This window comes from Neofelis nebulosa, chromosome 18 (genome assembly GCF_028018385.1).
Source record: "Neofelis nebulosa isolate mNeoNeb1 chromosome 18, mNeoNeb1.pri, whole genome shotgun sequence".
Taxonomy (NCBI): domain Eukaryota; kingdom Metazoa; phylum Chordata; class Mammalia; order Carnivora; family Felidae; genus Neofelis; species Neofelis nebulosa.
The window spans coordinates 11,177,032-11,319,290 of NC_080799.1; the positions used below are offsets into that span (position 1 = coordinate 11,177,032).

At 52.4% G+C, this 142,259-nt stretch overlaps 1 protein-coding gene across 1 annotated transcript; it reads left to right on the top strand.

Moving 5' to 3' along the window:
- Positions 1–6,105: 6,105 nt before the first annotated feature.
- Positions 6,106–114,152, top strand: LOC131501584 (serine/arginine repetitive matrix protein 3-like). The gene is made up of 3 exons (XM_058711895.1): positions 6,106–6,138; positions 6,868–7,716; positions 113,929–114,152. The coding sequence occupies exons 1-3, from the start codon at positions 6,106–6,108 to the stop codon at positions 113,944–113,946; spliced, it is 900 nt and encodes a 299-aa protein (XP_058567878.1). The 3' UTR covers positions 113,947–114,152.
- Positions 114,153–142,259: the final 28,107 nt, after the last annotated feature.

Sequence of the window (142,259 nt, forward strand, 5' to 3'; positions counted from 1 at the left end):
TCTGTGCCCTCACTTTCCTCATCTGTAAGATGGGAATAAATAATACCCCCACCTACAGCGGACCTTTGCTGGGAAGTTGTTTGTGTCTGTATGCATCTGTCTGTCCATCTGTCTCAGGAGTCTGAGTGCTCGTCTGTGGGGGCAAACGGACCCTTCTTGCTCCTGTGGTTCTCCCCAGGTTGGCCACAGAGCTGATGGGGCTGTGAGAAGGCAGGGCCTTGTCCTTTCTGTCCAGAGAGGTCCACCCAGAGTCACTGGGTCTTATCCCCTAAAGTCCCAATCCACCGGGCAGAACACTCACGGTCAGAAACCTCACGGACCCAGGGGGTAGTGGCCACACTTTATGCCGAGGAGAAAGGAGACTTGACAGAGGCTTTTATGCTGGTCCAGGCCCCCGGCCCCAGTCTGCCCACTTGGCAAACAGGGCACAGAAGCTCCCAGGCTGGAGTCTGAGCGGAGGAAGCCAGGGGATGTGAGCGAGAGCCTATAATGACAGCCACCATGTGTCCCTTCAGGTAACACCAGGGTGGCCCCGAGCTGGGGTTGTGAACCAGGCTGTATTTGTACGTGGTCTCTGGGAAAACAAATTAAAAACTCATTAAAAAAAATTTTTTTTAAACGTTTTATTTATTTTTGAGACAGGGAGATACAGAGCATGAACAGGGGAGGGTCAGAGAGCGGGAGACACAGAATTTGAAACAGGCTCCAGGCTCCAAGTGGTCAGCACAGAGCCCGACGCGGGGCTCGAACTCACGGACCGCGAGATCATGACCTGAGCCGAAGTCGGCCGCTTAACCGACTGAGCCACCCAGGCGCCCCTAAAAACTCATTTTAAAGTTAACTTATTTATTTTGGGAGACAGAGAGAGAAAGCACGAGTGGGGGAGGCAGAGAGGGGGGAGAGAGAGAATCCCAAGCAGGCTCCACGCCCGACACGGGGCTCGAACTTACGAACTGCAAGATCAGGACCTGAGCCGAAATCAGGAGTCAGCCTTTGACCAACTGGGCCACCCAGGCGCCCCCCCACCCAAATCATTTTAAATTAAAATTTTAAATAATCATATTTTTTTTTCAACGTTTTTTATTTATTTTTGGGACAGAGAGAGACAGAGCATGAACGGGGGAGGGGCAGAGAGAGAGGGAGACACAGAATCGGAAACAGGCTCCAGGCTCCGAGCCATCAGCCCAGAGCCCGACGCGGGGCTCGAACTCACAGACCGCGAGATCGTGACCTGGCTGAAGTCGGACGCTTAACCGACTGCGCCACCCAGGCGCCCCATAAATAATCATATTTTTTGTTTATCTTCCATGTGGCCCGCTTCCAGTTAAGTACAAAACTGAAGCCTGATGGAAATAATGGTTTGCATGTCATTGTCAGCTTGCGTGAGTGGCCACGGGGGACTGTGGTCTACATCATAAATTACTTTCCACGGTGAGTTCAGAGCAACTTTAAAAAGTACCCCCCAGTACTGGGGCGCCTGGGTGGCTCAGTGGGTTGGGTGTCTGACTTTGGCTCAGGTCATGGTCTCGTGGTTCGTGAGTTCGAGCCCCGTATCGGGCTCTGTGCTGACAGCTCGGAGCCTGGAGTCTGCTTCGGATTCTGTGTCTCCCTCTCTCTCTGCCCCTCCCCTGCTCGCACTCTGTCTCTCTGTCAAAAAGAAAAACAAACAAACAAACAAACAAAAGTACCCCCAGTGCATTCACCACGGTGCCTACCCAGACCAGAGTCCTCTCAGGTGGTTTCAATTTCTGACATTTTTGGGGGTGGCTGGAACTGAGCAGTCCATGGGATTTATACTCGTCTAGAGGCTGAAGCTGGTGGGCAAATCCAGAATTTTCCAGGAGGGCCAAATTTTGAATAGCTTTATTCTTTCCACAAAGAGTAGTAGATGGTAACACACAGCTTCATGGATTTTGTGATTATAACTTTTTAAGATTCTTTCCCTGGGAGAAACAGATGGGCTCACCTGAAAATGAAACTGTCCTGGGGCCGTCTGGGTGGCCCAGTCGGTTGAGCATCCGACTCTTGATTTCGGCTCAGGTCATGATGTTGCAGTTTTGTGGGTTCGAGCCCCACGTCAGGCTCTGCACTGGGCGCATGGAGCCTGCTTGGGATTCTCTCTCTCTCTCTGCCCCTTCCCCATTTGCACTGTCTCTGTCTCTCTCAAAATAAATAAATACACTTGAAAAAGGAAAAGCAAAGCAAAGCAAACTGTCCTGATCTGAGAAACAGTGCAGTCTGTTTCCCCTCTGTCCTCCACGGGGAGGTCAGGGGCCGAGGCTGAGCCCTGACCCCTCCTCATGGCTGGGGTCCCTCCATTCACAGTGGGTGCTTTCTGCACCCACTAACAGTTCACTTCATTCCTGACTTTTCTGCCTTTTCCAGGAAAGCCTGGTAGCCGGGAGGATGTGCTGATTTTGGAGTCGGACAGTCTGGAACCTTGACACCTGGCTCCATCACTGGATGGCTTTGGGCAAAGCAGAGTCTGTCTTCAGCCTGAGGCGGTGATCAATTTTCAGACTGTGCCCCCCGCAGGCTGGCTGCCCCCATATACGTGTATTTGGAATTTTAAGTGATATGTGCGGACCCGAAACATACCCCCCCCCCCCCCCCAGGCAGTGAACAAGGAGCGCGATATAAAATACCTGTAAACAGTTTTTGGGATATTCTTCCCTTGTATGAAGCATGCCGAGGTGGGGTGGAGCCTGAGCACTGCTGAACATTTCTAAAAGGAAGAGGGACAGGTTCAGACGCGTGCGTTTAGGTGGATGGTGCCACAGTATGAATGCAGCTCGGAGGCAAGACCAGGGAGCGGACGGGTGATGCCGAAGTCGCCGCAGGAGATGTGCCCGAGGACCTTGCAGCAGGGATGCAGGAGAGCTCTGGGTTGCGGACCAATTTGAGAGACGGATCGGATGTGGGGCGAGCGGATCGGAGAGGTGCTTGGGCTGACCTGGTTTCTAGCTCGGGGCCCTAAAACCTAAAGCGCGCGGACCCTCGAGTCCACTGGCCTCGGCCCCGGCAGGAAGCGCGAGTCGGTGGCTGGGCGCAACACGTGAAGACCCGGTCAAGTTCAGATGCCTTGGAAACTCCTCCGTGTGGCCAGAGAAAACCCGTGGAGTTGAGCCTGTGGATTTGTTGGGACCTGGAAGCCAAGGAGGTTTGGGGTGACCGCCCGTATTGAGATGACCGGGGAGGCAGTAAGGATGCTTAAAATCAACTTTCTCTTTGGAGCTGGTGCACCTGGAGGGGGTGGCCAAGGCACCTGTCTCCCCTCTTCCCCGCTGGCATTGCCAGCCCATGGTCAGGATTTATTAGCTCTTACTTCCCATCTCCCACCTTACAGGGTGCAAAGCAGCTAAAACACAAGTACAGACTCTGATGTGATGGAGGGAGGGATGTGTGCCTTCCTTCCTCCCACCCCTCCCTGCACCCCTGCACAGGTGACTCTGAGGGCCATGGGACCCTCCTAGGGCTTCTCTGCCCAGGCCCCACCCCTGCCCCCATCCCTGGATGGCACCTTGTCTTAGCTGTTGTCCCATCTTACTAGTAGAGAAAGCAGGACTCGAAGGGGGTGGAATTACTTACCCAAGGTCACCTGGGAACTGGGAGGCACCTAATCATGGGCTGGGACTGTCCCTGTGAGGCACAGCACCTAGGACCAGCCTGTGAATCAGGGAAGGACAGGAGGAGGTCACAGCAAGGAGCAGAGAAAGAGGTGAGGCGAGCCAGAGGCCGGAGCCTCTCCTGCAGCCCGGGTTTGCCAGCCTGGCCTGTTCCACACCGCGTCTGAGCTACAAGCCCCTCGGGGGGTGCCTGACCCTGGGAGTGGGAACTGGGGACCCCCGGGCTGGATCTTACTATCTTCAAAAAAAAAAATTGAAATAATTTCCAACTTCCTGTTGCAACAATAGTATAAAGACCAACGATTAACATTTTGCCACATTTTGCTTCTAGCACGTACATGACTTTTTTTTCCCTTCACCAGTTGAGGGTTAGTTTTAGACCTCATGCCTCTGACCCTTAAATATGTCAGTGGGTGTATCATAAGAGTAAACACGTTCTCCGTCAAAATGCTGTCGTCCAATTCGACTTTGGTACAATACCATTGTCTACTCTACAGACATATTTACATTTTGGCATTTTCTCCCCAGACGGTCCTTCCTGGCGATCTTTTTCTCCCTCACCTGATCTAGCATTTAATCCAAGACAGTACACTGCGTTTACTTGTGCTGTGTCTGTTTTCCTTTCACCTGCACAAGTTCAACTCTCTGTCTTTGTCTTCTTTTCATCTTGGTACGTTTGAGAAGCTATTTTGTGGAATGGCCCCCAGGTTCGGTTGGTCTGATGCTTTCCAAGCAAGTTACGCCTTGCATGAAAAAAATGAAGCTGGTGGCCAATAAAACTCTGAAAGATTTTACATTTTGTCTCACTCTCTGGGTCTTCTTGTGAACTAATAGCTCTGTTCCGCCCCCCCCCCCCTTTCCCTGAGCCTGGGGTCCTGCTGGAGCCGGTCAGGTGGTCTGTAGACGGGGCAGGGGCACTAGGGTACCAGCTCCTCACCTGGCTCCTCACCTGGCTCCTCACCCTCCTGTGGGTGAGCCCACCTGGTCAGGTGGGCACTAAGTGTGCGATTCCTGATGGGCCCGCCATTTTCAGTTAAGACAACCATAGAAGCTTCTAGAAGCAGTAGGAGCCCCATAGGCTCACAGCAGGTGCAGGAGCCCTCCGGGCCTGGAGCCGCCCCCATTTTGTGAGTATAATCACAGAGAAGTGGGTTTGGATCTTACTCACCAAGTTTTGTTTACACAGCTACCCAAAAATCAGGCATTGGCTATTTTGAGCCACTGCATCCTGTTGGTGTGTAGTTCCGGGAGGAGGGAAGTTGTGAACGTTTTCGGGGGTGTGGGCTGCTTGGGCCTCCTCTCCCGCCTTCCGCTCCCCCCCTTCCCCTCCACCTGTCTCCTCCTTTTCTTGCTGTTCATTCGTGTGAACACTAGGTGGCAGTGGTCCCCCATTAATAACCCAGGGAGCCCCAGCCGCCGCAGCGCGTGCGCAGCGCAGATGGCTGGCCCTCCCCCTCCTCCCCCCCACAGCCGCCAGTCTGGTGGCTTTCAGCTCTTTCCAGCCTTGGAATCCTGTCTTCTGGTGACATCTTTTTCCCACCCACTCTCAAAACGTTGAGATACAATTCACATACCATAAGTGCGCCCCTTGAGAGCGTACAGCTCAGTGGTTTTTACTGCATTCACCGGGTTGTGTGACCCTTTTCTGCTAATTACAGAACGTGTCACTCTGGTAAGATCTCACACGGAAGGCGGATATGGTGGAACAGGCTAGCCAGGATTTTTTTTTTTTTTTTTTTTTCTGTTGCTCTGGCTGGGGAAAGCCCCTCACACTGCACGGAGAGCTGTAGATTTTTGGGGCCACCCACCCCCTTGCAGACAGACGGTACAAGCACACCGGTTCAGCGTGCTTCCCTCTGGTGCGGATTGCGGATGCTGTGTTTTTTACAGCTTGATGGCTTGTGGCAGCCCTGTGTCAGGCAAGTCGTTCGGTGCCACGTTTCCAACAGCATTTGCTCGTTTCGTGCGTCGGGGTCACATTTGGGTCATTCTCGCAACATTGCTCATTTTTTTCGTTAGTGTATTTGTTACGGCGATCTGTGACCGGTGATTATGACTCCCTCTCATCTCAGATGATGGTTAGCATTTTTTACCAATAAAGTATTGAAAAACTTATTAAAGTTATTTATTTTGAGAGAGAGCACAAGTGGGGTAGGGGTAGAGAGAGAGAGAGAGTGAAGGGGGAGAGAGAATCCCAAGCGGACGCTGAGCTGTCAGCGCGGAGCCCAGTGTGGGGCTCAAACTCATGAGTGGTGAGGTCATGACCTGAGCCAAAACCAAGGGTTGGATGCTTAGGGGGCTGAGCCACGCAGGCGCCCCACAAAGTATTTTTTAAATTAAGATCTGTCCATTGTTTTTCTAGACATAATGCTATTGCAGACTTAATAGGCTACAGTTTAGTGTAAACATAACTTTTACACGCACTGGGAAGGCAAAAAAGCCACTTGACCTGTTTTATTGCCATATTTGCTTTATCATAATGGTCTGCACCCAAACCGGCAGTATCTCCAAGGTATGCAGTCTTTGCTTCCCGCCCCTCCTTGGGTCTATGGCATGTGACGGTGGAGGGGAAGGGGAGGGGCATAACCTGCGGTAAAGGGCTTTCTCCAGGGCCTCCCTGCGGCATTTCCCTCCCCTGTCCCCGGAGCAGCAGCGAGTGAGAGAGCAGGAAAGGCTCACTGGAGGAGGTTGGGGGCGGCGGTGGGGCGGGGGGCGCCCTCCTGCCCTTGCTAAGCTGTGAGTCAGCTCGTGGGCTCTGGCCCTGCCATCAGACTGGCCTGCAATGGGCTGGTGGGTTTATTGGGAAAAATTGACGTGGCTGCGGACCTTCCGGTGTAGGGAATTCTGCAGGGGTGAGACCCCCCCCCCCCCCCCCCCCCCCCCAGTTCTCTGCGGCTCTGGGAGGAGACCCCAGGGATTCCGTGGCTAGCTGCACGGGCAGAAGGTGGAGGAGGACTCGAGCCTGGGTGTGCGAGGGGCTGGGAGCATCGCCCACTGGCTGTCCCTCTCTCTGTGGCTGCCCCCAGCATGGAGCAGGCTGCGTGCAGCTTTACTTATACCGCCGCGCACCCTGGGTAAACACAGGGGTCGCTCCGCAGTCTACGAGCCGCTTCTAGCGTTCCCTCAAGTTCAGTTGGGGCCATTGACTAATTCCGGCCGGGTGACTGAGTCACTTCTGGGCCGAGGCCATGCCCGGTGGCTGTGCCTGCTCCGTCTCTTGGTCTCTTGGCTTCTGCCGGAGCCGCACCCGGAAGGTCGGAGGACGGCGCGTGCTCACGGCGCATGCGCACCAGCCCGGGGCGTGGTGGGGGGAGGGGGGTGGGGGACGCCGCTGAGGGGCCTGGTGGCGGCGGCGGCCGTTCCTCGTCCTGACCGACGCCTGCGCCGCCTTGGCAGGGACCGCCACGAAGGAGGAAGACCACATCCGAGCGGGACCCGCCGGCGGGGGGCTGCTCGTTACCAAGGCAACCGCTCCTTCTTGGCACCCCAAACACGGCAGAGGGGCCAGGGCCGTGGAAGCACCCAGAAGAGCGCCCTCCGGCCCCGCCTCGAGGCCCTTGGCGGGAAGAGGAGAAGACGAGCGGTGCCGGGACCGGACTGCAATAACCAGAAGCACCTGGAACGTGATGGGGCCCTCCGAGAAGCCCCTGCAGGGGTGGGGTGGGGAGGGGAGTCCACGGAGCGTGGCCCGGGCAGCACACGCGGCGGCTTCGCCCTTGCTGCCCCTGCTCGGTGGGGCGCCCCTTCTGGCTCTGGAACCGGTTCCCGGGACACGCAGGGATGCTGTGGAGGACGCAAGGCCCGGGCGGGTGGGGGCTTGGAGGCCACCCTCTCTGGGGCCCGCCCCGCCCCTCCGCGGACACGCTCGGGCCGCGTGGAGCACGGGTGGAGCGCCACCGAAGAAGCCCGGGCCGCTCGCTGCTCGGGCAGCTCTCGCAGGCGGCAGCGTCGTGGCTCCGGCGCGGGATGGCGCCCGTGGCCGCCCCGTCCCAGCGCCGAGGACGGACGGAGCCCGCCCTCCTCTTCGCCCGTCAGCCGTGCCGTGGCCTCCAAAGCCACCCAAGAAGGGGCCACCGCGGTGGTGAGGAAGGTCAGTGCCCCTTCTCCGTCCCTAGAGCGTACCCGGAATCCCGCACGAGTGGGTCGGTGACATCCAGGTCGCCTCGTTTGCGTCGCCTGTGCTTAACGTCTGGCCGACTAGCATCCGTTCTCTGTTGGGTCCGCTGCTTGGGTCCGCTGCTTGGGTCCGCTGCTGGGACTCGCTCCCTGCCCTGGAGCAGTTTGCAGCCTGGAGTGTGTGTGTGGGGGGGACGCGTGCACATGCATGCACACACGTGCACACACCACACACACGTATACAGGCGCACACGCATCCATGCTCACGTGCACGCGCTCCCACACGCACACACGTGCACACACGTTCACGTGCACACACGTTCGCATGCACACACGCACAGAGTGCTGGGGAGAGTGCTAGCTAGGCCAAGGTCTTGCTCCTGCTCCCAGGCCAGAGAGAAGCTAGAGGACATCGCCTGCCCCTACGAGGTCTGTGCAAAGGCCCTGTGGGGTGCAGTGGTGAGGGCCTTCCTCGAGGCCCAGTAGCGGGAGGAGTCTGACCGTGGACGAGTGGAGACACAAGAGGTCGGCCCTGAAGGAGCCCAGCTGAGCTCTGGGTCGGGAGGGTAAGAAGGGGCCCGAAGAGGAAGCAGCTTCTTATTTGAGCAGCATCAGAACCGCCCAGAGAGCCTGTTAAACCTGGAGTGCAGCTCCACCCCCCGCGTTTCTGATTCAGCGGGTAGGGGGGCATCACGAATTCGTTGGGTTTCCATACATTCCAGTGGAAGCTGGTGCCGCTTTGGGATGATTGGCTTGGAATCTGGAGGCTGGAGGCTCAGGAGAGGGCTGGGCTGTGGGGCGGGAGGAAGCTGGCGAGTGGTCGGGGTGGGGATGGCTCGTCGCCCTGCTGTTGGGGGGGAGGCTAGTGGATGGAAGGAGGGGGCACACCTACAACGGGGGACCGCCTTTGCTGCCGCATCACCCTCCCCACCGCCGTCTGCTGAGGTCTCACCACGGGGCAGGCACGGCGCTGAGTGCCTGCTTCCTGTGCTCTGTCCACGTGAGAAGCGGGGTGACCACTGCACGGCTCACTTTCTAAGGTCACAGGAGGATTAAATGCGACCTCGCCACACCGTGGTGGCTATCACATTCCCTGGGATGGATAGGGGGTCATTCACGTGGGCTCAAAGTAGCCACAGGGGTCCTTTGTAAGGAAGGAAGGAAACAGGATTATTGGAGACAGAGTAAGAGATGTGATGATGGGGTGGGGGTGGGGGGTAGAGAGAGAGAGAGAGAGAAGCTACACTGAACTGGTTTTCAAGACACAGGAGGTGCCATGAGCCAAGGAGTGGAGGTAGCCTCTAGAAGCTGGCCATGCCGAGGAAATGTGTTCTCCTCTAGAGCCTCCAGAAGGAGCCAGCCCCGCTAACCTCTCGATTTTAGGACCTCTGACCTCCAGAACCGGAGGAGGGACAGGTCCCCACGGTTTTCAGCCATTGCCCTGGTAGGAACTTGCTACAGCAGTAACGAGAGGCCAATACCTCTTGGTTCTGCCTCCGTCTTCCGACCCTCTTCCTCTTTCCAGAGGGTTCGGTCCACAAGAGACTTCCTCGGGGAAGTCTCCTTCATTTCCCCAACTAAATAAATACCCCTGCCCTCCTAGCTCCCCAAATGTTTTCGAACAGCGACATCACGATCGTGGACGTGCGTGAACGTTTTGCGTCATGACTGGTGAGCGGTTTCCTCACTGGTTCCAGACTCGGCTCCGAGAGGACAACCGGGCCTCCAGTTGTGTGCACCGTTCTCCCGGGCAGGCAGTGCCGGGTGCTGGGGACAGAACGTGACCGGGCGGAGGGACTGGAAAAATCCCATCCCCATCGAATGTGCGCAACTTAATTCACGGTTTCAGTAGTCAAATTCTTGGAGACAGAAAGCAGAGTGGTGGGGGTGGGGGGACCAGGAGGGAGGGTGGGGGGTGAACGGTGAATACGGACAGGGTTTCTGTTTGCGAAGACGAAAAAGTCCTGGGGACGGAGGGTGTTTACGGGGGCACAACAGCGCGAATGGATTAATGCCACTGAACTAGGCACTGGAAGATGGTTAAGGTGCTACATTTTATGTTATGTGTATTTTGCCACGATTGAAAAAACCAGCCTGGGGCGCCTGGATGGCTTAGTGGGTGAAGCGTCCGACTCTTTATTTCGGCTCAGGTCATGATCTCATGGTTCCTGAGATCGAGCCTCGAGCTGGCCTCTGCACTGACAGTGTGGGGCCCGCTTGTGCTCGCTCTCTCTCTCTCTCTCTCTCAAAATAAGTAAACATAACAACCCCACCCTGAATTTAAAACAATAAAAAGTGTCTGCGGGACCCAGCATTTGTGTCCATGCACTAAAAGTCTTCATTCTCTTAAAAAAAAAAATGAATTCATGGTGTCAGGCCATGCTGGGAGAAATGTCAAGAATGTTCCAGTCCAGTCAGACATGAAGAACCAAGGACCTGCCCTATCCCAACCTGGAGTTTCATGATAGGGAGCTGCATTTCTGGGGGAGGGAGCTGGAGAGGTGACCCTCCTGGGCTCACGGGGGTGGGCAGGGCCTCCTGGACTCAGGGCCAGGCTTCTGAGGGGTTCCTGGCAGGGGAAATTCTACTAGTAGGATATTTATTTAGGGGCACCTGGGTGGCTCAGCTGGTTAAGCGCATCTGATTCTTGATTTTGGTTCAGGTCGTGATGTCACAGTTGGTGAGTTTGAGCCCCGCCTCTGGCTCTGCACTGACAGTTCGGAGCCTGCTTGGGGTTCTTCCTCTCGCTCGCTCAAAAGAAAGAAATAAGCTTAAAAAAAAGAAAGACATTTATTGACCTCATTCTTCTAGTAAGAGTGCCCTCTGTGGCAGGACCACCGTTTTCACTTGAGGACACCAGGGCTCCACGGGGTTTGGGGTCCCAGAGCTGAGATCCCGCCAGCGTGGCAGGCCTTCTGAAGTCGTTCGGGAAGACAGCTGGCCCCTGGGAAGGGGTTGGGGGTGGCAGGCTGGGGACTGGAGGCAGCTGGGCCAGGGCCGAGGACCAAAAGGCCAGGCTGAGTCACCAGCAGGCTGAGCAGATTACTGGGGGCGCTCCTGACAGCCACCAGGTGTCTCTCTTGATTCGTGGAAAAGGTCTGCAGGCTCCCTGTGCTCGGCTCCCGGGAAGACCCCGGCCTGCGCGCCTGCCGTGTCCCACGGTGGGGCGGGAGCGAGGGTCTGCTGTCCCTGAGCCGGGCAGCAGCTATCAGCCACATCCCCGTCCCTGCAGCCCTTGCTTCTGTCCCCACCACCAGGATGTGGGGCAGCGTTAAACGTGGCTGCACGTGCAGACCGTGGGGCAGGGCGCAGGCACAGCCCAAGGTGTAGTTCGCCGTGGTCTGTGGAGCGATGATAGTTCGGGACCCCCGAAGCTTTGGCGGGCCGGAGTGACCCGTCGGGGCTCGGCTGGGAACAGGAGCCTTGGAAGGCGAAGATCTTTCTGGCACATCCGCGGTCGAAAGAATAAGTGATGGACTGGATAGGGGCGTCCCTGTGCAGCTGGGCAGTGGGAGAGGCAGTGGTTTTTTTGGCTTAACCCTCCTCCTTGGGGCTGAGATGGCCCCTCCAGAGCCCTTCTGCCCACTGCCTGACCTGGTCATGAAGGGCTCCGCTCCCAGGCACCTGATTGCAGGGCTCTCAGAGCGAGTGTGTGTGTGTGTGTGTGTGTATGTGTGTTGGAGACCCAGGCCTCCCATTTCCCCTCACGCCTCCCTCCCCTTCGCCACCACCTCTCCAGCAGCTCAGCCCAGAGGGGCAGGATGGGGAGGTGGCGCCTGTTTCTCTCTGTTCCAGAAGGGCTCACTGTCTGCCCTGCTAATCCAGACAGAGCAGCCCAGCGGCACCCTGTCCGTCTGCATACACAGCCACATTTACGGAGGGCCTGCTGTGTAGATGGACACTGGGTCAGCTCCCGAAGGGTTGGTAGCCAAGTGGGGAGGCAGCACGAGACAAGTAGACGGGTAAATGAACCGGCGTGTTTCAGATGGTGGGGTTGTTCCAAGGGGGAATAAAATGAACAAAATGAGGATGGGGCCCTGGAGAGGGAAGAGGAGAAGCAGGTGGGCGGGAAGATAGTCTCTGCCGGCTGTGACCTGATGGATGACAAGCTGGCCGGCCATCTGGGGGAAGCACACGGAACAGCAAGTGCAAAGGTCCTGGGGTGGAGGGGAGCCTGGCGTGTGAGAAGGCCAGCATGGCTGGAGCACAGTTGATGGGGGAGTGTCCCCTCATGAAGTCAGAGAGACGGCAGGGCCCAGCTTATGCAGGGCCTGTGAGAGAGTGGAGACTTGATTTTCATGGGGATGCACAATCTGATTCGCTGCTGTATGTGTGCGTTTGCACATGTGTGTGCTCGGGGAACAAACAGGCAAATGATGACGATAAGTATTTATTGAGCACTTGCTGCGTACTAGGTCCTGGGCTAAATACGTCATGCGTGATCTCATTTTTAACTTGGGGCAGGAAGTTATGATTATTAGCTACCGTCTACCCATTTCGTAGATGGAAAAGCTGAGGCAGAGTCTCTGTTCCTGCTCCCCCAGCTGTTCCTTATCCCAAAGACATTTCTACAAAATGATGTCATTGTCCTTGGGAAGAGGAGTCTGGATGGGTGATCAGGTGATGCCATGGGCCTTTCTGGGCCCTAAATCGCAGCCCCCGGGGGGAGCCACGTGGGGCGGGCAGGGAGGCAGGGAGGCCGACCCTGGGTCTGCAGAAGCCTCTCCGCTCCAGCTGCGTATGTTCAATAGGCTTTGTTATTACCCAGATGGAAAATCTAGCAGGAAAGGATGAACTGGGTGTAACCAGCCTCCTCGTCACCATTTCTCTGTGTGTCTGCTCTCCCCTGGGTCCGCCAGCCCCTAGAGAGGAGGGGGGCTGGATGCTGTGGCTCCTGGCCCTCACGGTGCCCGGCACAGCGCCTGGTGTGCAACAGGGGCGCAGTCAATGTCCCGTGAGTGCAGAGCTGCTCGGGAGAGCAGGGGTCTCCTTTTTAGCGGAAAGTGGGGTCCCAGGGAGCAAGAGAGGGACAAGGCAGAGAGGGAGCCGGGAGGGCAGGGCCTGCTTGTGGAGGCGGCTGCGGTGGCCGCTGCTGGGGGTGCAGCATGGCTGACGCCTGTTCTTTTTTAAGTTTACTTATTTATTTTGAGGCAGACGGAGACAGCGTGAGTGGGGGAGGGGCAGAGAGAGAGAGAGGGAGACAGAGAATCCCGAGCAGGCTCCGCAATGTCAGCACGGAGCCCGATGCGGGGCTCGAACCCACGAACCCGGAAGATCGTGACCTGAGCTGAAAGCAAGAGTTGGGCGCTAACCGACTGCGCCACCCAGGTGCCCCTGTGGAGGCCTGTTCTTGATGTGGGGTGGGAGGGCTGGGCGGCGGAGGGGACAGGCGTCCCAGCGGCTGTCGGCTGTTGCTTCAGACAGTCCTTGGGAGAGGAAGGGGAAGCACGTGCCCACTTTTGCCCCACTGGGCGTTAACTACCTCCCTTCCAGGCGCACGTGCACGGGCGAATGTGGCAGCATATTTGGCGATGACTTTCAGTGGCCTGGCGCTCCTGCTCTTGGCTGTGATAGGAAGGTGACGGCACATTCCTGCTGAACCGTTCGCGCTAATAGGGGTCTCGTGGTCACATGCCTCACACTGTGTTGGAACAGATGTTCCAGGCAGGACCCCGCAGGGCCAGCAGGGCCCCTGTTCCAGCCCGAGGATGCCAGGGCTCTGGGCTGGCAGGGTTCCGGGGCTGAGATCCCTGCCTGCAGAGGAGCAGGCTTGCTCACACCTGCCCGACCCCCAAGCAGCGTCTGGGGAAGACATCCGGCTCCCTGGAAATCCTTTAGCTTTGCCGGGGAGTTCTCCATGCCCCGGTGTGGTCTTCCTTTTTGTCCGGAAAGCGGCTCCATGGGTGGGAGCCATCCCTTTTGAGCTGTGGCTTGGCCACACTGGGAGAACATTGCCCGGGGTCTGTTTCGTTTCCACCAAAGGGAGGGCTCTGATGGCTGGTCTGGCTTTGGGTGACAGGCATGTCCACGAGTGGGGGACCTGCCTTCTCAGCTGCCTTTTTTTTCTTTAAAGTTTATTTACTGTTGGGAGAGAGAGAGAGAGAGAGAGAGAGAGAGAGAGAGAGAGAGAACATGAATCAGGGAGGGGCAGAGAGAGAGGAGACAGAGAATCCCAAGCAGGTTCCAAGTAGTTGTCAGCACAGAGCCCGATGCGGGGCTTGAACTCACAAACTGCGAGATCGTGACCTGAGCTGAAGTCGAGTGGGACGCTTAATTGACTGAGCCACCCAGGCATCCCCTCAGCTGCTTTTGGGGTGGGGATGGCTCTGTTTCTGGTTTTTGTCCCCGTGTGGGTGATAACCTGATTTGCTTCTCTCCTCTTATAGAACATTTGACATGGATGACCCTTTCTTTCTGAGGTCACAACCTTTCCTTTATCCCTGGGGGCGGGTTTGGAAATGCCTTCCCTTAGCCTAGAGATGGACTGGAGAAAAATGAGCTAAATGTGTTCGGCTAGAAAAGGAAGCACCTGGTCCCTCTTCTTTTTCTTCGAGATGTGAAAATAACGATTCTAATAAAAATAGTCAACAGTGTTGATGGGCACCTCGTGGCCAGGCTGTGTTCTGGATACTGGGGAGCGGGTTCCTCTCGCTCGGGGTCTCAGAGTGGAGTGGGAAACACTGAGAAAAAAGCAGTGAGGTAGAGAGGCAAGTTGGAGGGGCTGCTGTGGGGACTGAGGCTGGGTGTCTCACTGACCTCAGGAGGGGAGCCCATGGTCCTGCAGGGACCCAGAGGAACCAGTGGCTGACAAACAACCTGCTGAAAGATGCTTTCTCTCAGAGCCCAGTGCAAAGTGCTCCCGGAGCTCATGGGGGAAGAGCAGTGAACTCACACTGGGGGTTGGGGGCTTTCTAGAGGAGGGGAGAGGGCACTCCCTGCAGACGGCACAGCCTGTGCAAAGGCCCGGTGGTGAGGGCAACAGCTCAGGGTGGTGGGGCAGCGGGGAGAGGGGATGGGGTGAGAAGCTCAGGACGGGTAACAAGGGTGTGGGTCTGGAGCGTCTTGTGCCCCATGGTGACAGGGTAGCCCCCGTCGGGAGTGGAGAGGGGTGTGGTGCCGTGAGCTGAGGCCCTGGATGGTGCCCCCGGAGGGTGGACTAAGTTCACGAGGCATGGGTCCCACCGGGGCAGGCATGGCGCCGAGGGCTGGCCGAGACTTGGCCGAGTCCGTGCACGGGGGTGTCTCCCACACAGGGCTCGTTTTCTTCATTTAGTGAACATTCGGGAACAGGTGCGTGTGCCAGACCCATGGTCCCAGGGGGCTGGGATGAGGACAGGCTGAGTGTGTGCCCATCTCAGCCCTGTGAGGATCTGCCCCAGAGGCAGCGGAGGTGACTCGGGGAGGGTGCTGAGCTGGGAGTCAGATGACGGGGTTTGGGGGTTGGACTTAACCGTTTCCTGTCACTCTGTTGGGCTCAGCATGCCGGGCCTCTTTGGGCTCTGGTTTCTTACTTATTTATGTACTTACTTACTTACTTAGAGAGAGTGCAAGCAGGGGAGGGGCAGAGAGAGAGAGAGAGAGAGAGAGAGAGAGAGAGAAAGAGAGGATCCCAAGCAGGCTCTGTGCGGTCAGTGCACAGAGCCTGAGGGGGGGCTCAAACTCACGAAACCGTGAAATGACCTGAGCCGAAATCAGACGCTTAACTGACTGAGCCACCCAGGCGCTCCGGGGCTCTGGTTTCTTAGAGTTTGTGAGCTATTTTTCCTAACGCTCTTTTCCCCAAGACCAAGAGGCTGGGATAGTGCTAGAACTTCGGGCTTTTCTGTGGGACGGGAGGAAGCTAGAGAAACAATTTCTCAGAAGGGGGGACATAAAGGCAACAGAGGGCAGACTTCGTGAGTGTCACAGCCGTGATGGCTCCGTGGGGTGGAGTAGGGTCAGGGGGCAGCAGAGCTGGAAGGGAACCTGTCCAACCCTCCCATTTTACAGATGGGAAACCAAGGGCCCGATATGGGAGCAGATCACCCAGCCCAGGGCTCTTCTCCGGAGAGGGTGCCTCTTCTCTGCTCTTATGTGGGTGTCAGGCTCGATTAGCCTGGGAAGGAAAAGAGTGAGGAGGGCACCTGGGGTCTCTCAGCCTGAAAGAAAATTCCAGAAGTCCTCAGAGGTATGGGGATCCTGGGTTCTGGGGAGGCTCCAGACTGACCTGCCTGCCTCAAGCTGGCAGACGGTGGACAGTGGGCCTCTGTGAGTCAGTATCCTCATCTGTCTGGCCCCTCAGACAAGGGGCCAGTTGTCTGGAGAATAGCAGAGACACCCCCTCCCCCCGCCCCCCAGATCTGATTCAGTCTCTGCTCCGGCCCCAGTCCACACCCGAGTAAAAGAAGCCCACCTTCCTGCTGACTTGTCTGCTACTCACATCTGCACACCAGCCGGCAGGGATTTGAGCGTATCTGGAATGTTCCGCCCAGCATCGTGTATTTTCTGACGGATTTCCAGCTAAGGATTCCATGTACCAGTGAAAACGGTCTCTGGTACCGCGTAGACATGACCTGTGTGTGTTTTCTCCCCACGTGTGTTCCAGGACTCAATCTGATTTCCATACGGCCTGAGCTCCCCGTGCGAGTTTCGGCAGACCAGTTAGAAGCTTGTACGCGCCCGAGTCTTTGTGGCCCGATGGTTCAGCTCCAGGGAAGGAGTCAAAGGGGGGACGTGTATGTGGGTGGTGTGTGTGCACGTGTGTGCGTTCACGTGTGCTGTCTGCGTGTGTCCGCGTGCGTGAGCGTGGATGCATGCAAGATGGGGGGGGGTGGGCCTCCTGGGAGGGTGTGGGGAGCCCGGGGCACCCACAAACACAGTCCCCACGCAGATTCGATTACTTGCCGTACGGACGGACCTTCAGTCCGCGTGGAAGGGAAGCTGGCGCTGTGGAAAAGTGGAGGTTGGCCCTGGAAATCAGTCACGTGAAGGCACTTGACGCTTTCGTAGGGGCTTAGGGGCTTTTCTGGGTCTGGGACGAGTGGACCGTGATCACCTTGCTTCCAGTGGGAAGTACGGGAGGCCTGGGCCCCGGCTCCTGCTCAGTGGTCCCCATCCATGTCCGGCACCTGCTCTGGCGGCTCCGAGGCCCTGGCGGGTGCAGCGTATGGAGATAGGAGGCCACGCACGCACAGCGTGCTGTACCTCAGAGGGCCCGGCGTCGGTGAGACGGGGCAGGGCCCTAGCGTGCGACTCAGATCATGCAAACGGGACGGTGTGGAGGACGGGGCACAGCCAGATTCGTTTTCTCCAGACCTGATCTGCAGTGTGCTAACGGTCTCACCCGGGGGGCCGTGGGCGGCTGATCAAGGTTAAACTCTGTGGTCTTGCTTCTCGATCTACAAAAAAAGGATTTGATCGTAGGTCTTCTGGTAGGTTTGCTGTAACGGGCTTTGGGAAGATGAGGTAAAGGATCGCAGGAGAACGGGCTTAGTGTTGTGTCAATCTCGCAGCAAGCGGCTGGTGAATGCTGGCTGTTGCTATGAGCTCTCCTTGTTTACTGGTTTGCTTGTTCCCCGTCTCATTCCGCAAGTAGCTCAGGCAGCTTACAAGATAGAAACCACCCACCAAAATAAAGAATAAGAGAGGGGTGAATCAGGCAAAAGGCAAAATAAAAATAGAAGAGAAGAATGAGGGCAGCATGCAGGGATCCAGGCTATCAAGTCCCATAGCTTTACCAGGGGGAGGGGGCAGGGAGAAGGGGTTGCACGTCGGATCTGGATGTCACGGAGGCTGGGGGCGCCTGCGCGGCTCAGTCGGTTAAGCGTCTGGCTCCTGGTTTTCGGCTCAGGTCGTGATCTCACGGTTTGTGCGTTTGAGCTCCAGGCTGCTTGAGATTCTCTCTCTCCCTCTCTCTGCCCCTCCCCTGCTCATGCTCTCTCGTTCTCTCTCTCTCTCTCTCTCAAAATAAATAAATTAAAAAACCCATTTATGAATGTCGCAGAGGCCAAAGCAAGAAGGAAACATCACAGGGGCGTGTGGCTGGTGATTGGCTGGACTTGAGAGCCCGTGTGAGGACGCTTGGCAGAGGCAGGGTGAGAGCCGGGCCCCTGGACTCTCCGTTTCGAGATTGAGTCCTTTCCACTAGTCTCTGTGACCTCCCCGCGGGTCAGCTGCACAGGCCGAGCTGGGGCCGTCACAGGGTGGGGTATTGAGCCGGCAGTGTCGGAGGCCTAGCCCCAGAGGACCAAGGAGGCCGGCCGGGGGAGTCCTCAAATGGTTCCAGCCTGGCACTCTGTCACCCTGAGATGTAGCAAACCCAGTGTGTGTTCCCCACTGATTCTACTTCTCAGGACTCAGTTTGTTCCCAAATGTCGCTCTCTGGTCTTGGGCCTTTGGAACACCAAGCCTTTGGGATGATTCCCTCTGAGGCCCCAGTCAGGCCAGCTCTAGGGAGGGAGTAGAAGATTTCCTCCTTACCCACTTGCGGGGAAGGTGCCGTCATCTGGGGACATCCCCCACCCCAGGCCCTTGAGTTTTCACTGAATTTTCATCACTACTGTTGTCACCACTGTCTCTGTCTTTACTGAGCACCTGCCGATGGGCGTTTGCAGACGTGACTCAACCATCGCACAGGGATTGGTAGGGTGCCCGCTGTGTGCCCGGCACTGTTTGAAGGGCTAGAGATACAGCAAGGGACGGGGCAGTCAAAGGCCTCGTGGTGAAAAGTTCACCTTCTCAGCGGGTGACAGACAGCAGAGGGATGAACAGATGTATAGTGTCCTCTCAGGTGGAGAGTTAGTCTTAGCAAGGAAAAGGAAGCAGGGGGGCTTGGAGCGTGACAGATGCTTGAGGTGCTACTCCAGGCAAGGTGTTCCTGGCAGTGAAGGAGGAAGGGGCAGGCGGGAACATGCTGGGTCTGTCTGGGGAACGGTGATGGAGTCGGTCTCAGGGTCTGGGGGTAGCTCTTGTTCTCCCTTACAGGTGAGGGAGCGGAGAGATGAAGTCACTGGCCCCCAGGAAGCAGCAGGCTGGATCCAACCCCCGAGTGTAAAAGGGGGGGTGATGGTTAAAGAGTGGCATAAGGAGAAAGGTGGTAAAACACACACACACATACACACACACACACACACACGCACACACGGATTGAGGGAGAGAGACAGAGATGGCGGGAGGCAGAGAGACGAGCAGGGACCGCTCAGCCTCCATGAGTGCGTGAGCCAGTCCCCCACGACGAACCCTTTTCTACGTATCTATAGATCCTCTTGATTCTGCTTCTCTGAAGAACCCACACTGTGACAGCAGGGCCCCAGTTGGCATCCACTGGCAGCTCACAGGGATTGGAGGTCCACGTCTCACCTGGCCACACGGAGGCCAACCTTGAGTGGGCACCTGGAGTGGAGATGCCTGGTCTGCCTCGTAAGCGGTGGTGGAGTGAAGGGCCTTCTAAGATTCTGCACCTAATTCCAGTGAGTGGTTCTCCCCCCTGCCTCCCCTCCCTCCCCCAGCAAGCAATTCTCAGAGACTAGCTGGATGTCCTACGATTCGACTCAATTCCAACACCATCTCCCTGCAGATCCCACAGGTTAAGGGCTCAGTCCTGTAAGACTGCCACATTCTCCCCTCGGAGATGCCGGTCACACGTCCCAGATCTGTCACCCGGGCTTCTGAGCTGTGGCTGTAGGTTGCGGACCCTAACGAGCCCCTCCTTGGGTTCCATTAACTGTCCAGAGCGGTTCCCAGAGCTCAGAGAAGCATTGTACGTACTGTATTGCCGGTTCATCATAAAAAGATGTAACTTGGAAACAGCCAGACGGACGCCGGAAGAGCTCAAAGCTTCCGCGCCCTCTCCGGGCACACCACCCTCTCTGAATCTGTGCTTGCTCACCAGCCTTGAAGCGCTGAATGTTGTCCTTTGGGGTATTTATGGCGGCTTCACTGCAGAGGATTGATTGATTTTTTTTAAGTCACTGGCCATTAACTATTAAAAATAGAACTACCCTACGACCCAGCAATAGTACTGCCAGGAGTTTACCCAAGGGATACAGGAGTGCTGATGCATGGGGGCACTGGTACTCCAATGTTTATAGCAGCACTTTCAACAATAGCCAGTTGCTGGAAAGAGCCTAAATGTCCACCCACTGACGAATGGATAAAGAAGATGTGGTTTATATATACGACGGAATACTACTTGGCAATGAGAACGAATGAAATCTGGCCATTTGCAGCAACGTGGATGGAACTGGAGGGTGTTCTGCTAAGTGAAATGTCAGGCAGAGAAAGATAACGTATGTTTTCACTCATAGGCGGAACTTGAGAAACTTAACAGAAGGCCATGGGGGAGGGGAAGGGGAAAAATAGGTACAAAGGGAGAGGGAGGGAGCAAACCGTAAGAGACTGTTAAATACAGAGAACAAACTGAGGGTTGATGGGGATGGGGGAGAGGGGAAAAATGGGTGACGGGCATGGAGGAGGGCGCCCGTTGGAATGAGCACTGGCTGTTGAATGTATACGATGAACCATGGGAATCTACCCTCAAAACCAAGAGCACAGTGCACTCACCGTATGTTAGCCAATTGGGCAATAAATTATATTAAAAAAAATCATTGGCCATTAACGATTGATTCAACTTCCAGCCCCTCTCCACCGCGGGGTGGGTGGGGTGGGGACTGAAATCTCCAACTCTAGTCGCAAGGTTGGCTCCACTGGTCGGCAGCCAGCCCACACCCTTAGGTGTGGTCCCAGAGCCACCTAATTAACATGGCAAAAGATACCTGTATTGCTCCCATCACAGAAAATTGCAAGGGTTTTAGAAGCTCTGTGCCAGAATTGGGGACGAAACCAAGTACACAAAGATTTCTTACTATAAATCACAAATTCATGGCTTCCGCTCACTGTGGAATAACAGACATCCCGAGGGACAGCCAGCCTTTCCTGAGCACCCACTGTGCACCCAGCAGCCTTGGGCTCCCTGCCTGTGTTGCTATCGTGACTCATTCCTGCCCAAATTTCCCGGGGAAGCTCAGTGTTCACCCCACGGGCTAGGAAGGCCTTCCCCTCACCGGCCCAGGGTGTGTGCGTACCTGTCTCAGGAGCTGGAGCCCCACATACTTTCCCAAGTCCCCTCTCCCAGTTGGAGAGGGAGTTGGAAGGGTTGGAAGGCAGGCTGTTCCCTGACTGCAGTGCCTTTCCATCCCCCTCTCTGACTCAGGCCACAGGACAGAGGGATCCTGTCCTACTCTTCCTTGGGATCAGGGTTCAGATCTATAACACTTCCCAGGAGACCAGCAGTCCGAAGGTCATTGGCATGAGACTTCTGGCTCATCGAGTCGTGGCACCTTTAGACACTGATGGATGGGGAGGGGGCCCCTGCTCAGAGACCCAGGCTTCCTGTCTCTTCCACCTTGCAGCCTCCTTCCTGCCCTAATGACAAGTGTCACTCGATCACACATCTGCCTTACATTCTGAGTGATTGTGGAAAGTCCTATCCTTACCGGCTCCTGGAGGGCAGAACTCTGCACAAGATAAGTACGTTACAAACACTCGCCAGTTACACATCTCCACCCCCCCCCCCCCCCCCGCCCCTTCCCAATGATAAAAGGTTGGGAGTCTCCACTCTGTTTCGGGCAGAGCGCCGATGAAGCGCCTTGCAAATACTCTGTGCTTGTAAGACGCCGTGGTACTGTTGGGGGTGTGCTCAGGGCAGTCTTGCTGGATGTGGATGGACAGATGTCAGTGTCACGGCACCGTGCCCTACACACCAGCTTGTCAGGTCCTGTTAGAGGTCTTGGATGGCCAGAGGCGGTGGCAGGGGCGGGGACCTTGATTGACAGCGTCTTCTCCCTGGTCCTCGCCTCGTGTCACAGGCACATCGTGTTGGCTGACTTCCAAGGGCACGGACAGAGAAGTGGGTGTTCCCATATCAGGCATACATTTAACGCTCTGATCTGATCAAAGAGTTTCCGGTGGCTCTTCTGATGCCGGCAGGCCAGGTCTGGGCACCCAGAGGGGCTCCCCCAGGGCCAGCCAAAAGGGTCCTTGGCTTCGCGCAGGCTGGAAATCAAACGGGAGCCCTCAGGAGGTGAAAGCAGGGATTATGGAAGGTGTAGAGGGAGCACATGTGGACTGAGCGTCCAGCAGACTTGGAAAGGGAAAGAAGCATGAGTCTCGTCCTTGCCTGGGGTCAGGTTTTTTTTTTTTTTTTTTTTTTTAACGTTTATTTATTTTTGATACAGAGAGAGACAGAGCATGAATGGGGGAGGGGCAGAGAGAGAGGGAGACACAGAATCGGAAGCAGGCTCCAGGCTCTGAGCCGGCAGCCCAGAGCCTGACACGGGGCTCGAACTCATGGACCGTGAGATTGTGACCTGAGCTGAAGTCGGACGCTTAACCGACTGAGCCACCCAGGCGCCCCTGGGGTCAGGTTTTTACTGGCGATTGTCGTCTGATGCACGCGCTCCCTCAGGCATCCAGGAACCAGTCAGAACCAGGATGGGGCCCAGGTGCCCTTCACAAGCCACTCATTCCCTGAAGCCTGGGGTCCTGGCTGGGGCGGTCTGGCATAGGCACACGTTGGCTCTGGTTCTCCGCTACCCCGCTGTGTGCCTGTGGGCAAGTCACTTCCGGCTGGCTGTGGGTCTCATACCTGTGGCAAGTGCCGGTTAGATCGGGTGACCCGCGAGATCGTGACCTGAGCCGAAGTCGGACGCTTAACCCACTGTGCCACCCCGGTGGCCCCCAGACATTTCGTTTAAATAGGAGCCTACAGTACGTGGCACGTAGCTTTTGCCTCCAAGGTTCATCCGTGTCACGTGGGGGTCCCTCACAAGGGATGGGTACTACCAGTGCTCACCCTTATGTCATCTGAGGGTCCTGACCCCAGGCTCAAACTGGGGGGCAGCTACTGGGGGAAGGGGTCCTGCTGCCTCCCTGGGCTTCCCACGACCAGACCCCAGCGGAAGACTTCAGGACTGTCCCGTCTGTGCAGCAGCTGGGTTCTGGAACGACGGTTTGTGGTGAGGCCACCGGCTCAGACTGTGGAGGCATTTCTGGGCGTCTGGTCCATTTAAAAGATGCCACAGTCCCTGAGCCAGCCTCGGGCACGGATGACCTTGGCCAAGCTGCCTTCTGTGAGCATGGAGATTGTGCCCGCGGGACCCACCTTTTCATGTATTTGCTCTGGGCCTCTTTTCCTATCCCTCTTGGGCCCCCTCAGACTCATGAGAGCCATCTTTCTAGAACACAAATCACACCACTTATTCCTTCCTCACTCTGACCCCCTTTAAGAAGAGCGCCAACCCTGAAATTCACCCCGGAGTGCCTGGAGCTAGGGCTGCCGGAGCCAGACTCCCCAAACTCGACATCCCCAGATGCACCTGCTCCTCCCGGCCTCCGTGCCTCCGCTTTGCTGTCTCCTCTGACTGGGGTGGTTCTGTTGTCGCTGCCGGGGAGACCAGCTCTGAACTGGTGGTTTTCTTTCTGTTTTTAAATTAAAAAAATCTTTTTTTTAATGTTTTATTTATTTTTGCCAGAGAGAGAGCACGAGCAGGGGAGGGGCAAAGAGAGAGGGAGACACAGAATCTGAAGCAGGCTCCAGGCTCCGAGCTGTCAGCACAGAGCCCGACGCGGGGCTCGAACCCACGGACCGCGAGATCGTGACCTGAGCCGAAGTCGGACGCTTTACCGACTGAGCCACCCAGTTTTATTTTGCTAAGAACACTTGACATGAGATCTAGCCTCAGCAGGTTTTAAGTGTCCAGTACTGTCTCGTACGTACAGGCCTGATGTGGTCTGGCAGATCCCTAGAGCTCCCTGTGCCCCAGTCCCCCCAAGACCGTGGCAACCACCAGGCCCCTCTGATTATCTTAGATGCCTCACATGAGTGCAGTCACGCGGTATTTGTCCTTCTGTGAGTGCTGAATGTCCTCCAGGTCCGTCCATGTGGTCACGCACTGCAGGTCTCTGTTCTGTCTCCAGGCTGCACGATACTCCGTTGTTCGTATATACCGCTCTTTAAAATTCATTCATCTGCCGGACTCTTAGGTCATTCCCACGTCTTGACCATCGTGAACTATGCTGAAATGAACATGGGCGCGCAGACAGCTCTTTGAGATTCTGATTTCAGCTCTTTTGGATCAATTCCCCATAAATGGGATTTCTGGATCATTGGATTGTCCTATTTTTAATTTTTTTGAGGACCCTCCGTACTGTTTTCCATACTGATTGCTTTTCCCATTCCCTTTCCTCTCCTCCTCTCCTTCCTCCTCCTCCTCCCCCTCCTCCTCCCCCCTCCTTCTCCTCCTCTTCTCCTTCTTCTCTTTCTCCTCCTCCTTAACTGTTGTGTTCAAACTGTACTACTTTTAGGAGGGACAACGTTTGGCCATTCTGGGATCTCCTCTCCAGCATCCCTCTCCTGGTCCTGGCTGTAGTGAACATTCAGTGTGCCCCAATTTCTGTTTGGGGATGCATGTGATTTTGAGGAAACTGGCTTCACTCCCAGGTGCCGGCGGGGGGAACCCATGACCTGAGCCAAGCCAGTCCAAGCCAGTCTGACCAATCCCATCTTTCTGACCACTGCAATTGACTCTGGGTGTCTTGGCATAGGACTTAAGCTGGACAAATCAGAAGGAATCTTGGGATTCTCTCTGGGAATGTCGAGACAAAGACGCCCTTTTACTTTGGTGTGGTGTACAGATGTGAGGTCTGGGACTGTTGCAGCTACTTTGCACCCAAGAGGGAAGCCAACCTGAAGACAAAGCTGATACTCAGAGGAAAACAACACCAAGAGAAGCATAGAGAAATATCTGCTAATAGTTAATAGTTAAGCCATGATTAACTATTTCTAAAGCCCATCCTAACTTTGGAAATTTAAGCTATTGCAATCACTTCTCCTTCTTGTTTAAGGACACTGGGGGCAGGTTTTTTTTTTTTTTCCCCTTGGAAGCAATAGCATTCAAACCGATCCACTCTCCAAGCAATGGTTATTTCTTCTGTTCTAAGAACAAAAATGCAGACAGTCCAGCTTTGTTTTACTTTTCAAAGAGTGTAAATATTTGCAAAGTCTATGGAGTGAGGAGTGGCATTTAATGTCTTGACAGTATATGGTGCTATCTCATCAGTGATGCTGTCCATCCATCCGTCCGTCTGTCAGTCCATTCATCCATCCATCCCTCTGCCTCCTCTATTTATTACATATTTACTCTGTTAGATTTTGAGAACATGTTATAAATGCAACATAACGCCTGTTCCAGAGGAACCTACAGTTTTGTGGAAAAGACCAGCTCACAAAGAGATAATCGTAATACAACACTGTGAATACAATGGTAGAGAAACGATGATAGGAACAGAGGGGAGAGGCAAGAGCTCACCCTGCGTGGTGGGGACGAGATCAGGGAGGGGCCCCTAAGTAAGGCAGGGCTCAGCCTGGTAAAGGGGGCAGGAGGGGCGTGTCAGGCAGAGCGGGACTGGGAGCCACAGAGGTGAACTGGCCTCCTGAGTGTGGGGACTGTAGGCGCCCGGTACTTGGTGTGGCAGCCCCCAGCAGGGGCGGGGCGGGGCGGGGGTAGGCAGGGGCCGCTTACGGAGGCTCTTGCGGCTGTCCTCAGGACAGTCCCTGAAGCAGGAATGTGACTCACGCTCCTTCTCAGCACCCCGCACGGTGCCTGGGGCGTGCATAGTAGACGCATTAATGTGCTCGGGCCGCCAGGATAGAGCACCGCAGACTGGGCAGCTTAAACAACAGAAACCTATTTTTCCACAGTTCTGAGGCTGGAGTGGCAGTTGGTTTCTCTTGAGGTCTCTCCCTTGGCTTTCAGATGGCCACCTCCTTCCTGTGTCCTTGTGTGTGGTCTTTCTTCTGTGTCCGTGCCTCCCTGGTGTCCCTTTGTGTGTCCGGATTTCCTCTTCTTATAAAGACACCAGTCAGATTGACCTAGGGCATCCCCCTGAGGGCCTCATTTTAACTGAATCACCTCTGCGAAGACTCTATCCCCAAATACGGTCACGCTCTGAGGTGCTGGGAGTTAGAGATCCAATCTGTAAATCCGAGGGCGGGAACATAATTCAGCCCATCACAGTAGGACTTCATAAAGAGTGAACGAACGAACGAATGAATGAATGAATGAAGTGTGTCAGAGGAGGTGTAGATGTTCATTTTTGTGTGCTGAGGGAGTAAGTGAAGGGGTGTTGCGGGTGTCTCTGTCGTAAACGGGAGGGCACAGGCGGAGGGACGGGCTCAGATGATTCTCCATGTGACAGTCCTCTCTGGTTGGGGCTCTCCCCTGTCGTCTCCTTCTGTTCTCTGTGACACCCCGCCTGGGAGCATGCGACACAGCAGCCGATGCTCTCGGTGGGGCAGCCGTCTTTCTGCCGAGCCCACGGCGGTACCTGCCAGCACCGATGACATCTCCCACCCCTGGCAGTGACACGGTCCTCTTCCTGTGAGAGCAGGGACAGGGGCCTGGGGGCTTGGAGGTGGCTCCCCTTTCACGATAGGGCTGCAGCGTTTCTTACCAGACTAAGTCTAGTTTAATCTTTAAGAGCCAGAAAGGGCAAGCCAACTTCTGTAAGACGCTTTGGGGAGGAGCCACAGAACCATCGGCAGGTCAGATGCTAGAAGTTCTTTTCTTTTCTTTTTCTGTTCCCCTTCTTTCAAAAACATGGGCAAGGCTTTCTTTTCCTCCGTGAAAATGACGTTTCCACTGAGATGGGATATTGAAAGAGCAGGCTGATCCCGGGTCGGGGGAATCAGCCAGAGTGGGGACTTCATCCCTGTGCAATAAACTCCAGCCAGAATTGCCCTCCCCTGTTGCATGCTGGGAAATGGGTCTCAGTTGCTGTGATAATCAGTACGTCATAGGACATAAGAGGTAATTTCCGAGCCCTAGGGAATGAGGTGTTTTCCCACAAACCCGGGTGACTGTGTGGAGGGAGGGCCGCCGGGAGGAGGGAAACGATCTCATCCATTCCCGGGTATTCCCCAAGGAGGAAAAGCCCTGAACACAGAGCAGGCCTGGATACAAAAGCAAATGTACTTGAACTTCTGTGGGTTAGGCTGAAACGTAAACATACTGGATGATTCTTTCACACGTTACAAGCTAAGTTTGGATGGCAGTGATGGAGTTGATGGGGCTTGGGGTTGTGTGCCTCCTAGGGGGCCAGTTTTAACCAATGGATTTAGCAGGAGGAAATTCCAGAAATTGAGGAAGGCCCAGCTGAGGGTCAGCAGAGACCCAAGAAAGGCCACACAGGAAATTACTTGTTCGGTGGACAGGCCCTGGGGAGGCAGGTCAGACTCCGGAGATGCTGCTTGGGAGAGGGCATGGGCCGGCCCGCCGGCTACGGTTATGTGGTTTGTGCACTGAAACAAAGGCAGCTGGCGGAAGGGTGGGCGAGGGCTGAATTCCAGTGTGCATTTTGCCCACTGAGTCACGCACCATGATGCGGGCCTGCTTCGACTCAGAGGACGGGGTAACGTTTTCTTTGCACCAAGTTGCCTTCACTTCCCAGGCTATGTGTCGATGGGACTGGGTCTCCTGAGAAGGAGCACTCTTCTGCAGTTTGGAGAAGGCCGTGGTATAGGTTGGCAGGGTCTTGGCATATGGGCCCCAAACCTTGAATTCTGCAAGATGAGGGTAGGTGGCCCACACCCCGAGGCCCGGATGATGCACCTGCTCCCTTGAGACACCGACAACACTCTTCTTCCGAGGCAGCTTCGGGACCATCTTAGAAAATGGCCATCAAACTAGTTTTCAGGGCTCTGGCCTTCTGCTACACCAACGCTGTCGTTCAGGGCCGGAACACGGGTAATTAATGAAAATTTTGTTCCTTGACAGGCAAACCATAACATGCAACTCGCCGCCTTACTAACGTTTACGTGTCCAGTTGGGTCGTGTGATACGCACTCACATTGTTGTATGGTCTGCTGCAGGAGACCTCCAGACGGGCAGAGAACCGGCCTTCTCCGCGTGCCTTGGAGAAGACGCACAGGCGCCCTCGTTGTTTACCCGTGACAGGGGCACACCCAGACCTTCCACATGTCCATTTTTTGTCCCTCACAAGTGATTAGCTGAAATGCTGTCCCCACGAACCGATGAGAACAAAATGCTTTGGCGAACCTTCTCCCCTCCCAGGCTCCTGAACCTTGGTAGCAGACGGCCCTTCCTGAGAGTAGGCTGGCTTTGGAGTCCAGCATTCTCCGGTCGCCTCGCCCCCTTCCCCCCGCGGGGTTCTTTCGAACTTTCCTCTGAAAGGAAAACTCTGCTCGCTCAACTCTTGGGAAGCTTACAGACCTTACGGTCAGAGCATTCCCCCTTTTGCAAACGTCCCCTCTCCTCCTATTGGGACTGTCCTTCCCCTCTCCCCGCAATAACCCTTTTGCACGAAAGTTTTCTATGCTGAGTCGGGATTTGTTTTGATTTGACGATGCTGCGGGAGCCCGTGGGCTCCTGTTAGGGGGACGGACCAGGATGGGCTCCTCTGTCCTTCTGCTGATTCCCACGTGACACGTAGACCTGTAATAGCGGTCGGGGAGGCCTAGAGCGCTGCCGCTGAGCTCAGGTCTGGGCGCACAGCATCCTCGCCTGGCCTGCCCTCAGGCATCTAGCGGGTGGGACTTGTTTCACCATTGGGTGGCACGGTCTTTGGCACCGATGACCTCCTAATGGGAAGTAGAGGCAGGGGCTCGCATGACTAGGGCTTTTGTGCAGCATCTGGTCCCTTAGGCGGCAATGGAAAGAACTTCCAGTTTAGGTGTCACAGATAACACCAGCGAGGTCCCAATCTACAATCCTCAGCCACGCTTTATTTATTTATTTTCATTATTTCTTTATTCATTGGTGCAAAAAGGCGATTGGATTAAAGCCGGGGGACAGGACCCGTGGGCGGAAAGAGCGGCCTCAGCCACACCGTAGAACCACCTTCCCGGCCCTTATTTTCATTTTCCGGTGGCGCTTCGAGAACCATCACCTGCCGGCTCCCGGCTCTCCCTCCCCCGGGGCTGGTGTTTGCGTCCCCACGCCGCCCCTTTTCCCTCTCACGGCTTTTCATTACGTGGATCAATTTAGCTTCTTTTCGCTTGGCATCACACGTATCCCAGAACCAGCTGGCAAAGATTTTTTTTTCTTTTTTTAAAGCAGGATGGGGGAGAGGTGGTGAGATGGGAGGAGGCTGAGGACATCCCACCTGTCCGTAAGTCCTGCCCCGCCACATCACAATCCGGGGCCCGGCAGGAGAGGGGCCTGAGGACAGGTCCCCGCACAGCGCTCTGGTGGTGTGGGGGCGAGCGGGTCACCGGGCCTTCTCAGGTGCGCCCCCCCCCCACCCCCCGCCCGCTAATCCATCTGTCCCGGACGCAGCCCGAGTGCAGACTTAGAGCCCCACACACCGCGCTCGGGGTCAGCCTCCAGATGCTCAGTCAGATGACTCTGATCTGTGAACATATCTGTTACGAGCCAGTTCAGCCTCCAGCGACTGGTGGGTGAATTAGAGCCTGGAGAGCCATGAACCTAACGGAGAGGTGGAGGGGCACGGAGCCTTCTCGCCCCCACCCTGCAGAAGCGCCCCTCTGGGGCCCTTTAGTCGCAGCGGTGTGCGGGGTTGATGGGGCTTGGCCAGCTGCCGCGGGCTGGCTGCGTGGGGTGAGCTTATTAAAAACTCCTCATGTTGGCTCATCCGGCTGCAGAGCCAGCTTGTGGTCCTTTCCCAGGACCCCGGCCACGGCGGCAGCTGGCAGTCAGCTTGCTTCATTACCAGAAGGCTGTGGAGGTAGTCACACACACACACACACACGCACGCACGCACGCACACGCACGCACGCACACACACACGAAGGCATTTGTTGCTTCAGAAAGCCATTTACCGGGCACTTGTTCCGCACAGGGTGCCAGATACAGGGATGAATAACGCCCGGACCCCGGACTTAAAATCTGCATCCTCTCCAGGGATGTCCGTGTTTGTGCAATGAGCTGTCGGTGCTATTTGCCCACGCTGCCGTGGGTAGTTGCATTCTGGTGGAGGAACGTATCGTGCTTTGGGCACCTGTTCTCCAGCAGATAGGTGCGGGAAACCCATTTCACCGGTCACGGTGACGGCAGTTGATGTATAACTTTTTTTGTGGATTCGTGCAGTCATGTCCGTTGGGTTCGTACCTAGGAGCGGAGGTGCTGGGACGTAGGGTAGGAGTGTTTTTAGCTGTAGCAGGTGCCGTCCGGTAGGTTTGCAAAGGGGTTCAACCATTTTTTTCTTCCCATAGGGTGTGTGTGAGATGGAGTGCACAGTGAATCGATGCTGAGTGTATGCTGGGGACCGGGCTGTGGTCACTGAAGGCTTCATTCCTCTCATTTTGCACATCAGGGGACAGAGGCCGAGGTGGTGAAGGGAGGTGGCTGATGTCCCCCAGCAAGCCGACGGTGGAGAGGAAACCTAGGGCCGGTGCTCTGTGGACTCTCCTATGCCATTGGCCCGCCAGCACGGGTGGCCTGTCCGATCGCCAGCTGGTAAGCCTGTGCGGGGGATCATAGGAGCCCGGGACCCACCAGTTGCAGTGTTGGAGGCCCAGGGAACTGACAGACGCCGATCACCCCACCAGCATACAGCCAGCACCCCACAGAGCAAGCCTCCAACACTATGGCATTCTTCACGGCGCTCGTTCCTAACGGACATGGGTCCTCAAGTGCCCTTGGGATTACGACTTGAGGCATGACTTCTCTGCGATGGCTGCTCGCTTTCTTTTCTTTTCTTAGTAAAAAAATTTTTTTTAGTGTTTATTCATTTTTGAGAGAGAGAGAGAGAGAGAGAGAGCGCGCACGAGCAGGGGAGGGGCAGAGAGACAGGGAGACACAGAATCTGAAGCAGGCTCCAGGCTCTGAGCTGTCAGCACAGGGCCCGTCGCGGGGCTCGAACTCACGGACCGCGAGATCATGACCTGAGCCGAAGTCGGCCGCTTAACCGACTGAGCCACCCAGGCGCCCCTAATTTTTTTTTTTAACGTTTATTTATTTTTGAGACAGAGAGAGACAGAGCATGAACGGGGGAGGGTCACAGAGAGAGGGAGACACAGAATCTGAAGCAGGCTCCAGGCTCTGAGCTGTCAGCACAGAGCCCGACGCGGGGCTTGAACTCGGGAATCATGAAATCATGACCTGAGCCGAAGTTGGACGCTTAACCGATGGAACCGCCCAGGCACCCCTGGCTGCTCACTTTTAAACATGATGCTCACCTTGACTTTCTTAGTTTTCATTTAAAAAAATTTTCAAAACGGAGATATAATTAACATATGAGATTGTATTCGTTTTAGGGGCACCACCCAATGATTTGGCCTATGAATATTGACCCTGACTTTCTAAATTATGACCTCCGTTAGCACCTCTTGCTGAGTGTTGCAGCAGACGTTGGTGGCCCCTGGTATAGGCTGAATGGTGTCCCCTTAAAAGTCATATATTGCAGGGGTGCCTGGGTGGCGCAGTCGGTTAAGCGTCTGACTTCAGCCAGGTCACGATCTCGCGGTCCGTGAGTTCGAGCCCCGCGTCGGGCTCTGGGCCGATGGCTGGGAGCCTGGAGCCTGCTTCCGATTCTGCGTCTCCCTCTCTCTCTGCCCCTCCCCCGTTCATGCTCTGTCTCTCTCTGTCCCAAAAATAAATAAAAAACGTTGAAAAAAAAAATTAAAAAAAAAAAAAAAGTCATATATTGCAGCCTTAACCCCCAGAATCTCAGACCGTGACTGTATTTGGAGACAGGTTCTTTAAAGAGGGGATTAAGTTAAAATGAGGTCCTTACTGTGGGCTCCAGTCTAATCTGACTGGTGACCTTAAGAGGGCGAGATTAGGACACAGACAAGGACAGAGGGACGACCATGAGAGGACACTGGGAGAAGAGGACCATTCACCAGCCACAGACAGAGGTCTCAGGAGGTCCCGACTCTGCCGAAACCTGGATATGACTTCTGCCTCCAGAACTGTGAGGAAATGGGTGCTGTAGGGGTAATGGGTATGACAACTCTAGCTGATGAATACAGCACCCCCCCCCCCCCCCCCCGCCCCGCCACGGTGCCTCCTGGGCACTTGCCTTATTCTTGGCCCTACCAGACTCCTGGAAGCCAGTGCGGTTCCTTCTCCTGCAGGCTTTCTCTGGGCAGGCCCAGTAGGCCCTCAGTGCTGGAGAATTACCCCCAGCCCTCCAGCAGCCCTTACCAATGGCGGTGGGAGTCGGAGGGAAAACCGTCCAGACGGCTCCTCCCTCAGATGGGAAAACTCTAAGATGCGTATTCTACGTGGTGTCCCAGAAGTCCCTACAGGGTCCGGTTCCACTGCCCACACTACTACCCTGCTTGGTAACTCACCCTTTATCGTCTGCCTTGCATTCCCTGTCTCTGGCCAGAGCTCCCTAGGGTCACCTCCCTAATAGGCCTCTTACATCTCAATCCTTGTCTCAGGCTCTGCTTCGGGGGACCCAAACTAAGAGAACGGCAGTTTGGAGTTTCTTTCCGATTCCAAGCCCCCGCCCCGATCCACACTCCTTGCAGCTGGGCTCAGGCCTTGGGGTCCCCTCCCTCTGTGCGACCCCTGAGCCACCACTCCTGCAAGCTGTGTACAGCCAGTGCTATGCACGCTGTCCAGGCATTCTAGACCGCACCCAGGAGGCTGGTCCCCAAACCGTCCTTGAGGCAGCAAATGTCTCCTTGTACAAGACGGACAGGGCTGAAACGAATTAGACAACCCAGGCCAGAACTGAGGGAATCGTCCAGTCTGCCTGGGGACACACGTCCTTTTTGGGAAATCCCTGAACTAGACCAAACATAATAACCCTTACCTAACACGCCGCTCGGCTTCCTGCGGGCCTTTTCTTACACTTTCTTTTCCTTCCTTCAACTTCCTTTCGTGCTGTCTCGATGCTTCAGTGTAGCGTCTCCAGCTTATTTTCCTGCGGGGCCACCTCTTCTTGTACACAGGGGGGTTCAAGAGCAGATGGAGGCATTTTCCTCTGAATCACAACTGCATCCCGCAGGCAGGTAGTGGTTCTCTTCCGGGGGTTTTTATTCCTGGTTCATCAAGTCCTTTATCAAGGTGAAGGGGAGGCTGTCGGAAGTCTGCTTATCTGCAGGAGCTGGAAGCCTAGGAGCCGTCCTTATTTATAGGATCCCGAGAATGTCCATGATGTTGGGGAAGAAATAAAGTTGCACGGAACTGGGTGACACCTGAGTGCCGGGTTGGCCCGAAGGCGGCGGGAAGTCAGCCAGACTGGGTCCAAATGACAGATGTGCTCCTCTCAGCTGGTACGATCTGGGGCAAGTGACCTTTCTGAGGCTCTCTAGACGAGAAAGCCAGCACCCCTGTCGGAGGGCCACTGGGAAGGCACACAGCTAGTGGTTTGTGGGGAGAGTTCTGCCTGCTTCTCCATGTGACCTGATTCAGGGGCCCCGAGTCCTTCATTAAATTAAAAAAAAAATCAGCTGTATTGAGGTAATAATGGATGTCCTAATAAAATGCATCTATTTTAGGGATGCAGCGTGGCAAGCTTTGGTAAGTCCACTCACGTAACTGCTACGCTGACCAGGGTGCAGAACACTTCTACCGCCTCCAAAGGTCCCCCCATGCCTCTTTTTTTTTTTTTTAATTTTTTTTTTTAACGTTTATTTATTTTTGAGACAGAGACAGAGCATGAACGGGGGAGGGTCAGAGAGAGAGGGAGACACAGAATCCGAAACAGGCTCCAGGCTCTGAGCTGTCAGCACAGAGCCCGACGCGGGGCTCGGACTCACGGACCTCGAGACCGTGACCTGAGCCGAAGTCGGCCGCTTAACCGACTGAGCCACCCAGGCGCCCCTCCCCCATGCCTCTTTATGGTCTGTATAAGTCTGCAAGAGCTGCGGTGACGAGTCCCACAAACTGAGTGGCTTCAACAACGGACGTTTACCGTCTGTTGGCTCTGGAGGCTGGAAGTCAGGATCAAGGCTCGGCAAGCTTGGTTCCTTCGGAGGGTCTGTCCTGGGCCCCTCTCCTTGGCTTGGGAACGGTGTCTTCACATTGTCTTCCTGCTATGTGTGTCTCGTGTCCATAGTTCCCCTTTCTATGAAGCTCCCATTCATACCGGACGAGCGATCTCATGCCCTCATTTGCACTTGATTACCTCCGTGACGGCTGTCTCCAAACGAGGTCACGTTTTGAGGTATTGGCTGTTAGGACGTCAACGTACAAATCTGGGGGGGACGTGGCTCAACTCGTGCTGTAGCCAACACCCCACCTCCACTCCAAGAAATCACCGATTGGCTTTCTGTCACCGTAAGTTAGTTTTTCCTGTTTTACAGCTTCGTATAAATGGGATCATATAGAATATGCTCTTTTGAGTTCTTTTGCTCAATGTGCTGTTTTCGAGAAGGATTCATGTTACTAAGAATATCAGTACCTTTTCTGCTGCCCGGTAGCCTTCCACTGAATGATTAGGCCACATTTTGTGCGTCTGCTCACCTGTCCACGGACATGTGGGTTGTTTCCTGGAACCATTTGGACCATGCTCCAAAGTGTAAGAAATAGAATTTGCATTTACATATACATGCTCACATATATGTATGTATAAACACATACGAAATGGAAAAAAAATCATAAATATTTATCCTGGCCCATTCATTCCACCCCCCTCCACCTCATAAAATGGTGGATGTAACCGCTAAGTTGATAATTTGACCCGTAAGTGGGTCATGACCGGAAGTTTAAAATTTTCTCTGGTGGGACGAGCAGAGAGGTAGCTTCTCCGCAGGAAGAGCACAGAAACGATGACCAGATTCCACAATTTTGGTTTGTCCCTACCTTGTTATGTATCTGCTTAACAGCCAGACCGAATCTCAGATACCACAGTAGATGTCCAAATGTCCAGAAGGACTGTCGGTTAACGTGCACACTCAGGTTCACAAGAAGACACAGTGAAGTCTCTTTGGCCAGGATTTCTCTTCACGTTCAGCCTCGGTCTCTGATCCTAAAGATGAGATCCAGAGCTGGCTTCACGTCTCCATTGGAAGGTGGGTGGCTTGACCCCTGGCTGCCCAACTCACGAAAGAGACCCAGTGAAGCATGGAAGGACCATGTCAGTCAAGGTTCGAGCGGGTTAAGTTCCATGGTAACAAACAACCCCAACAGCTCAGTGGCCGCACCCTCCCATCACGTTCCCTGAAGGGTTTGTAGCTCTTCAAGTCAACCCTCCTCCATGCGGTGACTCAGTGAGCCAGGCTCCTTTGATCTGGTGGCCCCATGTCAATAGGAGCCCTCTTTTATGGTCCAGTGATGGGAGGGGAGATAAATGGAGGGTCGCAGCAAGTGTTCCAGCTTTCTATGGTTCGGCCTGAAAGCAGCAGCTGTCACCTTTCCCCCAACTCACTGGCTATTCCCAGTCTCCAGAACATGGCCCTACTCTGCTTTCAGGGGACTGACGAGTCCAGTGATCTATACACCTGGAAGGGAGGAGCAGTGGTGAACTGGCGGATGCCAGCAATGTCTCCACAGACTTCCAACCTTGAAGATAACTTGCCTCCAGCTCACAGACATCCCTCCCGCCCTCGCCACCTGCCGTCACCTGCGCACACACGTGCGTCTTCCTGCTCTGTGCTCTGCTTGGTCTGTGAAGCCCACTCCTGCTCCATGAGTCGAGTCTGGAGGACTGGACTCTTGCTCCCCTGAGACCTTGACTTTGAGCGTATGAAGAATTCACTGGCACCTTGCTTGCCTCTTCGGAAGTAGGTGGGAAGATGGTCTCGGACCAGGGCAGGTGGGGAGTTGAGAAAGAATTTGGCTGGGTCTGGACCTCAGTGGCCTGGCTTATACAAGGACACCGCTGCGGGGCCTGGCTCATCCAGGAGACGAGGCAGGCTCTGTTGGGTCATCAGCCAACCCGCCTTCTGTCTCAAAGTGGACAAGGCCGCTGGCACTCTTTTTTGATTTCCAGGCTTCTGTGCCGGTCTGAGAACTTCCCAAAGGGAGAGGGGCTCTGGCTGCACAGCGGGGCCCGTTTCCCCACCTCCCTGCCATGTCCCTCTTTATAGGAAGCTCTATGCACAGGTTTTATGAAAATGTGCCTACAGTGTGAGTGAGGACATCCTGTGTGCAAGCCTTCTGCTGACTCCAGCAATAAAGAATTCGGGCTTTATTTATAGGACTGCCACCAGGATGTGACAGGAGGAATTGAGCACGCTGCCAGGGTGCGAAATGAGATTTCCCAGAAAGACTTTCAGTGGGCTAAAGCGGCCTCTGGGGAGTGAAGGAGGAGACGGGCAAGGTGAATCAGACAGAATGATCTGGGCGGCGGCCTGTGGTGGCTGACCCCCCTCCTCTTGACGGGGAGGTACAGATTCTTCTTGGGGGCCCTGGGTCTTAGCACCTTCCAACCGAGCCAGAACAAAAGTAAAAATGTTCAGATTTCTCCCTGAGAGCAAAGTAACCGAGCATATTCTCAATTATCCAGGAGTTTTTTTGGGGGACATCTTTGCCTGGGACAAATGGACAACCCCTCCTCTCCTCTGTGTTTCCGTCCCCTCTCTCCAGCAATGCTTGAGACACCCTGGCTGCCCCAGCAGCCTGGACCCCAGAATGAGTATGACACGGAGCCAGTCCCCCAGCTGACTTACACCGGACACATGGCAAGAAAGAGAACAAACATTGGTTGTTCTGTGTCACTGAGACTTTGAGGTCATTTGTTACGCAGCATCACCTGCCCTGTGCTGACCAATACGCTCTCCATGCCAGGACCTTGGGAAGGATGTGTTCTTCTGCAGAAGAGAGTTGAGTGTCCACACTCTTCCTTCAGTGCAGTGCACCCTGGTCCGCTCAGTAATCACGAAGTGTGGTTCTGGGGGTGCCACAGGAAATGGGCCAACAGGACATGGGTTCTGGAGAAACAGGGATGGGGGAGGGTTCTTTGAGTTGCCAACTGTTATGAGAAAGCTATAGGTGGGCCTGACTGAGCTGGGAACCCAGCTGCCCCGAGTTCCCACCATCAGGATGTTCCAGGGAGAAGCTGGCCTCCCAAAGTGGGAGAGTTTTTCTCATTCTTCGGCAATAAATGATTCTTACCCTTCCAAGTGGCCAGCTCCTATCTGGGGATTTATACAGTGCTCACGGCTGTTGTGGGCTCTCCTCTCTCTTCTGCTCTGTCTTCCTTGCTGATTGAGGCTTGGAGGAAGCAATTCTTTTTCTGGTGCGGATGAATATGCGTCTAGCCCAAAGTTTAATTTTTTCCTTTTTAGTTTTGCTGCCTTGGCTGTCTGGAGCTTTAGGATTTGAAGCTTGATTCACCTCCTCCTCGAAACTTACATTTTTTTCCCCCCAGGAGATGGCATTCTGGGGCCTCTGGCTAGAAGGGGGACTGATGAACCTCTGTTGTCCCTCATTCCCCAGTGCCGGTCCCAGCCAGAGGGTGGGGGCGCGGGAGCCTGAGTGCCACGCGCCCTAACAGGGAGCACGCCTGCTTCCAGAGGCACTTTTTCCTCATTTGCACACAGGCAACTTACAGGCTAGCCGCGGCCCTGCCTTTGTCACGGTCATCCTTGCTGCTGCCCTGTGAGTCCACGCCTGGCATTGTCCGGTCAGGCCCGAGGACCCCGACTGGCACGGAGGGGCCGTGGGGCCTCAGAGCAGGCCGGAGAGGAGCGTGAGCCCAGGCGGGCGACTCGTGAGTCGCTGAAATCAAGAGTCGGATGCCTACCTGACCAAGCCACCCAACCGCCCCCGTCCTGGATTGCGTAGATTAGGCCCGATGCAATCACCAGGGTCCTTACAAGGGGGTGAAAGGAGGGTGAGAGTCAGAGATGTGACAAGGTGTAGCAGAGGGACAGAAGGAGATGTGACAACGGAGGCAGCCGTGGGAACCACGTGATCGCTGCCCTGGAAGACGGCGGAGGGCCACGAGCCAAGGAATGCGGGCCTCCAGAAGGTCCGAGAACACGTTTGTCGTTCTAAGGCACGAAGTCGGTGGAAGGTGATTACAGCACCCGCAGGGGGTGGGCCGGGTCTCCTCGACCGGGAGAGGTGGGGCTGGAGAGGCCAGGCCTGGACAGCACGGTGGCATCCAGCAGGGCTGGAGACGGGAGCCTGGCTGGGGGACAGCGAGGGCAGGGGCCCGACTGGATGTTGTTTAAGTGGAGCAGAAGATGGGATGAGGCGGGAGGGCTGGGCCGGGGCCGGAAGGTGGAAGAGAGACGGACACCCCCGCCGGGGGGCTGGGCTCAAGCTGAGGGCTCACCAGGGTTGCTTCGTGGAGGAGGGATGCGATGTCTCTGGAAAGGAAAGCAAGCGAGCATGGGGAAAGGGATACAGGGCAAGGAGGTCACTGCAAGACCAGTGGAAAGAAGATGGCTTGTCCCCAGGCGGAACGCTCAGGACCCCAGCTTCAGACCGGTGGGTTCAAATCCTGCTCCCCACGGCTTACTGCTGCGTGACCTCAGGCGAGGCTCTCGGTGCCTCTGAGCTTTAATTTCCTCCGCGGTGAAAGTGAAGGTGACGGCCGTTGCTCAGCAAGTTCGTCTCGAGGACAAAATGAAATACAAAAGCGAGACCTCGGCCGCCCCATGCTGTTCCACGCGACTGCAGTCACATCCCGCCTCCTGAGACGGCGGGTTTCCTCTGGGAAGCCGACATCGTGTGCCGACCCCCGGCGTGCCGACATCGGTCAGTACATCTGTCCGCACGTCCCGCGGATCAAAACACCGTCCCTCAAACTTTCTCGAGTGCATTTGATGGATCGCCAGCCCAATTGCTTTCCGCCGATGTGGCGACTAATAGTTCTGTTCCGGGAGAATGATTTTCAAAGGGAGCCACAGTATCTGCTGCTGAATATTAAAATGTGAGATGTCCCCAGTCATAAAAACGGTTACGAGTTGTTTAGGACCTACCGCTTGGCAGGGACCGTGTCAAGCACTTTTCTCACCTCCTCTGGAATCCTTATTACAATTTGCAAAGGAAGGTATCGTGGCTCTATTTTATGGATGAAGAGAGAGCCTTGGGGACGTGGGGCCCAAGGACACAGAGCAGTGAGCCGATGCCACCACAAATCCCCAGCGCTTAATAGGGTACAACACTTTGTTCCTTAACTGGAACACCTTAAAGAAGATCACTTAAATGTTAAATATTGTTCAGCATTTTTGTTTAAAGGGGAGAAGACATTTTCTGCCTCGTTGTTATAGGAAACAGAAGTCCTAAGATTTTTTTAAAAAAATTATTTATTTCTGAGAGCTAAAGAGAGAGAACGAGCAGGGGAGGGACAGAGAGAGAGAGAGAGAGAGAGAGAGAGAGAGACACACAGAATCCAAAGGAGGTTCCAGGCTCCGAGCTGTCAGCACAGAGCCTGACGTGGGGCTTGAACTCACAGACCGCGAGATCATGACAGGAGCTGAAGTCGGACGCTTAACCGACTGAGCCACCCAGGTGCCCCCCTAGGATTTTTTAACGAGTGCCAAATACTGCAGATTCTTGTGATAGGCTTAGAATTCTGTTCATGTCTTTGATTTGGGAAAAGTGGAATCCACTTAAGGACTGGGGTTCTCGAATCTCCGTTTTGAAACGATTTGCTCTGTATTTCTTAGCTCATCATTGTTACTGTGAATGAAGGTCGTAAGGGCATCTTGCAGTTCTAGAGCCTTCTTAACTAATTACAATTTATTTTTAAAAAGTTTGTTTATTTTGAAACAGACAGAGAGCTGAGCAGAAGAGGGGCAGAGAGAGAGGGAAAGAGAGAATCCCAAGTAGGCTCTGTACTGTCAGCTCAGAGCCTGACATGGGGCTCGAACTCACAAACCGTGAGATCATGACCTGAGCCGAAATCAGGAGTCTGATGCTTAATCAACTGAGTGAGCTACCCAGGCACCCCAACATTCTTAATTTAAAAAGATGCTATGATAGGGGCGCCTGGGTGGCTCAGTCGGTTGAGCGTCCGACTTCAGCTCAGGTCATGATCTCGCGGTCCGTGAGTTCGAGCCCCGCGTCGGGCTCTGTGCTGACAGCTCAGAGCCTGGAGCCTGCTTCGGATTCTGTATCTCCGTCTCTCTCTGCCCCTCTCTCTCTCTCTCTCTCTCTCTCTCTCTCAAAAATAAATAGACATTAAAAAAAAGATGCTTCTATATTTAATGTTTTTCTTAGGCTCCTGGCATTCCCCTCTGAGATCCCAGAGCTCAGCCAACCCGTGTTTGTCTCATTGCATCATGCCGTGTATCGTCAATTATTTTTTCCCAATGTTTTTCTTGTGGCACAAGTACACAAATGCAAAATTGATCATCATAACCGTCCTTTTTTTTTTTTTTTTTTTTTTGGCTTCACGCCCCGTGCAGATCCCAGGGCAGGGCTTCCACTCATGACCCTGAGATCAAGACCTGAGCTGAGATCACGAGTTGGACATTTAACTGACGGAGTCGCCCCGGCGCCCCCATCGTGACCATTCTAAAGCGTGCAGTTTGGTGACACGGGAAGGTCCGCCACGGGCTACCTACCATCCATCCCCAGACCTCTCATGCTCACTCTTGGCCACACGGCCTCCGTTGTGGGTTGCACGGGGTCTTCTCCTACCTGTCCCTCCGGGTCTTTGGGGGGACTCTTGGCTGACCACCGCCGCCCACAGGAACCTCTTCTGTGGATTCCTGTAGCCTCGCGGTTGGGACCCGTTTACCCCTATTCTTGGTGCCGCCGCTTCTGGCACCCTGTGCGCTCCCCGGCGGGCTCCTGTGTTCTTGGCTCCTGGCTGCATCATCCAACAGCGAATGCCTCCCTGATCTGTATCTCCAGGACAGGACAGTTGCTGCTCAGAGCCCCGGGCCCCTTTAAGCCCTTTAGACCTTTTATTTTGATATTAAAAAAAATTTATTTTATTTGAGAGAGAGAGAGAGCACGGATGGGGGAGAGGTAGAGGGGAGAGAGAGAGAGAGAGAGAGGGAGAATCCCAAGCAGGGTCCATGTTCAGGGAGGAGCCCGACATGGGGCTCGATCCCACGACCCTGGGATCGTGACCTGAGCCGAAATCAAGAGTCCGACGCTCAACTGACTGAGCCACCCAGGCGCCCCTGGACTTTCGCTCCTCCCTCTTCTCACCCCCAACTCCGGGTCCCACTGCAACCAATATAGTCAGAAGCAAAATTGCTTCCTTTCTCCCCCCACCCAGCCCTTCTTCTCGCCAGCCCGGTATGTCCTTCTCCTTCTCACATCCGATGGCGGATGGCCAGGGGTGCCTGACGTCCAGACTGCCTCTCTGTTCCCCTGGTGTGGCCTGTGCGTCTTGGGCATTTGTCAGTGTCGTGCGAGTTTGGGCAAGTTGGTGGAGCCCCTCCGGGGCATGTCAGGCTCGCCACACTCCCCGCTCGCTCCCCTGTACCGGGGCCTGGGCCAGGCAGGGCCAGGTGTGTCCCTGAGATCCCTTTTGGCGTTCTTAACCTGTCTCGTGCTGCAGACGGCAGGTGCTGGGGTGGAATGGGGGGTGCGGCCTTGGGCAGAGAAGTCGAGTGGGAGGTGCAGACCCAGTGAAGGCTGGGACACCCTGGGGGGTGCGGAGAAAGCGCTGGGCTTCGGAGTTGTCCCATGTTGGGCCCCGATGGCTGGGCCTTTGCATCTCTGCCTCGCTTGGTCACCAGGGATGGGGGCCCTCGGTCCCCTGCAGGCCTGGGAGGACCGGGTGGCTGACGGCCGTGTGTTCCTCCGGGCTGGGCAGCAAGGGGTCCCCGGACGTGGGATCTGGAGGCTGCTACCTCCTTTCTCCATCCCCTCCACGCACCTGCTGCTCCCTCCGGCCACCTTCGTAATAGAATGTGAGTTTGTTTAAATATCGGCACGTTAACGGCTCTGAAGTGGTTTGCTCAGTAGGATATGAAAAAACCTTGCTCAATTGGTATTAATGTGCTTAACCTCTGCGGAGGGCTTCCTCTTGGACTGCGGATCACGAGAGCGGAGTTTCATTGCCCTGGTAGCGGGGAAACGATTTCTGTCCATTTACAGGCTGCAGTAATGCTTTACGAGGGTGCCCTTCACTTGCTAAGATATTAAAACGATGATAAATCAGAGTTCAACACTGTGGATGAGCCATAGCTTCATCAGCATTTAGAGGGCCTCTTGTAGATTTCCCGCACAATGACCCTCGATCCTTCTACCGAGTGTGTGTCCTTAGGCACCCCGGGAGAGTTCAGAACGCGACAGAGGGAGGCTAGGAGCCGCAGCCGGCGAGAAAGAAGCTTGGAGGAGGGAGCTTGGAGATTTGATGACCTGGCCCAGGTGGAGGCCACAGCAGGTGGACGGGCTGGCTGGCTGTGGGGTGGGGAGGGTGTGCAGACTTTAGAAGGACCCACCTGTTCCCGGCCCCTGGTCCCCTGTCCCCGAGCGTCTTTCCCCAGACCCGGTATTCAGAGAGGCCGAGGGCATTGTAGCCCTCCAAGAGTGAAAATACCAACAGGGAAGTCAGTGCCCCTGTGCCGGGCAGGGAATAGAGGCCCCTCTCTTTGCAGACGGTAGTTTCCATTTATGGCCTGGAGTGGAAAAGCCATGTAGAAGGCACTGCCGGCGGGCTAGTCCGCCAGGGCTTGCCACGCATGAAGCCACACAAATTTGCTTCCTCACACTTCTGGAGGCCGGAAATCCGAGATCAAGGTGTTCGCGGGGTTGGTTTTCCGGAGGCTGCTCTTGGCCTTCAGGTGATGCTCCCTGCCTGTGTCCTCATGTGGCCGTTTCTTTGTGCCTGTTTAGGCCCAGACTTCTCCTCCTCCTCCTCCTCCTCCTCCTCACCCCCTTCCCCTTCTCCTTCTCCTTCTACTTAAAGTTTATTTGTTCATTTGAGAGAGACAGAGACAGCACAAGTCAGAGAGGGGGAGAGAGAGAAAGAGAGAGAGAGAGAGAGAGAGAGAGAGAGAGAATCCTAAGCAGGCTCCATGCTGCCAGCACAGAGCCCAACACAGGGCTTGAACTCACAAACTATGAGGTGATGACCTGAGCTGAAATGAAGAGTCAGACGCTTAACCAGCCGAGCCACCCAGGTGCCCCCAAATTTCCTCTTAAGAGGATACTGGTCCTATTGGATAAGGGCCCACCCTAAGGACCTCATTTTAATGCAATTCCCTCTTTAAAGACCCTCTTTCCAAATATAGTACCATTCTGAGCTACTGGGGTTAGGACCTCACTAGATGCATATTTTGGGGTGGGGGGGAAGGCACACACAGTTCAGCTGTTAACAGCCAGGCTGGGAGAGAGAGCATGAGACATCACAGAGACCCTGTAAATTTAACAAAAGCCCCTACTTCTTGCTTGTCCCTGCAGAGTGTGGACTGGGGTCTGACATCCCACTTGGTGGCTGTGGGACATCAGGCCTCCCTGCGCAGCCCGAGGGGAAGTGAAGGCCTCTGTGGGGACTCGTAGCTCCTTCCTAATTGTCCCCTGCGTGTGGCCCGATGGTCAGGGCTGGATCTGCACAGGCTCATGGGGGAGCTTGGTGCCAGGCCTGCCCTCTTGTCCCCTGTCCCTGGCAGGGGGAGGGGACACCCCATCAAAGCAAGAGCCCAAATGAAGGCTCCCCTGTGTGATCTGAGCCTTCAGAGGGAGGACAGGGCATCGGGCAGAAGTTCTTGGGAGGGGCCTGACTTGGCCTTGGCCGTGAGAGGGACGTGGGCACGTAGGGGAGGAGAGGGATGTGCCAGGGGGCCACGTGAGGCGAGCCTTGGACACCGTGCAAGTTACACACGGGCAGGTTTTCCATTGGCTTCTTGGAACGTGAGTGTGCACAGGCCTCGTGTTCCTCCCGACCTCTCCGGCTCCAGCTGGTCCAGGATCTGCTGCTGTAGGACCTCAGGGTCCCTGCAGAGCCCCTCCCGCGTGTTTCCGGAGCCCTCTGGGGTGTCTCACATGGCTCACGGCTGTGCCCGGCCCTAGCCGGCCTGGCCACGGCCCCACAGTCCCTCGCTGGGTGCGGCTGGGACTCCCGGGGCTCCGTGGCTTTGTCATCAACTCCTAGCCCTGCCGTCCCCGCCCCCCCCCCCCCCCCCGGGCCCCACCTGGCTCTCCTGCCTTCAAGTCCCAGAGCGGTGGATGACCTTGGGGACACGTGGGATGGCAGTGGGGTGGAGAAGGCCCCCTCATTTCTGCATGACCCTCAGCTAGAGGGGCCCCTCCTAGGTGTGACTTGTGCTCCAAGGTCACAGTGGAATTTTATAAAACACGAAGTGGGGATTTGTTGAGAACTCCTTTGCCTTCGGGGGACTTGGCTGTGAGTTAGTGGGACCAGCTGGGGGTGGGCGTGCGTGACCTTGCTGCCATGCCACACGGCCATCTGAGGATGGGCCCATTGTCCTGGGCTCACCCCTCTCTCGGTCTCTGGGCAAACAGGCTCCTGGTGCAGCTGCCCGTGTTTATGACACCCCCAGACTCACTGGATGGATTTTATTTCGGGTAACTTGATTTGCATGGCATTAGGGACATAACCAGGTTCAGAGGATGAGAAGAGCGGGGGGACTCCATCCTGGTTTCGTCCCTTGGTTGCTGGGTGCCGTTTGGCAGGACACTTGTCCTCTCTGGTCTCGAGTTTCCTCACCTGTGGAAGGCAGCATGCTGGGCTGAGCATATCAGGTCGGTTCAAGCTGTGACGCACAGCATGTGCCAGTCTGGGCACTAATGGACTAAAGGATCACGGGGTCGGAGAGAACATTCGTCAGGGCACAGAGTTCTCTCGAGGGTGGCTCCCTCTGCATCCTCTGCTGGGCCCTCTGATTCCCACCAGCTGTCACCCTCTCTCCCCTTTCCTTCTCATCAAACCTTCTGGAAGTCTTGGGGCGCCTGGGTGGCTCAGTCGGTCGAGCGTCCAACTGTTTATATTGGCTCAGCCCGTGTCAGGCTCTGCACTGAGCAGGGGACCTGCTTGGGGTTCTCTGTCCGCCCCTCTCCCACTTGCGATGTCTCTCTCTCTTTCTCTCTCTCTCCCTGGAAGTCTTTGTCTACACTACCCCCTCTGTTTCTCAGCTCCCATCCACAACGCAACCCACTACAATCCGGTTTCTCTGACATCACTCCCCTAAAACCGGCTCCACTGAGCTCTTCGGTGGCCTTGCCGCTAAATCCCAGGTATACACTTCTCTGCCCTTGGGGGGGGGTCTCTGGGGCCACTTGATGACACTGGCCACTCTGTTACTGAAATGCTGTCCCATGCTCAGGATGAGTTAAGGCAAGATACAAATGGACTGTGCTGCAAAGACAGTGAGGGTTGAGGGGAGGGGGTTTCCTCGTCATGAGGACCCCAAGGAGCAGGAGGGGCTCCTGGCAGAGGACAGTGGTCGAGGATGACAAAGACATGAAGAATGGTGGGGTCCGCTGGGGCCGCAGACTTTGGAAAGTATCCCTGATGCCGTTTTGTTCCCGCAGCCCAGTGGGGGGCACGGGGCGGTCTTTTGAGTGGCCAGTGACATCGGTCTGGCTCTGCAGATAAACCTGGTGACAAGTGGCTAGAGGGCGAGGACAGCTAGGTGTGGCCGTTCTCAGCCGGTGGTGGAACGAGCCGGTGGGTGCAAGGAGCCAGGACGGCCCAGGGTGTGTGACGTGCCGTTAGCATCTCGGCTTTGGAAATGAGACGTGCTCGCGGTGGGGGGGGGAGGGGGGAGGGGTCTCCGGAGCCAGTGTTGCTGGATTCCATAACGCACCCCCCCCCCCCCCCAGCCCTGCTTTGCAGACCACCCTCCCAGGGACCGTGTTCAGCAATGGTACCACTCGGTGATTGCTCAGAGAGCGCCCACCCTCCCATCGGATGGCAGCCGTGTGCTTGCGTATTTCTCTCCCCCACTAGCGTGTGGACGCCTCTAGAAGGGGACCCGGATTCCTGGCCAGACGGATGCGACACAGGGCCTGGCACGGGGCGGGGGAGGGGCTGGGGAAAGGTTCGTGGAGGAGCAGAAGGGAAGCAAGAAAGGCTGGAGCGAGCTGCGCGGTGCTAGCCAGAAACCGGAGCTGCCGGGCACTGATCAGAGGATGAAGGGCGGAGTCAGGCTGCCGGGGCGTCCCCACCCCCGCCATCTCCCGACGCTTTGCACCGCGTCCTTTGAAGCCCAGCCGGTAAACCCCCGACTGCGTGCAGCCGTCCTGTCCGGAGGGTTTACGGCTTGCAGGGCCGTGTGCAGATCTGAGCGGCCGCGCAGACGTGTCCCCCAGCGGACGCCGGCAGATGTTTCTGTTTTCCGTGCCGGTGGGAGCTTTTGTGTGCTTTTCCTCGGTGCACGTCTGTGGCAATGAGCTCGATAACGAGAGCCGAGAAGAAACGACCGTCAGAATCCTCAGCTTCAGTCAGGGCTCTCAGGAGCGAGAGGGAGCAGGTCACTGGGGATTTAGTTCAAGAAAGCCAGCTCGAATGCTTTTAAAAGCAGCCTGTGGCCAAGAGGGCTTGGGGCGGCCCTTTGGTGAGCCCACAAAGTGATTCATTGTCGAGTCGGGGAATTTCAGAGCTGTCAGGGGCCTGGAGGTCATCTCAATAGCCCACTGTCGTGTTGCGGGTGGGGGAAGCAGACGAAGCGAGAAAGAGAAGCTGATTTAAATAGGATGGGTTTAGTCAGTCTATGAGGATAGAGAAAGACACCCCCCCCCCCCCAGACAGACACAGCCTCGTGCCAGGGGGCAAGGATTGGTGAGCAGAGTGCAAACTAGATCTCAGCCCCTACTTGCCCAGTGGGATGGGCAACTTTGTGCAGTAAACAACCTGTGCAGCTGCACATGGCGACCCTGCACATCAGGGAGCGACGGAGGTAAGGTCAGAGGCCGCTGCTTTGCTGCCTCGCCCCCTGTAGGTGGTCGAGATGGCAAAGTAACTTTGACACACACGCTTTACGTGTGTCTGGGGTCTGGGTTCAGCCATACCAGGAGCAGCCTGGGGTCTGTGGCTTTGAAAGCTGACTGGCTTCTGGAGCCAGATTACCTGGGTTCCAATCCTGGTCTCGCCACTTCTGACCGGTGTGAACTTGGCGAGGTGCTTAGCTTCCCTGCTTCCACCTTCTTGTCTGTGAAATGGAATTCAGGATAGTCGCGGCTTGCTCGGGCAAACTCAGTGAGTTCACACGTGTGGCGTGCATCGGAGAAGCGCCTGGCACATAGTGAGCGCTGCCCGAATGCCGTGGTTTTCATTCCGCTCCTGGGGACGATAATGACGTGTTTGTACAGTCCCCTCAACGCCAGCATCTCTGAAGTCCCTGGGTCCCCATCGCTTGGTGGGAGATATAGCGACCTCCGTCTTTCCTTGGGTGGAACTGAGACTCACCAAGGCTCATGGGTTCACTGCAGACCGCCCCCCCCCCCCAGCAGGGGAGCAGAGCTGGGATTCTGGGCTCCAGACCCTGCCCTGCGATTTCCCCATCAATCCAGATATTTATAGGAGTATTCGTGCCTCTTGACAGACCGCAAGCGTCTTTCGCAGGTGCATTTTTTACATGTGGCAGGTGCTCCCACGAGACACCCTCAACAAACATCAAAGCTTTGCAACACTTGTAGCAAAGATGACAGGTGGGGCAGAAGCCAGTTTCTTGACCATAAAACGTGTTAGGGGACAGGGCTCGTGCCTCGCAAAGCTACGGCAATAGCTTTGTCTTCAGGGCTCTCTTGTTACCTCCCGGGTGCCTCCCTCTGCTCCGTTCCTGGTCCTGCCTCTGTCCTCTGACCCACCAAAGCCTCCCCGCTCTCCATGGGTCCCAGTCCACAGCTTGTGTTTTCACCCTCTTGACAGGATCTCTCATGGAGCAAATAGGTTTAATTTTGGTGAAGTTCAATTTATCAATTTTTTCGTATTATGGATCATGCTTTTGTGTCTTATCCAAGAGCGCCTCACCAAGCCCCAGGTCCCAAAGGTTTTCTCCTACGTTGTCTTCTTCAGAATTTTAGAATTTTTTTTTTTTTTTTTACATTTAGCCCTGTGATTTTTTTTTTCTTTGAGTTATTTTTTGTATCAGATGCGAAGCTTGGTGGAGTTTTATTTTTTTTGCCTATGGAGATCGAGTTGTTTCAGTACCATTTGTTGGAAAGTTTATCCTTCCTCCATTGTTTTTTTACACCTTTTGTCAAAAATCCTCTGGCTGTGGTTGCGTGGGCCTGTTTCTGGAATGTCTATTCTGTTCCGGTGAGCTATGCATCTGTCCCTCCACCAATGCCACACAATCTTGGTCACGATCGCTGTAGAGTAAGTCTGGAGATCAGTTGGATGGATTCTTTTCATTTTCTGTTTCGTTTTGAAAATTGTTTGATCTATTCTAATTCCTTCGCCCTTCTGCACATACTTTAGAGTGAGTTTGTTTAACATTTATTTTTCTTTTTGAAAGAGAGAGACAGAGTGAAAGCAGGGAAGGGGCAGAGAGAGAGAGGGAGACAGAATCTGAAGCAGGCTCCAGGCTCCAAGTTGTCAGCACAGAGTCCGATGCAGGGCTCAAACCGACGAACTGTAAGATCATGACCCGAGCTGAAGTCGGACGCCCAGCCGACTGAGCCACCCAGGCGCCCTGGTGTTAAGATTAAAAAAAAAAATTTTTTTTGACGTTTATTTATTATTGAGAGACAGAGAGAGACAGAGCATGAGCATGGGAGGGGCAGAGAGAGGAGGAGACACAGAATCTGAAGCAGGCTCCAGGCTCTGAGCGGTCAGCACAGAGCCCGATGTGGGGCTCGAACCCATGAACCATGAGATCATGACCCGAGCCAAAGATGGACGCTTAGCCAACTGGGCCACCCAGGTGCCCCAGAATGATTTTGTTTATATCTGCAAAAATCTTGCCAGATGCTGATAAGAATTATATTGAACCCCTAGATCAATTTGCAGGGGAATTGACATCTTGCTGAGTCTTCAATCCATGAACACAACATACCTTTCGCTTTATTTATATCTTCTTTGATTTCTTCCGTCAATATTTATGTCCTATATATCTTGTTTTAGACTTATACTTAGGCATATCATTTCGGGGGAGCACTTGTAAATGGTATCGTATGTTTAATTTCAGTTTCCATGTGTTGTTAGTGTATGTAACTGCGTGTTGATTTTGTAGCTTGTGTCCTATGTAACGTCAGTTATTAATTCTGTGAGCTTAAAGACATTTTTTTTTTTACAGACAATCATGTCATCTGTACATAGGAACAGTTGTATTTCTTCCTTCTTGAACTGCATGCCTTTTATTTGTTTTTCTTGCTTTATTGCACTGGCTAGGACTTCCAGTATTATATTGAATAAGGGTGGTGAGAAAAGCCATCCTTACTTTGTTCTTGATTTTAGAGAGAGAACATTCAGTCTTTTACTGTTAAGTGTACTGTATGTTGTAGGTTTTTTTTGTAGATACTCTTCATCAAGTTGAGGAAGTTCTCTTATATTGCTAGTTTACTGAGGGTCTTTATCATGAATGAGTGTCAGATTTTGGCAAATGGTTTTCTAAATCTATTGATATCATCATATAGTTTTTCTTCTTTAGCCTACTAACACAGTGGACTTACTGATTTTTAAATATCTAACCGGCCTTGTATCTCTGGAATAAACGCAACTTGGTCGTGGTGTATAATGATTTTTATATATTGCTGAATTAATTTTCAATTGAGACATAACTGATACATTCACATTGTCTTAGTTTAGGTGTACCACATGATGATTCAATATATGCGTGTATTGCAAAATGCATATTGCTGAATTCTGCTTGCTGATGTTTTGTTATGGATTTTGCATCTGTAATCCTGAGGAATATTGATCTGTAGTTTTCTTTTTTTGTGCATTTTGTAGCTGTATTTAATAGGAATGTACTCCTTATTTGAAGGGAGAAGTACTCAGAGAGCTTTAAAAAATCCTGATATCCAGGGTATCTTTCAGAATAACTAAATCTGAATCTCTGAGGGTGGGACCTAGACACTCGTATTGTTTTACAAACCCTCAGATGTTTCTAACGTGCAGCCAAACTTTGAGAATGCAAGAACCAATTCACACGGAGATGTACATCATCGATCAGGGTCTCCGCAGATGATTCACAATACTGTCATTTAGTGCAGGGACCACTTCAGAGCAGTGGGCAGAGTCAAGGGAGGCCACAAGGGATGGGAGGCACTCGGGGCACTTTCTGGAAGCTCTTTTTAAAATTTTTATTTAAGAAAAAATTTTCAATGTTTATTTATTTTTGATAGAGACAGAATGCGAGTGGGTTAGGGGCAGAGAGAGAGGGAGACACAGAATCCGAAGCAGGCTCCAGGCTCCGAGCTGTCAGCACAGAGCCCGATGCGGGGCTTGAACTCACGAACTGTGAGATCAGGACCTGAGCTGAAGTCGGTCGCTCAACCGACTGAGCCACCCAGGCACCCTTACTTTCTGGAAGCTCTTACTACCTCTAGGTCTGAAAGGGCAGGGATAGGATGGTGTTCCTGGATGCTGGGGGGTAGGGATGCCAGAGACATTGCTGGGAAGCAGGGCAGGAGCAGGAGAGACACCCCCAGCCTCCCTCTGCTCCTGTTAATCAGATTTCCCAGCCTGTTCCCCCAAAGCGGGCCGATACAAGGGGTATCTGAGAGATACTACTCAAGTGGCAGCAGAAGAAGAGCTCCCTCCCCCACAAGAAGAGCCAGCCAAAAAGGAGCAGAGAGTCGGTTTGGGGGCCCCACACTCCTTCCGAATATTTAGATCGCCACCCAAACAGATTTTCAGCCTAGAACAGTGCTGTATCTGGCCCCTCAGCATGGGGACCACCTGGGCAAATCCTGCTGTGTCAGACATTCTGCGGTGGGGCCCCCCCTGCTGACCTGTGTTTTTCATAAGCTCCCCTCCCCTCTCCTCTCCAGGCCATGTTGATTTGTGCCCCAGTTTGAGAACCAGCCTAGAAATTTGCAATGTCTGAGAATATGGGGGAAGCATTTTGAGAATGGAGACAGTTATGGTAGCCGGCTTGGGAAGGACAACACGATGGCTCTAGAATACCGAGAGAAATAACGACACAGAGAGACGTCCCTTCCCGCCCCTTCCGCCTGCTTCCAGCTCCTCATTTTGGGCATCTTCCAGCAGTATCCTGACACTGTGGCCCAGCTCATCAGTGGGCTCAGTGCTTACCCTTAAAAATACAGATCCTCGGGCCCTGTCTCTGAATCTGCGATCCTGGGGCCCGGGCGTCTCTATTTTCGTTGTTTCCCAGTGTTTCTGATGTAGGGGTTGATTGGAACAGCCCTGAGCTGGATGCTGTGTGGGGTCAACATGCATGACTGACCATCTCCTCCAGGCCAGCGATCTTTACATGCGTCATCTTGTTTTTGCTCTAACAGCCTTATGCACAGGCAACGATAGCCCCAGTCGGCGACTGAGGCGACCAAGGCCAAGAGAAGGGCTGGCCTGGATAGGGTCACAATTGGTAGAGTGTTTTAAAAGTAGGGCCCCCAGACCTACTTTCCACCGCGTCATTTTGGCTGGGGGCTCCCCGCACCCCCGCTCCCCACCCCCTTTCCCTGCTGCCTGTCTGGCTGAGAGATGTTTGTCCTGTTCTGTCAAACTCTGGCCCTCTGCTCTCTGGAGACAAGCAATGGATGGCAAGACAGCCTTCCTTGGAGGGCCGTAACTACACAGCGAGAAGCAAAGTGGCCCCTCAGGAATATGTTCTGTTCACAGGAACCTTTTTTTCTTATGGATTCTGCTATTAACACTTAAAGGGAGTTTTACTCTGGGGGGGAATTTGTCATGGAACAGACCTTGCTTGGGAGAGATCTTCTTCCTGAGTGCTGTCACGTTGCTGAGAGCGTGAGAGCCCCTCCTCTGGGCATCTGTCTTCCCGGGGCCGGGCTCTCCATATCTGTCGGAGCCCCCTACCCTGTCCTCAGGGCGTCGCTAGCCTGCGGATTGAAGGGACTGGGTGCGGACCACGCGGGAATCTACTGCAGGGTGGTGGGTGGGGCGGGGGTGGGGCTTGTCCTCAACTTGGGATGGACACAGGGGGTCTGAGGTTCTTTCTCTCCCATCGTCCTGGCCCCGGCCGCGTCTCCTCTCCGTAGAAGTCTTTTGTTTCCTGGGACCCAGCAAAGGTGGGGTGGGGGAGGCTGGAGGGGAGAAGCAGGGGGAAGGGGGAAGGAGAGGAGGGAGGAGGGTTTCAACATGCTCAGCTAGAAGCTCTCTTTCCCTTCTCCCTCCTCTGGGCCTGTCCTCTGCCCCCACCCCCCCCAAGCTCCTTGTCTGCTCCCTGTTCATATAATTCGGCTCTGCCACAGCTCTCCCAGACCAACTGGGGGTCTTACAATTCAGTTCAGTTCTGACACTACCCACCCTGCAGACCCCACCAATTAAGGGTTCAACCCACAAAACTGTCTCTCCCCCCCCTCCCCCGCCGTCAGACTTCTAGGGTACTCCCAAGCGGCCGATGCTTCTGCCTGGCTGACTGTAGATTCAGGGGCATTGCCAACACCCTCTCCCCACCACCCGGCTTGATAATTTGCTAGAACAACTCTCAGAATTCAGGAAAGCACTATACTTATGATTACAGCTCTGTTAGAAGGTTACAGCCCCTTGAACAGCGAAGCAGAAAAGATTTATAGGGCAAAGGATGGGAGGGGAGGAGAGCCTCTGTGCCCTCTCGGAGCGAGCCACCCTCGCAGCCCACGGATATGTCCACCCGCCCGGATGCTCCTTCAGCCTTATTGGTTCAGGGTTTTTATCTGGGGTTTCCTCACATAGGCACGATCGATGAAATCACTGGCCACCTGACTAAACCCAAACTCGGGCTGCTCCACCTCCCCAGGGGTCAGGGGTGGGGCTGAAAGTTCCAGACCTTTACTGCGATTGGTTTTTCTGCAGCCCACTCTCCATCCTGAAGCTGTCGAGGGGCCCCTCCACCGTGAGTGGAAAGGGTCTTGTCATAAATAGTAAAAGGCGCTCCTATCACTCAAGAATTCCTGAGTTTCTGAAGGCTAGGAACCAAGAACAAAGAACTTTTCCGTTATGCCGCAATCATGCGCCATGTTATCTCTGGGATCATGGTGATTTGGAGTCAGCCTTGATTGTGGCCTCCAGGAGCCACGCTGTCACTGCAGCCTGTTGGAGACCCACTCTGGGCAAGTGCTTCCATGTGGGGCTTTCCAGACACTGTGCCATTTAATCAGCAAAATGGTCTCATGAGAAGGGAATTACACCCATTTTGTAGTCAGGGAGACGGAGGTACAGTTTAGTGACTTTCCGAGGTCATAAAGCCAGCGAAAAGGGGGGCTAGGCCATGTCATTTTGAGTCAGGAGCCTTACTTCTTCATTTCTGTATATCCCACTTCCTATCTTTTTCTTTCAAAGGTGACTGGAGCTTTTAAAAAGGGATACCGTACATAAGTTTCCCTGGATTCACATCTGTAATCCCACAGAGATGATTGAGCTGTGGACAAAGCAGGGCTGGAGACACATCCTAGAATGTCTCTTCAAGCAGGAGACAGAGCGTTCTTGGCTCTTCAAGTTGTTTTGGTGGATGAGAAAGCCACAGTCTTGGGCCGACCCAGGATTCTGAGTACGTCGTGGCTTTGACGCTCCTGCTTCTGGGGACCCAGACCTGCTTCCTTAAGGGTCTGGGTGGCAGCCGTGAGGTCTCTGATGAAGTGAAGAGCTGGGCAGGGTTAGACTCAGGGCTTTTGCCACCCTCAGAGACAGCATGGGTCTCATGGTGTGGTTTGGGAGTTTGGGGCCCTTTTCTTTCATGTGGTCTTCCAATCCAAATAACACATACTTATTCCTTGGAGCCTCAGATTCCTTTTATCTGGGATAAAATGTCTTATTCCCTAGGAAGTCAGCTGAAAGAGGGAAGGAAACCCATTCATACTTAAAGACAATTGCCTGGAAGCAGATGTTCCATCCATTCCCTCATTTATGTTCTCAATTACTTACTAACTCATCCATCCATCCATCCACCCACCCATCCATCCATCTATCCATCCATCTATCCATCCATCCACCCATCCATCCACCCATGCAATCATTTGCCCATCCATCCATCCACTCATGTAACCATCTGCCCATCCATCCATCCATCCATCCATCCATCCATCCATCCACCCATCCACCTATCTAGCCATCTGCCCATCCATCCACCCATGCAACCATCTGCCCATCCATCCATCCATCCATCCACCCATCCAACCATCTGCCCATCCAACCATCTGCCCATCCATCCATCCATCCATCCATCCATCCATCCACCCATGTATCCATCCATCCATCCATCCATCCATCCATCCATCCATCCATCCACCCATTCAGCCATCTGCCCTTCCATCTGTCCATGAATGCATGCATCCATCTGTCATCCATGCATCTATCCATCTGCCCGCCCATCCATCCATCCATCCATCCATCCACCCATTCAACCATCTGCCCATCCATCCATCCATCCATCCATCCATCCATCCATCATTTTTTGAGCTCCTTGTGCACAGCTGGACCTCTGTCTGTGGTGACACGAGGAGGAGCATAAGGGTCCCTGCCCTCTCAGAGATGATAGGAAGCAGCTGTGGGGAAGGTTTGTTCTGGCCTTCAGTGATCCCAGGCTCCAAAGAAGTCAGGCAAGGAGCAGCTGGAGCTCCCTGAGGTCAGTGCCGAGATCTGTGGTGGGAGAGCTTCCGTGGCCTTGGCTCAGGGGCTCTCTGCAAAGACACACCACTACACCCCAGGGGGGATTGTGCCAGCTCCAGAGAGCATTTTGAGCATTTGAGCTCCAAGATGGCATTTTGAGCAATGTGGGGAATGTGGCTCAGCAGATGAGAACAGCAGCTGGGGCCTGAGGCAGGTGGGGACAGAGAGGGGAGACATAGGCTGCTCCTCTTTCTTGAAGCCGAGGTCCAGAGGAACCTTGATGGATCTGTGGACCTTCATTAGCCCTGTGTTCATCACTGTGAGAACGTAGCTGGGCGTTAAACAGGTCAGAACCCCAAGATTTAGGGCTGAGAAAGATCTGGAGATGCCAGCTGACCTTGGAGGGGAGAAGAGGAGGGGGCTGCCTGTCTGTCATTGATGCTGAATTCTCACAACGACCTAGGAGGTGAATATTATTAAAAATTACTAAAAATTTTTAGATTTATTTTTGAGACAGAGAGCATGAGCAGGGGAGGGGCAGAGAGAGAGGGAGACACAGAATCCGAAGCAGGCTCCAGGCTCTGAGCTGTCAGCACAGAGCCTGACGCGGGGCTCAAACCCACAGACTGTGAGATCATGACCTGAGCTGAAGTCGAACGCTTAACCGACTGAGCCACCCAGGCGCCCAGGAGGTGAATATTATTATTATCATTACTGTTTTTCTTTTACAGAAGAGAAAACTAAGACCCAAAACCTTTAAATACTTTGCCCAAAGTTATATAATGAAGTAGTGAAGCTGGGATTTGAACCCAGAAGGCCTGGCTTTCATGTGTGAGATCCTTATATAGTCCCAAGATGCTATACTCAAGGTCATGAGTAACTTCTTCTATTTTCACACCTGTGAAGTGGGATTGCTGGCTTACAGGCTTGCTATGAGAATCAAGAATGAAAAAGTAGCAAGACGGGGTAGTCCGCCTGTGAGGCAGTGCTGGGTGGCTCACTGGGCCTCTGGTATGACTGATTCAAATCAATGTCTTAGGAAAATTACGTTTCCTGTGGCACAGACCCTTGACACTCCTGGTCAACACTTCATTAACCCCTGGCAGTATCCCTACGTGTACTGTTCCTCTGCCCATTTTACAGATGAGGAAGCAGAATCTCCAAAGAGACACAGTTAGCAAGGGACAGAGCTGAGGCTCAAACCCAGATATGCACAAAGCCAAAGGTCTCAATGGGTTTCTTCTGGCTGTTGGGTGCCATGGACATACCAGGTTCAAGGCACAGCACTTTCCCCTGGGGGTTTACGGTCTGCTGGTGGTCACAGCAGTGGGGTAACTGGGGTAACTGGAACCAGGTGGGAGAACGCCTGCTCTGCAGACAGGTGCATCGGGCGCCCGGTGCAGGGAAGGGGGAGAATTCACGACACAGAGGGCTGGAGGTGAGGAGTGGTGGTGGGATTGCCAGTGTCTTCTGCGAAATTTCTTTGCCTCTCCTACCTCCTAGAGGCCACCTATGCTCCCTGGCTTGTGACCTCTTCTTCCAGATTCACAGCCAGAAAGCATTTTCTCTCCTTTCGGATCTCTGCTTTGTCCTCATGCCTTCTCTCTCTCTGATGCTGCTCTTCCTGCTGCCCTCTTATAAAGACCCTGTGATTACATTAGACCCATGCAGATTATCAAGGATTATTCACCTCATTGCCAGATCCTTAATTTAGTCACAACTGCAAAGTCCCTTTTGCCGTGTAAGGTAATGTATTCATAAACCCTGGGGATGTGTATGGATGTCTTCATGGGGCCATATTCTGCCTCCCGCAGGTGGGAATGGGCAGTGCCGAGAGTTTTAGTCTGGAAGAAGTTTCAAAAAGCTGCTGTGGGACAAATAACTGGGACGTTACCAGCGCAGGGATGGCAAGGACATTTAATCCTGTGTGTCGTCGGCACCAGTCGTTCGGGTTCCTGGAGCTCTGCGATTGATTAGTGATGTCTGCCATGGACTCAGGGCCAAGAAAGGGTGGCATGCCCACCAGGAATCTGGCCTCCTGAATGTAGTTTAAACCGTTCCAATTGCCCATGAAGGTAAACAGGCCTGGAAAGGGAGAGTGCTCGTCTGAGGTCACACAGCTAGAGGCAAAGCTGGGACTAGTAGTGTGGCCCCCTGACCCGTGGTTCAGACATGGCCAGTCAGAAGCACTGGGTTACAATGTCGTCTTTAAGTCACTGCAGTGAGTTGAGGGGTCCCTGACTGTTGGGAAGAGGTGGGAGGAGCTCTGGATCAAGGGCAAGGAGTTGGCACGGAGGCCGGCTGGGAGTACAGTAGGGTGAACCTGGTCTAAGACTGGGACGTGAGTGACTGAAGCCAGCTGAAGGCTTGGAATCCTGGGGCTGTCTGCAGCTGTTGGTTAAAGCTTGGGGAAGGTCAGAGAACATAAGGTCTGAGCCAGAGACAGAGGCTCAAGGACCAGGCGCCAGGAGCCAGGGTCAGGTGTGGAATTTGGAATTTCTTTCACCCAGGGCTGGCAAACGTGTTTTCATCTTGCTTGCTTTCTGTGATCGATTTACAGTGGCTGCCGAATGTGACGATGAGGCCATAGCTTAGCTCCGAGGGAAAATTCCCAAGATTGATTAGCAATGCCTGTCATGGGCACAGAAATGGGTGAGATGGTATATATATGCCAGTTATTTGCTGTTCCTACACAACAGTTTATTTATCTGGATGAGGCCAGGTCACAAAGAGCCTTGAAGGCAGGTTGGAAAAGAAATAGGGTCATAAAGGGCAAAATGCTACCCGAACAGCTGAAAGAAGGTGGCTAGTTCTACAGCAGCAAGGAGGGGTGGAGGCTCAGCCTTTTGTAACAAGTCAGGGTAATGTTCACTCTCTGATGGGGACTCATCCTGTTTCCCACAAAGTGATGATCCCAGAGACATCACCTATCACATGATAAATGCTTGTTGGACGAACAAACGAATGAATGAATTTATTCCATATAAACTCAGGACCGTATTTCACGGGCACAAACATGTAATTTTGAATGTGCACTTCTGGGGAGAATGGAGTAGATTGTGGCAGGTGAACAATATTGCTAAGAACAACAAGAAAAGTTAGGAGAAACACAAAACTGTGTGTTTAAAGGGAACTATGGAAGCAACCAGGAGCAGAGAGGCAGGGACTCTGGAGGGTAGAGACGGCAGGTGAACTAAAGATTTGCAGCCACTTTTCCCCTGTGGGCATTTGCCAGTTCTTGGGTTCGTGCAAGAAGCTGCTAACCCAGGCTTTGCTGCTGGGAGCTGAGAAACCAAGAGCCTGGCCACCTTCTGTGCACAAAGTCCACTTCCTCTCAAGTCAGGGGGAAAAGAGTGAGCCTAGGATTTGCCCAGTGACTAGCACACAGAGGACTCTCAACAGGAGTTTGAATCCATGCCTCGCAGGCCTGTTTGCAAGAAAGAGCCCTCCACCCCGTCCCCCATTTCTTTGAGTTCCACTTTGCTCCAATCTTTGTAGCTGTTTCTGGAACAAGGCTGCATGATTTGGTTTCCCTTCCTCCCTCCCTCCTCCCTTCCTCCCTCTCTTCCTCTCTCTGTCTTCCTTCCTTCCTTCCTTCCTTCCTTCCTTCCTTCCTTCCTTCCTTCCTTCTTCCTTCCTTCCTTCCTCCCTCCCTCCCTCCCTCCCTCCCTCCCTCCCTCCCTCCCTCCTTTCCTGTCTCTGTTTCCCTTCCTTCCTTCCTTCCTTCCTTCCTTCCTTCCTTCCTTCCTTCCTTCCTTCCTTCCTCTCTCTTCTTGCCTCTGTCTTTTTCCTTCCTTCCTTATCTCTCTCTCTTTCTCTCCCTCTTCTTTCTTTCTTTTTTTCTTTCTTTCTTTCTTTCTTTCTTGTTAAGTTAAAATGAATTAAAAATTCATGTTGTTTCCTGGAGTATTTGGAGAATTTCACAACATCCCCAGGAGATAATTGGTGTCTCCCCAGGGAACCACCAGGCGCAGGCTGGGAATGATGGTATAAATCACTTGAGTGCCAACAGCAGCTTTAATTAAGTTTTTCCAGAATCAGATGCTTATTTCACTGAAAAGTACTGGGCTTTGTTGACAAGTGACATGTAACATTTCATTCTCCAGGGATTTTTTTTTTATCATCAGAAAACATCTTTGTGGAGACCTGGTCTCCACATTAATTAATCAGCCAGGCAGAGGGGGCCCGGTTCCTGCAGGTGGGGGACACAGAAGGGGTGGGACTTGGCCTCCGGGAGAGGCAGGAGGCAGGAGGCCTCCCAGGGATCCTCTTGCTCCTCCCCTCTGCCCTGGGAGGTAGGTGCCAGTGTCCCCATTTTGCGGAGAAGACTGAGGTTCCGGAATCCTCGGGAATTAGGATGCTCTCACGCAGCCCGTAAACCGCAAAGCCAGCACGAACCCTGCTTCTTCTTGCTTCCCAGAGGGCACGTTCCCCCACGACCTCACGGTCATCCTGGGTTCCTCAAGGGTTTCCCATCCACTTGGGGACATAAGTCCCCCCACACAGCAGAAACACGCAGGCATGGATCCAGGTTATTACCGGCCCCAATTCCCGGAATCGGGGGACCCTCACTCACCAAGCACCAGGTTTCCGGGGCCCCACAGGGGACGGGGAGGGAAGCCTGTTAAAACCAGGAAAGAGGAGTGCCTGGGTGGCTCAGTCAGTTAAGCGTCTGACCCTTGGTTTCGGGTTTTGTGAGTTTGATCCCCGAGTGGGGCTCTGCACTGACAGGGCGGAGCCCGCTTGGGATTCTCTGTCTCCCTCTCTCTCTGCCCCTCCCCAACTCGTGCTGTCTCTGTGTCTCTCAAAATAAGTAAATCAACTTAAAAATAAAACCAGGGAAGAGATGAGGGCAGAGTCCTGGGTCAGATGCCACGTTGCCCCCCTTTCTCTTTTGTGGCTGGAAAGACACTGGGAAGGAAGCCTGGACAGATGGGTTCTAGTCCTACCTCAGCTATGACCTTAGCATGGCCTTGGCTGACCCCTTACCCCAGCCTCAGAGCCTCTGAAACAGGGTTTCCCACAGAGTATCCTCTTCCCGGGAGAGGCTGCGAATCTGTGATTCTGGGGATTCACTTGACTCATTAGTACTACAGATCCCACCAGGAACCCCTTGACAGAGCTCCAAATGTCCAGAGACATTCGTGGCACCTGCTTGTGTCGTGTGGCACTGACCTATCATTCTGTGCCTTCACTGCACACTCCACTGGCAATTTGAACAGGAGACTCCAGAGCCTAAGCCCAGAGCCTTAAGTGCTGGCTGGCATCGGGATTGCTGGGGGAGCTGTTTCAAATCACAGATGCACAGGCCCGCCCGAGCCCGGGGATGTATTTCGTGGCCCATTGGGTTCCCTGTTCTCTCTCACAAAGTAGTACTTGGACTGTTTTCTCTAAGTGGTGGAGAGATGCAGACCAGCCCCTGCCCCCAAACTGGGTGCACTGCCCAGAGAAAGTATTCAGGACCACAGAGAGAGACTGGAGGTACTGGGCTCTGTCACTGATTTCTTGGAGCCCTTTGAACAAACCACTGGAGGCAAGATCCATCCCTCTATTTCACCAGGGAGACCGGCTCTTCTCCCTTTTTCCATGGTGGGATTGTAAACACATCATTACCACCAGCATCACTGCCCACCCAATGACAGTGGCCAACCTGTGACCCAAGCCTAGCCAATGGAAATAGTCCATCCCCTCTGAAAAGTGATTGGCCCAGGGGGTAGCCATGAAACCAAGAAGAGCCAATCAGAGTCCCTCCTTCAGAGTGAGAAGAAACAGCTGATATTTTCACTTTTTTTGGGGGGTGGCAATCATCTTCCTTGGCTCAATGGGAAAAGTCAGTCTGTGTAGTCAGAGAGAAGAAGGCAACGCATTGAGTCATACAGACCTGAAAGATAGATAGATGGGTAAATAGATAGGTAGCTGGGTAGATAGATGGGTAGATGGATAGATATATGGGTAGATGGGTAGATAGATGGGTAGATAGATGGATAGAGAGATGGACAGATGGCTATATAGATGGGTAGATGGATGGATAGATGGATAGGTAGATAGATAGATAGATGGATAGGTGGATAGATGGATAGATAGGTAAGTAGATAGATGGATAGATAGATGGGTAGATAGGTGGATAGAGAAATGGATAGATGGATAGAGAAATGGATAGCTGGATAGATAGATGGGTAGAGAGATGAATAGATGAATAGATAGGTCAGACAGATAGATGGATAGGTAAGTAGATTGATGGATGGATATAGATGGAAGGATAGATAGGTTGACTGATAGATGGATGGATAGATAGAAGGAGAGACAAACAGGTAGATGGGTAGATGGATCGATGGAGTTCTGGCTCCATTATTTGAGCTCATGGAGCCTCTATCCCTGAAGCCAGAGGGAGCTGTCATGCTCTAGCCAATTGCTCTATGACGTGAAGTTGCCTGGGGCTTCTGTCACTGCCACAGGAAGAGTCCCTCCCACCCCATCCCATAGGCTCACCCTCCCTGCCCTGGGCGTTGGTCTCCGGACTCCCAGGGGTTTCTGGGTGTTTTCTGCTGGCCCTTCCAGCAAAGATGGCCTATGACTCTGAGCTGCGTAGGCTGCCCTGCCACAAAGCACAGAGCTTGCAGGCCAGCAGCGCAAGCCCCCAAATGTTTGCAACAAAAGTGTTGATAACACAGCTTTCCAATAAATCCAGAGCCTTCTAAGGGGGGGACAGGGAGGGCTGCATGTGCGGAGCAATGGAGGCAAATTACTTTTGTTCTCCGCAGAGTCTGTGCTGGGTTTGCGTGCCTCCCCGGTGCTCTGCTGAGTTGGAGAATCTTCCAGCAGGGCCGGCTTCCAGGCGGGTGACAGTCAGATTCAAATCACTTCTGCTCTCCAGCTCAGCACTCGGGCCCAGGTGCCTGCTGGATTCAGAGCACAGGCCCCCCCTTCCTCCAAGAAATCTCTGCTTAGCACAGCCAGGGCCTGGACTGTTGTCATTAGGAGGTATAAAATCCTAATTTATATTGCTGGGAGGGTAATTTATACACTAATGTAAATTTCTTTTACTGCTGATTTTTGAGCAACTGATGTGCAATTATTTCCGGCTCCCCTTCCAATGCAATTCTAATATGACTGCCTGCTAATACCTTAATATTCTTTACGATTGCCAGAGATGATATTTTTCCCGGATCAAATGCATCCAGTGGGGTTTGACATAATTGGGTTAAAGATTTCTCTTTCTGAAGCTGTAAGACTGTTCGCCTTAGCTGGGCTGGTGGGAGGTTGGTGGGGGCGGGGGGGGGCGCGGGAGGGATGATGACAGAGGCCTTTTGTGCTCTCTTTCCCTGCCTGGGCCTTTCTCCTTTCCCGGACCCCGGATCTCTCTTGTCTGCCTACTGTGTGCTCAGCTCAGAGGATGCTACTTTGCTGCCATTGCATGGAAGTGGTGTGAGAAAACAAGTAGTTACTTTAGGGGCCCACTCCAGAGTAACCTTAGTCTCAGGGAGAATGGTTTTTGCCTTCGGAACACCCCAGGGCATGAATGGCGGGCCTCACCCCGTTAGGAACCAGGGAGCGTGAATGTGCGTGTTGTGTATCACCGTCAGCTGGTGAACACGATGTGCATCTTGAGGGGCCTGGCTGTGCATGGTCCGCCTCGTGTCTTCGGCAAGAATGACATTGTCTTCAGAATGTGTCTCTGTCCCTGGCCCTGCTGTGGGCAGCTGACAGGCCACAGGACTCATGATGCCTTTCGGTGTCTGTCCCCGGGCCATGCTCTGACCTCCACACCATGCCGTCCCCTTCCAAATGATTAACACCCACCCTAAGACCGCGATCGGCACCGATCTTTGCTATGCTCTAGCAGCAAGCATTTCATTTTGATTTTGTCTACCATTTTCCTTACCTGTCTAGCTGGGACCTGCCAGAAAATCCCTGTGGCCTTTTATTGTTTATTTAACTATTTTTCAAAGAGTTTATTTATTTTGAGAGAGAGAAAGCACGGAATCCCCAGCCGGCTCTTTGTTGTCAGCGTGGAGCCCGACACGGGTCTCAAACTCACAAACGGTTTCATCACGACCTGAGCCAAAGTCAGATAGACGCTTAATCGATTGAGCCACCCAGATGGCCCCCGCTTGGCCTGTTGAGAACTGAGACCATTTTGAGACCATAGCATCTCTTGAAGTTGCTTCTTAGGGGGCGCCTGGGTGGCTCAGTCGGTTGAGCGTCCGACTTCGGCTCAGGTCACGATCTCACGGTTTGTGGGTTCAAGCCCCGCGTCAGCTCGGAGCCCGGAGCCTGCTTCGGATTCTGTGTCTCCTTCTGCCTCTGGCCCTCCCCTCCCTGTGCTCTGTCTCTCAGAAAATAAATAAATGTCAAAAAAAGAATTAAGAAAAAAAGAAATTGCTTCTTAGGACCGTCACCTGTGGCAATATATTATGGCTTACTCTCATCATCTTAGTGTCTTCGTTTATTTTTTCCATTATGATCATTTAACGCAATTTCAGCTCAGAAAAGGTGATTCCATAAAAATAAACCGCGACATGGCGTAGTTGTAACTAATAATAATAAATAATAATATTTATACAGCGCTTCCTCTTGTCCTAAGGACGGTACTACCTAACTCATTCGGTTTGAGCACAACACAACGAGGCGGTCGTTACTATTAACAACACAACGAGGCGGTCGTTACTATTAAACTCATTTTACTCATGGGGAGATCGGGGCATAGACCGGCTAAGTGACCTGCCAGAGGCCCCTCAGCTGGTAAAGTGGGAGGGTTGGGGCCGGTACCCAAGCAGCTGGGCCCCACATCTGTCTTCTTAGCATGTGTGCCCCCCGCAAATGCGTGTGTTGAAGTCCTAACCTTAGCACCTCAGAATGTAACAATATTCAGAGACAAAGTGCGGAAAGAGAGAATTCGGTGAAAATGAGGTCCTTGGGGTGGGCGGCAACGCAGTGTGACTGGAGCCGTTATAAGAAGAGAAGATTTGGACACAGACACACACAGGGAAGGCCACGTGAGGACACGGGGAGAAGACGGCTGTCTGCACGCCAAGGAGAGAGGCCTCAGAAAGAACCAGCGTTGTGCACACCTTGATCTTGGACTTCTAGCCCCCAGAACTGTGAGAAAATGAATTTCTCTTTTTAATATTAAATATAATTTATTGTCAAATTGGTTTCCATGCAACACCCAGTGCTCATCCCAACAGGTGCCCTCCTCAATGCCCATCACCCACTTTCCCCTCTCCCCCACCCCCCACCCACCCTCAGTTTGTTCTCAGTATCCAAGAGTCTCTTACGGCTTGCCTCCCTCCCTCTCTGTAACTTTTCCCCCCCTTCCCCTCCCCCATGGTCTTCTGTTAAGTTTCTCAGGATCCACATAAGAGTGAAAACATATGGTATCTGTCTTTCTCTGTATGACTTATTTCACTTAGCATCACACTCTCCAGTTCCATCCACGTTGCTACAAAAGGCATATTTCATTCTTTCTCATTGCCAAGTAGTATTCCATTGTGTATATAAACCAAAATTTCTTTATGCATTCGTCAGTGGGTGGACATTTAGGCTCTTTCCAGCATCTGGCTGTTGTTGAAAGTGCTGCTGTAAACATTGGGGTACAAGTGCCCCTATGCATCGGTTACTCTTGGGTAAATTCCTAGCAGTGCTATTGTTGGGTCATAGGGTAGATCTATTTTTAATTTTCTGAGGAACCTCCACACTGTTTTCCAGAGCGGCTGCACCAGTTTGCATTCCCACCAACGGTGCAAGAGGGTCCCCGTTTCTCCACATCCTCTCCAGCATCTGTAGTCTCCTGATTTGTTCATTTTGGCCACTCTGACTGCGTGAGGTGGTATCTCAGTGTGGTTTTGATTTGTATTTCCCTGATGAGGAGTGACATTGAGCATCTTTTCATATGCTTGTTGGCCATTTGGATGTCTTCTTTAGAAAAGTGTCTATTCATGTCTTCTCCCCATTTCTTCGCTGGATTATTTGTTTTTCGAGCGTCGAGTTTGATGAGTCCTTTATAGATTTTGGATACTAGCCCTTTATCCGATATGTCATTTGCAAATATCTTTTCCCATTCCGTCGGTTGCCTTTTAGTTTACTTGATTGTTTCCTTTGCTGTGCAGAAGCTTTTCATCTTGGTGAGGTCCCAATAGTTCATTTTTGCTTTTAATTCCCTTGCCTTTGGAGATGTGTCGAGTAAGATTTCTGCGGCTGAGGTCAGAGAGGTTTTTTCTTGCTTTCTCCTCTAGGGTTTTGATGGTTTCCTGTCTCACATTCAGGTCCTTCATCCATTTTGAGTTTATTTTTGTCAATGGTGTAAGAAAGTGGTCTGGATTCATTCTTCTGCATGTTTCTGTCCAGTTCTCCCAGCACCATCTGTTAAAGAGACTGTCTTTTTTCCATTGGATATTCCTTCTTGCTTTGTCAAAGATTAGTTGGCCATACTTTTGTGGGTCCAATTCTGGAGTCTCTATTCCATTGGTCTATGTGTCTGTTTTTGTGCCAATACCATGCTGTCTTGATGATGACAGCTTTGTAGTAGAGGCTAAAGTCTGGGATTGTGATGCCTCCTGCTTTGGTTGAGAAAATGAATTTCTGTTGCGTAAGCTGCCCTGTCTGCAGCATATCGAGCAGACTGAGACACCACCCTATTAGAGATGTTACTATGAATGTGTTATTCCAAATCGAAGACCTCTGGCAGGAGAAGAAATTGTGATGTGGTAAAAATGCCCCGGTTTGAGTATTTTTTAAAAAAATATTTATTTATTTTTGAGGAGAGAGACAGAGCATGAGTGGGGGAGGGGCAGAGAGAGACGGAGACAGAATCTGAAGCAGGCTCCAGGCTCCGAGCTGTCAGCACAGAGCCCTACACGGGGCTCAAACTCACAAACTGTGACATCATGTCCTGAGCCGAGGTTGGATGGTTAACTGACCCCTCATCATTCAGGGCCTCAGTTTCTTCATTTGTCAGTCGAGGCCAATGATCCCCAGCACAAGGCTCCCAGGGGATCATATAGGAGGTGACACTGATGGCTGTTGGCATGGGGAAGCTGTTGGCAGGCTAACTGGAAAGGGTATGTCCTATGCGATTGGCTTCCCTTGATTGGTCCTAAGTTGGAAGTGAGGACAGAAGTTTGGAAAGCCATCAGTTATTGATTAAGCCCAGCTCTTTTTTTTTTTTTTAATGTTTATTTATTTTGAGAGAGAGAGAGAGAAAGAGTGAGTGAGCATGGAAGGGTGGGGGAGGGAGGGGGAGAAAGAGAGAGAGAGAGGGGGGGAGCGAGAATCCCAAGCAGGCTGCACACTGTCAGCACAGAGCCCAATGTGGGTATCGAACTCATGAACCTTGAGATCGTGACCTGAGATGAAATCAAGAGTTGAACATTTAACCAGCTGAGCCACCCAGGCATCCTAAGCCCCAACTCTTTTGAGCTGGTAGCCACAGAAGTCATAGTTTGGCTTCCTGGACTGGTTGCTGCAGATGGTGAGTGAGAGTTCTATTTTTATATTCGAGCTGGCCATTGTCTGGCTGTTTAGTTTCTCCCCGTGTAGTGCTCTGCACGGGGCTCCCAGCTGCCGGACGGTCCTGCAGAGGAGACAGGAGCCCGCAGAGTTTTCCATGCACAGGGTGAAATGCCCATTGCCTGGCCAGGGTCTAGCCTCGGGGCTAGTGGGCACCGTCCTGACCCTGGCAGCATGTGAGCCCAGGGAGCAGGCTCAGGGCAATTCTGGGCTGAGCTGGAGTCCCAATGCAGAAGGCAGGTTCCATGTAACCGCTGTTGTGAGGGCAAGCTGGAGGAGAAGAGGCCACGTCCAAGTTTGCATTCCAAAGTTACTGAAAGACAAATGCGAGAGCTCTTAAAACTGAACGACAAAGGGCAAAGGGCTTGGATAGGCATTCCTCCAAAGAGGACATACAGATGGCCATCAAGCGTACGGAAAGATGTTGACCATCATTCATTATTAGGAAAATGCAGCTCGAAACCACTATGAGATCCTACCTCAAGCCCTCAGGATGGCTGTTACTAAAAAGCCCCGGAAAATAATAAGCGTTAGTGAGTGAGTGGACCAGTTGGGACCCTCCTGCACTGTGGCTGGGAATGTAAAATGGCGCATCCACTGTGCAAAGCAGTGTGGCAGTTCCCCCCAAAAAATGAAGAGTTAGGATTACCGTGTGATCCAGAAATCCCACTTCTGGGGACCTTTCCAAAAGAATTGAAATAAGGATCTCAAAGAGATATTTGGACAGCTGTGTTCGTAGCCGCGTTATTCACAAGAGCCAAAAGGTGTCCACCGACAGATGAATGGATGAACGAAATACGGTAGGTACGTACAAGGGAATATTATCCAGCCTAAAAAAGGAAGGGAAGCCTGCCGCTTGCTGCCACATGGATGGACCCTGAAGACGTTAAGCCAAGTGGAATAAGCCAGTCACAAAAGGACAAAGACTGTAAGATTCTACTTGTATGAAGGATCCCAAGGAGTCAAACTCTCAGAAGCCTAATGGACAGAGGTGGTTGCCAGCGGCTGGGGGAGGGTTTCGGTCTTGCAAGATGAAAAGAATTCTGGAGATTGGTTGAGCAACCAGAATGTACGAATTCTACTGAACCGTATGCTTAAAAATGGGGAAGAACGTACATTTTATGTTATGTAGATTTTAGCGTAATTAAAAAAAAGCAACCCCCAAAGGAAATGGGGTCCTGGGAGGTTGAACTGGCTGGGCGTTGTCTGCCAGGCTCTGGATGAATAACTGTTCTTGCTGTGGCCCTCTGTGTCCGAGGGGACGCTTCCTGGTTCCCTGGGGAAGGCTCCTCTGATCCCCTCAATGCCCAGGGAATTGGGGCATTAGTTGTGGGCGAGAGCAATCCATGCCAGGACGTAACCCACTCAACAGCCATTCATTCCTACCTCCTTCTGTGCTAACAGTTCTTAGTTTTGTACTTTTTCAGGCAGGCAGCAATGTGCTCAGGGAAGGTAAAACTGCCCCTGACCCAGAGAACGAACCTCGGGTTCCCTAGATCGGCCATGCTAATCCACTTCCTCTTTGTGAGTGATTGGTCTGGGGGTGGGTGTGAGACCTGTTCTGGCCAAGAAGACACGAGACAAGTTCCTGGGGCCTTCTGGAGAAGATGTTTTTCTCTGATAAAAGAGGATGCTAGTGCCCTTTCTCATCTTCCTGCTTTGAGTGTGGTTGAGTAGTGCTTCAGCAGCCCTTTTGTGACCATGAGTGACAAGTTCAGGGACAGAGAGCTGACATCCTGGGGATGGCAAAGCAAGGGGACCCAAGAGGCTGTGTCTTTGATGACATGGTTGAACCACACTGTACCCAGTCTAGCACTGTTAACCCCCAGGCCTCTTTTATTTGTGAAAACTGACGGTCAAGGTTGCTGCTATGCTCTGAGCCCAGTGGAACAGAGTGGGACATACTGGGTGCTCTATTTGGCCTCACCCCACCTCAGCTTGGAGGGAACTAAGAAAATGCCTCCACTTCTCCTTTGTCTTCCTCTCTTCCAATCCCACCTCCCCTTTTACCAACATTCCTCCCCTTTCGTTTTCTTGAGAAGCTCCCTTTCTTTCTCCTTTGTTGCTGGGGGACCTCATCTCAGACCCATTCCCCGCTTCTTACTTCCGCGCCCACCCTCTGCTCCAGGTCTTTGGGGGCACCTGCCTTCCCCAAGTGCTCAGTGGCATCCGGGTCTGCCCTGAGTGCTCTCCCCTGGCATCCTGCTGCCTGACTTGTTCCAACACCTCCTCAGGGGCTCGACCCTGGGGAACGTGGTCTGATTCCCTTCCCACGGCCCCCGCCCCTTGGGGTATGTTGACTGTGACCTCCTGTGGGCAGGGACCCGTAGTCAACGTGTCCTTTCTGAATGACATGTTTGCTGCCCTTCCTCAAGAACCTGACCGCCGAGGCCTCTTCCAGGCACATGTGGACCACACGGCATCTAGTTCTTACATCCATACCTGGGGTGACCTTGGGGACATTCTGGCCAGAGATCAGGGAAGCCACATCACTCTGTCAGGCTCTGCTTGGTGTCTTCGTTCTTTTTATACCCCAGTGAGCAAAAGAGGCTGATCTAAGACATAGACATGGCCCCCGAGGGATTTTAAACAGGATCCCTTTTATTTTCTACTCAAGATAATATCATGAAATGAGATAAAGTCTCCCTGGTTTATCAGCCCTTCATTGGATGAACCCCCCACCCCACTGCCAAAAGTCTGAATAGTGGAGAGGGATGACGACAAAGAGAGTTTTGTCATCGATGGGCAAGCTCTGGGGGCCTGACCTGGCCTTCCTGGGGGAAGGCCTTTAGATCGGAAAGGATTACCCTGGCCGCAGCCAGTCACAGCTTTTCCTTGCTCATTTGGGACCTGGGGAAAACGGCTTCATCTATTCTCTAATAAGAAGTTAACAGGGGTGCCTGGGTGGCTCAGTTGGTTGAGCATCCAACTGTCGATTTCAGCTCAGGTCACGATCTCACAGTTTGTGGGATCGAACCCCGCATCACGCTCTTTGCTGATAGCTCAGAGCCCAGGTGGGATCCATTCTCTCCCCCTCTCTCCCTGCCTTTCTTGTTCCTGCACTTTCGCTGTCTCTCTCTCTCTCTCTCTCAAAGTAAATAAACAGTAAAAAAAAAAAAAAAAGAAAATAACGGAGTAACAAGCGTGCCCACTTTTTCAAGCTAAAGAGCAAGATAAAGGAGTCATGCAAAGCACTTTATGGTTTCATTTCCTCCTGTTAGAGTAATAAGGATAAATGACTTCTGGAGCGACACTTCCAAGGCTGTGGGTACCGTGATGGGGAACACTGGAGGAGTCGTAAGTTCCTGTCTTTCCCAGGAGAAAGCAGACGTGTCATGTGCCAAAAATCCCCGAAGCCCGAGATGCAGGACTTTCCAAGTGGCTCCTGGAGCCAGTAGAGACTCTTACTCCCATTTTACAGATGAGGAAATTGGGGCCCAGTGAGGGTCATTGGTTTGCCCAAGGTCACACGTGTAATAATGCAGTCTGTCTCCAGAATCTGTGCTATTCTGCCTCCGAACAAGATGAATGATGAGCGATTCCATTTCAGGCTCTCTCGGCTGGGCTGTGGGGAGGACCGTCGTGGCTCACATGCGAAGAGCGACGCCCAGATGAATCTCACACTTCTCTGCATCAGGGAGGTGGCCCATTCGTGTAGCCAGAAGCTCCCCATGGTCTCCTTGGAACTGGACCACAGTAGCCCCAGAGCCGGGCAGGAGAGGTTGGGGGCTGTCTGGTATGTGAGGAAGGGGTTGTTTCAGGCATCTGTGGGTGTGGCCGGGTTCCATCATGACCCTCACCTTCACCATCCTGCCTCTGTAAATACCCCTCTCCTCTGACCCCTTCTGTTCCAGGCCTTTGTCATGATGGCCAAGGTTCACGGTCTCCCGAAGCGTGCCGGGCCTGTGTCTCCTGCGGGGGGGGCGGGGGGGGGGAGGTGGCTCAGAAAGCCCTGGACCCCCTCCTGGATCGCTTTCCTGCCTTCATCGGGAGAGCAGATACCTCCAAGGGAGAGCACCTTTGTTGTCAGCATTGGCCCAGGTCCTAATCAGACAGGGACAGTGTGTGAGTCAGTGTGAAGGGGGCAAAGCAGCCCCTTCGAGGGGCAGACAAAGCTGCCTTGCTTGGGAAGAACCCAGACATGTCTTCCTGGTGTGGAGGAAAGTTCAGTGTCTATATCACAACGCTGCTTAGCTGTGTGGCTTTGGGCAAATTTCTTAAGATCTCGGAGCCTCATTTACAAAATAGAAATTAATCATTCTCTAATTAACTAGGTTGATATCTACCAAGGACCTAACACAGCTACTGATTCGTGGCACGTGGACCGCCCTCTCTTTTCCGTAGGGACGTCTGAGTGATGGAGGCAGAGGGAATCTGGGGCCGTGCACATAAGTAGACTACATTTCCCAGGTTCCCTTGCACGTAGGTGGGGCCATGTGACTGAGCTCCAGCCAGTGAAATGGGGCCGAGTGAAGGCGTGTCCATATGTGGCCCATAAGATCCTCTTGCCTGATCTTTCATTTCTGTTTCCTTGGCCATGACCAGCGGCCAGGAGACTGGCGAGTGTAGTAACGCTTGCAACAGATTTTGGTGGATGGTCAGCAGTCTTCATAACATAATCTCAAAAAAAAAGGAGGATGCACTTGCCTTGTTCTCTCCCCTACCCACCCCTGGTTAAGAGGTGGCTATAATGGCAGGAGCTGGAGCAGCCACTTTGGACCCAGATTGGGAAGCTGCCATGTTGAGGGTGGCCGAGCTGCCCTCCTCGTTCTGGGATGGCTTCTCTGGATTGTTCCGTGAGCGACAAATATGATTCCAACTTGGTGAGGCGTTGCGTTTTGGGTCTTACTGTCCCCGCAGCTCAGACTCTCCCTTCACAGCTATGCTCCTGCTGCTGATGGACTCCTTAGCTGGCAGAGGTTTCAGAAGAGAAGATACCTCTCTTATGCATCATCTTGGTCTTCTTACAGGACGCGCCTCAGAAATAGAAGGGGACTTTCCATCAATATCTGAAGGGAGTCTCGTACTCAGGCTGGTTCCTCCCCAGGATTTCTCCTGGACAGTCCAGCACCCCCTCAACCAGTAGCATTCCTGGTCGCCTGTGCTGATATCGTGAAGACAAGGCATCGCCTTGACCCCCAGCGAGGATCTCGAACTCTGATCGTGCCAAGAAAGCTTGTAGCAGAGCAGTAGGGCTGGAAGAAACTACAGCATGAGCCCCGTATGCTTGGAATGGCTAAAGAAATAAAAAGGAGGCATAAAAAAAAAAAACATAAAGAAAGAATAGCACACCAGATTTTTTCGTTTTCAGTTTTTTTCATCATAGAACCCCCACCTGGTATTGATCCGGTAATATTCCAACGCAAAACAACTCATGCAAAAACCTCATCACAAAGCCTCAGAAAATGCCAGAAATGCGTGTCTGGTTAGACTTTGTGATTTTCTGAAGAAAGAAAACGAGCTTAAATGTTTTAATTGGACTCACATGTCTCCCGTGGCCCTGAGCATGTGCTTTCAGGATGCTGCTTGATTTAGCGGCCCTATCAGGGATGCAGTTCATTTTCCAGAATAAATGGGGCCTGTTAGCCAAGAAATAGATCCGTTGGTTCTTGTAGGGTGGTTTTTTCCTCGCCTCCTGCGATTCCACTCCAGCCAGAGTGCTGAGGAATCGGAGATGGGCGCAGGACTTTCGACGCATGTCGGTGAGCAGGAGTCGAGCGAGGTGGCCCACAGAGGCCGGGGGACCCGCCCGTGGAAGCAGCTGGTAAGGGTCAGCAGGGGCATTGGTACATACGTTTCGGTTTTCTCAGCCCGTTGAAGAAGAAGCAGCCTCTTGCGTTTACGAGCTGGTGTTTAGTTTTGACTCTACGCCTGCCGTAAAGATCTCTGCGCTCAAAGGGGGGACCGTAACTAAGCAGTCGGGAGGCGCCTATTATTTCCATCTGGTGGGGTGTGTTTCAAACATGGCCCTCAGAATGGATTCTTTGTTTGTTTTTTTCTTTTTTAAGATGGTGATGAAAACCTGCCCCACTTTCTTTTTTTTTTTAATTTTTTTTTTTCAACGTTTTTTATTTATTTTTGGGACAGAGAGAGACAGAGCATGAACGGGGGAGGGGCAGAGAGAGAGGGAGACACAGAATCGGAAACGGGCTCCAGGCTCCGAGCCGTCGGCCCAGAGCCCGACGCGGGGCTCGAACTCACGGACCGCGAGATCGTGACCTGGCTGAAGTCGGACGCTTAACCGACTGCGCCACCCAGGCGCCCCAACCTGCCCCACTTTCAGCCCTGTAGAAGCGGCCCCGACCCCTGGCCTGCCCTGGTCCTGCGTGGCGGCGGGGAGATGAGGGCCATGGCAGGACCCGGGGCTGGGTTTCCTGCACGTTGGCTGAATGGGGGAGCGGCAGCCGTTTACTTTCGAGTGAGAATTTTGCGTCTCGTGCTCCGTGCCTGGGGGTGTTGGCGTTTTAGGCTGGGGTTCCCCTGGTGGGGTAAAGGGTTTGAGTCTCTGTTAGCAAGTTTCAGGGATCAGAAGGTGGGCCGGGCAGGCTGGGAGGTCTCCAGGGCTCTCCCAATCTTCTTACGCCCCTGTTCCCTGTGTCAGCCTGCGAATAAGGCCTGGGGAACACCTTTCTCGACCAAGCCTGGGAAGAACACGCCAGATGAACCAGAGCTGTCAATCCATCTGCTTTCCGCCATCTTGAGTTTCAGGGTAGAGCGCTTACCCCTTTCTCTTCTAGAACTCTCCCCAGTCCTGGCTGGCCTCCCTGCAAACCCGTGCCTCCACTTGGAAATGGTCGCCGCAGTGAAGGAGTGTGGATGGTTCGGGGCCGCCCGTCCACCCATCAGGAAAGCTGCTTGTCATGTGAACTCAATCCAGTGTCACCTGCTGTGTCAGCTTGTGCCTTGGGAGGCGTCTCTGTCCAGCAAGGATGCCGCTTTTTTGGGTCAGACTTTGTAGGACACGTCTGACCACGAGTTCTTTCTCTTAGCTAACCTTGTGCCAACCCCCCCCCCCCCCCCCCGGCTGCTTGAGAGAGAAATTCTTTGCAACGGTCACTGGTTCTCCTCTGGACGAAAGGGTTCTGATTTTGGATGAAATTGGACCTCCCCCGCTCCCCGCCCCGTCCTCACTGCGTCTCATCCACAGCTCTGTCCTTGCTCAGATGATCCTATATTTCTAGAGTCCAAACGGAGGGGGCCGGCAGCCGCAGGCTGATCCCCCGAGAGCGCTTCTGGGGACTCCAGAGAGGGTCCAAGACATCTCGACACTCAGCCGGCATGAGCCAACTGCGCTGTTCTCGGCTTCATTTTTTCTTAATTAGCTCTAATTACTCTGTCATCATAAATGTACTGACATCGAAAGCCTTCAAGTTCCTTTAAGCAGCTGGCAGTAATCGGCCTCATTAATCTTGCTGATTCCCATCTTTTGAAGATTGCTGGTTTGCTTTAGAAACGATGCTCTGTTCGGAGCCAGCTTCCCACCTCTCAATGCCCGGCTCAGCGTTAACGGTGAAAATGTGGCCGAGCCCCTGGGGGCCTGTCAACACCCCCCTGGGGCCTGTCATCTCTTCCCAGGTCTGGGGTGGGGGGAGGTGCCCCTTCCTGGGAGAGGTCAGGAGGCCCCGCTGTGAGGTCACGTGCGCGAAGACAGGGCACAGGGCATCACCCAGGTCTGCCTTGGTTCGTCTCGGCTCCCTTGGGCCAAGGTCCTGCGGTCACAGTCACTTAAATATTGAATCTTGGGCATCCGTCCACCTCCCTCTGCCGTGTCTTGCACCTGGGATTCCCAGCTGTCCCGTATCCCCCTCCCACACGGGCTCCAAGGATATGGCCAAGCCTTGTCAATCCTGTCTTCTTTTTTAGATAGTCTTTGGTAGTGGGGCCAGCGGGGGCACCCATGGAGTTCAGACGCTAAGGTAGCAAGTTCTGAACCAGGAAGACTTGGATAACATTCATTTTTAAAATTTATATTATGTATTTTTAATTTTGTTTAACGTTTATATTTATTTTTGAGACAGAGAGAGACAGAGCACGAGTAGGGGAGGGGCGGAGAGAGAGGGAGACACAGAATCTGAAACAGGCTCCAGGCTCTGAGCTGTCAGCACAGAGCCCGACGCGGGGCTCGAACTCACGAACCACAAGATTATGACCTGAACCAAGTCGGACGCTTAACCGACTGAGCCATCTAGGCGCCCCTATATATTTATTTTTAAAGTTTACTTATTTATTTTGAGAGAGCGAGTGGGGAGAGGCAGAGAGAGAGAGAGAGAGAGAGAGAGGGAGAGGGAGAGAATCCCAAGCAGGCTCTGCACTGTCAGCACCCAGCCCGATGTGGGGCTGGAACTCACGAGCTGTGAGATTGTGACCTGAGTGGAAATCAAGAGTCAGACGCTTAACCGAATAAACCACCCAGGCGCCCCCAAATAGTGTTTATCGAGGGTAGGCTGAGGCAACATAGAGAAGAGAGTGAGGAATCCGTACAGCGGACCCTTGGACAACACAAGTTTGAACTGCACGGGTCCACTTACACACAGGCTTTTCTGATACAGTGCAGCACCATAAATGTATTTTCTCTTCCTTACGATTTTCTTGATAATGTTTTCTTCTCTCTAGCTTATTTTACTGTAAAAATACAGCATGTAATATATATAACATACAAAATGTGTGTTCATTGACTATATGGTATTGGTAAGGCTTCCAGTCAACTGTAGGCTATTAGTAGTCAAGTTTTTAGGGTTTTAAAAGTTGTATGTGGATTTACGATTGTGCAGGGGGTTGGTGTCCCTAAACCCTGCGTTGTTCAAGGGGGTATATAAATGAGGGGGGCTAAGGTCATGGCTGGGCCTGTGGTACTGAGTGCCTAGCCCATGGGACAAGTTAAGGCTGGAAGTGGGGTGTGAGCAAGGATTCTGGGAGCAGGATGGAGTGTGTGTATATGTGTGTATATGCATATACATATGTGTACATGTGTGTGTAAGTAATAGTGTGTGTATATGATATGTATATGGGTATGTGTGTATATACACGTATGCATATGTGAGTGTGTACGTGTGTGTGGGTAAGTGTTGCATGCGTGTGTGTGCGTGTGTGTGTGTGAATGTGTGTGTGTTGTGCACGTGTGTACGTGTGTGTTCGTACAGAGCTGAGTACGGAACCAGGGCTGGGAAGAGCGAGCGAACGTTGGAGCTCCTTCCCTGTGTGCCTGATGGACGCACCGAGAGCAAGCAAGCCAAGGGTGTAATGAGAGCCAGGACCTTTAGAGTGAGTTCCCTGGGGGCTGGGCTGACGTTTGACATTGGTCGTCAGCATGTGCGGAGCCCTCCTTCCGGACCTCAAACCAGGCTCAGCTCCCTGCACTCCAGGCAGGGGTTGGGTCCGCCTTCATCCCCTCTGACATCCGATGGTCTTAACTCCTCGTCTCAGATCTTTTCTCACTCAAGACGTTGAGAGACCTTCACGCAAACTGAGTTCTTGATGTTCTACCTTGACAGCTCCTGGCGGGCTCCAGACAAACCCCAACTAATGGTCGCACCACGCAGGGAAGTCTCTTCCCTCCTCTTCTACGCACACATCAGATGTCCTCTTCTCACAGTATCGGACCTCATTCTCCTATAAGGCATGAGAAGCTCATTTCAGTGTCCCTCACCTCCAACCAGGTGAATTGTCAGTTGTACTACAAGTGACCTCCATCTGCCAGGTGCTGGCCTTCCTACTCTACAGATATTTTCTCCTTGAATCCCTCCGATCGATGGGGGATAGGGGGCAGTTCCATTCTACAGATGAGCAAATAAATGTACAGGTTACACATTTTACCTGTAGGCCAACAAGGTTAAGTGACAGAGGCGAGAATTGTTTTCCTTTTCTTTTTTGTGAAGTTTATTTATTCATTTTGAGAGAGAGAAAGAGGGAGGGATAGAGAGAGAGAGAGAGAGAGAGAGAGAGAGAGAGAATCCCAAGCAGGCTCTGTGCTGTCTTCATGGAGCCTGACACAGGGCTGAATCCCACGAACCGTAAGACCATGACCTGAGCCCACATCAAGGGTCAGATGCTTGACCGACTGAGCCACCCAGGCTCACCAAAGGCAAGAATTGAGTCCAGGTTTGGGTGCCCAGATCTTTGCCTTTCCATGATGTCGTACCATCTGCCAAGCCAATGGCTTGCTTGGCACCAATATGTACCAGGAGGTGGGCCACAAAGAAGCACACTGGCAGTCTTTGTACCGGGAGGGTTTCCAAGAGGACGCATGGCTCCTGCCTTTGAGAGTGGCCAATCACATCACCTGTTACCATGTGAAGTTTCTGTTTTCATCGGAAAACAGTGCCGAACCTGGACCCATTGTCAACCTCTAGCCTGTGCCCTTTTGGTCATAGGGCACCCCTTGCATGGAATGCTTTCCCCCTGTTAGCTATTTTAAAGAATTAACTCTTTTATTTTTATTTTTTAACATTTATTTATTTTTGAGACAGAGAGAGACAGAGCATGAATGGGGGAGGGTCAGAGAGAGAGGGAGACACAGAATCCGAAGCAGGCTCCAGGCTCTGAGCAGTCAGCACAGAGCCCGACGCGGGGCTCGAACCCCACGGACAGTGAGATCGTGACCTGAGCCAAAGTCGGACGCTTAACCGACTGAGCCACCCAGACGCCCCAAGAATTAACTCTTTTATTCAGAGATTATTGTAGATGTACACACAAGTGAAAGTAATCATTTGGCCATCTGGTATACCCTTTTCCATGTTTACCCCAATGGTAGTGTCCTGCAGACCACAGAACGGTCTCACCACCAGGAAACTGACGTTGACCTCATTCAGCTGTTCCCAGCTTTACACGTACTTACGTGTGTGTGTTTACTTCTACGCAATTTTATCACGCAAAAGTTCGAGTATCTGTCACCACGGTCAGGATGCAGACAGAACCATTCCATCACCAGAAGGATTCCTTGTGTGGTCCTTTTCCAAACACACACACCTCCTACCCGCCGCCATTTTATATTAATCTGGATCTTTCAGCCAGCCCTGCGCTGGCTGTGACGCCTCCTTGAAATTTACTGCCTCCGGCTCAGGCGTCTGCTTCCTGTCTGGGCCGCCATGTGGCCTTTAGCATTTGCTACCTTGGAAGTAATCCTGAGTCCTGGGAAACAGAGAGAGGCCTTTGCAGTCAGAAAGACCCACTCAGATTCCATACCCTGCCACTCTTTTACTGCGTGGCCTTGGGAAAGTGACTCCTATATCACTTCCCAATCAATATGATGGGAAGATCGTGCCAACCTCCTGGGGCCTGGGGAGATCATTCAGTGACGTAATGCATATGAAGTGCCCAGCACCCCCCTCCCCCGCCCCTTGGCACGTGGCGGGCCCTCTTTCTGTGTGACCCAGCTGGACTGTGAGACCTTGAAAGCAGGTGACTCCATCCAGAGATGGTCGCTGTTTGGTCCCTTCTTTGGGCCCTGTGTCTGGATGGAGTTTGTTTATTTATTTATTTATAAGGTTTATTTATTAATTTTGAAAGAGAGAGAGAGAGAGAGAGAGAGTGTGAGCAGGGTAGAGGCCGAGAGGGAGAGTAAGAATCTCAAGCAGGCTCTGTGCCATCAGCCCGGAGCCCGAAGCGGGGCTTGAACCCATGGAGCTGCGAGATAGTGACCCGAGCTGCAATCAAGGGTCCGATGCTCAACCGAATGAGCCACCCGGGTGCCCCCCTGGACCGAGTTTAAAAGAGACGGTCCTTGGGGCGCCCGGGGCGGCTCAGTCGGTTGAGCGTCTGACTCCTGATTTTGGCTCCGGTCATGATCTCGCTGTTCATGAGATTGAGCTCCGCATCTGGCCTGCTTGAGCTTCTCTCTCTCCCTCCCTCTCTCTCCCCGCCCCTTCCCCGCTCTCTCTCTCTTTCTCAAGATAAATAAACATTAAAAAAAAAAAAAAAAGAGAGAGAGAGAGAGTCCCTGCTGGAACTGGAAAACACACCATTGGGAAAACAGATGTCACTTTGCCCCCATCCAGCCTTCCTGCTTGGTAATAAGGTGTCCATGAATCAGCAGATCCAGGCTCCGTCTATTCCGGGCAGAAAAACTCTGGGCTGGCAGTGGGATGCGGTGGGGGTGGGGGTGGGCTGTCCCTTCCGGGGCCCGCCCCTCGGAACGGCCTCCCTCCAAAGCCTCCTGCCCTCTTCCTGCCAGCGGCTCGTCCCTGCAGCTGACAGAAGTGATTACTGCCTGTGAGTGATAATATAATTCAGTTCCCCTCAAGGAGAGATGCTATCAGAGAGGCTTTTTTAAGAGGAAAAAATATATAATATACTGGTTGAAAAGGGCTATCTTTCTTCCTGGAAGAACAGTTATTAATCTCTTCCTAGTACATTTTCATATCATTTTGGACACTTATTTCCAGGCCGTGATATTATAAAACCAGGCGTCTGTGTCAGCTTTGATGCGGTGGAACATGCTGGAACATGAAAAGGCGTAATTACTGCTGTGGCCATTGGAATTGCTAACGAGATCCTGACATTTTCAAATCGGACCCATTTCTCAGTGATCCAGAAGTGAGCCCTGCAGCTGTGTGGGCTGCATGTGAATGAGGCAGCTCCCAGCTCAGGGGGGAAGGAAGGAGAGAGGGTGGGCGGGGATGAGTTCTATTCTTTGAGCTGAACCCCGGCGACAGGAGCTGAGGCTTGGGACCGGATGGGACCTGATGGGACTGACCCTCTGTCTCAAAGCTGCCTCCTGCCACCCGCAAGGGAGGACGTTTATTCTGGGCTTTTGGGTCATTGTTTTCCGATTTAGGGTGGCCAGTTCAGTAAGTGGTTCAAGGAGGACTCAGTATGGGTTCCTGCGCGCTGGGGGGACAGCAGTGGCCCAGGTCTCCTCCCCATCCCCCACCTGCTGCAACCATGCTTTCTCTCCCTCATCCTGTAAGTGCTGGAGCCGCCGCTGGAATTTGCTAGAAATGCAGATCCTCGGGCTCCGGCCCCCCGCACGCTTACAGAGTCTGGAACTCGGGGGGTGGGGACCCACGGACCTGTGTCAGGGAGCCCTCCGGTGATGCTCATGCACCTGTTGTTGGGGAGCGCCTGCCTTTATCTTCCTCTGCCTGTCCTGGGGCTTCCAGGTTAAAATGCAGACCCCTGGCCCGCCCCTTGTGGGGTGAGGTACAAGCGGAAGAAGCTGGGGTGGCTGCTGTCCCTGAGCTGCCTGGGTCCCACACTCCTGCTCTGTAAGCGGTTTCCGGCTGCTCTGAAAGCTGGGGGGAGGGTTGCTGGAAACCTCATGGGCCCCTCGACTCTCTAAATGGAGCAGGTGCATGTGAAGCCACAGGCAGCGAACCCTCACGCAGGCTGCGGGCTGGGCTGGCCCCTAGAGTGGGGGGCTGCGAGCAGGGCCGCGGACCGTTGGAACTGGGGGGGTGGGGAAACCAGAAGCAAGGTCAAACGGATGTTCCCTCTGTACCCCTCGAGCCTGGACATCCTCCCGTGTCCCCTTGACAAATGGCACCGATGTTTGAGAAAAGAAACCTGGCAGTCGTGCTGGGTTCCTCTTTCTCTCTCTCGGGGCAGAAGGTGTCGAACAAATGACCCCAAACACAGTGGATGTTTTACTCTCTCCTCTCCTGGCGCTGGGGTTGATCTGGCTCGGCGTGGTGGCCCTCACTCGGGGTTCCTCATTCTGCAGCGGGGGGCCTGGATGGAGCCTTAGTTTTCAGATGTTCCTGGACAAAACGGACTCCTCTCCCCTCCCACCCCGCCAGCTATCTTTTGGAGGGTGGGGGGCAAAATGACTCAAGGGTGACCCTGAGGACCGGGCCCTGGCTGTGGGTCCCAGTCCTCCCTTGGCCAACTGTGGTGGGGCTTGGGCAGACCCTGGGACAGTCCTCACGTACCTGACAGGTTGCAGACTCCTCATTGGTGATGGTGATGGCCAGAGTAAGTGGCCGGTGGACAGGAAAGCAGGGGGTGACAGGGCGAGAACGACCAGGGGCCCTTGTCGCTGGCAGGAGCTGGGCTTCCCGGGATGCTAAGAGCCACGGGACCCCCTGCGCGGACAGCCGACCAGAAGTGCCTGGGACCATCCAGAGAGAGTTTCAGGAGACCCCGCCGACGTCATCTTGTTTGTTACGTTCTCAGATTTTTCCGAATATTCGAGGTTGGCTGTGTATTAGGTGTGCAATTGGAAACAAAAACATTTCATAAGGCAAACTGAGCTACGATTCTGCTGAGGATGGGAATGGAGAATGTTCCCCTGAGGGAGACACATGAATCACGCCGGCCTGGGTGCAGGTGATTGTGGGTGCAGGTGTTTGGCGGGGGAAGGCCTCTGCGGACCGCCCTCCTTCGTTCTCGGCTGGGGTTCTGTGGGACAAACTCTATGTCCAGATCTGTGTCAAGACGCCCAGGGCCTTGGCAGGCTTTTTGTTTTTGTCTCGGGCCACGGCTGAGAGTCCTCTGGCTCCTGGGAGGGGACGCTTTTGGAGTCAACCCTCGGCTGGCGCCTTGGTGACTGAGAAGACCTCACAGCTGCAGGACTGACCTCTCAGCCATTAGGGCCGCAAGAAGGCGTGCACACCGTGTCCCGTTGTGAGGACCCGGTCTTCGAGCCCGAAGCAGCCGCGAAGTGTGAACACGGGCGGCCATTCTCCAGCCCCTCTGAGGCCCTTATGCTCCCGCCCCAGCCTCTTCCCCGTTTCCCCTACTTCACACTTCTCTAGCTACTGCTCGCTGACCTCATTTCTGTTCCTCCTACACACAAACCTCGTCTCTCACGCCTCTACCCCCTCACCCCAGGGCCTTTGCACATGCTGTCCCCTCCCCCAGAAAAATCTCTGCCCTCCGATCTTCAGCCAGTCACCAACTTCTCACCACCCAGGCCGTGTCACTTTGTCTTTGTTCCACAGCTTCCTCCCCCCATCACTTTCATTTTTAAAAAATGTTTATTTAGTTAGAGAGAGAGAGAGAGAGAGAGAGAGAGGGCGCATGTGCAACTGTGTGAGTGATTGGGGGAGGGACAGAGAGAGAGAGAGAGAGGGAGAGAGAGAATCCCAAGCAGGCTCTGCACTGACAGCACAGGGGCTCGATCTCACAAACTGTGAGATCATGACCTGAGCCGAAATCAAGAGTCTGACGCTTACACGACCGATCCCCCCCACCCCCCCAGGCGCCCCGCCCCCGTCACTTTCTAGCCTGCTCTCCTGCTTCTTCTTCATGAACGTCGTTGTGGTCTGAAATTATATTCTATCAAGTTATCTTTGTTTCTCTCTACTGAAGCGAAATGTTTCCCATGACAGAGAACCCACCTGTTCTGTTTTACTGGGAATCCGCAGCATCCAGTCTGGTGTCCCCAGTGCAGCACAGGTGCTCAATCAGGGACTCTTGGACAAGTTAATCCCCTGCGTCTTTCTGTCCCTCAGTCGGTACCACCCCCACCTCTGGTGCTCCCTGCGTCCCCCCTGCAGGCTCGACCTGCCTGAAACTGGCCAGGGGTAGCAGGGGGCAGGCAGGTAGCAAGAAGGGTAAGGGATGGTGATCATCTGGTATGTTCGTCCACTGAGGTTCTCTTCTCAGCGGAGTATCAGAAGTCAGCCCTTGCAGAAGGAGAAGGGGAAGGAGGCAGGGAGAGTCCTCACATGCCTGGGGCAGCAGAGGAACTGGTAAAGTGTTTCTGTAGGAAGGGAGCGAGGGAAGGCTCCAGATAAAATTCCTGGAGGGCCAACCTGCTGAAGACCTCGGAGGTGAGGGAATCAGAGAGGCGTGACAGCCGGGGTGAGCTCAGGCCTGACCACGAACCAGCATGGCCTTGGCAGCCGCTGGCTAGCGTGACTGGAGGGCGTCTACGTGCAGGTGCGATCAGGGAGACCCCCTCTGAGGTCTGGGTGGTGTCTTTCTGAGATTTCTCCTTTAAGGCAGGTGGCCAAAGAGAAAGCGTGTAGCTTTGAGAGGTGGATTCCACGTGACCGGAGCGCAGGGAAGCGAGGTCAGCGGGAGATAACGGGGGCGTCCCACAGCCAAGGGCACACGTGGAAAAGGAAAGCTGGGCTTCCTGACCAAGGACAGCCTCCCACCGCAAAGCAGAGCCGGGACGTGAAAATGCAGAGGCAGAAACAGGTCCCGTGAGAGGAGGCCACAGTCACATCAGACAGTGAGCGCAAGGGAACGGGGGAGTCTGGGGAGTCCGGAGGCACGACGGCCTCTGGAAAGTGCTGGTCCTGGTGGCCCAGGGAGCCCGAGGGAAAGATGTTGCCAGGGAGTCGGGAACCGGGATCCGGACGGAAACTTTGGTGGCAAGACTTGGCTCCTCCTGGGGATGAGCTTGGTGTTTCCCTGTTCCACATCAGCCCGGGTGCCTGGTTTAGGGACCCACATCCCAGGCTACACTGGTGACCTCCGTCCCTTTCCTTTCCTGCCCCCTTTCTCAGAACTGGCCAGAGAGGTCTGTGTGTGTCTGTATCTGTAAGGCGTGTAGACCATGGACTTCTCTGGGGTGTCACAGGGCCCGGCACGCGGTAGGTGCTTAATCGATATTTGTTCCCACTTGACGTTCTCCTGCTTCTTCTCAAGTATCCTCCCCATCCCCAAACACTTCCTTAAAGCTCCAGTTAAAAAAAAATTTTTTTTATGCTTATTTATTCTAAAGGAGAGAGAGAGAGAGAGAGAGAGAGAGACAGAGCGTGAGCAGGGGAGGGGTTAGAGAGAGAGAGGGAGGCAGAGAATCCGAAACAGGCTCCAGGCTCCGAGCTGTCAGCATAAGAGCCCAGCCTGACCTGGGGCTCGAACTCACGGACTGCGAGATCACGACCTGAGCCGAAGTCGGACGCTTTGCTGACTGAGCACCCCCTTAAAACTCCAGTTTAAAGGTGGAGTAATAAGTCTTGGACACAAGCCACCCCCCCCCACCCCCCCCGCCTTCGGTACAATTCTGACGGAGTGTCCCTTCCCGCCTCCCCCAGCCACCGGTGCAGAGGCCCAGCCATCCGCACGAGACATGCGGCTGCTTTGGCTCCACGTCGTGCTTTTGGAGCCGTGCCAAACGGTCGCAGGCGGTGGAGTGTGGGGAGTGCATAATGGTTTGCAGGGATTTGGAAGCGACACCGAAACCGCGTTCTCCTGGAGACGTGTCTACCCCACGGGCTTTGCCAGGTTGGCCGTTTTGCCGCGAGGCAATTGAAGCCAGTTCTTCCTCTCCTTAGCTGGTGCTTGCTGGAGAAAACAGCGCATACCTCCGCCACTAGCCCGTCCGTCAGGGAGGGTTTGCTCCGTGCCGGACGTGGCTGCGGCCACCGAGGCCACACGCTTTGCCAGTACAGCCCGTAATACTCACAGCTGCCACGGATCTGCTCGGATGGGCTGCACGCTGGGTGCTCTCCTAGGAGTGGCTTCTGTTCGTCAAGCCCTCGTGCGTGTGCAGGGCACTGCGCTAAGCGCTTAATCTCAGGCCGTCCTCCCAGCAACACTGGGTATTATATCCCCGTTGACAGGTGAGGATCGCGGGATTCCCCCCAAATTACCCGGCTGGCGACTAAGAGAGTCAGTCGGGGTGGGATCTCGCGCCCCTGCCCCCGATGCCGATCTGCCGGTCTGACCTGTGCGGGGGGCGAGCCCCTCCTGATAAGCTGTGCTCTGGCATGCTGCCGGTGCAGGGGTGGGTAGGGGAGGAACTTCCGAGGGGCCTGGCCTCAGCTGACATGGTCAGGTGGGCGTCATTTGTCTGGAGAATAAGTGAGGAACAGTGGGTCTGTGCGGAAAGCAAGCTCTGGCAAATTCCAAAGACAAGGGGGGACTCGAAAGGAAAGCTCCTTCAGGTGCGGGCCTTTGCCATGGCGGGATCCCTAGGCATAGAATGTGGTGGCGAGGGTGCTGGGCCCTGACAGTGGGAGCTCAGGGAGGTGACCACTGGGGATAGGCCAGCCCAGGCCCCTGTGACACCTTGGCCCGGAGGACAAGGTGAAAAGAGCCCCTGTGGAGGCCACGTAGGAGTTGCTGTTACTCCCTGGGGGTCAGAGAGAAGCAGGTGGGTGCCCTGGTTTGTTCTTCGCCCTTTTCCTTTCTCTGTCCTGCTCGTTCTCCTTTCCTTCCTCCTGCTCATCTCTGTTTACCTCTCTCTCTCTCTCTCTCTCTCTCCCTCTCTCTCCCTCTCCCTCTCTCGGTCCGTCCATCTGTCCATCTATCTATCCATCCATCCATCCACTCATTCCTGGCTGCTACAGATAAGGTATTTAAGGTAGGCACAAACCTCACGGAGGTCTGAGCTTTTCCAGCCTGGCTTCGGCGGGGGTCGCTGTCAGCCTCAGAGCCGACTTGCCGCGTCAGGGCCTCAGTCCCCTGATCCGTGGGATGGTGGCGTTGGACCAGAGGCCCCCGAGGGTCCACGCAAGCTGGACTGTCCCACGAGTCTAGGAATCTCTGACTTGGAGCCGGGAAACCTCCTGGAGGCCCTGAGGAGATGCTAGGGTTCCTTTCCAACTTGCCAACGTGTTTGGCAGCCACAGATGGGCCTCCGGGGCGGAAGGGAAGCCAGGAGCCAAGAGGCTGCCTCGCACGAGTGAGTGATTTGTACAAGGATGATTTGTGAGGGCAGCGCTGGGGGCAGCGGGGCTTGGGTTTCCTGGGGCCGCTCGCGAACTCCGACATCTACTGTTTTTCACTCCAGCGAGACTGAGCTGCTCCAGACAGGCCCCTGCCGACTGTTTTCAGCTGTGCTGGGAAGTGTGGCGGCCGGCTGTGTTCCCTCTTGGAGCTCTCTCGGGGACAGTACAGCACAAGGCAACTGCTTGAGCGAGGAAGCTAGCGAATTCTACAAGGGGGCCCCAAATTCCAAACGACCCCTTCTGAGCAGCCGGATTTGCATTGCGAGGTGTTACCCTCACTTCAAAGAAACGTCTGCCCTAGATCTGGGGGCAGGGTTGTCTCGCTCGGCCCGCCCTCTGGGGCCCGAACCGCGTTGCTTCCTGAGTCTTGACTTCACAGGGGAGCTCTGCAGGGGAGAAAGATCCGTGGCCAGAAGCCAGGACACTTCCACGGGAAACGTGGGTCTGCTGCTTCCCGGCCAAGTGACCTCGGACAAGTCACTTCCCTCTCCAGGGCCTCGGTTGCCTCATTTGTGACTTAGGAAGCGTGTGTCCTTTCAAGATCTGATGCTCACTGAGTACCGCATTCGCAGTTTTCTCAGAGAAGAGTGTGCGGCTCTCTCTGCTCTCTTGGCCTGCTGCCGGTATTGGCAAAAGGTATGGGCATAAAGAAACACAGTAGCGGCAAATACCATCGATCCCCAGGTCAGGGGCAATGTCGCAGTTCGGCTTAGATGTAGTGACAGGTAGTGAGCGGTCCCGGCCCTGACAGAAGGGTCTGGGGAGGCCCAGGGAGGCAGCTGACGGGGGTAGGTCCACGTGGACCCCTGCAGCACCTCCGGCCTGGGCGAGAAGGTGAAGGTGGTTGGGGGTTTGTCCCCCCACCTTTACCAGACAGCTTCCCCTGGACAATAGTCCTTAGCACAGAGTTGAACACCCAGAAGTCGTCACTGAATATTTAGATTCACGTAGGGGGAACCATCGCGGCTGAAAAGGCCTTTTTGGGGGCGCCTGGGCGGCTCAGTCGGTTGAGTGTCCGACTTCGGCTCGGGTCATGATCCCATGGTTCCTAGGTTCGAGCCCCACGTCGGGCTCTGTGCTGACAGCTCGGAGCCTGGAGCCTGCTTCCAGTTCTGTGTCTCCCTCTCTCTCTGCGCCTCCCCAGCTCGCACTCCGTCTCTGTCTCAAAAATAAATAAAAATTTAAAAAAAGGATAAAAAGACCAGGCCTTTTTATATTGCAGGGACAAAAGACAAGCAAGGGGAGGGGCAAGGGGAGGAGTAGGTGAATTCGGGCCACGTTGACTCAGCAGAGTTGGAATCCCCTTCTCAGCTTAGTCCCACAAAGGACGTCCTACCTGGTATGTGGAAGACAGGGCCCCTGTCTGCTGGTCTCCAGCTCGCCTGCTTGGCTCCCGCCTCTCTGATTCCTGGGTCAGGCGTGTGATGTAGAGCAGTGTCTCCCGGAGATCAGCCCCACCATTGAAGGTGGAGATTCCAAGAAAATAAAAGACCAGGGTGAGTTCCGGCCCATCCTCACAGGTTGCAGGATGTCTTTTCTCTTCCTGACTTCATATCCATCATCCCTTCCTGACCATCTGCCCTGTGGACTTCAGGCTTCTGCACCAGACACGGAAGCAACACCCTCTCGTGGCCCACGTGACCAGCTCCCACAGGTGCCCAAGGCCAGGTCCCTAGGTACACATCTGGTGGGTCTCATTCTCTGATCTCTGCTTCTCCTGATACAGGAAGTGATACAGGAAAGAGAGTGAGAAAGTGACAGGAATGAGAATAATGGTAGAAAAAGAGAGTGTGCAGCCATAGTGATGGGGAGCCACAGAAAGGTGTGGGCAGGGGAAAGGACTGGGAGGGCCAAAAGCGAGGAGCAGGAGCCCAGCCAGCTCTGCCGGCAGAAGCAGGGACTTTGTGCAGTAAGTTGGCGGTGGCTAGTTTTGCTGGGGATGAAAAATAGAGATTGCTTTTGGCCTGAGACTGCTTTGCTTTGGCTGCAACTCATGAACTGGGCTGAGACTTCTCTATTGTGAGGACTCTGGTTCCTCCCCCTTTTCTCATGCCTGTAGTTCTCAACCCTGGCTGCACACTAGAATCACGTGGGACCTTTTAGAAATGCTGATGGCCAGGCACATGCCAGGACAATTAAATCAGGATCTCTGGAGCATGGTCCAGGCACTGGGTTTTGGCAAACACTTCCCAGGTGATTGTATTGTGCAGCCAGTTTGAGGTGTGTGTGTACAGGTGTGTGTGTAGCAGAAACACCCTAAGGTGACCCCCAGTGAGCCATGCCCTTGTATAACCGCCGCCCTTGAGTGCAGGTGAAGCCTGTGACTTGCTTCTAACCAATAGCATGTGGCAAAAATAACAGGATGCCATTCTCTTGGTTAGGTTACGTTATATATGGGGGTGGGGCCTTGTGGATAAACATCCTAGCTTCCTGTCCTTCTGAGGGATAATTCTGAAGGCACTTCAGATGTTTCTCAGAGGCCGAGTGTCTAGACAGAGTCCGTCTGGATTGCGGAGACTGTTTTCGGCTGTGCGGAAAGTGTGATGCTGGCTGTGTTTCATCTCTGAGCTCTCTAAGAGACAGCAGAACACATGTTAATCGTGATCCTCAAAATACTGGTGACCTTAATAACTCATCCTTTATCAATTTGTCCTTCCTTCTGTCTTCCCTCTGCATGCTGCCTTTTTCTTGCTTCCTGGGATCACCTCCCAAGTAAACTCCCTGCACCCAACTCCTTGTCTCAGGCTCTGCTTTTGTGCTAACACAGCGTCCTTTGGAGTCCCCAGGCACAATGCAAACATGAGAAGTAGGGCCTTGGAGCCATTTTCATGCCATAGGACCTCAACATGAATCTTTCCATTTGGCGGGGGGGGGGGGGGGACGGGGGGGCGGGCAGGGGGGGGGAGGAACTTCCAGATGGTGCATTTAGTAAAGAGGGGTCGTTATTGGAGAATGAGGCCACCCAAGAGTGTACAGAGGGGACAGCAGGGGCAGTGTGGGAGACGCACACCTGATGGGACCCTGTCCTGCTCTGAAGGTGACCGTCCCCCAATTCTCGTTCCATAGATTCTCAGCCTCTTTGTTCTGAAAGTGTTTGCTCACTTTGGCCCCTCTTAGGGTCTGCAGTTACTGACCTGTCACTGTCATGAGATCTGTGCTGTGTGGCCAACCGCACTGAGTTGGAGCGTCAGGTCCTGTGGAAGAATGTGCTGTGGGGGAGAAACACTGGGCTTTGTGTTGGAAAATAGTTCTCGATGCCCCTTTGCCATGTGCCTTTGGACAACACGCTTCTCCTCTTGGGTTTCACCTTCCTCGTCCAAACAACGGGGATGGTACGTACCTCGCACAGTGATTTCGAAGGTTTAGTGACCAAGTAAATGGACATCGTGTGTTTTGAAAACATTCGTTCAAAGACCGGAAGGCATAGCATGATATCATACATGAACATCCCCGTGCCTTGTTCCCCCGACTATTTTTATCCGTTCTGCCAGGGGGGCAAGGTCAGATGAGAAGCTGGTTTTTAAAATAAAGCCAAACAAAAGATAAGGGAGATTGCCAGCTGTTCACTCCCAGCTGAGGCTTGGTCTGTGGCATATGTTTTAACACTATAAAAGTAGTATAAACCCAGGATGGAAAATCAGGGAAATAAAAAAAAAAAAAGTCCACATACACGATCCCAGACCCTAACACACTCTTAAAATTTTTATGTCCTGCCTCTCCCACCCGGCCCTGTGCACACGTTTAAATAGTCTCAATTCTAATTTACATGCTATATTTACGTATCTTGTGTTTTTTTTTTTTTCACTTCGTATCATCATAATAGTCTTCCGTGTTTTCTCCCCCCTCTTCTTTGTGTCTGCAAGACAGTGCGCTGGGCACTGGGAATCCCAAAGAGAACAAGAGAGCGAGGCCCCCAGTCCTCATGGAACTTTCTGGCAAGTGCAGAACTGCACACATTTATGGTATAGAGTCCTCATGAGAATTCACATTTGCTAGGTCTTCCCATTACCCTCGATACAGTCATAAACCTGCATTCCACGTAATGCTTCAGACCATATTCCACGCTTGCTTATTTTCCGTTGTATTTGCTAGTCCCTGAGTCATCTTGGTCGGTCTTGAACCCTCTGGTCTCCACAAATCTCTCCGGCGAAGGCATGTAGTGGTCATTTTCTGCATTCCCGTTTTTCCTTTATGTCATCGCAGGCCCTTAAAAAAATGTATCCCGCATTACCTTGACACCTGTGTCTTTGGGTTTCCTTTGTTCGCTGTTAATCCGCCTCTGTTTTCTAACTCTGCTGCGTCATAACGGTGTCTTAGAATAATTATTATATAACGCAGTGAAAAAAAGTACAGTATGGTTGTACCATGACATACGGTTGGGCACCTAGGTTGTGTCCCTTTGTCTCCATGACCTGTAATGTGGAGATGAGCATTCATTTCCTGCCATCTCACCTTCGCCACGGAAAACATCCTGCCCTGTGACCTCTGTGTGGCGAAATCCAATGGACCCCGATCCAACTTGTCTTATTTGACCTACCAGACGCACCGGCTACCTTCCTCTCCTCCAAATGCTTTTCCTTATTTTTGTGGCACATCCTCTCCTGGTCCAGCTTGAGCTGCTCTTCACCACTCTCCCTTTCCGCGGATGCCTCCCAAGCAACTCCTTGGCATCGGTGCCCCCACATTTCCATCCCGTCCCTCTGTCTCCATGCTGTGCCCACGGGTCTTGGGCACGCCTGTCCTTTCCTGTGCCTTGACTTGCCATCCACGTGTAGACTTGTGTTTCGCCGTGACCTGCAGGCTTATATAAATGATGTTGTTTGAATCATACTTCTTTTAGGACCCAATTCGTAATGAGTTTGACTAAGGCAGACACTGTCCTAAGCACCATGCACATGCACTTGACCTGATCGGAAAACTCCCTTCGCAGCAGGTGCCATTACGTCACTGCCATCAGCCGTCCCCACCCGAAGGTCCCACAGTCATCAAGTTCTATCGGTTCTGCACTTTGATGTCTCGTGAGTTCTCCTTCCCTCCATCCCCTCGTCCAGCCTCGATTCGGCCTTCAGCATCTCCCTCTTTGGCAACTGTAGCACCTTCTTAACATCCTACAGCTTCGAGGTCTTGCCTTCAGCAGGTCTTCTCGATGTGCTGAGCGATCTTCCTAAAGTGAGACACTACTATGTCTGTTCAGCTTCGACTGAAGTCTGAGACGCAGGCGCTTGCCCTTGTCTTTGGCCTCTTATCCTGATCACAGCCCCGTGGCCCCTCCCTACCAGGGCATTGCCTGTTTCTACTTAGTTCTGCCATTGTCCACCAGCCCCCCTTGCTGGGTTACCTCTAAAAAAAGGGGATGCTCCTGTTCAGAGATGTTGTGACCCCTCCCCATTCCAGCTCCTTCCCCTGGTGGCTGAGCCCCTGGTGCAGATTCTGAGCATGCCTGGAGAAGAGCTCTCCTCTCTTGGTCTGGACTCAGCTGTGGATCCAAGCAAGTGGATCCACACTTGCTTGGGAGTAAAATCCTCCTCCTCCTCCTCCTAAGCAACGAGTCTGGTTTCAGGGAGAAGCTCTGTGTACCTTGCAGAAAGGACTGGAGGGGGTGGTTTTGGACAACAGCCAGCTGAAGCTCGGCCAGTCCTTGGATGGAGATTCCAAGTCTGGGTCAGGGCACACTGTTCATGCTCCTTGGACATCGGTCTGTCAGCATGCCCCAGGGTCTTCGCGCAGGGCTTGGGAGCCTGGCAGTGGAGGTGGCCAGGGACTCGGTTGGCTGGCCATGACATTTCAGGAAAGACAGGCCCAGAGAGAATAAGCTGCCCAGAGAATAACTCTGGGCCGGATGGGAAAGTTCTGGGGAGCAGAAGGACTTCACAAAAGCATTCTCGGGTGTTATTAAAGCAGCATGTTCCTTTGGAAGCAGAAAAGAGCAGCCACTGTTCCCTGGTGTTTGCTCAGAGGGTGGATGACCTTGGAGTTTTATTCCATTTGGTGGACGGCATGTGATGACAGTGTTGTGGCAACTAAGCCGGCTCAGGCCGGTAGTAAATCACAGGGTAGGGCCATCCCAGGAGGGGCGGGGGAGGGGGGGACTGAGTTTCAAATTTCCACCAAGAAAGAGTCAGTCAGTAAATGTTTTCCAGAAACCTCAGGTTCCAAAAAGTGTGACCACGTGTTTCCCTCCACAGTCGACTGGGGAAGGCTAGAGACGGGGAGAACCCAACAAAACCATCATTTGCTGTTTCGGGAGGACCTCTGTCAGAAGTGCCAAGGAAACTTCAACGTGCTCAAATCTTTTCATCCTTGGGCCATTCCAGTAAATCTGTCTTAGAGAAATAATTAGAAAAGAACACCCAAGACTTATCCACAAACATGCTTGACATAAGGTTTTTGTAACAGCAAAAATACAAAACTCAACACACACACACACACACACACACACACACACACACACATGAAAACAGCTGAATGTCCAATTAGAGGGATTAATTTAATTTAGGTCCATCCCTGTTGGACTCTGCACAGCCATTTAAAATACATATTTCCCAGGAAATACGAGAGACCTGGAAAAATACTCATACTACAGTATTAATCAGATAAAGCAAATATATATGAACGGAGGAAACATTGAAAGGGAATATCCCCCAAATATTAGCAATCTCTTGAGAATGGGGTTGTGGGTGATTTTTGTATAATTCTTTGTACTTTTATGTATGTAAAAATATTTTCAACACCATATGCTGATGTTGTAATCCTTAAAAAAGACGTTTAGAAGGATAATAAAAACCTTCGCAGGGTCTGATTTTCTTGGCGTGGGGTTTAGGAGAACAGACTTTCCCCATTAGTCAGATGTGTGTTCTGATTCTCTTGGGAATGAAGAAACAAGACCACGGGAATGATGGGACCCAAGCAAATACCCCCGCAAGAAGCTGGAGATGTTACGACGGTCTTCGAACATTTGGAATGGAATCAGGGCTTGGGATGTCCCCAGGGGCCAGGTTGGACCTGTCCAAAAAGGACCAAAGGGAGCTTCTGTCTGCCCCCTTTCATATCTGTGCCTGTTGTCTTTGATGGTTGGTTGGGTGACACTGCCCCAGCCAGAAGTCCGGAGTCTTCCTTGATGGATTTTCTTCTTCCTTGATGGATTTTCTTCTTCCTTGATGGATTTACTTCTTCCTTGATGGATTTTCTTCTGCCCCACTCAATTGATCTCCAGATAGAACTTGTGAACTTCCCGAGTAAATGTCTTCTTCTTCTTCTTTTTTTAAAAATTGTTAATGTTTCTTTAGTTTTGAGACAGACAGAGTGTGAGCAGGGGGGCGCAGAGAGAGAGAGGGAGACACAGAATCCAAAACAGGCTCCAGGCTCCGAGCCGTCAGCACAGAGCCCGACACGGGGCTCGAACTCACGAACTGTGAGATCGTGACCTGAGCCGAAGTCGGACGCTTAGCCGACTGAGCCACCCAAGCGCCCCCGAATAAATGTCTTCTGCCATCTCCACTGCCCTGTTTCAGGACCCCCTCATCTCCTGACCAGGCTGTTGACAAGATCCCCTTGCTTGCTCCCCTTTCTATTTGATTCTGTCACTACAGCCAGACGGTTCTTTGGGAAATGCCAGTCTGCTCCTGCTATGCCCTTGCCTAAATCCCCTCCGTAGCACTTTATTGTGTTCAGGGTAGTGTCCAGACTTTATCCGACCCAAACTTAATTTCACAACCTCGTCTCTCTGTGTTTTGCTTCATGCCCTTTGCTCCCTCCGTTGTCAGCCTCCTAACGGATCCCTAGAGGTGCCAGGTCCTTTCTTTGGTGGACCTTCATTCCCGCTACGCCATCACCTTCCTCCTCTTCTCCATCTGTGAAATCCACCTTTCCAGCCTGTGGCGTCAGTTCACTGTCATCCCCCACCATGGGGAACGCCGTCCTCCCTTCTCTGAGTTTTCTTGGAACTGCACAATACTTCTCACTTAACACATTGCCCTGTGTGGGAGGGCTCAGACCTCCTCCATTAGAGCATAAACTCCTTGAGACACTGGCCGGTTTGTTTTTGTCTTCCACAGTCTCTGGCATGGTGCCTGGCGTGTGGCAGGTACTTATAAGTGTTTGTTGAATGGACGAATAAAGTTAAGGAGAGCAAGGTTGTCCTCATCCTAAAGAAGAATCATCTAACCAATGCGAGGATGATATGGAACTTCCAGCGCCAACTCAAATCAGCCATTAGCGGCTTCCTTCCATGCTTTGATTTGGAGGAGCTTAAGGGGGCTTCTCAGATAAGGGGTAAGGGATTTCAGTGATTTGAGGACATTTCGGTTATTTATTGGAGGTTAACTGATCACCTCCAAATTTAGAAGCTTCGAAGGACAATTGTCTGCTTTGCTCTTGGATTTGAGACGGGATCAGGACTCGATGGAGACAGCTATGTCTGCTTCATGCGGCATCAGTTGGGGGGATGGGCTGGGCGGCCCAGCTGCAGGATTCACTTCCAAGATGGCGCACTCACATGGCTGGTGGGTTGGTGCTGGCTGCCAGATCGACTGCTGCTGTTGGCTGGGGCCTCAGTTCCTCTTCACGTGGGCATTTCCATGGGACTTCTCGTGCTTTCTCACAAGGTGGTGGCTGGGTTCTGAGAGCATTTCAAGAGACCTGGGTGGAAGCCACTTCTGCTATATTTACTGAGCAAGTAAGTCGCTAAGGACAGACCCAAAGGGAGAGGAATTAGACTCCAGCGCTCAATGGGAAAAGGAACAGAAAACGTGTCTTGGCATAAAAAAGTGGAAATGGCACGATCATGGCCCATTGTCCAATTTTATTGAGGCAACAGAAGTAATTCCACAGTAGGTCAGCAAGGATGTTCCCGGAATTGCAGAAATATTAAAGGTCTAGAGTCAAACTGCTGGACCTAGGAGCTGGATGAGCTTCCTGGGAAGGGAGTCTGCTTCCCACCAGGGAAAGAATTCAACCGTGGATGAGAAAATGCTTTGTAGAGATGTGGCGGAGAGCAAGCTTCCACTGAGGAATGGGATTGGATTGAGGTGAAGGAAATACATTTATCATATTTGTCAGTTCACTGGGATCATACCATTGGCCTGGTGTTCCCAACTCCGATGATCAGGCTCTGGGATTAAGGAGACTGGATGGTGATGGTGATGATGATGATGGCGGTGATGATGATGATGGCGATAATGGCCAACACCTGGGTAATGTTTACTCTTTGCAGGCACTGTCCTCTGTGTTTTCTCTATATTGAACCTTGCAATCCTCTTAATAACCCAGTAGACATTATTCCTATTCCTATTTTACAGATGAAGAAAGTGAGGCATAGTGAGATTACGTAGCCGGCCCCCAACTTCTCTCAGCCAGATTGTGGAGCTGGATGGCCATCTGGTGGGTGAGCTAGGAAGGTCTCCTGACGGTACAGGATGCGGACCTTCTAGTCCCTGATTCTCAGTCTTTCCCTCATGACGGTGTCCCCGTCTCCCTCTGGGGGTGGCCTTGCTCAGCACGGAGCTGGCCTTCTGAAAGCAAAAGTGTAACACTACCAGGAATCTTACGAAACAAAACGCGAGTGCCGGAGAAGCAGCGGGTGATCCTTTAAGATCTTCCCTGGTTCTGGGGTGTGGGGCTGTTCTGGGGTGTCATTCTGAGCTCCCTAGCACGCCTCTTCCTCTTCCGCACACAGTGGTGCCCTTCCCTGAGGCTAGAGCATGGTTTTAAAGCAGCCAGGCCTGCCACATTCTCCTCCGTGCCCCCTGAGCCCCTCAGGTTCTTGCCCGACAGCTAATTGTTGTGTCAGCTTTTACAGTTCCTTCGTTCGAGGCTGAGTTCAAGAATTTGCTCCCCTGTGGAGCAACTTGTCCCAGCCGGAGTGAGGCCTCCCTCCTTCCTCATTCCATGGTCAGCCCACATCTCTGAGTTAACGATTAGGTCATCTAACTATCCCCTGGGACTCTCTGGCTCTCCCCTGCAAAACTCTCTCCTACAGACACAGGGACCGTCGCTTACTTGCCCCAAATCCCTACCTCCTGGCACAGTGCAGGAACCTCACTGAGGTTTTTAATGTTTATTTATTTATTTTGAGGGAGAGAGAGAGCAAGCGGGGAAGGGCAGAGAGAGAGGGAGAGAGAGAATCCCAAGTTAGCGCGGAGCCCTACGTGGGGCTTGAACCCTCAAACAGTGAGATCATAACCTGAGCTGAAATCAAGTGTCGGACACTTAACTGACTGAGCCACCCAATTCCCCAGTGTTTTTAAGTAAAAGACCCTTCCAAAGCACAGTATGGTTACGATTTTCTTGCTCTCAGGTACCCCTCTTGGGGGCATCCACTTGTCTTTAGAGACTGTGACTATATATTAAAAAAACCAGCTCAACTCGATGTGCCTTCCTGAAGCAATAACTTACTTTTTACAGAGTTCCGACATCTAGAACTCTTTGGTTCTCAAAGCTGAGCGTTCATCAGAATCACTTGGAGGGCTGGAGGAAACAGGTCTCAGTGTTTGACTCAGTAGGCGTGGAGTGGGGTTCGAGAATGTTCGTTTCCCACAAGTTCCTGGGCGATGCTGCCGTGGCTGGTCTGGGACCACTCTGAGAATCACTGCTCGGGACTTCACGTCCCAGATGCCAGGTAACACTCACGTTGCCTCTGAGACCAGCCACCGCTCCTTTGTTTCTAGAATCCACAATGTGTACAGCCTGCCATTTGCTTCCAACAATGCACAACTCAATTTCTGGTTTTAATAACGACCGTAGGAACCAGAGATGTATCTTGTTGTGGAAAATGTTACCTCCATCACACAAATGCCTTAATGCCACAGCATTTGAATTGCGCTCTGATCTTTCCCTTTATTAAAAACAGCATTAAATTACTTGATGCATTCGTGGCAGCCTGGAGAGGAAGAAGACGCTCTGATATTCAGGAAACCAATGAGCATGCAAACAGTGAGCTTTCCAATGTGCTTAGAATAAATGGAGGAATTTCTTTGGGGGAATATACTTTATTCAAAATGTAGATGGCATGTGAAATGTGAATAAATATAAGATTGCTGGTAAAAAAATTCCTTTTCATGAGCTGCCACATGGATAAATTGGAGATTTAAATGTGGGGGACCCCAGGCTCTAGGCAGCTGGAGAGGGAGGAGGACGGGAAGAGGGAAATGATTTCAAAATATCCTTGATCAGCGGCCTCTCCTCGTTTAGGTGTTAATCATGGGTCGGGCAATAGATGTTTCTTTTACGTCTCTTTCAGGCAAAGGTGCCGGGCACCAGAGAAAAGAGGGTGATATGTACGCAGATGCGTTTGCTTTAAAGGGATGTACAGTCTATGCGGGATTTAGATCATCCCACTTGATGTGAGACCCACCAGCCACTTGGCCCTGAATGAAAATCCCCGGCCCCAGGGGAAACTCAGCCCCGCACCAAACCAGCTTCCCAGTCGTCTAGTGAGAGCCTTAGGGTACTGTCTTTCACAGATCTATCAAGCACAAACACTACAGACATCCAGAAGCCATGATTGTGAATTCCATCAAAGAAGAGGGCCGCCAGCTCAAGAGGACCCCCCAACCCCCCACAATAGCACGTAATGGGCACTTACATTTCAGGTGCTCAAACAGATAGGTTCAGTGTCCCTAGATGGATCATGTTCCCTGTAGATGTGCAGCACAGAGATATTGGTGGTCTGGGAGTCAGTCAATCAAGGGAGTGGGGGCCAACGTAGTCGTCTTTGCCTCCTGAGCCTCTGTTTTTGGGCAAAACTCTTTGGAAGAAACCAGAAACCTGTTGTGCTAGGTCAAGGGAAAGGGTTATGACGAAGATACAACAGACAATGCCATGGACGTCTGGCTATAGAAGTAAAATATAGCCAGGGACAGGACTGCCATGTTCGGTTGAGCAAGCTGTGCACTGCACAAGTCCAGAGTCACCACTGCATGGACTATGATGGGCAAGGTGACCTCCAGAGTTGTGTGACATGGTGGCCCCGCATTGGAGCGGATCTGGAGAGCCAGGGACTGGGGCATCTTTCTCCGTCTATCAGGTTTGAGGTGATTCCTTTAATTTGTGCTCATCTTTGGGTGTCTGCCTTGTTCCTCTCTCTCATCCATCTTCTTTTTACTCCTCTTGCGTGTGGCTCTACATGGTTGCCCATCAGGCTCTCTCTCTACTTCACCTCCTCCCTGCTCCAGCCCCTGCCACTGACTGTCATAAGTCTCTAACTCTTATTCCCAATTTTTGGGAGGGAGAATTTGAGTTCCTGGCTTGGGCCTTGCAGTTGCTCAGTCTAAGACCCTTGGAGTCCTCCTTAGTCACTCTCTTTCTCTTTTCACACCATATCCACGCTCTCAGTGATCCCAGCACTTGGCCGCCCCGTTGCAACATATCCTGAATCTGGTCACTTCTCAGGGTCCCACTGCTATGACCCTGGTCTGATCCGTGTTCTTGTGCTTGGGTTCTAGCTATTCCAGCTGTCTCTGCCATTGTCCCCCTTCCTTCTACCCTAAAGAAGCAACCAGAGCGTGCTCAGAGGTCCACAAGCAAGTCAGGCCACAGCCTCAGGCCCCCCTTTGCACTGGCTTTCAGGTTCCTACAGAATCTGGGTCCCGTTCTCTCTCTGCTTCTCCTCCCTCTGGTGTCCTCACTCACCCTCTTCCCACCATATTGGCTTTTCAGTGCTCTTCAAACATGGCAGGCAAACTGTTATCTCAAGGCCTTAGCATTTTCTGTTCCCTCTGCCTGGAATTCTTTTCCTCCAGAAGCTGATGGTGTATTTCCACCATCGTTAGGTCGTTCTTTAAGCATCACCTTTGGGCCTTCCCTGAACCCCGATGTGCAATGACTTCACCCCCATCCTTATTGCCTTTCTTTGCTCTAATTATTTTCTGTAGCATCGTCCATGCTGTTATGCATTAAGACTTTTTAATGTTTATTTATTTTTGAGAGAGAGAGAGAGAGAGAGAGAGAGAGAGAGAACGAGCGGGGGAGGGGCAGAGAGAGAGGAAGACACAGAATCTGAAGCAGGCTCCAGGCTCTGAGCTGTCGGCACAGAGCCCAATGCGGGGCTGGAACTCACAAACTGGGAGATCATGAGCTGAGCTGAAGTCGGACGCTTAACCGACTGAGCCCCCCAGGTGCCCCGTGCTATTATGCATTTTACTCGCATTTTGTGTATTGTTGGTCCCCTCCTAGCAGAGAGCAAGCTCCATGAAGGCAGAAGGTTTTGTCTCGTGTGTTCTCAGCACCTACAACCGGTGCCTGGCACTGCATCAGGAGAACAAATGCACGAACGTAGAAAGACGAATATATGAATCCAGAAAGTCGTAACCCTCACGGTCAGGCGCGATAGTAAAAGCCGTTTGTTGAGAGAATTCCAGACTCAAAAACATACGCGTTATGTTTACGGGTAAACACGTGTGGATTGCTTCCTTCTTCCCCCTGGCCTCCCCGCCCTGGCAGGAGGCTTGAATACACACTGTTGAGTTCGAATCCAGACACCCGGCCATGCAAACTTCTGCCCCTCCAAGTGTGGAACCCCGGCCTGGGAACCCGTGTCTGAGTTAGAGGCTCCAGCCCGCACCCCTCTCGTTTCACCGGATGTTTCCTGCCCACCACAAGGGTGGCCGCGGGGTTAATTCCCTTGCTTCACCAATTTGTTTTCTCTTTTTATTTTACTTGCGGGTTCAGCTTCCCGGGTAACTTGCTCTCGATTTCCAGAACTCCCCTTCCAGAGCTCCAGCGACGTGAGGGTAGTGAGGTCCCAGGTGAGGTGGGGGTGTTTTCCTGAAGGAGCCCCAGGAGTCCTTTAAAAGCAGCCTGGAGCCCAAGAGGGAACCGTGCAGTGAGTGGAATCGGACTCTGGCCACGCGATGGCACTGTGGCCGTTTCTAAGAGGCGGCGGGCGGATCAGTTTGAGAAAGCAATTTCCAAATGGTACTCACAGTGGCATTTGAGACCCTGCAGGGAGCGTTAGGAAACGCTAACCCCCGCGCGGTGGGGAGGCAGGGTTGGGGGCAGGCGTGGGCATCTTCGCTGTGGAGGCCAGGCCCGCAGGGAGGCGGGAGCCAGGAGAGGGGCCAAAAAAGAGTGACCGTGCTTCTGGGGGCTGGCGTCCTTCCCGGAGGAGGCTAGGTCTCTGCTTACCCAGGGCTTTCAAGGGCAGATCAGCAACCCCGGGGGGGTGGGAGTTGGTTTCCCCAAACCGGCGGGGGGTAGGGATGATCCTGCAGGTGTTTCCTGCTTTCCTCCTTCTGTGCCCCAGTTGGGTCAGTTATTTAAAGTGCGGTTTCAGCACCACCACCCCCCCCCCCCCCCCCACTCGCGGGCCAGACTGTTTTGTTCATCTTGTGGTTTCCCATAATGTCCAGCATGGAACAGAGGCTCCCTAAACCGTTGTCAGACAGATGACTGACTGAATGAGTGGATCTTGGGTTTGGGGAAAGAATAGTGAAAAGAGAAAAGAGAGAGAGAGAGAAAAAAAGGTATTTTCAAGGGTCTTCTCATCTTTCTGGGATTTTTGCCATTGTTACTGTTACCACCAAATCCTGGCTCTTGATGGTTTGCAAAGGGCTTTTGCTCGTGTTATTTTGTCCGTCTACCTGTCCGTCCATGGGCCACCCCACTCCTTGTTTATGCCTCTGTTTGTCCCTGTCACATCCTCCCTGGAATTAGAAGCATTCAGGGACATGCCCCGTCTCCCAGCGGGGTGGGGATATTTGAGAGCATCCCGTGGTGTGTAGGACAAAGAAAGAGCTTGGTCGATGCCTGTGGAATGCATGGGCACGAGTGCAGCCGTCTTCTCCAAGGGACTACAGTCATCATGACTCTCAATCCTTGCATTTCCTCTTTAAGGGAGAGATTCTTGGGGCAGGTTCTATTTTCCAAAGGTGGCCACACCAGCACGTGCGTTCTGGGGATGTGACCTTGACAGTTCTCCATTGAGAGGTGGTTTCCCTCCCCTTGCAGCTGGACAGACTTTGTCCTTCATTGCCCGGTCAACGAATGCCAAGAAAGCGATGCAGGGTGACTCCTGAGACTGGGTCATCAAGGCAGGAAAAGCAGGTCCCAGGCAGGGAGCCTCTCGACTCATGTCCTGGGAACCCTGAGCTGACACATAAGACATCCAGTGACCCCGGAGCCTGTATGCGCAAGAGGTCACGAGGAGAGAGCCCTGGGAGGAGCCCCTCTGTTCCAGCCCCAACCTGCCAGCTGAGGCCTCGGACACCACGGGGCAGAGATAAGGCGTCCTGTTGTGCTCTGTCCTCATGTCTGACCCAAGAGTTCAAGAACACAAGAACCTGCGGCTACGCCCTGCGGGTGATTGGCCGCAGAGCCCTGGTAACGGGACACTTTGTTCCCCACCTCCCCTTCCCTGGTGAGTGAGCAGAGGCCTCACCAGCAGTCAGGCGGGCACTCGGACCCTGCTCTGGACTCCCGGCCTGCTGCGCCTTCCAAAGCGCTTTTCCTGACGTCACCTTTCACGGCAGGCTGGAGCTGAAGACGCAGATTCAGTTCAGGGTCACTTGAGGCTGAGGGAAAAGCCTTTGGTCTTGTTCGTACATCAGCGAAGAAGGCAGGAATGTGGGTTCTGGGGTCCGTCTGGGGTCTAGAGAATGAGGGGGGCACTTGGAATCTGGGCTTTCTGGTCCAGGGCGACTCACAACGACTGGTCTGAGGCTCAGTGGCCTTAGGAGCCCCGGCCTGCTCTGGGACCCCCTGAAAGCTGCCCGCCCATCCCTGCCAACCTGCCATCAGCTGGCTTGTGAAGATTCATGACTCCAATGCTGTCGGCACCAGGCGCCATATTGGAGGGTGCAGTTGAGAGGCCACGGGAGCAGGAAAAAGCCACCAGCCACAGAGTTGCTATGAAGACATGGCCTCTATCCATTCGTCTTGGCCATTTACACGCCTTTGGGGAACCTCTCTTAGACCCATTAGTAACCTTGAGGCATGGCAGCCTGCAGACGGGCTTGTCAGTGGATGTTCCCATCAGAGCTGGATTCGGGGACGGCCAGCCCTTCCGGGTGGGAGGGCCACAGCCTCCCAGCGGGTCTGCATAACAAGCTGGTGGGCTCCCCTCCTCCGAGATGAGCAGCGATGTCTCCATCTGGGCTCAGGGGATGTTGACAAGGAGACTTTCCATGGCAACCACAGAAGCGTGATGTTGGATGTGAATTTCAGTCCTGGTGGGCATCAGATACCACAGGCAGACTTGGCAAGCCCCACAGCCATCGAGAGCTTCATGGCTGTAAGTCCTGAAGGGTATCTGCTCCTCAGAGTATGGGTTCCTAGAGAAGTCCCTTTTTCAAGTCCGGTTTGGACCCCCCAGGTGGAGGCAGTAGCGATCAGGAGGAGACTTTGATACAGAGAGCAGTAATGTAACCTCACAGGAGGAGACTTTGATACAGAGAGCAATAATGTAACCTCTGTCGGCAGCTGTGGTGTGCTGTATGTAGCTTTGACCTTGTTTGTATCGAAATAGCATTGTGGTTGTCATTGACGGAGGCCGTGATGCCCACGATTCGCACTGATTGTAATGCTGAGCCATCCGGAAGCCATTGTGTTGTCGGGATGTGTGGTCATCCCAACGTTGGCTTCACGGAGGCTGTGATTTGTCCTGTCCTAATGCTGGTGGACTCTGTGCTGGCAGTGTTAGGGCGGTCGCCCCCCTTTGTTCTGTTCTGAATAGTTCAACCTGTGCTTCTCAGACTTTGAGACACATTGTGATTGCTCGGGGGCGGGGGGTGGGGGGGGTCTTGTGAAGCTGTAGGTTCTGATCCAGCAGATCTGGTGCAGGGCAGAGAGTCTACATCTGTAACGACCTCCCAGTGGGACCAGTGCTGCCGGTTCTGTGGACCCCACCCTGAGAAGCAAGGCTTGCCCAGACCAGCAGTACCCAACAGAACCTTCCGCAGTGTTGGCGATATTCTATTTCTGCACCATTCAATATGGCAGCCACCAGCCACGTGTGGCCCCTGAGCACTTGATATGTAACTGGTGTGAATGAGGAGTTGACTTTCCAGTTTTATTTGATTTTCACTGATTATCGAAAATCGCGTGATTAGTGGCTATCGTGTTGGACAAGATAGGTCTTGTACAGTCTGTGCCGGGGTGTGTATGGTAATTCCCCGAGGCCTTGTTAAAACACAGATTGCTGGGCTCCACCTCCAGGAGGTCCGGATTGGGCCCCGAGGATTTGTATCTCTAACAGGCTCCCGGGTGACTTCGCTGATGCTGTGGGTTTGGGGATGGGATTCTGAGAACCACACCATCTGGTAGTCTCTCGTCCCTGAACACCCCTGCAGGCCAAGAAGCTCTGTGCCACGTCAGTGTTAGATTCGATCCAAACTTACCCCTAGTGGAATCCATCAAGGGATATCTTGTGGGAGGTTGAGGTGGGAGCATCATTTAGAAACAGATAGAGGGATCCCGAATTAAGGCTGCCCTCCATGAACTCAGAGGCACCTAGCCGGGAGGGACCTTAGAGATGATCTGATTTGTACTCCCAGTTTACAAATGGGGAAACTGAGGCCCAGCCAAGCACAGTTGACCGTGAACCCAGCATTAGGACCCAGGTGTCCAGAATCCTAACCCAGCACGGATGCCCCTATGCCGCACTGCCTCTGTGCCCGAGCTGGGCATGGACTTTGCAGGTGTCACTTGCAGAGAACAAGAACTCTCTTCGGGGATGAGGCAGGGCCCTTGGCGCTGCATTCTCCGGCCCAAAAGAGGAGGCAGCTCTGGGTGCCCTCCCTGGGTCCAGGATTCACCACCCAGAGGCTACAGCACTGTCATTTCTCCCCTCCTTTGCTATCCCTCTGGGAGATTTGGTTGCTTGGCAATTTAGCAGCTGTGGTTACAAAAGAAAAAAAAAAAAGAAGAGAACAGGGGAACATTTAAATCACTAGTGGCAATGCAATTCTGAGGACCTTACGCACATATTTCAATAATCTATGGTGTTCTGTTCCCAGTGCTGAACGCGTGAGGACAGATACACCACGGTGACAAAATTGCTGCCATCTATCAAACTCCCGCTGTGAGCCAGACACAGGATCAAGTCCTTTATATTCCCGATCTCATTAAAACTTCACAAAAAGCCTACGAGGTAGATGTTATTGTTACCATTTTTTAGATAGGAAAATGAAGGTCTAGGGTGATTAAGTAAGCAACCTGGGTCGCACGGCTGGTAAATGGAAGGATGGAGACTTGAATACAGTCTGCCTGCTGCTAAATTCTGGATCTTTCTCAGTGTGCCAATGGGATGTAAACTGGAAGGTGCTGTGAGCCCCCTCCCCCTGTCCTGCTTTTGGGGGCTGGCTCTTCTGTGCGGTGTTGTCCTCCAGATGTCCACCCTGCCTGCCCCAATCCTGCTTAACATCCAAGAATGAAGACATTTGAAGAATGAACCCTCAGCCTGGCCCTGAGCCAGGGAGCCAGGTGCTTAAGTCTGAATGGTTTTAGTTATAAGTTACAGAAACTGAAATTAGGAGAAAAAAGACACGTTGCTGGCTTGTGTCCCAGGGAAGTTCAAGGGAGATGAATACGGTCTACAGGTATGGTTGGATCCAGGGTTTCAGTCCATGAATCATTGGGAGTCTCTCTCTTTTTCATTTCCCGGTTATTTTCCCCCAGGTGGGTTCCTTTCTCAGGCAGCCTCTTCCCATGTGCTGGCCTCCAACAGCTGTGGATTTACATCGTCCGTAAAGCTGGGGAATCCTCGGGAAAAGAAAGCAACCTCACCCATCCACAACTGCAGCCAAAGTCCCAAGGATGACTCCCATTGGTTCAGCTCAGGTCATGTGACCAGCGTTAGTCACATGGGTCAGGCCACCCACCAGTCACTGCAGCCAGGGGCATGGAGGCGGCTAGGCAGACCCGAGTCTCATAACTACTCCAGAAGGCGGGGCTGGGATCGGTCCCATCTGAGCGTTTCTTTGTAAGTGGGATATATTCTGTTACCGGAAGAAAACATTAAAAAGCCCTGTACGAGTTCTACTGTCTACTAAGCTGGTCTGCACGGTGAACGGAAGGCACCTTCTCTGCCAGTAGAACGGCCTGGAATTAGGCTCCTCCAGGTGTGGTGCTAATTCTGGGTGGTTATTGGGACCTCAGCTCCGTTTAGCCTCCGAACTGCATTGTGCGTCCTCTGGATGGCAACACGAGCCTTGCCTTCTAGAGTCTCACCACGCCCCACAGACCTGGTCACCTGGATTGCTGGCTCTGGGTGGGGGGGGGGGGGGGGGGGGGGGGGGGAGGGCAGAGGTGTATGTCCTAACCTCCTGGTGTCGTGGCTTCTCCTTGACCTCTCCTCGGTGGCAGTCCTCCCGAGCCCCCACTGTCCCCTGTGAGCAAACTTCCCGCCAGACATTATCAGGGAGAAGTTCCCTGAAGGAACCTGACCTTCACCTTTCAAGGTACCTGGATAATATCTGGCCGGCTGAACATGTCTCTGGGTCGCTCAGAAGTCGAACGTGGCCGTTGTGATCTGGAAGATCCAGATTTTGGCGATCCATTTCTTTGTCCATTCATTTCTTTATTTTCCCAAGCACTGATTGTTGGCAGGCCCTATCAGCCTGCCAGCTGGCGTGTCCCCCCCCTGGGGGACAAGCCAGGCTTCGTGATGATCTCTTGGGTCCTAGCTCCTGGGATGAAGTTCCCGAACCTAATACCCACCACGCTCCCACGCTCCTCTTTCTGCCCTGTGACGAGCGTGCCATCGCTTCCGTGTGCCTTTTGCCTTAAAGTGCCCCGATGTAGGGCAGGGGTGGTTAGCTCGCGTGGGGGACGCAGAACGAAGGAGTAAAGACAGGCTAGCAAGGACAGCCGCCACCTGATTTGGCAGCCTTCTTGGGAAGAAAGGAAAAAGGCACGGGAGGGATGTCAGGTGAGTGGGGACAGGGTGCTTGGGGGGAAAGGGGTTGCTTGCGCATCTTCAAAATATGTATATTGCGTGCATTTAAGCACCGTTACCAAAAGGAACAGCCAACAGATACACATTCAACTAACGCTTTGCCTCTACACCCAGACATGGCGTCATAGTGCTTCCTCTGTGCCACGTGTGAAGTGCTACGTGTGCTATATATTGGTTTTAGTTCTTGTAAATCACTCCGTGCCAAAGGCGTGAGCCGTCATGGAGTGTCAGGGGCGGGACTTGAACTCAGGTCTCCCTGACCTCTCCCCCCTGCCACGCCCCCCCCCCCCCCCCCCCCAAGCCAGAGGCACCGTTTTTTGTAGACGCAGCGGCGGAAGAAACCCTTGAAGGTTCTGGGACAAGGAGGGGACTGGCAACTCAGTGGCAGGGCGCGATGTGTGACAGAGGCCGGGGGAGGCTGGCCCCTCACAAGGCGACCACAGTGGGTCGGTTCTGCCCGGAGGCAAGTGACACGGCACTCCGGTCTGGGCCCCGAGGGTTTCCAGTGGACACAATGGGCCATTGAGGGGCTGGGAAGCTTCCTGGAAAGGGGGTGCTGAGTCAGGAGTGGCATCTGAAAAAGGTAACTTTTGCAACTGGGTGCAAGATAGGATTTCAGAGAAGCCAGCGGAGGGTGGTGTTCGGGAGGAAATGGGGGGGGGGGGAGATTCTATGCGCTGCCTGGATTCTCAGATGAACCTGGACCTTCCAGCTGATGGGGAAGTGGCCTTGACCTCGGCCTCTTTCTTTCCTGCCCCCCCGCTTCCCTCCAGGAGTGTCCTGGAGGCCTTGGCAAGGGCAGTGAACGTTTCCTTCTCCTGGCAAAGGAGCCGTGGTAGCCGGGTCATGCCGCGAGGGGCTTTAATTTCTCCCGGACAACAAGGCAAAGTCCTTACAGGCCTGGCTAGCACTTCTGCACAAGTATTTACGAGCTGCGAGACTTAAGATCATAAGGCTCCCATATTGCGCCTTATTTATTTATTCCTTTTAAAGCCCGCAACCGAAGACAATGTTTTCTCCATAAGAGAAACTTCAAAGATCCTGGAGGACAACACAACTAAAAATTATCGAGGGGGGGGGCATCGCACACATCCTGAGGAGCGGCACAAAAGAAGGTGCCGAAGCCGGGCGGGTGCCTTCAAAGTGGAAAGATCCCTTTGTTTTTCTACACGGCTTTCCATCAGATGCGGGACCGAAGCTGTTAGCCATTTAGCCGCGGCCATCTGCAGGGCAGGCTCGCCAACCAGATTCTTTTTCATCCAGAGAAGGGCTTTCAGGAACCATTGAAGGCATCTCCGCCCTTAACTAAAAATGTAAAGCCTCCTCCTGGCTGTTGTTGAGGGGCCGGGTGGCCTCATGATCTCCCGTGAGGAGCATGTGGGAGCTATTTAGGGCAGTTACGTAGAGAGACAGAGTGGACATTCCCGAGAGCCTTGGGCCCGCGTTTACTAGTGGGCTTGGCACGTTTGAACCTGCTGAGCCTCGGTTTGATCACCTGTTAATTGGGATGATGATATCTGCCCAGACGGTTTCATACTTGAAAAGGTCCAATGAAGTCATGTTTCATTTGTGTGTGTAGCGGGGGGGAAGGGCGTGCACCCTCATCCCCGCTTTAGAGAGAGGATTTCTGCTTTTCTGTGTTTTCATTCCTTCCCTCGGGAGGGGAGAGGCTTGCCTCATGGGCCAGAGCTTGGAGGCCCCGGATTGGGGTTTACCAGAGGGACCACGAATGCTCCAGCATTCCAGCCCCACCTGCCCGACAGAGCCACATGGCCTCAGGGGACCTCATCATGCAGCCAGCTGTGGATGGCCTTGGATGTGGGGTTCGCGGCCCACAGCACACCCATGGGCCAGCTCTACTGTGAGGGTCCCAAGGTGGACCTCACTGCAACTTGTGTTTTGGAGGTGACCGGGCACTTTCCTGGTGGGAATCCAATGGCTTTTTTTTTTTTTTTTTTAAATATAATCTATTGTCAAATTGGTTTCCATACAACACCCCGTGCTCATCCCAACAGGTGCCCTCCTCAATACCCATCACCCACCCTGCCCTCCCTCCCACCCCCCATCAACCCTCAGTTTGTTCTCAGTTTTTAAGAGTCTCTTATGCTTTGGCTCTCTCCCACTCTAACCTCTTTTTTTTTTCCCCCTTCCCCTCCCCCATGGTCTTCTGTTAAGTTTCTCAGGATCCACATAAGAGTGAAACCATATGGTATCTGTCTTTCTCTGTATGGCTTATTTCACTTAGCATCACACTCTCCAGTTCCATCCATGTTGCTACAAAGGGCCATATTTCATTCTTTCTCATTGCCACGTAGTACTCCATTGTGTAGATAAACCACAATTTCTTTATCCATTCGTCAGTTGATGGACATTTAGGCTCTTTCCACAATTTGGTTATTGTTGAGAGTGCTGCTATAAACATTGGGGTACAAGTGCCCCTATGCATCAGTATTCCTGTATCCCTTGGATAAATTCCTAGCAGTGCTATTGCTGGGTCACAGGGTAGGTCTATTTTTAATTTTCTGAGGAACCTCCACACTGCTTTCCAGAGTGGCTGCACCAATTTGCATTCCCACCAACGGTGCAAGAGGGTCCCCGTTTCTCCACATCCTCTCCAGCATCTTTTGTTTCCTGACTTGTTCATTTTCCAGTGGCTCTTTTGGAGCCCAACTGGCTGGTGATCTCTGGGTGAGAAGGAAGGAGTGAGTCTCAGGCTTGTCCCCTGTGGGGACAGAAGGCATTATTCGGGGTTTGTTAGGGCATCCATATTGAGGACTGGCTCCTGGCGAAATTGTGAACATTACAAAGTATATTATTGGGCCCCTGGCCTCCTCTTTCTGCACTCACGTTTAGTCTTTTCTGCCACTGCTTTCTGGAAAGGCCCCGATGCATTGAAGCCCTGCTTTCTAGAAATACCCGGATGCCAGTCATCTATAGTTTAAAGAGAATTGAAGTTCATGTATCTTCTGTCTCCAGTGGATTTGCATTTAAAGCTCAGTGCTCATTACAGAAGGCAAGCCTCAATTATCGGCTAGAAAGATTTATCAAGAGAGTTCCGGGGAAGGATTCTCTGATATTTTGCCCCTTAGATTTCCCTCTCTGTTTCCTAAGTGGAAAACCGGCCCAGTCCAGCGTCTCTAAGAACACAGGGGTTTGATCCTGACACTCCTCTTGGGACACACTTAAAGTCCTTTTTAAAGACCTGTCTCTGCTGTTAGTTTTAAGGAAGGAGTCACAGCTGACAATTTCAGTCTCTCTCTCAGCGAATCTTTTGAGATCCATTTATGTGACCCATTGGCCTCTGAACAGGAAAATCACGGCAGCATGTGATAGCAGCCCCGGAATGGCTGAAAAGTAAAAGAAAGAAATGGTAGTTAGTTTATCTGTAATTGTTCCTCCAAGAAAGATGGGGCACTGACCGTGTTGAAACAACCAGTTCTATTGGATAATCCACATCGACTGCGGCCTTACTCTGTGCCAAGCCCGGGGCCTGCCCTCTGCCTTTAAGTTTGTATTTATCTGACAAGGGCGCTCTTATCACATCCATTTTTGCGAGGAAGAAACGAAGGGTTAGAGAGATAAGAGCCTGCCCAAGTCCCCCCAGCTGGTAAGAAGTCAGAGATGGGGCACAGGTTCAGGTCTGTCAGAGCTGATGCTTAAGCCTCCGCCCTTGACCATCAGTGGATTTTTCCTCCAGCTTTGCTGATGTGCCAGCAGATTTACTCAAGCGTGCCTGTGAGTAAGAGAAAATCAACCAGAGTGGCTTAACCAAGCCCAGCGTGTATTTCCCCCACGTAATCAGGAGCTCACAGAGCAATCCGGGGAGGATTCAGGTCCTTCCATCATTCTGCCGCATCATCCCTAGCACGCGTCTTCCGTCCTTGTGGTCACAATGTGGCTGCTGCACTTCACCGCTCTGCACCTGCATTCCAGGCAGAAAGAAGGAGGAAGGGATTTCTTCTTGGTGGGCTTCATCCTTTGGACCTGGAGGAGCCGGCGTCCCTAGAAAATTTCTGTTTCTGTCTCCTTGTCCAGAGCTATGTCACTGCGTCATTCTTAGCTGAAATGGAGACTCAAGATAGAAAACAGTTTAGCTTTCTAAAATGGAGGGAGGGAAGAAACCCAGGACCGGGAATAGTTAGGGGAAGCCAACCTACGGTTTCTGCTCAGCTTACAGCATGACTGCATTGCAGAGCCCAGGTTTTCCCTCGAGGGGGAGTTTCTTTAAATGAACACGCTGTGCTGAATCAGCCCCTGCTTTCCTTGGTCCCTTCTGGGGGAGGCATGCATCCTTCTTCTTGTAGACCCAGCCCTGCAGATGCCTGAATCAGCCCCAGAGCACCAGAGGGTGGGGGCAGGCATCGGTCTTGTGGGAGCTGAGGGTTTTTTACGTAGTAGTTCGAGGTGAGTCTTTCCCGCCCTCTGCTCCCTGTCAGTCTGGCTAGAAATCTCTGACTTGAATTCAGGTTTCTGGGCCATACGCCCTAGCTTGTTGGACTATGGGGGTCAGGTATCATCGCTGGGGCTTTTCACCTGTAGTCACTCCGCAAAGGTGGGACGGACCCATCCGCTCCCCAGATTTGGCTCCGATTCTGAGACTGGGGGTGCCATGGGTGTACTAAGAGAATATAAAAGGACTTCTCGATCCCCTCATGAGGCCTTCTGGGGGCAGTATCTGCTCTGGCAATGGCATGCGAGACGACCAGCTCGGGGGTCTTATGGTGGTGTCCTGGCCAGCCTGGGTGGCGACAGTCGGGTACAGGACGTCACACACTGGGTGGCTCGAACGACAGAAATTTCCTCGCACAGCTCTGGAGGCTGGGAGGTCCAAGACGGAGGTGCTGGGAGTGAGACCCTGCTTCCTGGCTCGGGGACGATCATCTCCTGGGGGTGTCCTCACTGGGGCGGAAGGGGCGAGGGAGCTCCGTGGGGTCTCTTTTACAAGGTCGTGAATCCCATTCATGGGGGGCTCCACCTTCCTGACCGCATCACCTCCCAAAGACCTCCCCTCCAAATAGCATCACCCTGGGGGGTTATGAATTTTGGGAGGGACTCGATTCAGTCCCCCGCAGGCGGTCAGGGGGTGGGACAGAGTGAGAACTCCTGTGTGTCTGTGGGTTGATCTTCCCACCTGTGCCAGAGCGGGGAGGACCTGGGCTTTCTCATCCCAGTGCCCCGATGCGGGGCAGAAGCATGAAGAGGAACGTGAGTGTAACATCAAAAATGGAACCAGGTTCTTTTTTTTTTTTTTAAGTGTTTATTTATTTGAGAGAGAGAGAGAGAGAGCGAGAGAGAGAAAGAGCGGGGGAGAGGCAGAGAGAGGGAGACACAGAATCCGAAGCAGGCTCCAGGCTCCGAGCTGTCAGCCCAGAGCCCGACGCGGGGCTCGAACTCACGAACCGCGAGATCATGACCTGAGCCGAAGTCGGACGCTGAGCCGACTGAGCCACCCAGGCGCCTTGAACCACAGTCTTTATTACCACCGCCCTCGCCCTCGGGCTTCCCTCACGGACCCGGGCTGTGGGCTGGGAGTGGTAACGCCGGGGATGAGGAAGATGCTGTCTCCAGACTCTGAGCGTCACCTCTGCTCGGCCTCGTTCAGCAGGGTCCTGCCCCCTGGATGGGTTCCCTTGGATCTCTGTGCTCTCCTGAAACACTTTGCGGTTCACCACAGCCCTGGACCTTGTCCCCTGGGCCTCGGTTAACCCTCCCCGGGCGGACTGGTCTCTGTTTCTTCCAGCTGCATGGCTGAGACCCCGGCATCATGCACAACCATGTGGTCACAGCTTTTGGGGTTAGTACCTACGTGACTGACCGCAGTCAGGCCATGCCGTCTGCCGAATTTGAGACCTTTAGCCCTGGCCTCTCCACTAGACCTACAAGTATTTGCATTTAATGAGGAATTGAAACACTGCGTTACCATTCTTCTCCTCCTCCTCCTTCTCCTCCTCCTCCAAGATTTCTTGGGCATCCCTCGATGGTCCTAATCCATAGCATAGCACGCAAACGCTCAAGAATATGGGTGTCACCTCCTTCCTGAAAGGACTCCCAGTCAGACTGGGCACCCAGAGGTCTCTGCAAACCAGGAGTAAGTCCCAGTGCAGAAGAGCGCCAGGTCACGAGTCCCTAATTTGTGAGTTCTTACCTAATGCTCCCCACATCCCTTCCTTGGAAGGAGAAGACTTTTTATTATTTTTAAAGTTATTTATTTATTTATTTAGAGGGAGCATGCATGAGCGGGGGAGGGGCAGAGAGAGAGAGAGGGAGAGAGAGAATCCCAGGCAGGCTCCACATTGCGAGCACAGAGCTCAATGTGGGGCTCGATCTCCTGAACCATGAGATCGTGACCTGAGCAGACATCAAGGGTCAGACGCTTAACCGACTGAGCCACCCAGGCGCACCGAGAGGACTTTTTGGATCCTTGTTCCAAAAATCCATTGTGGATGAGTAAACATTTTTATTTTATTTTATTTTATTTTTTAAGTCACGTGTAGCTGACACACAACGTTAACATTAGTTTCAGGTTCCACAACTTTTTTGTTTTTAATTTTTAGAGAGAGAGAGTGCACTAGCTGGGGAGAGGGGCAGAGGGAGAGAGAGAGAGAGAGAGAGAGAGAGAAAGAATTTTAAGCAAGTTCCACGCTCAGCAGAAAGCCCGAAATGGGACTCGATCCCACAACCTTGGGATCGTGACCTGAGCCAAAACCAAGGGTCAGGCGCTCAGCCAGCCGGGCCACCCAGGCGCCCCAATCCGACAAGTTTCTACATTATCCTATCCTCTCCACAAATGTAGCTGCGGTCTGTCACCACACAACGCTATTACGATGTCATCGACTGCATTCCCTATGCAGTCTTCCATCCCCGTGACCCTGCTCCTTCTAGAACAGAAGCCGGCATCTCCCTCCCTCCTTCCGCCATTTTGTCCGTCCCCCGACCCTGCTCCCGTCTGCTTGTTCTGGATGAGCAAGTGTTCTCTCACCTGAAATCAACGTTAGCTATTGCTTTTAGTTTTCGACCCCAACTAGTTTTAGGCAAGTCGTTTCACCTCCGTGGGGCTCACAGTTTGCACGTTGGTCTGAAGGCGATCTGTCTGCGTCAGTGTGAGAGCCACTCATTGTAAATTTACATGGCGCTTCTCCATATGTAAACTCACCGTGTGTGCTCACTCTCCTAAGTGTGCTATGCTCCGTATTTTATAAACAGTACAGAAAAATGAGATTCGGAGAAATCTATCGCCTCTTTCTCTAGTATATATGTGACTGTATATATATATATATATATATATATATATATATATATATATATATATATATTGGCCCGTGGTCCACTGTGGAAGAGGGCCTGCCATGGGCTCCAGAAACAGCACCTCATTTTCGAGTGACTTTAGAGCTGGTGCGCATGTAGGATGCAACGTCTCCGTCCACTGGACGCCGAGTTCGAGTTCTTCTGCCGGCCGGAGGGGTCTTGGCACTATCCTTGGATGTTGATACGTTTTTGGATAAACACACACACACACACACACACACACACACACACACACACACCCCTTTCTCGTTGTTGTTGCCCTATCAGCCTTTAAGTCCTTCTTGGTTACATTCCGTGGTGAGCTGGATCTCTTGATAAAGGAGCTCTGTACAGTGATGACAAGAATTGATTTCCAATTTCCTGCAGAATGACTCTATCATTGCTAGTGACTCAGGCAATTTAGCTCATATTCCAGGCCTGCCTGGGGGTTATAGATCACACTGACAGCTTCCCAGTCACGCAGGAGGTGGATTTTGACACGATGAGGAAGGAGGCATTTGCAGGGAGTTTTGCACTGGGGGTGGTCAGAAGGGCACAGCTGCCCCTGGGTCTTGGGCCCTGTGGGCGTCCTGTGGGGAGCAGACACGTCTCGGGCTCGACGGGGAAGCCGGCTGGCGGTCGGGCTTCTAGTGCGCTGCCGGGGACAGCTCTTTCCCCGGCTCCTTAAACTATTCATCCCTGCTCAGCGTGAGAACATCTGAAGGCCCAGCTGAAAGACAGAGGGGATCACTTTCCAATAGTTTCCCCCTTTCCAAATACTTAGCGTCCGTCTATTAAGAGCTAACACCTAGACTGGTCTTTCCCTTTCTCCGTGGACTCTGTTAACAGCAGGTGCAATTCTTTGCATTTACTCATCAGTTCATTTTCATCTGCCAAACCTGCCCTGCTTGTGCCCTGGGTGCCACAGAAATGGCTCTCCCCAAATGCACGTTGAAGGGACACAGACAGTGCTCTGCCCCGACTCCTCCACGCAGAGCAGAACACGGCTACGTGGGGAACAGGACGCCTCCGCTAAAGCCTAATTCACCAAGTCCTCACGAAGACCCTAGGAGGCGGCCTGTTGCTATTTCTGGTTTGCAGATGTGGAAAGCAAGTCACAGAGGAGCGGTCCCACAAACAGAGTGGCAGAGCAGAGATTCGAACTCGGGCCCTTGGGAAACAGCCCGTGCTCTTAAGCGCTGCACTATATCCCTCACGAACGATGGATAAAGCAGATGGTTTTTCTATCTAGTGGGTTGAATGGAACCCCTAGAGACTCCCAATCGCCTTGCTTTTTTTTGTTTTTTAAGTAGGTTCCACGCCCAGCATGGAGCCCAGCACAGGGCTTGAACTCGTGACCCTGAGATCAAGACCTGGGCTGAGATCAAGAATCGTACACTTGACCAAATGAGCCACCCAAGGCGCCCCCAATTGCCCTGCTTTTATAAATACTTTACCAAAGTCTCTGACAGCACGGGTAATCACTGGAGTTCTGGGAACTGAGCACACACACGTGTGTGTGCAAATGTGAGTACGCATGGACACGCACGCATGCACGCACATCCATGTTCATGCAAACGCGCACACATACACACACACACACACACACACACACACACACACGCCCAAAGGACGTAGCTCGAGAAACCACAGCAGCAAGGTTAACACACAGCTCTATGGAACAGACACGCTGATTTCTCTCTAGTCATTTGGCCCAGAGGATAGTTATTTAGAAATCACTGTCGAGCTACTTTCCAAGCCGATGCTCAGCTTGACCGACGCAGCAAGGAAGCTGACTGACCCAGTGTATTCTGAGACCCGCCTGTGAGCCGGGGGCTGTGCCGGGCTCCTTCGCGGATGTTATAGTGGGCTGACGTCCGCAACACTTTACTGTGAGGACCATGTCCCCGTTTTACCGTTGGAGAGACTGAGGCTCAGGCAGACGTCTCTGGATCATAGAACTAGCAAGGGACAAGGACAGGATTCAAACACATGCCTCGCGGGACAACACTTCCTCCCAGAATAATATAGGTGCTTCCCATGTGTGTGCTGTTGGTCATTTTTATTTTATTTTATTTTATTTTATTTTATTTTATTTTTATTTTATTTTATTCTATTCTATTCTATTTTATTTTTTTAAAGTTTATGTATTTATTTTGAGGGAGTCTATTCTATTTTATTCTATTTTATTTTATTCTATTCTATTCTATTCTATTCTATTCTATTTTTTTAAAGTTTATGTATTTATTTTGAGGGAGAGATCGAGAAAGGGCAGAGACACAGAGAGAGAGAGAGTATCCCAAGCAGGCTCTGCACCATCAGCACAGAGCCCGACATGGGGCTCGAACTCCTAAACTATGAGATCACGACGTGAGCTGAAATCAAGAGTCCGACGCTTAACCGACTGAGCCCCCCAGGCGCCCCCTGTCGGTCATTATTTTAATCTGACAAATTGACTCTCTTGCAGACAGACCCAAGCGCCTGATTCCCGTTCTGAGAACCTGGCCTGTGACCGGAAGAGGTCCCAACTGAGGTCCTGGCCTTGGCCCCCATTTCTCCTCTGAGTCAAGACCGCCACGTGGGCTCTGCCCCCACCATCCAGCGGCTTCTCTGTGGGGGTCTGTTTGCTGGATCTGCTCCCTCCCCCACGCCCTTTGAGGCACCGCATCGAAGGCTGCCAGTCACGTCGTCGTCGTCGTCGTCGTCGTCGTCGTTGTCTCTCATTAATGCTTCGGAGGACGAACGAGACAATATAATCGCTCCCTGCACACCTGTCAGGTAGGTGCTGCCTTAGGCAGAATGTTTGAGGTTGTTTTCAGTTCTGATCAAAGTGATTGAAACAGATGTACCTCGCGAGTCTTATTAAATGGCAGGGAAAACTGCTCATCAGACATCTGACTGGTCCCGCGAATTCTTTGTATGCAGACGATGTTGCTTTTTTCCCCTTAGATAAACAAGTGTTTAGTTTTCTGATCGATACTTAAGACTGGGCAAGCTGGAGGAGAATCCATTTAATCCCAGACATAATGGCAATGGCCTGTTGTGATGCTCTCCTGATACAGAGTTTAGAAGTAATTGCTCCCTCTGACAAAGAGAAACATTATCTGCTTCGCATTCATTCACTTGTTTATTTATGTATTCAATAAATATTGACTGGGTACCTATCACGTCTCGTATTAGGTATTAGAATGTTCTAGTGATGAATCTGGCATGGTTCTTGCTTCCCGGAAGCCCACAGGCTGGGGCGGGGAGAGAAGTAAAAACACAAACACTTACAGCCGAAGCACAGTAGGTGGATTACTCGTTCATGTAATGTTTACGGACACGTGTGGCCTCTCAAGTGGCTCCAGTGGTCGCTACCTTCTGACACCCATGCCCTTGGGTGTCAGAAAATGGCGATCACTGGAGCCACGGGGTGCGGGCCGGACCTCGTGACTCTCTTCTAATAAATAGACTCTGGGGTGTCACTGCCAAGATTGGGGTACTCTTAGGGGTTCATTTGTGTCCCCCTGTGCCCCCTCCCCCCAGAAACATAAAGGTATGATGAGGGCTTAACCCCAGGTTCCACAGAAGGTAGTGTCTTTCTTTGGAAATAGGGTCTTTGCACACAAGGTCGGGTAAAGAGAAGGTCGTTAGGGTGGGCTCTAACGCAGTAGGACGGGTGTCCTTATACAAATGAGGACTATGGACACAGAGGCAGACATACTCACAGGGGAGCCCGAGGTGAACGTGAAGGCAGAGGTGAGGTGATGGGTCGATGAGGTGAGGAACCCCAAAGATTGCCAGCAAAGCACCAGAAGCCAGTGGGGAGGCATGGAACAGATTCTCCTCGCAGCCCTCGGAAGAAACCAGCCCGGCTCACACCTTGATCTGGAGCTGTCAGCCTCCGGAACCGCGACGATGTGTTTCTGTGGTATTTGCAACGGCGGCCCTAGCAGGCAAATATGGTTAGACAGTCTGTGATTTCTGCCCCATTCCCACTTTCTCTGGTTCTTCTCAGCTGCTCTGGTGAAGCCAGCTGCCACGTTGGGAGCTGCCATGGGGGGCGCATGTAGGAAGGAGTCACAGGTGTCCTCTGGGCAACAGCCAGGGAGAAACTGAGGCCCTCTGACCAACAGTCTTTGAGGAATTGCCTCTTGCCCGCAACCACGGGAGAGAGCTTGGAAGTGAATTCTAGCCCTGCTGACAGCTTGGTCACAGTCTTCTGAGAGACCCTGAGCCACAGGAACCAGCTGAGCTGTGCTAGGATTCTTGACCCACAGAACCTGAGATGATCAATGTTTGGTTTCAGCTGTTAAGCTTCAGAGAAATTTGTTACGCAGCCATAGCTCGCTGCTACAATCTGTAAAATAGACTAGACACTGTCCTGGGTCTCAGGGCAGTGCAGGTGACCCTGTCTTGGCCTTGTGAAGAGGCAGTTTGGTTAAAGAGCCACACCTGGGTGGCTCAGTTGGTTGAGCGTCTGACTTTGGCTCAGGTCATGATCTAGTGGTTTGTGATTTCGAGCCCCGCGTCAGGCTCGCTTGCTTTTAGCACAGAGCCTGGAGCCCGCCTCAGATCCTCTGTCCCCCTCTCGCTGCCCCTCCCCCGCTCGCTCTCTTTCTTTCTCTCAAAAGTAAATGACCACAACGGGGTTCCTGTGAGGATTAAGTTAATTTTTTGGAGAGCCTTTAAAGAATTTATTTCATACCCAACAAATATTTACTAAGTGTCTGTGGCGGGGCACTTGGGGGATGCTGGGGTGGCAGAAGTGGCCTGCTTGGAGCAGGTCCCTGCCCTCCTGGAGTTTACGCTCTAGTTTACAACGTAGATACATCGTAGTCCACGTGTGTGGTCCCTGTGACTGTAGAGGGGATTGAGGATGATCATATTGAGGCAGGACAGTTGACTGAGCCTGCAGCAGATACGCGGAGCAGGGAGGGAGACCTTCCGGTGAGGTGAGAGGGACCTGGGGCAGGGGGAGTCAGCGTAAGAGTTTTGAGAAGCGGGGAGCGATCCTGCGTGCTGCAGGTCGGTCAGGTGCAGGCACCCGGAAAGGCTGGAAATACCATAGTGAGCCAGGCACAGAAACAGACACTGGTGCGTGGGGGTCTATGCACATGTCTGGGGCAGGATGCTCGTGTGTCAAGGTGTAAGAGTAGGAGGACGGGAGCAGAGCCCCCCACGCCCCCCACCCCAGCCAGACGGGCTAACGTAGTGGCTGAGGCTGCACTCTGATGGATTTCGGGACATTCCAGGGAGGACAGGAGGCTCCATCCGTGCCGGCAGGTGCAGCGGCCCCCAAGGGCCACAGTCCGCAGGGCTGGGAGGGTTTCTGTGTCCGTGCTCCCAGCCTCAGGGGAGCAGAGAGGTCAGACTGGGTGGCAACTGGGATGGGGTTGGAGAGCCAGCCCCTGGAAGAAAACTGGACGGAGCTGGCCCCTGTCAGAAGGGCTTATAGAGAGGTAGGCGTCGACTCAACCCAAGAGCAGCTGGAAATGGGAACAGATGGGGCGGGGTCACCCACGACCCATCAGGCCTGCCCTTGACTTCAGAACTCTCTGCGTGCTTCCGGTTCACAGTTCCGTGCAGCCACCCCACCTCTTCCGGATTTAACTGCACCTCTGTCCATAGCGTGTGGCTGCCTCCTCCTCCGTGTTCCCTGGGGACATGCTCCAGCCTGGCCTCCCGACCTGGGGCTGGGTCTTAGAGGTCGTGCAAAGGCGGAAAAGCACAACTGACAAGTCATAATGAGTTGACGGGGAGGGTAAGGCAGGGTTTCTCATTGCAACAAAATCACCACCTCATCTTGTTGAAAGTGCCCGTTCCAGGGCCCCTGGGACTCAGTGCATCAGAATCTCCGGGGAGGTGAGTAACAGAAATCGGAAAGTTAATGAACTGATTAGCATATGTGTCTTTAACCCCGCAATTTGAGACAAAAGTGCAGATAAGTAGGAAAACCGGAAGCAAAGCATCGTGGGCCCCCTTCAGGGATGCCACATTCTTCAGGCTTCTCAGCGGCTGCAGAGGGCAGCAGGGTTGTTGTGGGCCCCCCCCCCCTCTTCTAGAAGCTTTACTGCCTTTCTGCCCAGACCCCTCAGCTGCCCTCTGTTTCAGGTGTGGCCCACCAGTTACCCTGGGTCCCCTTTCAGAGCTGCAGGCTCCAAAGTCACCCCTCCTGCCCCCCTCGGAACGCTTATCACGAGATGGAGGGGGACCTGGGGGTCCGAGGGATTCTTTCCCTTTTGGGGGGGGATGTCACAGAGCTGAAGGGCTGGACTTCCCAGGCTGTCTGTTCCAGAGGAGTTGTTAACTGGTGCCTTTAAAAAAATGGTAGTGGAGGGGCGCCTGGGTGGCTCAGTCGGTTGAGCGGCCGACTTCGGCTCGGGTCACGATCTCGCGGTCCGTGAGTTCGAGCCCCGCGTCGGGCTCTGGGCTGACAGCTCGGAGCCTGCTTCGTGTTCTGTGTCTCCCTCTCTCTCTGCCCCTCCCCCACTTGCGCTCTGTCTCTCAAAAATAAATGTTAAAAAATTTTTTTTTAATTAAAAAAAAAATGAAAATGGGGGCGCCTGGGTGGCGCAGTCGGTTAAGCGGCCGACTTCAGCCAGGTCACGATCTCGCGGTCCGTGAGTTCGAGCCCCGCGTCGGGCTCTGGGCTGACGGCTCGGAGCCTGGAGCCTGTTTCCGATTCTGTGTCTCCCTCTCTCTCTGACCCTCTCCCGTTCATGCTGTCTCTCTCTGTCTCAAAAATAAATAAACGTTAAAAAAAAAAATGGTAGTGGTTTGAGGGAGTAATGAAGTAGAACCAGGGTCAAGGATTTGGGGAGACTTGGGGCATCTTTCCTGTTGGTGGCTGGGTACCTCCTACCCACCTGCTGGAATCTGGGAGGACAACCAGCCATCAGTCAATCAATCAATCATAATGCAACACTTGCCTTAGCAACATGTAGACTCCTTATCTTACTTATATTGACCAAATACATTGACAGCTGCAGATGGATAAAAAATTATGGACTGCAACATGCAGATTTAAATAGTTGCCAAAATTATAAAATGCACCTCTAGTCATCCAGAGGCCATAGATCTGCTGTGTGCCTCTATGTTTTTAAAAAAAAAATTTTTTTTTTTAATGTGTATTTATTTTTGAGACAGAGACAGAGCATGAGCAGGGGAGGGGCAGAGGGAAGGGAGACCCAGAATCCAAAGCAGGCTCCAGGTTCCGAGCTGTCAGCCCAGAGCCCGACGCGGGTCTTGAACTCATGAACTGGGAGACCATGACCTGAGCCGAAGTCGGACGCTCAACCGACTGAGCCACCCAGGCGCCCCCTCTGTTTTATCAGCACTTGTGGTCCCTGATCTGGGACAACCAGAATTTGAGTCAGAATGGTCTATTTTTTAAAAAAAATATTTTTACTTTACGAGACATTGAGAGAGAGAGAGAGAGAGGGGACAAGCAGGGTAGGGGCAGAGAGAAGGAAACACAGAGTCCCAAGCAGGCTCCACAGTGACATCAGCGCAGAGCCTGATACAGGGTTCCAACTCACAAACCATGAGATCATGACCTGAGCCGAGACCAAGAGTCAGGTGCTTAACCGACTGCACCCCCCCAAGCACACCCCCCCTTTTCAAAAGGAAGTGACATCTGAAGAAGGCAGCAAGCAGGCTGCGAGTCGTCTTATTATTTCAATTGCTGGTTTGTTCATCCGTTCACTGAACTGACGATACGGCGGGACGCTCCGTGGGCACCAGGGCTGGAGCAGTGACGCAGATGGACATTGGTCCCTTCTGGGCGGCAGCGCCTGGGGCTCCGGCACCGCGGGCGGCTCAGCTCCAGCGGCTTCCTCCACACCCAAGTGGGCGCAGGCGCGGTGCTCGCCCTTTTCCCCCAGCTCTCGGCCCTCCCCCCTCGCTCGGCAGGGTCGGGTGCCTCCCCACCAGTGATACACGCCCCATCCCTTGGTGCTGCCCCTGCCCTGTCCTTGCTGCCAGGCCTGTGCCGGCGAGCTCAGTGGTGAAGCCCCTCCCTTTGGGGTCAGACCCACTTACTCAACATCCTGTGCCAGGCGGCGGACCTGGCACTTTCCGAGCCTCCTCTACAAAGTGGGCGTTAACGGTACTCACCTTGCAGGGTCAACTGGGAGTGTTTAAATGAAATAATGTGCGTCAAGGGCAAGGATGGTGATTGTGGCTTGCTTACGCACTGTCCAATCTCTCCTTTCTTAGTAACAGAACTCTGTACTGGGTACACATAGATGTAATTGGAGTATAATTGGCGTGTAATATCCTATTACTTTCAGGAGTATGTCATAGCGATTCGATATTTTTGTACATTACGAAATGATTCCCCCAGTAAGCCTAGTTAGTTACCGTGTATTTTTTATTTTAGAGAAAGAGAGTGAGAGCGAGTCGGGGGAAAGGGGCAGAGGGAGAGGGAGAGAATCCTAAGCAGGCTCCACTGGACTCAGCATGGAGCCCAATGCGAGACTCAGTCCCACGACCCTGGGATCATGACCTGAGCCACAATCAAGAGTCAGACGTTCGACCGACTGAGCCACCCAGGCGCCCTAGCATCTTATATTTTTAAACTCAGTTTTTGCTTGGCCAAATACTCTATTTCTCCTTCTCCTTAGCAATGGGGTGGCCAATGGGATTGAAGCAGAAATCACTGGGTGAGGATTTGGAAAAGCTCTTTAAAGGGCCCTGTTGCCTCTCCCCCCACCCCATATCCTCTTTCTTCCTGTCTGAAATGTGGATGTGACGGCTGGCGCTCCTGCAGCTATTTCTGACTATGGGGTGTCCATGAGGATAAAAGCCACTAAGGATGCTGGGATAGAAACATTGGAGAAGGCTGGACATTAATGATTTTCTGATGGGTTTTCCACGATGGCCTTGGACTGCCTGCCTTCCTTCAGACTTATTTTATCAGGGAAAAAGGAAATCTCAATCTTGTCAAACCGCTGTTATTTCTTTGGCTGGCAGATCAGCCAGAAACAGTTTTTAGTGGCTACGAACACCTTACCCTGCGCCTGTCCCTGTGAGCATTTAGTTGGGTGGGGGGGGGGGGTGGGAAGCCAGTACAGGAGCTGACCTGGAAGGGGCACTGGCTCTCTCATCCGGGTTTACGGGTTTACGGGAAACACAAAAGGTGTCCCCACCGGATATGTTAGCTGTGGGAGGGGCGACTTTCATGTGGCTGGGGCCTGTCATACCCAACTGGCTAAAGGGGGCTCCGAGCCCGCTTTCTCTATCTAGTGTGGCCAGAAATCCCCAGAGGCGGCTGCCTGAATGCGCTGTCTCCCAAGGCCGATTGTTAATCTCTTTTCCTTGGAAACTCGGGACCTGGCGCCCTGCCTTCCCGCAGGGATGGTTGGTTTGACAGGAGACAGGCCAAGAGGGGCGTCTCTGCAGCCCGTGCGTACAGCCCGGATCCCTCTCCCACAGGCTCCCAGGAGCTTCTACTCATTCCCTGACTCCAACGGATGGCTCCGAGGCGACAGGGAAACCTTTGAAGTAGAAGCACTTGGACTAATGGCGTAATTACTCCACAGAACCATTTGCAAAGTAATTATGGACTATTGTTAAGAATATCAGTTTTTTTTTTTTTTTAAAGTAATGAGGCTCTGCTTCGATGGTGATGATGGAGGGAAAAGGCAATGATACACGTGCACATTTAAAGAGGAGAGAAATACCCCCCCGGGGCCCCCTCCTCTCAAAGTCATCTGCCCCTTTCCCATCCACCTGATGCAAAACCAGAAACTCTCCGGGGACCCGCCACTGACCCTGAACACGCGTGGCCGCATTCTCTGCCCTGCTCGGATGGGCCTGCTACGAAAATGAGGTTTTGAGAGATACTGGCTGTAGGATAATTTGCTGAGAAATGCCTGTTTCCTAAGGATGGAAGGACCTTGAGGCCACACCATCAACACAGTGGAAACCTGGAGGAGGAGGTCTTTACGTGAGAAAGTTCCGGAGTAGCTCTTATCAGCACCCAATGCCAGAGCCGGGCTCCCTTCTTGGCCCAGCACACCCCGTCCCTTGACGCGGGCCCTGCAGCCTGCTTTCACCCAGCCCACTGCCTCTGTGAAGAGGGGCTGCGGCAAGCTAATTGAGATACATATGACAATATTAACTTTTTGAATATCGTATTAGCTCTCCATTAGGATAAATGAGGTGCGCAGAGAAATTGTAACAGAGCATTAGTCTCTGTGTCCACTTAGCACGTTGATTACGTCCGGACGAGATCCTCAAAGCCCACCCCAGGGATGGGAGGCAGGGGAAGGCTGAATCCAAGAGCACTCTTTCTAGATGGAAATTTAGTCTGAAGGTAAATGCCAGTGACAAAAGAGAGGGCAGCGATGGAAGGAACTTGGATGGAAGGAACTGAATGCATCCAGGTCCTTCCTGATGTCAGTCCCCTGGACCCCAGAGGAAACTGAGAGAACCTTCCAGGCGGCCTGGCACAGAGTGATAACGATCGTGACTAATCATAGCTACCGTTTATTGAGTTTGTGGAATGAACAAGCCCTTGGCATGTCACTTAACCCTCACTTTAGTGACGGAGGGCCACAGGGCCAGACAGGGAAGGGGTTCGCCCAAGGTCTCCAGACTCTCAAGACAGAACTTCCCTCTGGAGAGGAACCACAAGCCTAGGCTTGCCTAACCCCGAAGTCTGATGCCCTAGCGTCTTGCCCTGCGGTCTTGTGGAGTGGATGTGGGGCGGGGACAGGTGTGGGGCAGCCTGCATATCCCCAGCCAGGGTGTCTTAGTCTGTTCTGGCTGCTATAACAAAATATCCCAGACAGGGTGGCTTATCGACAACAGAAATTTATTTCAGGAGCCAGGAGTCAGAGATCCAGGGGCCAGCATGGTCGGGAGAGGGCTGTTTTCTGAGTCACAGACTTCTTCTTATGTCCTTGTGCAGTGGAGGGGGCTAGGGAGATCTGCAGGATCTCTCTTTTTACCCCCCTTCTAATTGATTTATTTACTTTATTATTTAATCACTTTATTACTGAGGTATAGTTGGCATACAGTGTTGTGTTAGTTTCAGGAATACAGCATCGTGATTCGACACTTACATACAGCACTCAGTGCTCACCCTGGTAAGCGTAGGCACCTTCTATCACCATATAACTGTCACCCTTAAAAATAAAACTGCCCGTTATTTCACCAGCAAAAATGGGCTTATTCGGGAATAGTAGAGAATTGCCATCTGGGACGATCAGGCTCCCGCCAAACTGTAGGCAAGTCCAAGAAACAAAAGAAAGGACCATCATTTAATGGAGAAGGAGGAGGAAGTTGGGAGGTTTGTTTTTTTTTTTTAAATTTTTAAAAATATTTATTCATTTTTGAGAGAGACAGATCATGAGTGGGAGAGGGACAGAGAGAGAGAGAGAGAGGGAGACACAGAATCTGAAGCAGGCTCCAGGCTCCGAGATGTCAGCACAGATCCCAATGCGGGGCTCAGACCCACAAACCCAGAGATCATGGCTCAACCGAGCCACCCAGGCACTCCCTGGGGTTGTTTTGAACAAAAGTCTACTGGAGAGAAGCAAGAGCTGAGGGTGATGAGGGTTTCCCATTGACTGAGTTGCAGGGGTGGTGGATGTCTTTCTATGTGGGGTCTGTAATTAACAATTCTTCCTGTAATTGACAGGGAGTGGTATGGTTCCCCCCCCCCCAACAGCCTCCCCTTCTCGCATCCCTGGTCCACTTAGTGAGGGTTCTTCTTACCCATTTTCACACAAAGTTATGACAGTATTGTTGAGTATATTCCCTAGGCTGGATTTTTCGTCTCTATGGCTTATTTATTTAATCAAATTAATTAATTAATTTTTAAGTGCTTATTTTATTTTTGAGAGCGAGGAAGTGAGTGCATGAGCAGGGGAGGGACAGAGAGAGAGGGATAGAGACTCCCAAGGAGGCTGCTTGGGATTTCTCTATTTCCATCTCTCTTGGCCCCTGTCCCGCTCACGCTCTCTTTTGCTCTCTCTCAGAATAAATAAATAAACATGAAAACAAAGAAAAAAAAGAAAGTGTGTTAATCCATCTAATGTGCTCAGCATCAGTGCCTGGCACACAGTCTCGTTGTTATTTACCTCTGTGTCCAGCTGTGAGTTTATCCATATATACAGGAGCTGCCTGACTTTTGGTGCTAAGACAGGAGGGTGTCCAGACCTTCAGGCTGCTGGACAGTGAGGAGTAGGAAGCCGGCAGGTGGAGGGGCTCGAGCTTACCCTGGATTGGCTGGGTGTCTGTTGGGTGCTGCCTCCTTGGGGGCGGGTGCGAGGGCATCTCTCTGAAGGGAGCGACGGCCCGGCGTGGCTGTGGGGCGTGGGTTTACAAAGTCAGCCCCTCCGAGGCAAGAGTCCCGTGTGGCTCCTCTCTGCACCCCTGGTTCAGCTCAGGCCCTGGGAGACAGTAAGGCCTCGGTGACCAGCTGTGGGTCGAGCACGACATGAGACAAAGGTGAACATCCGGGATGGTGTTAGAGGGTGGATCATTAAGTCCAGAGCGGTATGGTGCACGTAACGTGAACAGGAGGAGTCCAGATGGCAGGGCTGACCGGTCAGGCGGAGGCGATCTGAACTCAGCCTTGAAGAAGGGATCTGTGCTGCAAAGGTCGTTGGGAAATTGGGACGGTTTTGAGGTGCGGGAGCCCTGTGAGCAATGGCGGGGGCCCGAGCGAGGGAGCAGAGGGGCCAGTTTCTTTGATGCACGATGCACGTGTTAGAGGTTAGAAGGGGACAGGCGGCCTCGAGAGAGGGGCAGGAGTTTGAACTCGGTGCAGGGGATTACCGGAGGCGGACCGGCCTCCTGGGGGCATCTTACAAGGTTGAGCTGTTGCAAGATGGATTGAGAGCTGGGCTGGGGAGCAGGGACAGGAAAGGTCTGCATTTGCTTGAGCTCTGGAGCCTCAGCCTCTCTTGTCTGATTGAGGGCCCTGGGAGATTATGCGGCCTCTGCCTGTGTCGCCAAGTGGTGCAGTCACTTAACCATGACCTGCAGATTAAGTCACCTATTGTGTGGAGTAATGAGTCATTCTCCGAGGCTTTTGTGTAAGCAAATAGAGTATTTATCCAGGTCCCAGGGAACCTGGGGACACCTTGGAAGCAAGAGAGATGCCTTTGAAGTGGAGTCGAATGAAATCCTTAAGCCTCTGTGTCCACAGATCCCTTCATAAGTCATCGGCTGTTTATTTCGAGGGCAGAATATTTCCGGAGCAAAGAAACTTTTCAGCGAGACGTCTTGAATTGTCAGCCTGCCTGGAACGCACTGAAACTTTTCTCCGTCTCCTTAGTTAGGATACGGGGCCCAGGCAAAGTGACCGGCAGGCGGGGGGCTGGGTCTGAGGGTGGCTGGAATTCTCCCCACCCACCCCCCTTCCTTCCTTCCACCCTTCCCCCCCTTCCCTCCCTTCCCAGGTGTGGGAGGGAGGCCTCCCTTAAAAATACCCTGCAGGCTGAATTCCACCTGGGAGTCTGCTTTCTGCCAGACCCAACCTGTGATATGCAGGGAGAAAAGGCTGAGGCCAAGGGTCGGTTTCCCCTCGGGACCTCGGTTTCTTCATCTGCAAGACGAAAATGGCACACTGGAATAGAGGTTCTCGAAGAGTGCTCCGCGGCACTTCGAGGGGCCCAAGACACTTTCAAGATGTCCGTGAGGACAGAGCTGTTCTCACCATATTATTGCCGGTATGTATTTGCCATTTTCGCTGAATTGCCGCTTGCACGGAAGGCGCCAAACCAGTGGCGCCTTGGTGGTGACATCGAGCCATGCTGATGTCATCGCAAGTCTTACCAGCGAGCACGGGCACTTAAAGAAAAATCCAGCGTCACCTAAGAATGTTCTGGAAGCAGTAAAAATTATTATCATTTTTTTAATGTTTATTTTTGAGAGAGAGATAGAGAGAGCACGTGCAGAGAGAGAGAGGGAGACACAGAATCTGAAGCAGGCTCCAAGCTGTCGGCACAGAGCCCGACGCGGGGCTCGAACTCACGGACCGCGAGATCATGACGTGAGCCGAACTCGGACGCTCAACCGACTGAGCCACGCAGGCGCCCCTAATGCTTATTTATTTTTGAGAGAGAGAGAGGAGAGAGAGAGACAGAGCACAAGCAGGGGAGGGGCAGAGGGAGAGGAAGACAGAATCGAAAGCAGGCTCCAGGCTCCCAGCTGTCAGCATGGAGCCCGACGCGGTGCTCGAACTCACGCACCACGAGATCATGACCTGAGCCAAAGTCGGATGCTTAACCAACGGAGCCACCCAGATGCCCCCAAAGCAGTAAAAATTACTGATTGTGTTAAATTTTGACCCTTGACGACACTTCTTTCTACTCTTCCCGGTGACCACATGCGCCATAGACATACGCAAGCACGGTGGGTGCCTTGAAAGGAAGCACACATGTGTTCAAGGTGAACTAGCTGCTTTTCTCAAGGAAGAACATTTTTACCCGAAAGAACAGTTGACAGAGAAGCCACGGCACCCCTTTCCTTGAAAATGAACACAGCGAGCCTGTCGCTTGGAGGAAAACAGCTCACGGTACTTGTTACCGATGATAAAACTCAAGCTTTCAAGTGGATTTTAGAACTTTGAGAGACTTCTGTCTGCCCCTGCCCTGAGCTTGACGGCGTCCCACTACTATAGGTCACACTTTCCTGATGAGATTGGTGGGATCCTCACTAATTGGATTTTTGATTTTGTACGAGAAAGCGTGCCACCCTTCGGAAGACCCGCCTGACTCCGTGAGCTCGCGTCTTTCCGGGCGCGATGTCCCAAACTCACGTTCCAGTAAAAGGACCCACTCAAAGCGCAAGGTGGGTCAATGAGTTTGGAAGTAACAGAGAATGAAAAGTTCATTTATATGGTACCGATTCCACATTGCATCCAATCTGCCAGCAGCTACTGGTTGCTGCATTTTGGTGTAGTGCCCAAAAAGAATACACACAATTATCTATAAAGGCTATGTAGTTCTAGCTTCCTCTCTGACCCCAACTAGGAACGGTTCTCCGCTTTCCATGAGTCATGTGATTAGATTGGACCCACATGGGTAATCTCCTCAGTTTTTGAAATTTAAGTTTTATTTTTTAACATTTTTTAGAGAGAGGGGCACCTGGGTGGCTCAGTCGGTTAAGCATCCGACTTTGGCTCAGGTCATGACCTCACGGTTCATGGGTTCAAGCCCCGCGTCGGGCTCTGCGCTGACCGCTCGGAGCCTGGAGCCTGCTTCAGATTCTGTGTCTCCCTCTCTCTCTGCCCCTCCCCTGCTCACACTCTGTCCCTCTTTCTGTCTCAAAAATAAATATTAAAACAATTTTTAAAAATTTTTTAGAGAGAGAAAGATTGCAAGCTGGGGAAAGGGGAGAGGGAGAAGGAGGGAGAATCCTAAGCAGGCTCCAACCACACTTGATCCCAGGACCCTGGGATCATGGCCTGAGCCAAAATCAAGACTCGGATGCTCAACCGACTGAGCCACCCAGGCACCCTGTTAATCTCACCATTTAAAGATCCTTTCCCTTAATCACATTTGCAAATAACGTATTTACATTGCAAATATAAAGTAATATATTTATAGGTTCAGGGATAAGGGTGTGGACATCTTTGAGGGGTCATTATCCTGCCTATCTTCTTTCACCATCTGGCCCCCAAATGGTGATCCATTGAGACTCTGGGTGTGATCCAGGGGCACAATTCCTCACTCCATGTGAACTAGAAAACAGGTTATCTGCTTCTGGAATACGATAGTGGGACAGGCGTTGGATAACAGTTATAGACATTCTGGTCCCAAGAGGGAGAAAATGGAAGGAAGAAAAAGGAATCGTATGTCCTCACCAATTTTGAAATCGAGATGGGCAAACCCCATAAGGTTTCAAGGCTTGGAAATAATTCCCTGGTTTGTGGCTCTGCCGTCCGGGCTGATCGCTCCATGGTTATTCTTCCCAGCATAGGGTCCTTTGTCGTTTTAAGAATGCAGAGGAGTTCTGAAGCCAAGTTTGAGAACTCCTCATTGGATCAGATCACTGAATGTTGGGGCCAGGAGGACGGGAGGATAGTGGAGGATAGTTGAGAAGGATCCTGAGTTGCCTGAAATCAGCAGGAAGGGTGTGTGATCAGCTAGGAATGTTTGCTGTGACCTGAAAGGGACATAGTGACATGTATATCAACCATAAAGGCCGCTCTGTCTAGCTCTGTTGGTCTCTGGCACTGTGAACCCCTCTGAGAACATTCTGGAAGGACTAGGTAATAGCCCAAGAAGTAGCAGCACAAGCCAAACTAGGACCATGACCCTTGTAAACTGAGCTGACCCTGGGAAAAATCATGAGAGTTCTTTTTTTTTTACCCCCCTATTATTCCAGCTTCTCTCTTCAGCAGTGTCTCCCCCATCCACAACTTTAGGGCCCTGGAATGTTTTATCACCCTTACTTAAACCTCTTTTTTTTTTTTTTTTTTTTTTTTTTTTTTTTTTTTTATAAAAGGATACAACAAGCTTAGCTTTTTAATGAAGTGTATATAACGAGGCAGGCTAACTATACCAGCCCTTCCTAGGAGATTCAACCTTTATCGCAAGACAGAAATCTTCAGCTAATAAATTTCAGACTTTTTAAACCCATGCTCTCTCTTCTATTGAAACATAAAAAGTCTGAGCTTTTCCAGCCTGATACAGCAACCTGGGAGTCACGGTATTGTCTGTGCATTCCTACCAGTCAAGGAGATCTTGTTCAGCTTTATTTCTGAAGTCTGTGTTGTGAAAACATTTTTGTGTTTTCCAAATACGAATTACAACATTTGATTATGTGTTTTCAACACCTCCCTTTCCTCCCCTTGTCCCGTCCCTACACCCCCACCGTTGCCTTCAAAAGTACAGTTTTCTCTCCCGACCCAACCTTTCGTGGAAGATTCCTGTCTCAAGTTGTGGCAGAATATATTTTCCAAAATGGCGCCAATATCATTTCCCATTCTACAGTGTTCTTTTCACAACTTAACAAGGTAACAAGTTGTCTCGCCGAGAGGTGAAGTCTATTTCCCTCCAGGACTCTGGGTCACCAGCGAGTATGGGAGAAGGGGCACCATGTGCCCTTGAAGCTAGGTCCTGAAGCAGTACAGTTCCCGCCTGGTGCTCTTGGGACTTTGGTCCTTGGAGCCCCGCCACCAGACAACCAGGAATCCCCGCCACCAGGAGAGACCACGTGTGGGTGCCCCAGCCAACAGTTTGTCAAGCTGAGGTTCTAGCTCACAGAAGCACCAACCCCTGAGGGCTCCCAGCAACTGAGAGTTTTGCCGGCCGTGCCCCAGACATCGTGGCGCAGAGATGAGGGGTCTCTTCACCGAGTCCTGCCTGGATTGTGGGTTCACCAGCAAAACAGAGGATTGTTGTTGTTTAAGCCCTGTACTTTGGGGTGGGTTGGTACATAGCAACAGTAAAGGAAACAAAAGTCAGAAGAGGGTGAGGGAGTGTATATTGTTGGCAGATTAAGGGGGAGAGATGCATTTGGGAATAAAGCCTCCGCCCCCTATTTCACCCCCCCTCCCCCCCCTCCCCCTCCCCCCCCCCCCCCCCCCGCCCCCGGGGCCTACAATGCAGCTGGGGAGAGACAGCCGTGAGGTTGGGTTTTGGTCACTTTCCCCATTTTCCTTTCCCAGTGCCTGTCATTAATAAAATCCATGTGACTTTCTTTCTTTCTTCTTTCTTTCTTTCTTTCTTTCTTTCTTTCTTTCTTTCTTTCTTTCTTTCTTTCTTTCTTTCTTTCTTTCATCTATCTTTCTATCTTTCTCTTTCTCTCTTTCCCTCCCTTCCTTCCTTCCTTCCTTCTTTCCCTTCCTCTCTTCCTTCCTTATTTCCTCCTTCCTTCCTCCCTCTCGATCTTTCTTCTCTTTTCCTCTTCCTTCTTTCCCTTCCTCTCTTCCTTCCTTTCCTCCTTTCTCCCTTCTTCCTTCCTTCCCTCTTTCCTCCCTCTCTTTCTTCTCTCTCTCTTCCTTCCTTCCTCCCTCCTTCCCTTCCTTCCTTCTTTTCCTTCTTCCTCCCCCCACCTCTCTCTCTCTCTTCTATCTTCCTCCCTTCCTTCCTTCCTTCCTTCCTTCCTTCCTTCCTTCCTTCCTTCCTTTCCTTCTTCCTCCCCCCTCCCTCTCTCTCTTTCTTCTCTCTCTTTTTTTTTTTTTTAAATTTTTTTTTTCAACGTTTTTTATTTATTTTTGGGACAGAGAGAAACAGAGCATGAACGGGGGAGGGGCAGAGAGAGAGGGAGACACAGAATCGGAAACAGGCTCCAGGCTCCGAGCCATCAGCCCAGAGCCTGACGCGGGGCTCGAACTCACGGACCGCGAGATCGTGACCTGGCTGAAGTCGGACGCTTAACCGACTGCGCCACCCAGGCGCCCCTCTTTCTTCTCTCTCTTTATCTTCCTTCTTCCCTTCCTTCCTTCCTTCCTCCCTCTTTCTCTCTCTTTCTTCTCTCTCTCTCTCTCTTCCTTCCTTCCTTTCCTCCTTCCTTCCTCCCTCCCTTCCTTCCTTCCTTTGACTTCGGGTGAGTCAGGTTACTTATATGGGCTTCAGCCTCCTCACCTGTCAGAGGTGGAGCTGGACTAACCCTCTTGGCTCTTTTCCAGCTCTGACATTCTGTTTCCTCTGCATTTTATTTCCCCCATGTTTCTACCTTTTTTTTTTTTTTTTTCAGATTTAACAACGAAAATTGTAAACTCAACAAAATCTCCACAATCTCTGCTAGTAGCTAATCCACTTGGGGCAGATAAACTGCAGGAATAGCTCCCCCCTCCCCCCCCCCCCCCCCCCCCCGGCTCTGTGAATTTGACAAGTGTGTTTGCACACCGCCTGGTGTTTCGTCTGCATTTTCTCACTTTTGGATGCCAGGAGCCCCACTGATGACACAGCATCCCAAGGACAGCAACCATTTGTCCTCTTAATTCTTTCATCTTTTTTTTTTTCAGCCTCCACCTGAAATATTTATGAATCTTTCCTTTTTTTTTTTTTAGGGAGTTCAAGCTAAAAATATAGTTATACTTTTCGGGGAATGTCTGATGGTAATAGATTCATGCAGAAGGATTATTAACGTGTAGTGTGAGAGCTGTGTGTGAGGTTTCACACTGGGAGACTGACAGCAGACAGGCCTCCAAAGGGCGATTCAGGGGGTGGGGTACTGTTAACTCCACCGAAATTTGGAGAAGAGATCCTGCTGTGTCTCTCTTCTCCCACTAAGTTGCTTGATGGTTTTACCCCCAGGCACGTGTGGCTAGAATCACTACATTAAAGTATTCCCTTCCAATTTCCAGATTTCAGGCAGAGGAGCCCTGTGGATGCTGGTTTCCTACAGTGATGTGATGTTGAAAGCCTGTAATGTGACATCACCTGCCTTCAGGCTGTTGGGTACTTGGAAAAGGAGTTTGAGGGTCGGAGGTTAGCAAAGAGCTCGGCAGCCATAAAGATGGGAAACTCACAGGGTGTTTAAAATACATTTTGCATATGTACATTATATACAAGCTGCCCCATTCTATTTTTGATATCTGAATATTTATAAGTGTTTGTTAATAAATACTGGGGACGTATATATATATATATATATATATATATATATATATATATATTATATAATATGTATATATATTTCATCTGGTAGTGGTTGAGAGTTTTTTTTAATTAAAATTTTTTTTAATGTTTATTTTTTTGAGAGAGAGAGAGAGAGAGAGAGACAGAGCATGAGCAGGGGAGGGGCAGAGAGAGAGGAAGACACAGAATCTGAAGGAGGCTTCAGGCTCTGAGCTGTCAGCACAGAGCCCAATGCGGGGCTCGAACTCACGGACCACGAGATCATGACCTGAGCCGAACTTGGATGCTCAACCGACTGAGCCACCCAGGCGCCCCAACACAACATGTACACTTTAAGTTTCATGTGCCTATTATGCTTTTTACAGACCCACTTTTCCGTGTGTGTGTGTGTGTGTGTGTGTGTGTGTATCTTTGAGCAAAGAGACTTCTTCCCCCAGGTCAGTGTTTGCTAACAGACAGGGTATATGGTCTCTTTTATCCCCTTCACAGGCTGCCTGGGTTCTGCCAGAATCCCGTTTTGGGATCTTAGGCTGGAGGTTAATGGATGCACACAGCCCACGGCCACGTTTCTGGAGAACAACAAGTGTTTATTCACAACAGAGTTCTTTCTTGCTCTCATCATCTGGTCCCTTAGAGGAAGTGAAGGTATTTCCGGGTAATTGACAAAGTCCATAATTCTTCTGCTACAAGTAACCTTTGAAGATTTCTATCTAGTCCACAGGGTCTGTGGCTCCCCATTCACGTCCGTGAAATAAACTTTTACAGACATGTCTCATTTGGGGCCATGTTATATTTTGAGGAGTTTCTCTTTAAGGCAGCATTTCCCAAAAGAGCATTTCACGGAAGGGGATGGAAAGTTTAAGGGGAGACGACAGAAGAAATAATTCCATTAACTAGATAATTCATTAACATGAAAAAAGGTAGAGTGGGCAAATATATTTGGAAATGTTGGGCTCATACAGGCTAAACGGGCTTCTTCACTGCAGTAAGTCGTGCTGGAATTTTTAAAAATGTTTATTTATTTATTTTGAGGGAGAGAGAGAGAGAGAGAGAGAGAGAGAGAGAGAGAGAGAATCTCCAGCAGGCTCCGCCCTGTCCGCACGGACCCTGAGGCAGGGCTCAAATCCATGTACCCTGAGATCATGTCCTGAGCCTAAATCAAGAGTCGGGAGCTTAACGGTACTGAACCCCCCAGGCACCCCTGTGCTGGAATCTTTTGATTGAAGTGGAGAAGCCAAACTCGTGAAAAGGAAAACTGCTCACCAGGACATGGGATATCTTATCTCACAGCACTCAGGCCGACCATACAGGGGGCCTCCAGAAGTGCCTCCAGCTGGACTCAAGATCCACTCAGACTCCTGTCTCCCATCCATGCTCCTTCCAGGGCCTTTTTTCACTATCCAACCCCCCCACCCCTCACATCCAAACCTCTTTCTGCTCTGTAGTTCATCATGGTGGGAAATGTAGTGACGGCCGGTTTCAGAGCTTTCTAGTTTATGGCTTCCAGCAGGGGAAAAGTCCTGACAGTTTCTGTCCCAAATTCCCAGGGCCTAATTCCCTGGCCTCATGTGACTCAATTACCCATCCCGGGACCAATCAAATGTGGCTAGTGGGTGGAGTCTGGGAAAAGAATTTTGTGATTGGCCAAGTTTAGGGCAGATGCTTTTTCTTAGACCAATCAGCTGCAGCCAAGATTGCCCCCATCACATTGAACAGAAGGCGCGCTCCCTGAGTACATATACATGAAGGGCAGAGCTGGGGAAGGGCACTTTCCAGAAGAGCCACAGAAACCGGAGCGACAAAGCGGCGTGTCGGTCGTACAGAGTAAAGATGATACGGACCTCTGAAAGGAGGCGCATTATATGCAACTTTCCCCCAGATATGTTTGGCTGCAGATATTTATTTTGAAGGAGCATCTTGGGAATGAGTGTTGTGAGGAGGTGATGTTTTAGAGGTCACAGAAAGGGTGGGGGGAGGTCATGGGGTGGGCAAGGGGACACGGAGGGGCTCTGGCTGGCTGGGGAAGCAGATGTCACGCTAGAGAGGGGCTCACTGCCTCGGTTTCTGACCGGTGGCTTAGGCTCCAGGTCTCCGAAGCAGGGGTTTGCACTGCTGGTGTCGGGGTAGAGCTTTCTGCCACCTGCCACCTGCCTTGCCACGTCGTTGCTCTAGAGGCCCAACCCAGAGGGACCTTTCTGTGTCTGCAAAAGTCCGGTGTCCTTGGCAGGTGTTTTCCACTTGGAGGAGGATGCCAGGACCTTCATTCTGGGATCCGCACGTCTGGACGCAGCGCTCGGCTCTGAATCACGCCCTTCTCATTGGCCCAATAAATCGTAGAAACCGTATATAATCATCAGATTTTAGCGGGCAGATATATGGCTGCCGTTTGTCCACGATGAGATTTATTGCAATAAAACTTATCCGCCCCGGCGTCCTTTTTAATAAGGCGAAGTAGATCGTGCACTTCTAATTTAATGCGCCGTGTATGACTTGAGTCGGCTGAACTGCAGCTGGCTGGGGTCTGTGCTCCCGCTGGCTTGCTTCCCCTGTCAGCAAAGCCCTTCACGGTGAACCTGACCATCGGGAAGAGCTAAGGGCAGCTTGCCGGGGGTGGAGGCAACTAGGAAACCCATAGCTCAGGGGGTTCTTTTCAGTTACGCATTTTCTCCAACTGAATTCTCTCCAGGAGACTCCCAGAGCTGTGCTATCCTGGTTGAAGGAGCCCACGATAACACTTGCACCTCAGCCACCAACATGGCCTTGGGTGGGGCTCTCAGGGAGCCCCCTGGATTCGGCCGAGCATAGTTTGAAAGCCACTGCTGGTTATAAAAGGCGGCGAGGAAGGGCCTGGCTCAGATTGTGTTCAGATGATGCTCAACCAGTGGGAGCTCCCCTCTTCCTTGTTCTCACACTAAACTCCTTCCTCAGACCCATCACGGCATTTTACGGATTTTCTCTCTGGAACTTGTAGCACTCCGTACCCTTGTCTTACGAAACTCAGATGTATGACTTCCCTCTTTATACGTGCTCGCTAGTCCGTAATGTACTCAAAGGAAGGATTCATTAGCTCCTCAAATATCCAGCCAGCACCCACATTTCCACGATCACTCCTTGTGCGTGTGCGTGCGTGCCTGCGCGTGTGTTTCCGTTGTTTGCATCGGCATTCTGTCAAAACCCGCCATTACATTTGGCATTCTAATCTTCACCGTCTCTCCCCTTTTTTGTGTTTTTCTTGCCATCTATTTGTCGAAGACAATGGATCATCCGTGCGGTATAATTTCTCACATTGTGAGTTTTTATTTTTATTTTTCGCAGCTTGCATGATTTAACGTAACGCATTTAAACAGAGTTTAATAAGGATTTTCAACAGAGCGGCACCTTTGTGGCCCTGCGGGCTACGGCCCTGCAGACCAACTCCCAGGTCTGCAGCCATCGGGCCCTTCACTGCTGTGTTCTCCAGCTGGGCTCACACTCCTCTCTGCTTGAGGGTCCTTCCCTCCAGGGAAGGACAATGCCAGCCCGCTTGTCTGCGGGTCGAGCATTGTCTCTGTCTCAAAATCACAGACTGTTAAGACACAAAGGGCTTTGAGTCCATCTCTCCTTCATGACTCCTACCCAACTGGACTTTCTTTCTTTCATGGCCTCCCGCCCACATGCGTCACCTTTTTAAAGACCAGACGCACATCCACCTGGGGACGCAGTATGAGGGAGCGGGAAGAAATCGTGGACTTTTGAGCTAGAAATATCAGAGTCAGACTCTCGGGTTGACTGTTCTCCAGGACCTTCTGATCTTGTGCCAGCTCTTTAACCTCTCTGAGCCTCAGTTGTTTTCTTCTGTATAATGGGACCGGTACGAGGATCGAACCAGACAAAAGGAAGCTGAACGAAACGTTCTTCCACTTGCTCGGGCCAAGAGCATTAGAGTTACTCTTTCCTTTTCTCTCTCAACATTCCGTCTTAGAGAAGGCCATGATGAGAAGGTCAGTGCTGCGTGATTTGCTCAATCCTTCTTTTTGAGCCTTTTTTTTTTTTTCAAATACAGGAAATCCTTAAATAACAGGAATAGCTGACATCTATTTATCATGTGCTGTCTCTCAGGCGACGTAGTAAGGACCTTCTATCTAACAGCTCATTTAAGCCTTGAAACGACTCTAGGAATGAAGTGTTATTATCCTCACTCCCATTTTTACAGATGAGGAAACGGGCCCAGAAAAATTCAATCGCTTGCCCGAGGTTACACAGCTAGTAACTGGGAACACGTGGATTTGAACCCAGGCAGCCAAGCTCAAGGGGTTTCCTAACCCTGGCCTCTGCAATCCAGTCCTCTGGAGCCACTATAAAATCCTGAGCGTTCAATTGCATGCCAGAACACGCCCCAGATCAATAAAATCAGAAGTTGGAGGTTGGACCCAGACATGGATGCTTCTTCAAAGCTCCTAGAGGATTCTGGTTGGCAGCCAGGGTCGGGAATGACCGACTCTACCCACATGTTGTATGTATGCTGATGTTACTTACCTCCAAGACCCACACCCGTGATTACTAACAGTCATATCTGTCCACACGCAGGTCTCTTCTCATGAGTGTCTTTGCCTATTACATGCCTTTGTGGAGCCGGGTTGTGTGTCTAAGGCCCCCTCAGATGTCATATCCCAGGCACCTGTGAGTCAGGGAAGCTCACAGTCTTGTCCAGTGACCCGGGGAGCCAGGGGCAAAGTTGAGGGGTGGCCACGTCGGTCGGTGGCAGCAGGAAGACTCTTGAAGAGCCTTGGCAGGGACTGTCACGTCCCGAGCGAAATACGTACGCATGCCGGTCACCTTTACACGTTTCTCAGGCCGGTTGAGGTGAAAAATGTGCAGGCTTTGAACCATCGGAGGAATGCTTCCTCAGCTGTCAGCCTCTGGACACAGTAACGATCGGATTTGTCACGATCCTTAGATTTTTGTCAGTCACTGCGTTCCCGCACCCATCTGGGAGATTGACAGTGCTGTCTTGTCACTTTGTCAAACCGAATGACAGCCTCTCCAGATTTGGTTATGCGTGGACAAGAGAAGCTGTCACGGAAACCTTGTCGACGTGATGAGCCAGTGGCAACTCACCCCGGTCACACGGCGTGAATAAGGAGGACAGGGCAATTAGGTGCTCTCCAGCGTCAACGCCAAGAAGGTTGACAAATTAAAGCTTGTCAACTTCCTTAAAGCCGCTCAATGATCACAAGAGTTTGAATGCTGACATACGAAAGCCGAAGTCTGCAATGGGAGTGATGGCCCCGATCTTCCTGTTCTCTCCTTTCAGTTTTTCCAGCTTAACTGGGGAAAGCGGGACTTCCTGAAGCAGCAGCGAGGGGTCTGCAGCCTCGCACAGCTTCTGCTGGTTGTTGGTCCCACCAGGTGGAAAAAAAGAAACGATGCCGAGTTTGGATGCCAGGGTGGAAGTCTTAACGAGGCTCCTCTGGGCTTATTTCATTGCAGGAAAATGAAGTGGAATATATCGGAATCCATTATGCATAATGGGGTTAATTTTGTTTGTGAAACATTGATTTTAGCTGGGTAAGTATATAAATCTTTGGGTGTACTGAGTCATGGTGTAAAGTGTATTTTTATTGTGAGTCATGGTCAAGAAGATTTGAAAACCACTGTCCTAAGGAGCTCAGGGGTGAAGGAGCAAGTTCCACTCATGCGTTCAGATGGGCAGATCGAAATAGAAAACATGCTTCTGAGTTTTCACTAGTGCCAGCCACTGTTCTGGGCACTTGAGAAGTACTAAGCCATTGAATCCCCACAATGATCCTATGAAGTGGATACCGCATTACTAAACCCATGTCACAGATGAGGGAAATAGAGGCACGGTAGGTTAAGAACTGCGGGGGATGGCACAAAAACAGACACATAGACCAATGGAATAGAATAGAAACCCCAGAACTAGACCCACAAACGTATGGCCAACTCATCTTTGACAAAGCAGGAAAGAACATCCAATGGAAAAAAAGACAGTCTCTTTAACAAATGGTGCTGGGAGAACTGGACAGCAACATGCAGAAGGTTGAAAGTAGACCACTTTCTCACACCATTCACAAAAATAAACTCAAAATGGATAAAGGACCTGAATGTGAGACAGGAAACCATCAAAACCCTAGAGGAGAAAGCAGGAAAAGACCTCTCTGACCTCAGCCATCGCAATCTCTTACTCGACACATCCCCAAAGGCAAGGGAATTAAAAGCAAAAATGAATTACTGGGACCTTAGGAAGATAAAAAGCTTCTGCACAGCAAAGGAAACAACCAACAAAACTAAAAGGCAACCAACGGAATGGGAAAAGATATTTGCAAATGACATATCGGACAAAGGGCTAGTATCCAAAATCTATAAAGAGCTCACCAAACTCCACACCCGAAAAACAAATAACCCGGTGAAGAGATGGGCAGAAAACATGAATAGACACTTCTCTAAAGAAGACATCCGGATGGCCAACAGGCACATGAAAAGATTCTCAACGTCGCTCCTTATCAGGGAAATACAAATCAAAACCACACTCAGATATCACCTCACACCAGTCAGAGTGGCCAAAATGAACAAATCAGGAGACTATAGATGCTGGAGAGGATGTGGAGAAACGGGGACCCTCTTGCACCGTTGGTGGGAATGCAAACTGGTGCAGCCGCTCTGGAAAACAGTGTGGAGGTTCCTCAGAAAATTAAAAATAGACCTACCCTATGACCCAGCAATAGCACTGCTAAGAATTTACCCAAGGGATACAGGAGTGCCGATGCATAGGGGCACTTGTACCCCAATGTTTATAGCAGCACTCTCAACAATAGCCAAATTATGGAAACAGCCTAAATGTCCATCAACGGATGAATGGATAAAGAAATTGTGGTTTATATACACAATGGAATACCACGTGGCAATGAGAAAGAATGAAATATGGCCTTTTGTAGCACCGTGGATGGAACTGGAGAGTGTGATGCTAAGTGAAATAAGCCATACAGAGAAAGACAGATACCATATGGTTTCACTCTTATGTGGATCCTGAGAAACTTAACAGAAACCCATGGTGGAGGGGAAGGAAAAAAAAAAAGAGGTTAGAGTGGGAGAGAGCCAAAGCATAAGAGACTCTTAAAAACTGAGAACAAACTGAGGGTTGATGGGGGGTGGGAGGGAAGGGAGGGTGGGTGATGGGTATTGAGGAGGGCACCTTTTGGGATGAGCACTGGGTGTTGTATGGAAACCAATATGACAATAAATTTCATATATTGAAAAAAAAAAAGAACTGCGGGGGACAGAGTAATGGCCCCCAAAGACATCCACGGTCTCAGTGCCCCAGACCTGTGAATGTTACCTCTCATGGCAAAGGGACTTTGTGGACGTGATTACATTTAGGATCTTGAGATGGGGACGTTATTTTGGATTTCACAGGTGGGCCTAATGTAATCATGGTGGTCCTTAAAGAAGGAACAGGGAGGAGTGGGCAGAGGTCAGAGTGCCTCCATCTTGACCCTTCGCTCTTCTCTTCTCCTCCACCTGTGTAACCTTCTTTGAGACTTGGCTTAAAGCTCAACTCTCCCAACGGGTCTTCCTTGATTAATGGCACTTCAGTGATAGTATGTTGTGACTATGCCACCTTATACTTCCGGTAGCAGTTATGTGAGCCCTTCCATGTGACCACACCTTGAAGAGCGTAGCGTGTTGTTATTTTTAGAAATCTTTGTGGCACTTTTGAGGCAGAGTTGATACACATCTGCTGAAATAGGTCAGCCTTCTTGTCTTGCATCACTTAATTAACAAGCTGACATGTCTGTTTTTGAATGTACATACACCTTCCCCCCCCAACCCCCCGCCCCCCATCCCGCTCACCCCTGCCCTCCCCCGCCAAGGAAAATTTTGCGTTTATGAGCCAGGAAACATTGAGAAATGATCAGCTCTCATTTTCCTCTTCTTTTTTGTTGTGGTCGTATCCGCGGGATGTCAGCTAGCACTCAAATACACGTGAGGTTGCAAGAATAGAGGTAGACAGAAATGGGAAGGAGCAGTTTTTTGTGTGTGTGAAATAAAAAGGTATGAACGCTGTTTATATTTTGTTCCGTATTCCAGGTAGCTAAGATTTTGTAAAAATTGAGCGTCCTTGTTCCCATCAATATGTGTTCTGTAAACAATTAAATGTTACGTGGCTCCGTGTATGGGATTCCATCACTGGGGTATTTTATAAATCCTTGAGAATAGAATCATAGCGGCATAACTTGTGACTTGGGCATTTGGCAAACCTGTGCTTGTGTTCGATTATAAGATGACTGTGTCAGATCCAGCAATGATGCAGCAGCAGGGTTTTAGCTCTCCCAGCCCTGTTTTCTAAAAGGAAACAAGACCAGGAATCTGGGGTGGGTTCCTATCCCAGAGACCTTAGGAGAATGACAGGACCTCTCTGGACCTCCATTTCCGCATCTGTGAAAATCGAGGGGTTGAATTATATGGCCCCTAAGGTCTGTTCCATTCCAAAATTCCATGTTCCCAGGATTCTGATTACAGGGCTGATCCAGTCATGCATGCAAAGTGCTGAATATTTAAATAATTGCTCACAGGTTGCACATTTCATTACTGTCAAGAGCCCAGAATTGCACGGAGGGACAGCACTTTCTTCTCCAGTTACATGCTGAATGCAATTATACTTTAAGTGACTTAATAAAGGAGGTGGGTGTCCTCCTTTGCCGGGGCTCATCTCTGTGCTGTGCATGCTTAGTATGTATGTACGGGTTGCTGACTGTCTCATCCAAACAGGCCCCGACCCTGCTGGCCCAGTGCCCTGCACTAGTCAGCTGGTCGACCTGGTCTGAGCCCATGATTCTCCGTTCCTGATTAGGGGTAGCAATGTCTCCCTTATTGCTTCCTTACACTCCCCTGATGAGTGCTTATCCCAAGATTATCAAGAGGCAACCCAAAGGATTATTTGTGAGGAACTGTGATCTATAACCCCCTCCCTACATATACACACGCTCACCCAAATCTGTACAGTTGACCCTTGAACGTGCAGGAGTTGGAGGCGCCGACCCCGTGCACAGTTGAAAATCCACATCTAACTTTTGATGCCCCCAAAACTTTTACTAACAGCCTACTGATGACCGGAAGGCTTCCTGATAACGTGAACAGTCAGTGAACACATATTTTTGTGTGTTACACGTGTTATATACTGTATTTGTGTCATCAAGAAAGCTAGGGAAAAGGAAATGCCGTTAAGAAAGTCATAAGGAAGAGAGAAAATACTGTTATCACATTTATCAAGAAAGATCCACATATAAGTGGCCCCATAGAGTTCAAACCTGTGTTGTGCAAGGGTCAACTGTATATATAAATTCTTTTTAAAAAATACTTATTGATTTATTGAGAGAGAGAAAGGAGGGAGAGAGAGAGAAGGAGCAGGGGAGGGGCTGAGAGAGAGAGAATCCCAAGTAGACTCCGTGCTGTCCGAGCAGAGCCCAACACGGTCTCACGAACTGTGAGACTCGAGTCAAAATCAAGAGTCGGCTGCTTAACCGACTGAGCCACCCGGGTGCCCCTATACAAATTCCTCTCTCTTTCTTTCTTTCTTTCTTTCTTTCTTTCTTTCTTTCTTTCTTTCTTTCTTTCTTTCTTTCTTTCTTTCTTTCTTTCTTTCTTCTTTTTTTAAAGAGGGCCATGAGAGTTGCAGTTGCTGCTGTCAGACCATACTTCAGGTCAAATTTTGATTTCCATGTTCTCTCTTTGCGTGGTTTTGGACAAATCCTTCAGCCTGGCTGAGCCTCAGTCACTCTATCCGTATAGTGGACATAATGATGTTGAAGCCCCACAGGGTTTTTAGCTGTCGTGGGGACACCAGGACAGAGTGGGGGAGGCTCAGTGCTCACACCGTGAGCCCTCAGTAGCCGTTAGCTCTTACTGCGTCTGGATAAGCTATGAACGGCTGCTCACGTCTTCCCTTTCGAAGCAGCCTCTGGTCCTTCCCATTGAATTTTCTCCAGCTACAAAAATTCAAGGCTGGTGGGTGACTCTCCTGCTCCCCAGACACTGCTCAGTTCTCCCGATGTGCTGGCTGGCCAGGAAGTTGAGAGGTCCAGACTCCAGCGAGGAATGAGGGTTGGTGGCCCATTGTGACTTTGAATTTTGCGTACGTGACCTTAGTGCTAGAATAGAATGATCTGTGTCTGTAGGTCAGTTCCGGAAAGGCCTCATAGAGGTTCTGATGGGCCAATGGGAGCTCCAGGGACTCTGACTTGAATAGTAATGACTCCATAGTGGCAGGATTGTCTTGCTCACAGCCCCATATTGGGCTCTCGTGGGGAAGGCTGTGCAGAAGGCAGTGTGGCCTTCACCAGTGGGGACCTTCACAGCCCACGGAGGGTGGATCTGGTTGGACCGTTTGTCCTGGCTCTCCCCCACACAAAGGATAAGGATTTTTTTCTGAAGCCTTCCGGGGAACTTCAGGACAGGCTTCTACTACATTGTGCAGACCAATGGTTCACACACTGGAGAGTGGGGTTTTACCAGTGCGGTAAACACTGACTGCTAAGCCCCGCCCCCAGAGCTTCCCATTCAGTTGTTCTGGGCGGGGAGGGGGGGGGGTTACCTGAGAATCTGCATTGCTTATAAGTTCCCATGTAATCCCGACGCTGCTGCCTTGGGGAGCACCGTTTGAGAATCCATGTGATCAAGACCACTGTAGCCTCCAGGCCAGTGGATAATTTCATGGACCAGTCCCTACTTTTACAAGTGGATTTGCCCCGATGAACCAAGGCCTTGTTTGTATGAATTAATGGTGCCTCTACGGAGAGGTATCCAGGGCTTGTGATCAATGTCGATTAGTGAGTCGCATGTGAGAAGGACCAAGACGAGACATTGGTGCCCCCTCTGTCACTGTGTCATTGTCACAGGGCAGCGGTGACATAATCAATGGAAAGATGCCAATGGACACAGTCAGCGGATGTACTATTTCTTTCCTGGCAAGGACCAAGAGAACTTAGGAAGACAGTTCCTTGCAGCAGAAGATAACGTTGCACGCTCCCAGATAGTGGCTTGGGCTTCCCGGCCCTCCCCGGCCTCCACGAAGATGTGCAGCTGTTGCCGATTCCTTCTGCGCAGTATGAAGATTTTACGAGGCGCAAGAAGCTTGCCTTCGCCAGAGAGGCTCGGAGAGGTTTCTGGACCGTCTTGGCACACCTCCCACACGCACACGTTTTGGTGACTCTGGCCAAGCGCCCGCCTGCTCAGCTATAAAAAATGGATAAAAGCAATGCCGGCA

What these genes read in the sequence shown, in the direction of transcription:
- LOC131501584 (XM_058711895.1), top strand. Translation starts at nt 6,106, where the DNA reads ATGGTCTGCACCCAAACCGGCAGTATCTCCAAG. An exon ending in AAACCGGCAGTATCTCCAAG is followed by an intron (nt 6,139 to 6,867) that starts GTATGCAGTCTT and finishes CTTCTGCCGGAG; the next exon opens with CCGCACCCGGAAGGTCGGAG.